Here is a 144,179-nt window from a genome sequence, read left to right as displayed (position 1 = left end):
TGTCTGAAAGTTGTTTTGGGATCTAAAGAAGTGTATTGAAATCTAGGTTAATCTTAAAATCTATTTGAACAAAATTGCTCACAAGTCAAAGGTAACAATTGTTCTTATATATTAAGATTTTTTTTTTCATGTCAGGAGCAACTTGAGAAACTACAAGTCGTTTCTGGTGTGAGAGAATTGGCCGTCTGCAAGGACGTTGCTCAGGGGATGCCCGGATGTCTTGATGGTTTACCATCCTTATGGGAGGTTTCTCTCATGTCCCCACATGGGAAGCTGGAGCTGACAGAGGGAGCTCATCCACACTCTCCCTGGGTTGGATTCGAACCAACAACCTTCAGGTCAGCAGCCCAACCCTCAAGTCAGCAGTCCTGCTGGCACAAGGGTTTAACCCATTGCACCACCGGCGGCTCTTGTATATACAGTAGAGTCTCACTAAACGGGCCGGCAGAAGCTTGGATAAGTGAATATCTTGGATAATAAGGAGGGATTAAGGAAAAGCCTATTAAACATCAAATTAGGTTATGATTTCACAAATTAAGCACCAAAACATTATGTTATACAACAAATTTGACAGAAAAAGTAGTTCAATACGCAGTAATGCTATGTTGTAATTACTGTATTTACAAATTTAGCACCAAAATATCACGATAGATTGAAAACATTGACTACAAAAATGCATTGGATAATCCAGAACCTTGGATAAGCGAGTCTTGGATAAGTGAGACTCTCTATATATTAAGATGTATGTATAGCATTCAGCATCTTAGGTAATACAGCTCTGGAACAATGTCCAATAACTAATGTCCAATTCAAAAAAAGGCAAAATATAGCCATTATTTTTGAGACTGCAACTCCTGGAGATCCCTAGTGTGAGAAGAAGTTAAATTCAAAAGGATAGAACATGGAAAAATACATTCAACCTTTCTTATCCAAAGATTTTGTATCCACAGATTCAACCATCCATGGCTGGAAAATATATTTTTCAACAATTCCAAAAAGCAAACCTTATTCTGCCTTTCTGTATAAGGGATATCATTTTACAATGCCGTTTTAGAGACTTGAACATCCATGAATGTTGGTACCCACTGGGTATCCTTGATCCAAACTACTGAACTGCATTATATGAGTCTATATATTGACCATATAATGCAATTTCAAACTACCCATACTACACTTGATTTTTGCCAAAGGGCCAAGAAGGATAAAGGATGTTCAGACTCCTTCTACACTGCCCTATAAAATCCAGATTGTCTGCTTTGAACTGGATTTTATGGTAGTGTAGACTCATATAATCCAATTCAAAGCAGATAATATGGATTATCTGTTTTGATAATTTGGATTATATGGCAGTGTAGAAGGAACCTGAGATGGTGATCCAGAAGTAGCTACAAGTTGAGTATCCTTTTTCCAAAATGCATTGGGCCACTAGTGTGATTTCAGATTTTGGAATGACTGTATCTACATATCTATACATAATTTGATACCTTGGATATGGCCCACAAATCTGAACATGAATTTTTTTTCATATATCTTATATACATGTCCTGAGGATAATTTTATACATGCCATTTTTAATAAATGAGTGCATACAACAACATGTGTGCACATGAATCATCAGAAAGTAAAGGAGTCATTATCATACCTTCTTATGTGGACAATTTCAGAAGTTAGAATATTTCAGATTTTGGAGATCCAGATAAGGGATGCTCAGCCTGTTTTGACAACTTTGTTTTCCACCCTAAAAAGCAAATTAAATCATCGATTTCAGTTAACGTAGCCTTATGTTTTTCTTAAAAAATTATTTCAACGTCCATGAATTAATTAGTGCATAAATTTTAGTCTTTAAGAAGAGCCCATCACCTCAAATTTGGACTCTTTTGGCATTTTGTTTAGTCTATATAAAAGGAAACCTAGAAGAGACACCTCTGATAGCAAGGGAGCCTGACAAGCCTATCGCTAGTCCTAAAAAAAATGTATTGCCCAACTGTAGAGTCTTCTTGTAGAGAGAAAAAAGCAGAGTATAAATAAGCATAATAATAATAATAATAATAATAATAATAATAATAATAAATGTTATACAGATGATCCATTGGAACCTGTGCCACAAATACCATCTGCATGTGACAAAGAACTGGTGGGGTCACAAGCCGGAAAAAGTTACAGAAAATGAACATGACAAACTACTCTGGGACTTCCGAATTCAGACAGTCAGAGTTTTGGAGCACAAGACTCCTGGCCTAACAATTGTGTAAAAAGTATGAATTGTCGATATTGCAATCCCAGGCGACAGCAGGATTAATGAGAAGCAACTGGAAAAGCTGACACAACATGAGGATTTAAAGATCGAACTGCAAAGACTCTGGCACAAGCCATTCAAGGTGGTCCCAGTGGTTGTCGGCACACTGGGTGCAGTGCCTAAAGACCTTGGCCAGCACTTAAAAACAATTGGCACTGACAAAAATACCACCTGTCAGCTAGAAAAGGCCACCCTACTTGGATCTGCATGCATTATTCACTGATACATCATATAGTCGTAGACACTTGGGAAGTGTCCGACGTGCGATACAATACAACAACCAGCAGAGTGTCTGCTGTGGACTCATCTTGTTGTGTTTCTAACAACAACAACAACAACAACAACAACAACAACAACAACAACAACAACAACAATAGAACATGTTGGATTTCCCCCTTCTGTCCCAGTGTAGTTTCTTTCCATATGTTTTAAATGCAACACAAATGAAATCCAGAAGAGGGTGCCATAAGATTCCAGAAGAGTTTTTCTGATGTTGGCATATCTTCCAAAGTTTTTATGAATACGTTTCTTCTCTTTCAGTTTTTCTTATTGCCCTCCCAGTCCCTAAATGCCTTAAAATGCCTTTTAAGGTTCCAATTCCAATGCTAATTAAGGTGATTAACTGCAACATTCACACTGGCTTTCCAACTGACAAAGAGTTCTTCTCACACCCTGGATTTTCCACAGATATATATTAACCTTCCTTGCTTAGTTTCTCCATACCTCACAACCTCTGAGGATACCTGCCATAGATGTGGGCGAAACGTCAGGAGAGAATGCTTCTGGAACATGGTCATACAGCCCGGAAAATATACGACAACCCTGTGATCCCAGTGATGAAAGCCTTCGACAACACATTACATTTATTATTTCACTCTATTATTATTAAAAGGATACATAAACACATTTACATTGAAGAAGATGAAAATACAGTAGAGTCTCACTTATCCAACACTCGCTTATCCAACGTTCTGGATTATCCAACACATTTTTGTAGTCAATGTTTTCAATACATCGTGATATTTTGGTGCTAAATTCGTAAATACAGTAATTACTACATAGCATTACTGTGTATTGAACTACTTTTCCTGTCAAATTTGTTTTATAACATGACTAGCTTTGCCCGGCCACGCATTGCTGTGGCTTATGGGAATCCTTATGGAATAGCAGTGAATAGCCTTGCAGCCTCAAAGCCTGGCCGTTTTCTGGAGTAGCTGGAGCTTTTTGTTGTATGAACGTACAGGCATGGATGAGGGTTTGTGCTGCCAAGTTTAGTGTTTCTGGGATGTGTAGTTTTGTTGTTTTGTCCTAGGCTGAAATTACATTACCTTTTTATATATATAGATGTTTTGGTGCTTAATTTGTAAAATCATAACCTAATTTGATGTTTAATAGGTTTTTCTTTAATCTCTCCTTATTATCCAACATATTCACTTATCCAACGTTCTGCTGGCCCGTTTATGTTGGATAAGTGAGACTCTACTGTAATGATTTAATCAGAGTTGAACAGTCATATCTTAAATTACAGTTTGATGTAAAGATTCAAAAACATTTAAACTACTGATGCCTCCATTAATGTAATTTTATTGGTATCTCGGCTTATACTGGAGTCAATGTTTTCCCAGGGTTTTTTGTGGTAAAATTAGGTGCCTCGGCTTATATTTGGGTCGGCTTATACTCGTGTACATACGGTAAATGTTTTTCCTATATAGACTGCACTTGATGCCACGGTATTGCAAATTAAAAACAAAAGATAATGGAGTTAATAGATAGTGAGTACATGCGATGCCCATACATGCAAATGTTACATTATGCATCCAAATTCATTTTCTGCAGTGTGGCATTTCACTAATTGCACTCTATTAACTCCATTATCTTTGTTTTTGCAGGACATCCTGCAGCATGTTTTGCTATAGTTTTCCAATGAATATCTCCTAGAGTCTCAACCAGTTCAACCTAGTTTGTGGCAGTCACAAAAACCAAGTTTCTGGAGTGGAACAACTACTTCCAAAGTAAGGACCACACAGTTAAACAGGAAATAATGTGAACCTCACCTCCTCCAAGGTGAACTAAACCACCTAAACTGGGCTCTACAGGCCAATGGAGACTCCACCACAGACATCAGAAGAGCTGCAAGGCCAAGAACAAGCCATGAGAGTCAAGACAAAGATCCACCCAGAGGAAAGGTGTTCCTACCATACATCAAGGAAACCACTGACCACATAGGCAAACTGATGAAGAAGCACAACCTACAAACTATCTCTAGACCCACAAAGAAAATCCAACAAATGCTACGGTCAGCGAAGGACAAGAGGGATCCTCTCTCCTCTGCAGGAGTCTACCGTATACCATGCAGCTGTGGACAAGTCTACATAGGGACCACCAAACGCAACGCCACCCAAACACGAGTCAAAGAACATGAAAGGCACTGCAGACTAATTCAACCAGAGAAATCAGCCATAGCAGAGCACTTGATGAACCAGCCTGGACACAGGATATTATTTGAGAACACAAAAATGCTGGACCATTCCAACAACTATCATGTCAGACTACACAGAGAAGCCATTGAAATCCACAAGCATGTGGACAACTTCAACAGAAAGGAAGAAACCATGAAAATGAACAAAATCTGGCTACCAGTATTAAAAAACTCTAAAATCAAAACAGTAGATGGGAACCAATACTCTGAGGGCAGAGCACAGCTAATGACTGAACAAAGGATGCCCCCAGGCAAGAGACAAAAACCTTTCCAATGCTAATTAGGGTGATTAACTGAAACATTAATGCTGGCTTCCCAGTGACAAAGGACTCTTGCCACACCCTGGACTCTACACAGATATATATTCTTTCCTTTCCTTAATTAGTTTATCCATACCTCACAACCTCTGAGGATGCCTGCCATAGATGTGGGCAAAACGTCAGGAGAGAATACTTCTGAAACATGGCCATACAGCCCGATCCATACCTCACAACCTCTGAGGATGCCTGCCATAGATGTGGGCGAAACGTCAGGAGAGAATACTTCTGGAACATGGCCACACAGCCTGAAAGACATACAACAACCCAGGAAATAGTACTTTCAAACTAGGAGCAGACATTTTTCAAATGTTGTTACATAGTGTAGATATAGATAATGAGCTTTCCCTTTGCTTTCCCTCAGACTTTAAAAGAGGACGGAGCAGATGGAGAGACCATCACAGGAGTAAAGATAGATTCAGCGTTACACAGGAGAAGAAATGGGGAGGATTATGGGACAGCAGGAAATATGGCCAGCGTGAAAGATTCCTCTTCCTCCCATTGTCTCTCCTCTCCAACACACACACACCTCCGAGGCCCTTCATGCGTCACTGCTGCTTTCCAAAAAACAACCCTCCATCCAAGGTCATTTCCTTCCTCCATTCCTCTGCTCACTCATCAAAGGAGTGTCATGAAAACACCGCTGTGAAGCCTGGGCTGGGTATGGGGACACCAAGCCATAGAGAAACATCAGCCTCAGCCTTGTCTAAGCATTGGATGTTATGGAGACACCAAGGCTGCATTTCTTTAAAGCTCTCTGGCTACTGGGAATAAGTTGCAGTGGGATCCCCATCACCATGATGGAACCCATATCCAAGATTTCATTTACTCAAGCTATAGGAAATTGTTAGGTCATAAAATCACAGAAGTTGATTGGAGTTGGAAGAAACCCCAAAGGCCATCCAGTCCAGCCCCGTTCTGCCATGCAGGAAAATACAATCAAAACACTCCTGACAGATTGCTATCCAACTTGTGTTTATGAAACACCAGAGGAGACTCCACCAAACTCCCAGACCGCATTTTCTATAGCCAAATGGTTCTTACTATGAAGAAGAGCTTTAGGTGGATGCTTTTTCCCCACTTAAACTTTAGGAAGAACTCCAAGCGATGCTATCATATCCTTCCCATGGAAGCTTCCAAAGAGTTGCATTGGAAACCCGGCAGAGAAGACGCCTTTCCAGACATCTGTAGGTCTTCCAATGCATCTCCGTGTTATGCTGGGACCAGAAGTCAGCTAGTTTGATGACATTTGGTTGTATCCACAGTTTTAGATAGCTGCTGTCTGGTTGAGAACATATACTTAATGGATAAGAGAGTCTTTCTATATGCTCATCCTGTAAAGTTGCAGAGACTTAACGCAGCCAAGCAACAATCGTCATGTAACTACCCTGTTTCCCTGAAAATAAGACATCCCCAGAAAATAAGGCCTAGTAGAGGTTTTGCTGAATTGCTAAATATAAGGCCTCCCCAAAAGTAAGACCTAGCAAAGTTTTTGTTTGGAAGCATGCAGGATTGGTAAATGTACATACCATAGATTGTTGTACATGAAATAAAGGTAGTAACAAGAAATAATAATAATAATAATAATATAACTTTATTCTTGTATCCCACCTCCATCTCCCAGAAGGGATTCAGGGCAGCTTACATAGGGACAAGCCCAACAACAACATAAATTTACATACGAACAGAAATTTAAAACAGTAATTTAAAAACAGTATGGCAATAAAATATAATATAGAAATTCTTGAAAAGATTCACAGTTTGGTTATGCTGGTTTGTGATGACAACTACTGTACAGTGGATAATAAATTTTCATTTTTTAAAAATGAAACCATAAATGTGAATTCTTCTTTGTGGAAAAATAAGACATCCCCTGAAAATAAGACCTAGCGCCTCTTTGGGAGCAAAACTTAATATAAGACACTGTCTTATTTTCGGGGAAACAGGGTATGTGAGCATCTTCTCAATATAGGTCCTCAACCTCTGTCATATTATCTTTGTCATCAGTTGAACTGCATATATGAAGTGTTAAAATCCATTGCGCCAACTCCTTAGGGTAGTATTTTCAATTGTTACCATATAACTTTTTACATCACCTTGTGCATACATAATTCCAGAATGAATGAATATAAATAAATGCAGCATATCTTGATTTTTGCCCTTTTATTGAAGGGACATCATTTTAGTACAGCATTTTATATCATGGAACTTGAATTTCCATGGATTTTGGTCCATAGAAGGCCCTGGAAGCACACCCCAGCAGATACCGAGATGACTCAAGATCTGACTTTATATAAGGCAACACAAACTGATAGAAATAGAGAGACAGAGAGTTGAATTATCAAAGCAGGCTTGCATAGCAAAGAAATTTGACACCACTTCATTTGTCATGGCTTAAGTACAGGTAAAAGTTTTCCCCTGACATTAAGTCTAGTCGTGTCTGACTCTGGGTTTTGGTGCTCATCTCCATTTCTAAGCCGAAGAGCCAGCATTTTCCATAGACACCTCCAAGATCATGTGGCCCGCATGACTGCATGGAGCACTGTTACCTTCCTGCCAGAGTGGTACCTACTGATCTACTCACATTTGCATGTTTTCGAACTGCTAAGTTAGCAGAAGCTCTCCAAATTTGAACTGCCGACCTTTTGGTCAGTAAGTTCAGCAGCTCAGCAAGCTCAGTGGGCTCGGGCTGTGGTGCAGGCTGGAGAGCAGCTGCAATGAATCACTGCAATGAATCACTCTGACCAGGAGGTCATGAGTTCGAGGCCCGCTCGGAGCCTATGTTTGTCTGTCTTTGTTCTATGTTAAAAGGCATTGAATGTTTGCCTATATGTGTAATGTGATCCGCCCTGAGTCCCCTTCGGGCGGAATATAAATGCTGTAAATAAATAAATAAATAAATAAATATTGGGGGATCCTGTGATGGCTTAATGCTAGGGAATAATGAGAGCAGTAGTTATACAAGGACTTTAGCCTTCTCTACCAAATAGTGCTGGTGCCTCACCAGACTACAACTCCTAGGATTCTATAGCAATGAGCCATGGCAGTTAAAGTGGTGTCAAACTGCATTAAATCTATAGTGTAGATGTGCCCAAGGTGTGGCTTTCAGAGTTACATCCTGATCATGCAACTGTTTTTGCAGCAATTGAAATAAGCTGAGGACAAAGGCAGAGGAAGTGGAAAGGGGAGAGCGAGAGAGAAAAAAAGTGGGATGACAAGGGATTAATTGGTACTGTCTCTCACATATCAGTAAAGGGTATGCAATGGACTATGTTGCTGAAGTTTGTAAATCTAGCTCAGTGTTTTCCCCACTTTACTTGAAAAACTAATCATTTGCTCCTGCAAGAAATGACAGGACTTGCCTGCTTGCATTCCGCTCTCTCTCTCCTTTCTCTGTGAGCAGCTGATATGACTATATGTCTCTTGGTTAGAAGCACAGATGGGTGACTCATGCAGAGGGGCTGCGAAGCTTCCTCTGCCCTTCTGCTTATCTTCACAGGTTACGACTGACTCACTCAACCCTCACTTCCTTCCCCATCTTCCAAAGAAAAAGAAGAATTCATTTACCCAATGCAACAAGAGGCTAATTGGAAAGAGGACTCACACAAAGGCACACAGCCATTTCCTCCCTGTGGAAGCTTTCGCGTTTTTGCAAGATCCCCTTTTGCAAACTCTCAGAGTTACCAGTCTGCCTCTACAACTCTTTAACTCTCCAGATGACACCAAATTGGGAGGGGATAGCTAATACCCTCGACATCAGAATCCAAAAGGACCTTAACGGATTGGAGAACTGGACCTTAACTAACAAAATGATCTTCAACACTTAAGCAACAAAAATGGAATGGACAGAGATAGCATGGGAGGCAGCTGGCTTGAAAACAGTCCATGTGAACGTGATCTAGGAGTCTTAGTAGACCACAAGCTGAACATCAGTCAACACTGTGATGCAACAGCTAAAAAGGCCAATGAGATTCTAAACTGCATCATAGAGTTGGAAGAGACCTCGTAGGCCATCCAGTCCAACCCCATTCTGCCAAGAAGCAAGAAAATCATATTCAAAGCACCCCTGATAGATGGCCATCCAGCCTCTGTTTAAAGGTCACCAAAAAAGGAGTCTCTACCACACTCCTGGGCAGAGAGTTCCACTGCTGAACAGCTCTCACAGTAAGGAAGTTCTTCCTAAGGTTCAAGTGGAATCTCCTTTCCTTACGTTTGAAGCCATTTTAATGGATGACGCCATTGTAATGGATGAAAAAGACGGAGGCTATGCCCCATGCAATTGTCTTAGGTCAAAACCTAAACTTTCAATGTTACTTAGCTGTAAAAAAAGACAGTCTTCTTTCCAAATATCTCTCAATCTTTTATGGCCTCGGCAGAGTCTTTGGAGTATGAACAAATTCTTGAATTTTACCTCTCTATATATAGTAAAGGTAAAGGTAAAGGTTTCCCCTTACATTAAGTCCAGTCGTTTCTGACTCTGGGGGTTGGTGCTCATCTCCATTTCTAAGCCGTAGAACCGGCATTGTCCGTAGACACCTCCAAGGTCATGTGGCCGGCATGACTGCATGGAGCGTCGTTACCTTCCCACCGGAGTGGTACCTATTGATCTACTCACATTTGCATGTTTTCGAACTGCTAGGTTGGCAGGAGCTGGAGCTAATAGCGGGCACTCACTCCGCTCCCCGGATTCGAACCTGCAACCTTACAATCTTCAAGTTCAGCAGCTGAGCGGCTTAATATACTGCGCCCCCAGGGGCTCCTCATACTAGATAAACCAGTCTTAGTCTCCAGGGCAACAGAAAACAAGCCTGCTCCCTCCTCCCTATGACTTCCCTTCACAGCTTGATCCATGGCCCTCATCATGTCTCCTCCACCACACTCTGGAGCAAGGAGTTCCACTGCTGAACAGCTCTCACAGTGAGGAAGTTCTTCCAGATGTTCAGGTGGAATCTCCTTTCTTTCCTGTAGTTTGAAGCCATAGTTCCATTGCATCCTAGTCTCCAGGGCAGCAGAAAACAATCTTGCTCCCTCCTCCCTATGACTTCCTTTCCCTCACATATTTATACATGGCTATCATGTCTCCTCTCAGCCTTCTCTTCTGCAGGATAAACATGCCCAGCTCTTTAAGCCGCTCCTCATAGGGCTTGTTCTCCAGACCCTTGATCATTTTAATCACCCTCCTCTGGACACATTCCAGCTTAGAGTCAACATCTCCCTTCAATTGCGGTGCCCAGAATGGGACACAGTGTGATTCCAGGTGTGGTCCAACCAAGGGGAGCATATAGAGGGGTAGCATATACATCAATAGGAATATAGATCAACGGAAGTCCTAGTCCCACACTATTCTGCTTTGGTCAGACCTCACCTGGAATAACCTTATGTCCAGTTCTGTGCAAAGCAATTCAAGAAGGATATTGATTGCTGGAACGAGAGCAATCAATTGCACAATGTCTTGGAAGTCTCTCATTCACAGTGTTGTTGAATTGATTGCAAATACAAACAACAAATAACTGGAGGATCAATCACTTTTTCCCCTTCCAGATTGTTTTCATAGAATCATAGAGCTAGAAGAGACTCCAAGGGCCAGGACCATTCTGCAACGCAGGAACACACAATGCAAGCATTCCAGAGAGATGGCCATCCAGTCTCTGTTTATGAATCTTGAGGAACATATTCCACTGTTAAACAGCTCTTTCCTGTTTCTCTTTCCTGCTTTCTTACTCTCTCACTCCTCTGCCCTCATAGAGTATCCAGACTTCCTTCCAGTGACAGCGTCTTGAAAAATACACAGAGAAAAAGAGAGATGTGTTCCTCCGAAAATATAGCTGCTGGCTTTGCTCCACGTCAGCCCGATCAATATTGTGATTCTGCAATTGGGTGGCTTGAGATGGGGGTGGAGGGAAGCCTCTGCGAAAAGGAAAAGAACCCCAGGCAGCCAGATTGCTGACATATTTCAGGCACACCGTTATTTGGCACAAATCGGAATCACTGCTCAGCAGGGAAAAAGGAGGAAGGGAAAGTATAGTATGCAGGACCTCTGGTTTCTTGGGATGGATCTTCTACACTGTAGAACAGGCATGGGCAAACTTGGGCCCTCCAGGTGTCCTTAAAAAGCAAAAATAAAGATCCAAAAGATTGTTGCAAAACCAAGGCTACAAAGAATAATCCAAGAAATCCTTAGGCATAAAACAAGGTTCCATTAATACATGACATAGCCCCATGAACTTGAATACACAAAACTGCAGGATAATCCAAGAAAGCAAGAGCTGCTTCTAACTCAAACGAGACGTTGCTTTTGACAAAGATTTCTCTCTCAGCACACCCTTTAATATTCCCTGCATAGCATGAACACATTTCTTTGGCCTCTGACCTCTTTCTTGTTTGCTATTCTGACACTCCTGTGAACCTAAAATTCCAAAAAGCCAGCTCGATCCAGAGAGGCCGTTTTGTCAAGGCCAGACAGCTTGTTAGCAGCAGCCTCTGTCTGCATGTTATCTAACTGGGAGCTGTCCTCCCTTTGCACCTGGCTAGCTTCAGTATCATCAACACTATTCCCTGCTGTGGGAATGCCTCCCTGCTCCTCATCTCTCACAGCAGGGACACTCTGAACCTGAATCCCATAATTCCCATCAGAGTCATCTTAAACCTGAATCCCATCATCTTGAACATCTGGAACCTGAATCCCACAATCCCCATCAGAGTCACTCTGAGACTCCAGCTGAGTCACAACACCCAGCTTGTTGTTTACCTAAGCAACCCGAAAGACAGTTGCATCTGTCACGTAGGAAATTTAGGGATCGCTTATGCGGGGAGGCTAATTTAACTAATTTACATCACCATAAAAATGTCCAGCAGCGTGCATGCATGCCAGTAGATGAGGAAGTAATCCATCAAGGACTCGGCGTCACAGTGGATGATGAAGCAGCAGCTCCCCCTGTGGCTGGAATCGAGCACACTCTCATGAAGTCAGCAGCTGGAAATGTTAAATAGCCTCCGTGTCTCTGTCTGTGTGTGTTGTATGTCTAATGGTATTGAATGTTTTCCATGTATATGTACATTGTGATCAGCCCTGAATCCCCTTCGGCGTGAAAAGGGTAGAATATAAATAATGTAAATAAATAAATACAATCATAGAATCATAGAATCGTAGAGTTGGAAGGGACCTCATGGGCCATCCAGTCCAACCCCCTGCAAGAAGCAGGAAAATCTCATTCAAAGCACCCCCGACAGATGGATTGGGAGTTTTTCAAAAGTGAAATACTCAAGGCGCAAATGCAAACAGTGCCAACAAAGAATAAAAATAAGACAAGTGCAAAGAAGCCAGAATGGATGTCCAAAGAACTTCTAACTGGTCTGAGACTCAAAAAAAGACATGCACAAGAAGTGGAAAAAAGGGAGAAATCACCAAAGAAGAATTCAAACGAATAGCCAACTCCTGTAGAGAAAAGGTTTGCAAGGCTAAGGCACAAAATGAGCTCAGGTTTTCCAGAGACATTAAAAACAATAAAAAGGGGCTTCTTTGCTTACATCAGTAGGAAAAGGAAGAACAAGGAGGCAATAGGGCCTCTGCGAGCAGAAGATGGGGAAATTCTGACAGGGGACAGGGAAAAGGCAGAACTACTTAATGCCTTCTTTGCCTCAGTCTTCTCACAAAAAGAAAGCCAGCCTCAACCTCAGCAACATGGAGTGGATGAAGGATTGGGGGAAATCCAACCCCAAATTTAAATACTGTCCTTTGTTACACTTACTACTTTGGTTCATGCAAAATATTTACATTGTCTATATAAAAAAGCTAATATGATATATGCAGAGGAAAAGCTATACAGTGTTCCCTCACTTATCACTGGGGTTAGGTTCCAGGACCACCCGCAATAAGTGAAAATCCGCAAAGTAGGGATGCTATATTTATTTTAATATTTATACATTATTTTAATAGTTATACACTATTTTAAGTCTTTATCAACCAATTGTGTGTTGATAAATCACTTCCTTCTCCTCCCGTTGCTGCTTGGGCTCCTTTTCTCTCCGTTCGACTTCTCCTTCCTCCCTTCCTTAGGCTGTAAATTGTATTTTTCATGATTTATAATAGTCCTTTAGAGATTATTGAAAAACCGCGAAACAGTGCATCCGCGAAAAGTGAACCGCGAAGTAGTGACAGAACACTGTATATGCAAAAGTTTGCTATTTTCTGGCTTATGGTCCCTTCAGAACAAAGCTTGTTTTCCACAGCTCCAGAGTAATAGATATTAATATTCCACCTAATATTCCAATGATGGGCAACCTTTTGGTGTGTCAAAATTCACCAAAAAACCTAGCATGACTTGGGTGGTGTGTCACTTCGAGAAAAAACCCGTAATTTCACAATATATATAGTTTAAATAAAAATATATAATGGTAATATATAACTGTATTTAATAAATCAAAAACTATTTACTACAATTATTTCCATGTACAACAATCTATGGTACCTCTTGCAGTTTCCATGCTGATTTCTCTCTATTGTAGTTTCAATGTAGTCATGAATCATGAATAATATAATAGTAATATAATAGTAATAATATAATAATATGCTACAATAATAATAGAATAATAATAGAATGAATATATATATATATATATACACACACACACACACACACACACACACACACACATATATATATACACATACATACATACTAGCTTTGCCCGGCCACACGTTGCTGTGGCTTATGGGAATCCTTTGTTGGCCAGGTCGAATAGCAGTGAATAGCCTTGCAGTCTCAAAGCCTGGCCGTTTTCTGGAGTAGCTGGAGCTTTTTGTTGTATGAACGCAGAGGCATGGATGAGGGGTTGTGCTGCCAAGTTTAGTGTTTCTGGGATGTGTAGTTTTGTTGTTTTGTCCTAGGCCAAAATTTCATTATCCTTTTATATGTATAGATACAGTAGAGTCTCACTAATCCAAGCCTCGCTTATCCAAGCCTCTGGATTATCCAAGCCATTTTTGTAGTCAATGTTTTCAATATATTGTGATATTTTGGTGCTAAATTCATAAATACAGTAATTACAACATAACATTACTGTGTATTGAACTACTTTTTCTGTTAAATTTGTTGTATAACATGATGTTTTGGTGCTTAATTTGTAAAATCATAACCTAATTTGATGTTTAATAGGTTTTTCCTTAATCCCTCCTTATTATCCAACATATTCGCTTATCCAAGCTTCTGCCAGCCCGTTTAGCTTGGATAAGTGAGACTCTACTGTATATGTAATGTGCATAATTCCCATAGAGTAAACAACAAAACCACTGGACCAAATCACACCAAATTTGGCCACAAAAGACATTAGTTATCCAATCAATCTGCATGCGGCAGCGTGTCAGCAAAAATGGCTAGGCGTGTCAGTGCTGACACGTGTGTCATAGGTTGGCCATCACTGTAAAATTCTATTCCACCTAATATTCCACCTGAATATTAGGAATATTTTCCTCACTGCAAGAACAGTGGACTTTTTAAATCAGAGGCAGGATGGTCATCTTTTGGGAGGGCTTGAATTGTGGCAGAAGGAGGTTGGACTGGATTACCTTTGGAGTCTCTTTCCTTCTATGGCTGGTGCTCCTGAAGTCATTGGCAAGCATTTTGTCATCTGGGCCAATATCCAATGCTTCTGGCCAAAGGACAATGTTGCAGCCTCCATAGCAGGAATTGAGGCTTTTGGAGAGAATATCAAATAATCCTGGGGCAAAATATAATTAAGCCAAACCTGACTCTCTCCCAGGAGTTCGTAAGGGACAGGAAAGGCATATGGGATCATGCTGGCGGAGTCCATCTGGCTAAATGTGGGTCCGGACACACGAAAGTAAACAAAGGAGGGATTAAAAAGAGAAGGACAGAGCTCCTAACAAAAATATACTCTTGTTCGGAGCAGTGCAAATTCTTCCCAAAGGCCTATCAGTAGAAAGTAGATGTTTATTGCCGGCTTGGTTTTGCAACGAGTGATGGGAATGCAACGCATCTGGAAACACGAATTATCAGGGAGTATCTTTCCTCCAGAAACAAATGCCTGGAAGGCACCCAGAGTTCGCTCGGACCACACAATGAGGCTCCTTTTGCAAAGGAAGAAGGCATTCCTCCCGGCATGTCCCTCCTACACTGGAATGCGAAGGAACATGAGTTTTGCACATAGAGAGACAGAGAGAGAGGGAGGTCATAGGGACAGAGAGAGAGAAGGCGGCTGCCCTGCAGAACCAAACAGGCCTTTCATAACTGACCTTTAAGGAGAAAAAGACCTTGTGTGATGCTGGAGATTTCTTGCTGTTGGTTTTAATGGCTTGTGTTTTGAACGGCGGTGACTTCAGGACAGTTTAATGCAGGCATAAGCAAACTTGGGCCCTCCAGGTGTTTTGGACTTCAACTCCCACCATTCCTAACAGCCGGTAGGCTGTTAGGAATGGTGGGAGTTGAAGTCCAAAACACCTGGAGGGCCCAAGTTTGCCCATGCCTGCTGTACAGTCAAACTGCTTGTATTTTCGTTGGTTGGTTTGTACCACAAAAGCTCTCTCATGGTATGATGGATCTGGACCAAAGCTAGCAGACAGAGCATTCATTTTCCAACTTAAAATAATAGAGGGGTTTGATCTTTTAAAAGACCCCACAAAGCGGTGGAAAAGAAAAGGAACAAAGCTGTAGCTAGGTGAAGTGGCCTTCTGTAATGTCACCAGGAAGGAAATAAGGTGGTTTGGCCATTGTTAGGTGACATGTATGTGGGAAAGGGAGGGAGGGGAAAAGAAAGGAAAAATAGAAATAAGGGAAGAGAAAGAAAGGTAGAAGGAAGGAAAGATAAGGAAGGAAGAGACACCTGGGCAACACCAGGTATATACGGTAGGATTGTGCATGGATTTCATTTTATCCGTTTCCTTCGGTACCTTCGGTACTTCGAGAGCCCGTAATGGTAAGAGCCCTCCCAGTACGAAAGCCAGCCAACATGAAACTAAGCCGAAGCCAATCTCGGCTGCTCCTCCCCTATTTGGCATCACAATTGAATCTTTTTGATTTTCCTTGATTTTCCTAATCTATTTTATTTGGTGGGACGGACTAGGAGTTGAGGACCTGAGGGACGGTGGGTGGTGTGCGCATGCCTACTTTGGAGGCTTGGAGATGGAGAGTCACCTCTTTACCTTCTTTTTCTCCTTCCCTCCTTCTCCTTCTAAAAATAATTATTATTGATAATAATTGTGATCCCTGCCAAAAAAAGAGAAGCCTACATTTCCTCTAGAGTAGAAAGTGAAAACATCTTTAAAAAAACAAAACTGGCAAGGAAAAAGGAGATTACAGACACTGTAAACAGGGGATTTTTAAGGTAGTCCAGGGAGAATAGCTCTACTGAACTACAGATCAATAGCTCTTCCTTCCCAGGGCTTCTTAAAATGCCTCTTGGAAAGCTGGTGTGCTGGCTGGTGCTGTTGAGAGAAAGCCTGCAGCCGAGCACCTCTCCTCTAGAGTAGAAAAAGGTAAGAAACCTCCTTAAAGCACGTGTCTGCCTGCAGCCGAGTGCCTCTCCTCTAGAATAGAAACATGTAAGAAGTCTCCTTAAAGCACGTGTCTGCCTGCAGCCGAGCGCCTCTCATCTAGAGTAGAAAAAGGTAAGAAGCCTCCTTAAAGCACGTGTCTGCCTGCAGCTGAGAGCCTCTCCTCTAGAATAGAAACATGTAAGAAGCCTCCTTAAAGCATGTGTCTGCCTGCAGCCGAGCACCTCTCCTCTAGAGTAGAAAAAAGGTAAGAAGCCTCCTTAAAACATGTGCCTGCCTGCAGCCGAGCGCCTCTCCTCTAGAGTAGAAAAAAGGTAAGAAGCCTCCTTAAAGCGCGTGTCTGCCTGCAGCCGAGCGCCTCTTCTCTAGAGTAGAAAAAAGGTAAGAAGCCTCCTTAAAGCGCGTGTCTGCCTGCAGCCAAGCATCTCTCTTCTAAAGTAGAAAAAGGTAAGAAGCCTCCTTAAAGCGCGTGTCTGCCTGCAGCCGAGCGCCTCTTCTCTAGAGTAGAAAAAAGGTAAGAAGCCTCCTTAAAGCACATGTCTGCCTGCAGCTGAGCGCTTCTCCTCTAGAGTAGAAAAAGGTAAGAAGCCTCCTTAAAGCGTGTGTCTGCCTGCAGCCGAACACCTATCCTCTAGAGTAGAAACAGGTAAGAAGCCTCCTTAAAGCGCGCAACTGGCTGCAATCAAGCACATCTCCTCTAGGGTAGAAACAAACAGCTTAAATGCCTAAAATGATGGGAAGGGGAGCCTGGAAAGCCCCCCTCCCATAATGGGCGAATAGAAAGGGATCTTTTAGCAGCCCCAGAGCTCTCTTGTATTTGGAAGGCTCCCAAAAAATGCCTCAGGGTCCCCACTGAAAGCCAGGACACAAAATGGCTCAGGGTTTACCTGGATTGCACAACTCTAATATACGATAATGTTTATGAGAGGGGGCTGGATGGCCATCCATTGGGGGAGCTTTGATTGTATGTTCCTGCATGGAAGTCTCCAACTCTATATTAAACCACACAGTGGAAAGAACTGAGCAAAACACCTTAAACACCAGCAAATGGGAGCAACGCTTGAGAAAGGTGGATGGGGAAGGGAAAAGGATCCACCACTCTTGCAGGAGCTGCTTCACAGACCTTGTGAGGCTTGTCTCCTATGGGCCTCTACCATTATGGTTTTCAGAATGAAAAACATGCTGAAAAGGAGGAGTTGACAAGCAGGCGAAGGGGGGCGTGAGTGGTGGGGAACCCATTTGCGTTTCTCAGGAGGACCCAGGCGACAGGAGCGCTCTCCATATGAAAGCACCTCTCCCATAAGTAAGACATCATTAATAAATCAATGACAGGGAGATGGATGGCTGAGCCAGCTGGATCACAGATGAAAGGGAAGCCCATCAGCAGCCGCCATCTCCCTCTGACTCTCTCTTTCTTTCTCTCGCCCACTCTCCCCGCATTAACAAATAAGGCCCCTGGATCAGTCGTGCTAATGCAGGGAATAATGAAGCCCTGAGACCGATTAAAGCATAAATCAATTTTTTAAATGGATTTGGTCCCCCTCCTCAAAACGTCAAGAGAGACGCCCGCCTTGCCTTCACAGTCCTTCCCGGCAGCTGCTCCGTTTCAGAACTGTTGGCCTATTTCTGCTTCGTTGGATATTGTTGTTGTTGTTGCAGGTTCGGTCTCTCTTTTCTGAAATGCTCAAGACCAAAAGTGTGCAGTATTTCGGAATTTCCCCTCCTGATTTTGGAACCCTTGCATATACATAATGAAATATAAAATCCTAGAGTTGGAAGAGACCTCATGGGCCAACCAGTCCAACCCCATTCTGACAAGAAGCAGGAAAAACACATTCAAAGCACACTCGACAGATGGCCATCTAGCCTCTGTTTAAAAGCCTCCAGAGAAGAAGTTTCTACTACACTCCGAGGCAGAGAGTTCCGCTGCTGAACATGGGCCATCCAATCTGATCCATTGCCATGCAGGAAAAGCACAGTCAAAGCATTCCCAAAGATGGCCATCCAGCCTCTATTTGTAAGCTTCCAAGGAAGGAGCTGCCACTGGACTCCGAGGCAGAGAGTTCTACTGCTGAACAGCTCTAGGTCCAGGGAAGTCATGCTACCCCTCTATTCTGCCTTGGTCAGACCACACCTGGAATCAAACTGTGTCCAATTCTGTTGACAAGTTGGAAAGTGTCCAGAGGGGGCGACTCAAAGGATCAAGGGTCTGGAGAACAAACCCTACGAGGAGCGGCTTAAAGAGCTGGGTATGTTTAGCCTGCAGAAGAGAAGGCTGAGAGGAGACATGATAGCCATGTATAAATATGTGAGGGGAAATCATAGGGAGGAGGGAGAAAGTTTTTTTTCTGCTGTCCTGGAGACTGGGATGCGGAATAATAGCTTCAAACTGCAGGAAAGGAAATTCCACCTGAACATTGCGAAGAACTTCCTCACTATGATTGCTGTTCGGCACACAGAATTTTGATGCAACCCAAAATCCCATTGGCTATTTTAGCTGCAGCATCACATTGTGGGCTCATGTTCATCTTATTGTCTACTATTAAGATCTTTTTTCACATGTATGTTTTGGACTCCAACTCCCACCATTCCTAACAGCCTCAGCTTAAGCGGCTGAGGGGCAAAAGGAAGGGGCCTGAGGCTGTTAGGAATGGTGGGAGTTGGAGTCCAAAACACCTGGAGGGCCAAAGTTTGCCCAGGCCTAGTTTAAATCCTTTCGCATGACTCTCTGGCCAACTTCTGCTGAACATCCCATTGTGCTTGAAGTACCTAGAGATACCCAAACAGAACATAATTAAATCTGCAAAAGTCCAATTGGCAAAAGCAGTGGACTAGCTGTAAATGTATCAGGTTTATCATATATGCTATACCCAATTTATCCGGTTTTTCAAGGTTAAAGAGGGGGAAAAATCCCCCTCCAAGTTACGATAACAAGGCTGTCCTATTGCTGGGGCCGGGAGAAGGATGCATGTACCTAAATGAGCACTGGGGTGCTGTGTGTTGCACCAGCTGCACACGCCAAGCCATCTCTGATCAATATTGTCAAATCTGTGCTGATGAAGGCTGTCTGATCCCTTCTGGAAGCCCCCAGACGCACCATGTTGGATATCTATCTGCATTGATCTGTCTAGCTCTGTATTGTTAGAGGAGGCGGCAGCATTAATCCTCGCAGGCATCCCCAAACAAACATGTCTGGAAACCCTAAGGTTTGTTTGCTGAAAGATTGCTCAGCTGCCCTAAGGGTCCAAAATCTTGCAAGTAGTGAGATACTCATGACTTTTTGCAACATAGTTCTTCTCTGGTGATTAATACTATCTGTACCTAGGACTAGTCATCTTTTGAAAACCACTAGTCAAGAAAAGAATGACCTTGTTAGAAGCCAACTCTATGAACAAGTGATATTCACAAGAATTAATGTAATGGCACACAGGTAACTCAGCTGTTAAACTGAAGAACCATGTCTTCAAACTACCAAGGATATAGACAGAAAACTACAAACATATATTTGGTTATCAATAAAAAGGTAAAGGTTTCCCCCCGACATAAAGTCTAGTCGTGTCTGACTCGGGTTGGTGCTCATCTCCATTTCTAAGCCGAAGAGCTGGCGTTGTCCATAGACACCTCCAAAGTCATGTGGCCGGCATGACTGCATGGAGCACCATTACCATCCCACAGAAGCGGTACCTATTGATCTACTCACATTTCCATGTTTTCAAACTGGCAGAAGCTGCTGGCAGAAGCTGGGGCTAACAGCGGGAGCTCACCCCTGCTTCCCTGATTTGAACTGCCGACCTTTCGGTCAGCAAGTTCAGCAGCTCAGCGGTTGAATCTGCTACACCACCAGAGGTTCCAGAGGTTAGCAGAGGACAGTTGTTTTTTTTGCAGCCGTAATTACCCAAAATGATATCATGGGACTTGAATAGACATGGATGTTGTTATCCACAAAGTATCTTCAGAGGATACCAAAGCCTCATTATGCAGCCGTTCTTCGCTGAACAATTAGGGGTGCATCTGCATTGTAGAATTAATGCAGTTTGATACTACTGGAATCCCAGGAGTTGTAGACTGACAGTCTTCTGCCTTCTCTACCAATAAGTGCTGGTGTGTTAAGGATTCCTCTTCTTCAGAAGAGGAAGGGGAGCAGGAAAGTGTTCATGAATCTGAGGGTGAATTGGAATCTGAGGAGGAGATTTTGCAAGTACCCACATTTCAGGAAAGGTGAAATGAAACAGAGCAGAGATGTCGTTCAGCTAGAAGAGCTGCCAGAAATGCAGCTGAGTAATTGAGAACTGCCCAAGCAGCTGTGAGGGGACTCAGGGCTATAAAGCAGAAGCAGGTGCAGCCAGCTCTTGCTGGTAACAAACTGACTCTAATGCCCAAGCCTTCACTCCCCTTGTGCCTGCTTTGAGTCTGCATCTGGGAAACTATTCCTAAGGATTTATTGCTGTTTCTTTGTCTGAAGTAAGACTGCTATTTGATTTGGGAATTTATCAGAGACTAAGAACTGTGTGTGCCCTAAGACTTCCTTGCTTTCTTTTGCATTATTCCACTGAGTGTGCTGTTATTTATGTTTTACTGAAGCAAAGCAGTTTTCATTCACTTACCACAGTGTTTTAAGGCTGTTCTTGAAAGTCAAAACAGGCCATGATGCCTCACCAAACTCAAATCCTAAGATTCCATAGCATTAAGCCATGGCAGTTAAAGTGTTCTCAAACTGCATTAATTCTATAGTGTAGATGCACCATCTGCCTCCTTGATGCTTGATCTCAGCCAATACCTCTTAAAGGAGAATCCCTTTGGGACCTACACATGCAATGTTCCAGTCTGTTGTCTAATGCAGCTCCTGTCAAAATATAAAACCTGCCAAGGCAACTGTATAACAATTCAAACTCTCTTCAAAGTGTGTACAAAGTTCACGCCGATGCGCACTGCACATCTCATCTTGCAATGTCACATCACTAATGAGTTGGTATTGCACATAACTGCCGCCTGACTCTGAATGCAAAGTTATGCTCCATCTCCCAAAACGTAGGAGCCGAGCCAACTTGCCGTGGGAAGAAATGATTAAACTAATAAAGAACGGGAACCTTTCAGAATAATTTAAATAAATTCTTGGATAGAGTTACTGTGGAAGGAAAAACCCCTCCCCGATCCTTAACTCGATATCTGTTTGGTAGAACTTTAGACCCAACACCCGCTTGGTTGGCTCCCGCTTCCAGATCTTTTCACCTGAATGCTGGCATTATAAGGTCTGTTTCTTGGGAAGCTGCCAGTATTTTATAATAACTAGAAATGGGACTTGCTAGGCATCCTTTGTGCAGAGGACGAGCTGCAGACATGCCTGTTTGAGTGGAGATTACCTGTTGTGAGTTATATTAATTGCCGGAGCAAAAACTAATTATTTGGTTCACTTGAACTGTCTTTCCCGCGGAGGGTGAAGCGTAGACTAGACAATTGCTTCATGAAGTCAAAGGGCTTTCAAAGACATGAGAAGAGAAGGAAGCAACTTCCTGTGTGGCATTTCTTATTGCAAAAGTTATTGGAAATAACTTCACCCAGTCTATGGGCACGTAGTATCCTTTTGGCAAATATGGATCTCCATGAATATGTGGAGACCACCTTTTGAAAAGAAAAGCATGACCTTGTTAGAAGTCAACTCTTTGAACAAGTTATATTCACAAGCATTCATGTAATGGCACACAAGTAACTCAGCTGTTAAACTGAAGAACCATGTCTTTAAACCCTCAAGGATAAAGACATGCCACTACAAAATATATTTGGTTAGCAGTAAAAAGGTAAAACTTTTCCCTTGACATTAAGTCTAGTTGTGTCCAACTCTGGGGGTTGGTACTCATTTCCATTTCTAAGCTGAAGAGCCAGCATTGTCCATAGATGTCCCCAAGGTCATGTGGCCGACATGACTGCATGGAGCGACGTTACCTTCCCACTGGAGCGGTACCTATTGATCTACTCACATTTGCATGTTTTCGGACTGCTAGGTTGGCAGAAGCTGGGGCTAATAGCAGGAGCTCACTCCGCTCCCCGGATTAGAACCATCTACCTTTGGGTCAGCAAGTTCAGCAGCTCAGCAGTTTAACTCGCTGCACCACCGGGGCTCCTCCAAAATATGGAAATAGCTTTACCTGCTCTCCAAAAGCAAGGGGAACCCAGTGAAAGAGACAGACTGTAGCCAAACAACAGAATAATTAAAACGAAATAATAAGAAAATATTGATATGAAGAGTAATAGAATGTACACTTGAATAAAATAAAAAGAAGAGATGGAGAACGAAATAAGAGGAAGAATTAAGAAGAATTAACAAACTTCAATGAAGATGACCAGAAGCCCAGAAAATCATTTTCTCATTTTCTTTATTATTATTATTATTATTATTATTATTATTATTATTATTATTATTATTATTATTATTATTATTAATTGTCTTCTCTCCCTCTCTTCTTGTCTTCCCTTTCCTTTATTTTTCGTTTTCCTTTTGTTTAATTTTATTTTTACTCTGATAGAAAATATTCAATGAAGATGATTTTTTTTAAAATGTGGCAACAACCACTAATTAAAAGAAGCCATAGTATCAATTTGACATCCCAGCTGTGTACCAATTAAAATGTGGACCTTAAAGTGGTAACTAGCAATCAGGAGAGACAGAGACAGAGACAGAGACAGAGACAGAGACAGAGACAGAGAGAGAGAGAGATGATAGATGATAGATGATAGATATATCCTTTCATCTTGCCTTAATCAGATGGATGGATGGATAGATCGATCAATCAATCGATAGAGACAGATGATAGATAGATGATAGAAGATAGATAGATAGATCTCTGCTTTGGATGGATGGATAGATCCTTTTGACTTGCCTTAATTTGACAGATAGATCTCTTTGACTTACCTTAGGTGGATGGATGGATGGATGGATGGGTAGATGGGTAGATGGGTGGATGGATAGATAGATTTTGTTGACTTACCTTTGTTGGATAGATAGATGGATGGATGGATGGGTAGATGGGTGGATGGATGGGTGGGTGGATAGATAGATTTCACTGACTTACCTTCATTGGATAGATGGATGGATGGATGGATGTCACCCGGGCCTCCAGGGTCAGTGATGAATCCAGGATCACCTTCAAGCTGTGTACCTGTGTCTTCAGGGAGAGTGATACCCCATCCAGCACAGGTTGAATCCCTATACCCTGATCGACCTTCCAACTGACCAGGAGCATCTTAATTTTGTCAGGATTTAGTTTCAATTTCTTAGTCCTCATCCAGTCCATTACTGATGACAGGCACCGGTTCAGGATCAGGCTGGCATCTTTGGCTTTTTGGTGGAAAGGAGAAATAGAGTTGGGTGTCATCTGCGAATATGTGACACCAAACTCCAAAACTCTGGGTGATCACATCCAGCAGTTTCATGTAGATATTAAACAGCATGGGGGGAATTTGTAGTTTGGTGAGGCATCATTATTCTTGGGCAGAGAAGGCTCAAAACCTTGTAAAACTATAGCCCCCCCATGATTCCATAGCACTGAACCAAGACAATTAAAGTGGGTTCATTTTTGTCCTTTTCCATTGCTGAGAGCTTTTGTGTTCTAGTGTTTTTAAAAAATGTTTTTATGAATTTAATTTAATTTGAATTGTTTTTAATACTAATGATTTGTATATTTTAGATTGCATTATAATGCTTTTAAGGTCTGCCAAGTCTCCTTATAGAGAGAAAAAGCGGGAGATAAATAAACATAACAAGAACAAAAACAACAACAACACTTTTGTTTTTAAAGAAGGGATTCTAATAACGGAGCAATTGCAATGTGCACCTTTTTTGGCCAAATTACAAAGAGCGGACGTTTTGCCGCTGTGCATTACGTTCGGCAGCAAGTACCATTTTAGGTTCCAAGCTTTTGAAATTGAGGTGCACATTAGATTTCATGGTGCATTAGACTTGAGTAAATACGGTAGTTAGCTAGCTAGAAACCTAGAAAATGTCAGAGTGGTGATATCTCAGATTTTAAAAAATAGCAATTTCTTAATTCCTTGTTTTTTCACTTTCATTCATGGAGACCCCACACTCATAAATCTCTGGACCGAGGACCACGCAACCCTACCAAAGACGGCGGCCTATGCTTGGCTCAGAGTCAACAATCAATTGGAATGTAATTTTAAAGCCAATCGGCCCGAGTTTCAATGGAGAGCTGACCTTCTGCTCCCTGCCCTGGGAATTAGCACTTGTCCCCAAAGGACAGGGCTTAAAAGCAATTGCTTCTCAGCAACATGAGGTGCGGATAATCAAACAGGGCAGGTGATGAAAGTAAAAGGAAGGCTCCTAGCATAAATCAAAGCCTGCACATGTCAGCAGGCCAGACAGATAAGAAGACATCACCCACTTGCTTATGGGGCAAAGTCAGAATAATCCATGCAATCTTATTTCCACGTGGTTGTGAAGATTGAACAGTGACAAAACATGGGTTGCTGTGAGTTTTCCGGTCTGTATGGCCATGTTCCAGAAGCATTTTCTCCTGACATTTTTCCCACATCTATGGCAGACATCCTCAGAGGTTGTGAGGTCTGTTGGAAAATAGTTAAGTGGGGTTTATATATCTGTGGAATAATACCCAGGGTGGGAGAAAAAAAATCTTGTCTGTTTGAAGCAAGTGTGAATGTTGCAATTGGCCGCCTTGATTAGCATTCAGTGGCCTTGCAGCTTCAAAGCCTGGATGCTTCCTGCCTGAGGGAATCTTTTGTTGGGAGTGACAGAAGAGCTAATAGGAAAAGAAAAGGACAGCCAACCCTCCACATTTGCTACAGTTAGTGAAAGTATAAGGTAAAGGTAAAGGTTTTCCCCTGACATTAAGTCAAGTCATGTCTGACTTTGGGGGTTGGTGGTGCATATCTCCATTTCTAAGCCAAAGAGCCAGCGTTGTCCAAAGACACCTCCAAAGTCATGTGGCCAGCATGACTGCATGGAGCGCCGTTACTTTCCCACCAAAGCAGTACCTATAGATCTAGCTAACTAACTACCATATTTGCATGTTTTCAGACTTCTAGGTTGGCAGAAGCTGGAGCTAACAGCGGGAACTCACCCCTCCTCAGATTCAAACCGCTGACTTTTCGGTCAGCAAGTTCAGCAACTCAGCGGTTTAATCTGCTGCACCACTGGGGGCTCAGTGGAAGTATGCTGTTGTTATACTTACTTATATTACACTTTCTTAAAAAAAAATTGTGGGAACATTGCTCTAAGAAATTATAGGTCTTCCAGCATGATTCTATGATTGAGTTTTTTTTTCTGGAAGCTGACCATAGAATTGCACTAGCGGACCTAGATGTGTTCCCTCTAGAAATCTCTAGGTCCTTCAACCTGTCCTGACAAAATTGACCATAGAATCACACTGAGGTTTCTAGAAAGAATATTTTAATAATATCTGCGAATAACAAAATTCACAAATGTCAAAACAAACAAACAAACCCAAATGTGGCAAGACGAACATAATGATAAATGTGGTGTTGAAGAGGAGATTTATGGATACCGTGGACTGATTGCCAAAACAATACATAAATGGGTCCAAAAATTCCACAATTTGTCTTTGCCAAATGTACTTATGGGACAAGAGAAGTGTTTATAATGGTAAGTTCAGGAACAGTTGGAAAGGACACTATTGCAGAGAGATGGGGAAGTGTTATTTCTGAGCTAAACAACCTCATTTTTGGTCATGTTTGTGGAGTTTTGGAGGGGGTCACATGATCCATTTGGTCCAAACCCTGTTCAATGTATATATTTTCTGTGCTTCAGTGCGTACAGCTACATTGTAGAATTGTCACAGTTTGACACCACTTTAACTGCCATGGCTCAATGCTATAGAATACTGGGAGTTATAGTTTTACAAAGCCTTTAGCCTTCTCTGCCAAAGAATGCTAGTGCCTCACCAAAACTGCAAATCCTAGGATCCCATAGCATTGAGCCATAGCGGTTTAAGTGATGCCTACAATGTACAAAGTGATGCTTCTTTATTTTTTAACAAAGCAAAGATTTTCTCGGAGATATCACTCAATTGTTAACTAGACAACAATCCCACCATGGGTTGTAACAGGGTCCAGATGATAGGATCCACAGTAGCTCAGGCCAGGAAGTCAATCGCTTATCAAACGCTCTAATCAACGCGAACAAGCCCAGATCGTTTGCAAGGTCGTGTCGGCAGCAGTTTTCGTTCCTCCGCAGCTATTCCCTAAGTGAATATTCAGAATGTGTTAATTAACAACGGCTGGGTTTCCCCTCTTGCAAATGATTTGATACAACATATCCTGATTTAAGACCAGATAGTGGTGAAAATGCATTCATTGCAATGAAAAGGTGGGACAAGTTTGGATGTGGATTGGGAATAATGGGCTTCATGTTTAATTATATCTGTTTGTCTCTTTTTGAAGGAACTGTACACTCCAATATTTCATAGAAGAAAACCAGGACATATTTGGCCACGTAACATCAGTGTGTGGTCAAAATGCCAAATGTTGTGGTGAGGACAAGCTAAGAGAAGCTGCAGTAGTTTGCTTTTGACTGAACACACTGGGAAGAAAATATAGTGCTCCTTTCTCTCAGCTTCTTCTTATTGAGTGACGTTTATGCAAACTACTTTTGCACTTTGAATTTGATTTGCAAAACCAATAGACACAAGTGGGAGATAAAGATGGAATTAGCAAGGATGTTACTAAGAATATATCATTTGATATGTATATTGAAATGGTGATGGATTTTGATATTATTCTACCTGTGTTTACAATAAAAACGTATTTTAAAAAGAATTCTATGATTCTATGATTCTATGAATTTGATTTGCAGCCATTGAAGCTGAATGGGGTTTTTAAAAGATTGATATGCATGATTATTAATCAGTTAGACTGGTGTTAGTGGGAGATGTGAATCAGACTTGGGCTGCATCTACACTGTAGAATTAATGCAGTTTGACACTATTTTATATGTCTTGTCCAGCCATTTACAAACTTTGGCCCTTCAGGTGTTTTGGACTTCAACTCCCACAATTCCTATCAGCCTACTGGCTGTTAGGAATTGTGGGTTTTGAAGTCCAAAACACCTGGAGGGCCAAAGTTTGTCCATGGCTGATCTTGCCTCAATGTAATGGAATCCTGGGAGGTGTAGTTTTACAAGGTCTTTCGCCTTCTCTGCCAAAGAAGTGCCTAAGAAAACTACAAATCTCAGCATTCCACAGCATGGAGCCATAGCAGTTCAAGTGGCATCAAACTGCATTAATTCCACAGTGCAGAGGTACTCCATGTTAGAGAGGGGACAGTGAAGTGTATATAAGGAAGAGATGGAATAAACCTTCTCTGAAAAAAATATTGTCAGGAAAAGCCCATGAAAAGTTAGCAACAACTTGAAGACACACAACAATAACAACAACGACATAGGTCAGTAAGTTGGGCTCAAGGAGCATTATATAGTGATAGAGTCAGATACGTAAAAGTGAATTAGGATTTGGATGAACTGAATAAGTAACAATAGGCACTAAGCCTTGTAATTCAATAACCACAGATGTCTGTATCTAGTAATCTTTAACTGTATGTTGAATGTCTGTTTAATAGATTATTCTTGTATGACCCTCAAACGTGCTTTTGGGAATGTTACACTGATGGAATGGCTGGGTTTGGATGGACAAATGTCCGCAGTGGTTCAAAGAGGATGGTGCCCAGTGAAGAAACTATAGGAATAAAGTCTCACATGGGAAACACATCTCCAAGGTCCTCATATTTGGTCCCATAGAAATGGGACCATTCACAATGCTATCTTGCAATGCTTTTGAAAGGGGCCAAGCCAGGCATGGACAAACTTCATACCTCCAGGTGTTTTGGACTTAACTCCTACGATTCCTAACAGCCAAGGGTCGAAGTTTGCCCATGCCTGCTATAACCCAAAGACAATTTGTGATGACATGCCCGAGCCTTTGGGAAAACTATGGTGTTTGGCTTTACTCAGGGGCTATCTGTATACCTTCTGATAACATCAAGAGTCTTAACATACAGAGGCACTTTAGGCAAGATTAAAGTTAACCAAAACAAGTTTACTGAAAACAGGAAGAACAAAGGGATAATTCCACCCGGGACTGTGATAAGATAGCTTAAAACAATACATTACAAATAGAGAATTTGCTTAATGCAGTCATCTCTCTAGAATCCTGAAAAATCTTTTGCCTCTGATGTAAAGTGATGGACTTGGCCTTCAACTTTGTGAAACTTGGCCTAACCACAACCTTCTGTTTTCATTGGGACTGATGGTATATGAAGAGGATTGCTAGGGCTTAGGATTTCCAGACAATATCCAGGCTTCTAAACTCTGTAGCTCTATTGCAGAAAGAAAAAAGGGCCTGGCAAGAAAGCTCTGTGCAGGCAAAAGGACTGAACCAACTAAGACTGGCCTCTTGGGGAACCTAAACCTAAACTGCCACAAGAGAATAGGGCAGACAATAAATCCTATAGAGAGCCGGTATGACTAGTACTGTCTAGACCTCAGTGTCCATTGAATTGTATCCAGTTTTATTTATCAACGCTCAGCAAAAAGTGTTCTGTCTTGTAATTTTCTAGGTCCACCAGCATGACTATGGAATTCTTGGGCCAGAAGTCCTTAATTTCAGTTGGGTTTGTAATTATCCATGGTTTTACTTACCCATGTGAAGCCTGGAAACATATCCCCTTTGGATACGGGGTCCTACTGGTAGTTTGAGTTTTGGACAGAACTCAGATCATGCAAAGGGACGGGTGCATTTCAGGACCTGAATGTTTTAGTGCAGTGGTTCTCAACCTTTAGCCCTACAGCTATTTTGGATTTCAGCTCCCACAATTCTCAATAGCTGGCTGGGATTTCTGGGAGTTGGAGTCCAAAATTCCAGGTGGGCCGAAGTTTGGGAACCACTAGTTTAGTGTGAGGCTAGATTTCAAATCCTCACTCAACCATGGAAGCCCATTGAGGTCTTGGGCCCATCACGCTCTCTCATCTTCATAGGAAGACAATGATCTGCTGAATAAGTCTGGCAAAGAAAACCCAAAAGTTTGAATCAAAATAAAGGCACATTATTTTTTTTATTTATTTATTTACAACATTTATATCCCGCCCTTCTCACCCGAAGGGACTCAGGGCGGCGTACAAATTGGCAACAATTCAATGCCTGCACATAATTAAAACAGCAATGAAAATCCAATAAAACAATTAAAACAATATAAAAATATAAAACATATGATTAAAATCCATTCCTCCAAAATCCTCGTGCTGTAGCTGTAAATCAGTCCGGGGTCGTCTTTTATCATTTAATCTTTGAAAGCCTGGGCACATAGCCATGTTTTCAGGGCTTTTCTAAAACTCAGAAGGGTTGGGGCGTGCCGTATTTCTCTGAGGAGGGTGTTCCACAGCCAGGGAGCCACCACCGAGAAGGCCCTGTCCCTCGTTGTCACGACCCAGGCTACAGAGCACCAATAACCATACGCAGAGGCCAGAATCTATCTAATATCTTTATTAAGGAAATATATAAAGTTAGTAAAAGCAAATGTAAAAGATAGTCCAGAAGCAGACCTTTCAGGAAAGGTCAAAATTAGTCCAAAGAAATAATGTCCAGTATGAAATATTAAGGTCCAAAGTTGTAATCCAATAACCGAAACACTCACTTTGACAAGCAAAGTGAGGGGAGATGACAAGGTCCTTTAGTCCATGAAACTTGAGCGAGTCTAGAAAATAACTTGATACTTGGAACAAGGCTTGAACGTGGAACAAAGGTAACTAAGAACAAGAACAAGGTCCGTGGAATAACTTGATAAATCCGTGGAACAAGGCAAGGATTGATCCTGGGAAACTAGGCAAAGTCCGTAGATAAACAAGGCTGGGAAGCAAGGCGAAGGCTGGATAGCAAGGCAAGGCTTGAGCAGGAGCGAGGCTTGAACCGGAGCGCGCTGTCCAGACACAACTCGCTCCGTAGGCTGACGAATTGACTCCGCGAAGTTACTTCGCGGGTAAATCACCTATATAGAGTCTAACTTTTCCCGCCGAAGCAGTTCTCTGGGAACCAGAAACGAAAGCTAATCTTTGAGACCAGATGTTTGACTCCTTAAGGATTCTCACGAAAAAGGAGACTTAATTGGCAGAATTCTTGGCTGCTATCCTCGCACTCCTGCGCGAAGCAGCTTCCAAACCTCTCTGTTGTTTACAAAACTCCCGGCGCAAGAACACGGGAGAAGTAGGCTCTGGGCTTGTTTGACATACTTCTGGGAGACAACTTTCTTGCAGGTGCAAGGTTCCCAGATCTGCCTGGGAAAGATCTGGCTGAGAGGAATCCAGTTCAGACTGGAAAGGTAAAAAACCCAAGTTTTCATCTTCATCAGGAATTACCATGTCCTGAGCAGGACTACAAGGCCCATGGGTCATCACACTATCCCCCTCCTCAAGGCCCCTCCCAAACTGGGGCCCTCTCCCCGAGGCGCGAGGTCGCGGTTTGGTGGGATAGGTCTGATGAAAGCGACGGGTTAGCTCAGGAGCATGGACTGTGGAGGCGTCTTCCCAAGAGCGTTCCTCAGGGCCAAAACCCACCCAGTCAATGAGATATTGTAGGCGGCGGCGGTGAAAGCGAGAATCCAAAATGTCCTCAACCTCGAACTCCTCCTCCCCATTCATCAAAACAGGAGGGGGGGCCGGTTGGTCTGTATCAGGGCGCACACCATCCGCCGGAAGGAGCAGGGAACGGTGAAACACTGGGTGAATGCGCATTGAACGCGGAAGTTGGAGTTTGAAAGTCACAGGGTTTAATTGCGCCACCACTGGATAGGGGCCAATGAAACGGGCATCTAACTTCCGGCAAGGGCGGTGGGAGGGCAGAAAGCGAGTGGACAGAAAAACCCGATCTCCTACCTTGATTTCGGGGCCCGGCTGGCGATGTTTGTCAGCGTGGCGTTTATAGTCCTCCTTGGCTTGGTCCAGTTGCTGGAGCAAAAGTTGTTGTACCGCTGTGAGTTCCTGCAGCCAATCCTCTGCTGCGGGAACTTCTGAAGTTTCAATGACAGGGGGAAAGAAACGTGGATGGAAGCCGTAGTTTGCAAAGAACGGCGTTTCTTTAGTAGAAGCTTGAACTCCATTGTTGTAGGCAAACTCAGACAGTGATAACAGAGAAGCCCAATTGTCCTGTTGGTAGTTTACATAACAGCGAAGATACTGCTCCAAAGTGGCATTGGTGCGCTCCGTTTGCCCATCTGTTTGGGGATGATGAGCTGAAGACAAGCGAGAGTCTATGCCCAATAGTTTTTGTAGCGCCTTCCAAAAACGAGAGGTGAATTGAGATCCACGGTCTGTGACTAAACTCTTGGGCAATCCATGTAGTCTGAAAACATGTTGAAGGAATAGATCCGCAGTCTCTTTGGCCGTGGGGAGGCCTTCGCAGGGAATGAAATGGGCTAACTTGGTGAAAAGGTCCACCACCACTAAGATCGTGGTGAATCCACAGGAAGGTGGTAGGTCAGTGATGAAATCCGCAGAAATTATTTCCCATGGGCGAGATGGGGTAGGAAGGGGGTGTAAAAGCCCTGAGGGCTTCTCCCTTCGTATCTTGGAGCGCTGGCATACTGGGCAGGTGTTGACATATTTTTCCACATCCTTGCGGATCTTGGGCCACCAAAAATCCCTTAGGATCAGATGCATGGTTTTAAATAGTCCGAAGTGTCCTGCTGGTTTGCAATCATGACACAGACGAAGCGCTTTTTCCCTGCCCGGTCCGGGTGGGATATAAACATGATTTCTATAGCAAAGCAGCCCATCCTTAAGCGAAAAGGGAAAATGCAGACCTTGGCGAAGTTGGTCCTGCGCCCAGGCATCTGCTTGCTGACTAGCCCTGATTTCTTGAGCACAGAGGGGTCCTGGAGTAGGGGAAGTAGAACCAATGGGAATGGATTTGGTGTTCCCCACTGTGAGCGTGGCAAAGTTCTCGGGTTGTAGTAGTTGGGATTCAAAGGTCTCCTTGCGTCCTGCAGCGTATTCTGGTTTACGTGACAGGGCGTCTGCTTGCTTGGTCTGGGCTGGGGTCACATAATGAATCTGGAAGTCAAAACGTTCGAAGAATAAAGCCCAACGTTGCTGCCTCTGATTTAGTTTGCGGGCAGTTCTTAGATGCTCTAGATTACGATGATCAGTGTGGACTTCAATGGGAAATTTGGCCCCTTCTAGCCAATGTCTCCAAGTTTCAAAGGCTGCCTTTATGGCCAGTAGTTCTTTTTCCCAAATGGTGTAATTCCTTTCTGGTGTGGTTAGTTGACGAGAGTAAAAGGCACAGGGATGGAGGTGATCTCCCACCGGTTGTAAGAGTACAGCCCCAATTGCCACATCTGAGGCGTCCGCTTGCACAACAAAAGGGGTTCCAGGATTTGGGTGCTGTAGAATTGGCTGGGAGGTGAATAGTTTCTTTAATTGCTGGAACCCTTTCTCTGCTTGATCAGTCCAGCGGAAAGGCTGCTTTCCACGGATGCAGCTAGTGATGGGGTCGGACCAGCGGGCAAAATCTGGAATGAACTTGCGGTAATAGTTCGCGAACCCCAAGAACCGCTGCACCTCTTTCTTGTTAGTTGGCGCCTGCCATTCCAATACTGCTGAAACCTTGGCTGGATCCATGGAAAGCCCTAGAGGCGAGATGCGGTAACCAAGGAAATCTACCTCTTGTAGATCAAAGGCGCATTTTTCCAGCTTGGCATAAAGTCCATGGTCCCGCAATCGTTGTAACACCATTTTGACGTGGTTCTCATGTTCTGATTGTGATCTAGAAAACACCAAAAAATCGTCCAGGTAGATTATCAAGAACCTGTCTAGATAGTCCTGAAAAATGTCATTGACAAAATGCTGGAACGTTGCGGGAGCTCCGCATAAACCGAAATTCATAACTCGGGACTCGAATAATCCGAATTTGGTCTGGAAGGCGGTCTTCCACTCGTCCCCTTCCCTGATGCGAACTAAGTTGTAAGCCCCCCGAAGGTCCAGCTTGGTGTAAACCTTGGCTCCTCGAAGCCGATCCAGTAGATCCGAGATTAAGGGCAGGGGATAGCTGTTCCGCTTGGTGATATTGTTCAATGCTCTGTAGTCCACCACCAAGCGTAGTTCTCCTGACTTCTTCTTCACAAACATCACTGGGGAGGCGGCTGGGGATTGAGAGGGTCTGATGAATCCCTTGCGAAGGTTTGTCTCTATGAATTCCCTGAGAGCTTCTTGCTCTGGTTCAGTCAGGGAGTAGAGATGCCCTCGCGGGATCTGGGCCCCCTCCACCAAGTCAATGGCACAGTCATAAGGTCTATGTGGGGGTAATTTTTCGGCTTCTTTCTCATTGAATACATCCCAATACTCGGAGTACTTCTTTGGCAAGGTGATGATGGGCTCGGTGTCCGTGGCATGGCAGACCTTGGCTACGAGGCAATGGTTTTGGCAGTACGGTGAAGCAAACTGCAGTTCTCTGTTGGACCAGGAGATGTTAGGGTCGTGGAGAGTCAGCCATGGGATTCCCAAAATCACAGGGAAATGGGGAACCTCGGTAACAAAGAAGGAAATCTCTTCCATATGTTCCCTTATCCACATCCTGGTGGGTTCCGACCACTGACTTACGGGGCCCGTCTTGAGGGGGCGGCCGTCTATGGCTTGCACCACACGGGCATTCTTGAAATCATGATATTGTAATCCCAGAGAGTCGGCATACTCTCTATCAATGAAATTGTTGGTAGCTCCAGAGTCTATCATGGCGTGGATCATGACGGGTCCCCTTTTTGCTGACCATAATGTGACCACGAGAAGGAACAGGACCCCGGTTGGCGGCTCTTGAATGGATTTTTTGACCGGGTTGGCGAGCCTCTCTACACCCGGTCGTTGGCTTCCCCCGCCGGCTGTGTGCCAGTCGGCTCAGACGCCTTCGTCTCCGTGGAGGACGCCGCCGCAAGACGGGCGGCAGGCTTCCCTTTGGCTGGGCACTCTCTGGCGAAGTGGCCCCCGTTCCCGCAGTACCAACAGAGGTTTAAGCGTTGACGACGGGCCTTCTCGGCGGCATCTAGTCTGGGACGCACATTGCCCAACTGCATCGGCACTTCCTCGCCTCCTCTGGGGTATGGGGTTGGCGGTGGGGGTCTCCACACTGGACGTGGCTGAACGCTGGCGGGAGCGGGGGGTTTTGCCCCGGCTCTACTGCCCTGGCCTCGAACCCACTGTTTCCTGTTGGCAATCATGACTTCAGCCCGTAAACATTGATCAATGAGTGCCTCGAGGGTCTGGGGAGGATCCACCTTGGAGATTTCTTCCAGCATTTCAATGTTGAGACCCTCCCGGAATTGTCCTCTGAGGGCTACATCGTTCCAGCCGGTGTTGTGGGCCAGCACTCGGAACTCGGCTATATACTGAGACATAGGTCTGTCTCCTTGGAAAAGGCGACGGAGTTTGTGACCGGCTGCCTCCAAATTGTCCTCGATTCCCCAAGTCTCCTTGAGGTGGTCCAAGAAGTGTTGCGCTGATCTTAGGTGTGGAGAGGCTTGGTCGAACAGTGCCGTCGCCCAATTGGCCGCTGGCCCGTCTAGAAGACTGTAAACCCACGCCACTTTGATGTCTTCTTGGGGAAACTCGGCATCACGGGCCTCTAGATATGCTTGACATTGGCGACGGAAAACATGAACCTTAGAAGCTTCTCCAGTAAACTTGGTAGGCAACGCCATGGCCGGGAGGCGGATTCCGCGCTCCCGCAAGCCCTTTATTTCTCCATCCTGGGCGTTGAGTCTGTCGCGGATGCGATCCACTTCGTCCTTGCTGATGGTGTAGCTCAGTGGCTGCCCACCGGGCACGGTTCCGGTAGACATTCTGGCCGAGGTTAATTGGTGCTTAGGGTGGCGGAGTCAAACTGTCACGACCCAGGCTACAGAGCACCAATAACCATACGCAGAGGCCAGAATCTATCTAATATCTTTATTAAGGAAATATATAAAGTTAGTAAAAGCAAATGTAAAAGATAGTCCAGAAGCAGACCTTTCAGGAAAGGTCAAAATTAGTCCAAAGAAATAATGTCCAGTATGAAATATTAAGGTCCAAAGTTGTAATCCAATAACCGAAACACTCACTTTGACAAGCAAAGTGAGGGGAGATGACAAGGTCCTTTAGTCCATGAAACTTGAGCGAGTCTAGAAAATAACTTGATACTTGGAACAAGGCTTGAACGTGGAACAAAGGTAACTAAGAACAAGAACAAGGTCCGTGGAATAACTTGATAAATCCGTGGAACAAGGCAAGGATTGATCCTGGGAAACTAGGCAAAGTCCGTAGATAAACAAGGCTGGGAAGCAAGGCGAAGGCTGGATAGCAAGGCAAGGCTTGAGCAGGAGCGAGGCTTGAACCGGAGCGCGCTGTCCAGACACAACTCGCTCCGTAGGCTGACGAATTGACTCCGCGAAGTTACTTCGCGGGTAAATCACCTATATAGAGTCTAACTTTTCCCGCCGAAGCAGTTCTCTGGGAACCAGAAACGAAAGCTAATCTTTGAGACCAGATGTTTGACTCCTTAAGGATTCTCACGAAAAAGGAGACTTAATTGGCAGAATTCTTGGCTGCTATCCTCGCACTCCTGCGCGAAGCAGCTTCCAAACCTCTCTGTTGTTTACAAAACTCCCGGCGCAAGAACACGGGAGAAGTAGGCTCTGGGCTTGTTTGACATACTTCTGGGAGACAACTTTCTTGCAGGTGCAAGGTTCCCAGATCTGCCTGGGAAAGATCTGGCTGAGAGGAATCCAGTTCAGACTGGAAAGGTAAAAAACCCCAGTTTTCATCTTCATCAGGAATTACCATGTCCTGAGCAGGACTACAAGGCCCATGGGTCATCACACTCGTCCCCACCAGCCGTGCCTGTGAGGCAGGCGGGACCGAGAGCAGGGCCTCACCAGATGACCTTAGGGATCTTCCTGGCTCATAGGAGGAGATACGTTCGGACAAGTAGATTGGGCCAGAACCGTTTAGGGCTTTATAGGTCAAGACCAGCACTTTGAATTGGGCCAGTGGAGCTGGCTTAACAAGGGGGTGGTATGCTCCCTGTAAGCTGCCCCAGTTATTAATCTGGCTGCCGCCCGTTGTACTAGTTGGAGCTTCCGGGCCGTCTTCAAAGGCAGCCCCATGTAGAGAGCGTTGCAGTAGTCCAAACGAGCTGTAACCAGAGCGTGGACCACCGTGGCCAAGTCAGACCTCCCAAGGAACGGGCGCAGCTGGCGCACAAGTCTTAGTTGTGCGAAGGCTCCCCTGGCCACCGCCGAGACCTGGGGCTCCAGGCTCAGCGATGAGTCTAGGATCACCCCCAGACTGCGAACCTGCGTCTTCAGGGGGAGTGCGACCCCGTCCAACACAGGCTGTAACCCTATTCCCTGTTCAGCCTTACGACTGACCAGGAGGACCTCTGTCTTGTCTGGATTCAGTTTCAATTTGTTCGCCCTCATCCACTCCGACACAGCAGCCAGACACCGGTTCAGGACCTGAACAGCCTCCTTAGTGACAGGTGGGAAGGAGTGACAGAGCTGGACATCATCTGCATACAGATGACACCTCACCCCGAAACTCCGGATGATCTCTCCCAGTGGCTTCATGTAGATGTTGAACAACATGGGGGACAGTACTGAACCCTGCGGGACCCCACAAGTCAATGGTTGTGGGGCCGAGCAGGCGTCCCCCAATGACACCATCTGGGAACGACCCTCCAGGAAGGACCGGAGCCACTGCAGAACAGTACCTCCGAGACCCATCCCAGCGAGGCGTCCCAGAAGGATACCGTGATCGACGGTATCGAAGGCCGCTGAGAGGTCCAGCAGAACCAGCAGGGACACACTCCCCCTGTCCAGTTCCCGGCGTAGATCATCGACTAAGGCGACCAAGGCTTTACAACTAAAATGAGATATACATTCCCCTAATTAACCTTAATCTGGAAACAGCTCCTTTAGCTAGATTTCTAGCTAAAGGAGAGACCGGGCTGTGGCGCAGCTGGCTAGTAGCCAGTTGCAATAAATCACTACTGACAGAGAGGTCATGAGTTCAAAGCCAGCCTGGGTCGGAGTGAGCTCCTGAACATTAATAGTCTAGCTTGCTGTTGACTTATGCAGCCTGAAAGACAGTTGCATCTCTCGAGTAGGAAAATTAGGTACCACTTTATGTGGGGAGGCTAATTTAACTAATTTATGACACCAAAAAACCTTCCAGCAGTGCGGAAGAATGAGAAAGTACTCCAGCAAGGACTCTGTGTCACAAATGGACAGTGAAGCAGCAGCTCCCCCTGTGGCTGGAATTGAGCATACCCTCATGAAGCCAAAAGTTGGAATGTTTAATTGCCTCTGTGTCTGTCTATATATGTCGCATGTATAATGGCACTGAATGTTTGCCATGTATATGTGCATTATGATCCGCCCTAAGTCTCCTTCGAGGTGAGAAGGACGGAATATAAATACTGTAAATACATAAATTTCTGTCTTCGTTTTCAAACTATTTGTTTGAATGGCACACTGTGAGCAATTATAATTAGTATTTACCAGTAATACATATGTGTAATGCTATCACATTTCTGGGCCATTCTTATATCTCGGGGATTGGCCCAGAAATCTCAACTGGCAACTCCATCTACAATCTATTTAAGGTTCATAACTGCCTTTAGCTCACTGAGGTCTGTGGAAGCAAAGAAGTAGCCGCCCGACTGAGTTTGTCTATATTGGCTTGCAGATCGTTGCCTAATGCCTAAGTCTCACAAATCTATCCCGAATGCCTCCAAGTGCATTGCACATTCCTCTCACCTCTATTATATGGCTGAAAATATTTATATCGGGCATAAAGCATCATAAAGCTGTAGCAATAAGGGGGAGAAGGGGGGAAGCTATTAAACGCAGAAGCTAGGGATCCTTCGGTTTCTTGAATGAGTAATTTTATGTTTCATGAGAGAGCTCTCCCCCAAGGAAGAACTGCAGGAGAGAGAGAGAGAGAGAGAGAAGCAACCAGCTCAGATAACAGAATGAGCTGAACCACAGCAGGATGGAATGGATATAGAAATGTGTACATGTATAGTTGTGTGTGTGTGTGTGTCTTCAAGTCACCTGTTGATTTGAGACTCCATAAATTTTATAGGGTTTTCCTAGGCAAGGGATGCTCAGAAGTGGCTTTGAGAGTTCTTTCCTGTTGTGGTTCAGTCTGATGATGAAGGGGGATTTGGGTTTATGCAGGCTGATCTGAGCAATGTTGATGTGGGAAATCTTGAAGGCTCTGATGATGCTGGGAATGTTGAAGGCTTTGAATTGTCAGAGAGGCCGCAAGCTGGCGAGGAAACAGAAAACAATGATAACTGTGACCTTTCATTAGATTCAGAACATCAACAAGCTCCAGGTGTTTCAGGCAGCGAGTCAGAGGAATCTTCCTTAGACAGAGATACAAGGTTGAGGTTGAAGGTTCATCGCCCCAGGCGTTCCCTTAGAATAGCTGGTAAAAGTGTGGGAAGCCAAGGGCAGAGAATGCCTTTCTGGCTATTTAGTAAATATGGCTAAATACAAGAGAAACAGAAAATGATTTCAAACAAGCAATGTTGATCTTTGGAAGCACATCTCCTGCCTTGTTTATGCTCTTGGAAAAGGACTCTTGTTTGTGTTCATGCCGGGAAATTGTGTTTTGCTTTTTGCTCTGAAGTTCAAGGTGCCCTGTTTTTCAGGGCTATTTTCCTACATCTGAGACTTGGATTTATATTCTGCAAATTGATTTTTCTACTGGATTATATTGTTTTTATTGAGTGCCATTGCATTTGGATGTTTGCTTTCTTTACTGCTTTTTATTCAGACTTTGCTATCTTTTATCAATAAACTGTTTAAACTTAGTATGCTGTGGTGGAGTGTGTGTTAAGAGCAAGGTGAACCAGCGCCGAGGTGCAACATTTACTCTGAAATAGAGTCAAACAGCACCTGGGATTCAATGGCAGACATCAGTCAAAGTACTAACAAGGGTTGACCCTGCTTAGCGTCCAAGACCAGATCTGCTGCCTTTAGGTGGTGGTGGTGGTGGTGGTGGTGGTGGTGGTTGTTACTGTGTGCTTTCAAATCATTTCCAACTTATGAGGTCTGGAAGCCAAGCCCTATGAAAAGCTGAGTATGTTTAGCTTGGAGAAAAGAAAGCCTGGAAAAGACATGAGAGCCATGTTTAAATTTTTGAAAGGAGGTCATATTGAGGAGAGGGAAAGCATGTTTTCTGCTGCTGCTCTAAAAACTAGGATACAATGGATTCAAATTGCAGGACAACAGATTCCACCTGAACATTAGGAGGAACTTCTCAATTATAACTGCTGTGCAATAGTGGAATATACTGCCTCAGAGTATGTTGGAGTCTCCTTCTTTGGAGGCTTTTAAGCAGAGGCTGGATGGCCATTTGCTGGGAGTGCTTTGATTGTGTGTTCCTGTTTTGCAAAAGGGAGTTGGATTGGATGCCCCTTGTAGCTTTTGCCAACTGTATGCTTCTATGATTATGGAAGGTTGCAAGATTTTTTCCATCTTTGCTGTAGAATAATAGAAATATTTTTTCTTCCTTCCTTCCCTTCTCCTATCAAGCCAAGCATATTGACTTAGTCATTTCCTAAATGCCACAGTTGTGGAGGTGGCTTCCACCCAAGCTTTATCAGGCTGTGTAAGCTGGATTATTTTTTAGCTATTATGGTACCCTTGCCATGTCATAAGGATGAGGCTGCTAATCTCTTGGTACCCAAAATGCAAGAACAAGTGTGAACAAAGTGCAGCCCATGGTAGACATGTGGGGCCCAAGGCCATTCTGATGGCCCCCAAAGCTTCCCATGGGTCAAAATATTTTGCATTTTTCTATCCTTCAATATGAGATGGAAGGGGTGAGTTATCCTAAAGGGAAAAAAAATTCTCTGCTGAAGGTTTGTGAATTGGGAGGGATAGCTAATACTCCAGAAGACAGGAGCAGAATTCAAAATGATCTTAACGGATTAGAGAGATGATTGGCCAAAACTATTAAATGAAGATCAACAGGAACAAATGCAAGATACTCCACTTAGGCAGAAAAAATGAAATGTAAAGAGACTGAATGAGGGACGATGCCTGGCTCGACGGCAGTACACGCAAAAAAGATCTAGGAGTCGTCGTAGGGAGGAAGGAGAACATGAGCCAACAATGTGATGTGGCAGCTAAAAAAAGCCAATGGGATTTTGGCCTGCATCAAGAGGAATCTAAGTGTCTAAATCCAGGGAAGTCATGCTACCCCTCTATTCTGCCCTGGTCAGACCACACCAGGAATCACACTGTGTCCAATTCTGGGCACCACAATTGAAGGGGGATGTTGACAAGCTGGAAGGTGTCCAGAGGAGGGCGACTAAATGATCAAGAGTCTGGAGAAAAAGTCCTATGAGAAGCGGCTTAAAGAGCTGGGCATGTTTAGCCTGCAGAAGAGAAGGCTGAGAGGAGACATGATGAGGGCCATGGATCAAGATGTAAAGGGAAGTCATAGGGAGGAGGGAGCATACTTGTTTTCTGCTGCCCTGGAGTCTAGAACTTGGAACAATAGCTTCAAACTACAGGAAAGGAGATTCCACCTGAACACCAGGAAGAACTTCCTCACTGTGAAAGCTGTTCAGCAGTGGAACTCTCTGCCCCAGAGTGTGGTGGAGGCTCCTTCTTTGGAGGTTTTTAAGCAGAGGCTGGATGGCCATCTGTCAGGGGTGCTTTGAATGCAATTTCCTGCTTCTTGGCAGAATGGGGTTAGTCTAGATGGCCCACGAGGTCTCTTCCAACTCTATGATTCTATGAATGAGCCAAGATGGACAATTTGACAATGCTGATGAAGGAGAAATCCTTGACCAAAGAAAGATGGGGATTTCTTCATTCAGATATTATATAACCATTCTTCAACTTCGGCAACATTCTACCAGTTTCTGAATCTTACAGTTGATAAATTGTTATTATAAAAAGATAGTATAATAAAAACTATCATAGAAAGTGGGAAGTTTGTAGATCTTTTGTGTATGTTTTGCTATTGTCTTTCTGGTTTTTGTTATTTCTAATAGTTGCTTAGTTTTAGTTTCATGGCTGTATATACTATGTAAGTGTGGAGCTTTCGGTTTCATAGTCATAGTTGTATAGACCATGTAGTTGTGTAACTTTCAGTTTTATATGTCTAAAAATGTCTTGCATGTTTCATCTTATTTTTTCTTTTGTATAAAAATTACTTTCAAAAAAGAGTATGTCACACGGGCTACGTTATTCCCTGCGCTGATGTCCGAAAAATGTACCTTTCTCAAGCCCTGGATTCCTTCCATGGGGAGGCTTTGTCCTTCATGCTGTAGTAAGCACCTGTCAATCGGTAGCCAGCTGGTAGAAGGACACATCGCAGGTGTCAATTGGGAGCATAGACAAAGTTCGTGCAGGTAAAATCAGGCAACAGCAATGACAAAAAGGGGAAAGGCTTTCTCTTAAAACGACAGGAGAAACTTCTTTCTCTGCAGAATTATAGTTTGCCGCAGGGTAAATTCCCATCCATGTGTGGGTTAATTAACATGGTCTTCAGGGGTCCCTGCTTTGGCCTGTGATGTTCTGAACAGCTTGGCTCTGTCATAAGGCAACAGCCACCCACCTTCTCCCATCTGGAGTCCGTGTCCAGAGAAGCAAATGAAACGGGATGATTTGGAGCGGAGGCAGGATCATTGAGGGTTTCTGTATGCACTCCACCTCACTCCATGATCTGGAGAGCTGGCAGGCAAAGAAGTCCCAGCGGTCTCACAATGAGCATATTCACCTCTTAGCTGTTCCTTTGTACCTTGCCAAAAGCGGGCTTATTTTTCTTTGGCTGCTTTGGCACGATTGTGTGTGCTGAAACTAGCCTCGTTTTTCTTCATTTAAATTGTACTAACATCTTTTCCAGATGAATAAATCACAAAATCTGAACAACAAAGCACTACCCGCCCTATTGCATCCTATGTGTGGCATTTATGTTTTTTCCAGGTGGAGCCCTTGGAAGCGGCAGCTTATGCACACGCATGGTTTGCAGTTTGAGAAAGAGCAACCTTTTGCTTTGCGACCCAACAAACTAGGGTTCATCTACACTTACGGGTCTTACTTCAACTGATTCCTAATGGTGGCTGGTGGGTCTGTGTCAGTGGGAAAACGAATCAAATTCAGGTTTTGGTGCAAACTTTGAAGAAGCTATTCAAGGTACCAAACTATTTTGGGGATAATAGTTTGACTATCTCTTTTAAAATTTGGATTAAAACTTGAAGCTCATTTATGGAATCACACAAATTTGAAGAGACACCACAGACCATCTAATCCAAGCCACTGCCTTGCAGAAACTCACAAATACAGCACTCCTGGAAGGTGGCCAAGTTGGTTTAGAGTTTCAAAGATGGCGAGTCTGGCAGTCCATTCCACTATCAAACAGCACTTGTTTGGGGATAGTTTTCTGTTTAGATGGAATTTTGTTTCTTGATATGTGAATGTGTTGATTTACCTCCGTTGCTACCTGTATTGTCCCTTCCGCAGTAACATTGACATGGTGGCAGCAAGTTAAGTGAATGAAAATATGTTGCTACTTGCCATCAAGTTGACTTATGGGGCCCTTCCAGACAGGCCCTATATCCCAGGATTTGATCCCAGGTTTTCTGCTTTAAATTGGATTATATGAGTCTGCATTGCCAGATAATCTGGGATAAACAGAAAACCTGGGATGAGATCCTGGGATATAGGGCCTGTCTGGAAGGGCCCACAGTGACACAATGAGTGAGAGATCTCCCAAGAGTCCAGGTTATCAACAGTTCTGCTCAAGACTTGCAAACTCAGGAGCATAACTTTCCTTTATGCAACCCATTTGTTGGGGTTTGTAAAGATGCCATTATGAATGGGTTAACTGTAAAAGTACGTGTAAGAAGCTGATTGGCTGAGCCTGCAAACAGCTAGAAATCTGATTGGTCAAATTCTCTGCTATGCTACTGAAGAACCATTTGAGCAGGGGTTTTTTTTAACTCAAAGTGAGTGTGTATATGCTGACTGGAAACAGCCAGGAGAGAAGATGGCTGCCGGCTCTCAGAGACCCTGTTATTTCTAAGGCCCTGAGGCAATTTTATGGACTTTAAAAGGCTATTTATTCCTACTGTTCTCTGTAAGCAATCAGAGAGACTATTGTAAATATTATTGCTCTGTTTGACCATTTTGAACTCAGTAAAGTTCCTGTTAATTGTTCTACAAAGCTGGGTGACACATCATTACCTTGCAGGGTGACTTTGGTACACAGGTGGACTTAAGAGCTTCTATTTAACAACATCTACAATCCTTAACACCATTCACCTGCGACATAGTCTTCCTCTTTTCCTACTGCCTTCCATTTTCCTGAGCATTATCATCTTTGTTCAGTGAGTTGCAGCATCTCATGATACGTGAGCATCTCACATTGGCTTCTAGTGTGAGTTCAGATCCACCACTCTATTTCTTGCATTGCTCTGGGACAAAAAAAGGGCATTTTCAATGGCAGTCAGGTGGTTTTCATGATCCAGCTACTGCTGTTTGATAAGTGCAGATTCTAGTGTGTGAATAGGAAGGTACTGATGAGGACCACTTGTAAGGCATCACTCTTGGCTTAACACTCATTCTGTCCTCACATCTCCTCTATTCCCCTTTCTCAGCAAGGGAAGTCTTTGCTACTAACACAAGCAGTTTGGTCCAACAACTCTCTCCTTACCTGCCACCTGTATCTTTACATCTCCATCCCTTACGCACTTGCCTTCCCGTTCATATAAGTTTGTTTCATTTGGGTAAAAACTAATACGGGGGCAGGAATGAGAGAGTGCGCAGTTGTGCTGATCTGCATTCACTCTTCCTTAACGGTGTCACTACGATCTCCTCTCTTCTTTTGCCCTGGCACCGTCTGTACCGCACAGACACATATTGTGTATGCTCCTTTACACTTTACCCACAAACATACACACAGGAGGGTACTTCTCACCACTGTTTCTTCACTTGCTTTTCTCAGAAGGGCATAGAAATTAAAGCACTGAAGGGAGTTAGTATAATAATTTCCCCCTGTGTTCTATTTGATCTCTTTGGGGTATTATTGAGCGTTTTACATAATAATCCTATTAATAGAAGTGATAGGCAGCTTAACACAGTGTGAGGTCATGCACGCTAGAAGAGCAACACTGGTATTAGTTAATCACCAAAAGAGAAAATGAGGACTTTGATCAGAGAAAGATTTACCGCACTCTAAAGCGCCTACCTGATCAAGCCAGGAATACTTCACACAAGAGAAGTCAAAAGACACAGATTATAGGCCATTGTGAGAGACCCGGAGCGGGTTACCATATAATTATTTAACAGTAATAGTATGCAAGTGTGGAAATGAAGCAAGCATAGGAGGGAAGGTCACTCCACTCATTCAAATGCATGATATTTGGCACAAAATTCAATTATCTTGAGAATACTCGACGTTTTTTTCCCCTAGTGCTTACAGCATTTATAAAACCAATTAGAAATGTGGGTGAGAAAGAGGTTCAATTCACTCAAATCTCTTAGTATAAAGTGCCTACTCTTAGTACAAAGTGCCGTCTTCCATTTTACTAAAGCTGATAATTGTCATTGATGCACATCAGGATGGGAAACAAGTTGCCCTCCAGAGCAGCTATAGCTAGAGGTTAATGGTAAGAAATACTGGGGCTTTCAGCCCAATATCATTAGGAGTAGGAGTGGGGAATGTCTGGTCTCAAATACTAACCAAGTACTAACTCCTATCTGGTGCCTTTAACAATCCTTGCAAAAACTGAATTTCAGGTGAAGATTAAGGAAATGACCATTCACAGGAAAGGCATCAAGAGTCAATGATACGAAAGTTGAATACGTTCTGAAACCAAGATGCAGAATTAGAACAGCGATCGAAGCAACATAATTCACACCCGACATCATGCAACGGTGGTGTGAGAGGGAACACCTTTGATCACCACCATGGATAGAGACCAGAGTTAAACGCCCCAGTGTATGTGCCAGAGGTTGTATGTGCCATAAGCCCCAATTGCCGTCCTCTGGCCTCTGTGCTCTTTTTCAAGGCTGGATCGACAGGAGGACTGCATCACTCCACTGGATCCCTGGCCGTGATTTTTGTGGATCCTTTTTGTATGGTATGTTGCAGTTACGGGCTGGCACAGGGATGAAAGTGGACTATTAAATTGGCCACACTGCAGAAGGTGGGAGGCAGGCTGCTATTTTTGAACTCAGCCTGTCTCTCGTTGCTTCCTCTTCCTTCCCTGTCTCAGTGGCTAAAAGGATTACAATGGGGTTGCAATTACTATGCTTTTGCCTCTCAGGCATTTACTCTAGAATTTGAACTGTTTCTGCCCATGGCAATTTTGGCATGAATCTCCCTACAGGGCATAATGCAGAGGAGGGGAATGTCCAGCCCATGGGTCATATAAGGCCAGTGAAATCATTTGGTCAGGCCCTGATGTGAGGAAGGACACCTGCCCCAATCCACACACATAACCAGCTCAAGTTGCTCCTCTCAGCCTTCAAACCAGGCATGGACAGCTTTGGCTCTCCAGGTGTTTTGAACTTCAACTCCCATAATTCCTACTGGCTGTTAGGAATTGTGGGAGTTGAAGTACAAAACACCTGGAGGGCCAAAATTTGCCCATATCTGCTCCACACAGACTCTACTGTGGACAAGATATCGGTTATTATTCAGACCCAAGCCATTTCCTCTCCTCACGCAGGTGAGTTCTGCTTATTTAACTCTTGTTTTTGTCAGCTGGGGAGCATGTGCGTATGCAGGCAGCTGCCTGTGCTGCACAACCTTTGGAACTTTCATATAATTTTAATATATAATTTTGTAATTTACCATAATGTACAATGTTATAATTCTTGATTTATAATACAAAATAAAAATAAATGAATAATTAATCTTATACATATCCAAATGGGACTGGAGAAATTCTACATCAATGTAGGGAAACAACTGAGCTAACAGATGACCCTGGGTTGCAATGCTCCTCGAGACAGCATTGTGTGGGAGGAAATCCTGCTTAAATCTTCTCCTTACTTGGCATGAATACCTTTTAAAAATCCTATATTAATGGTAACATAAAATTGTTTCATAAATGATTTTTATATTGTTTTTGAGCTTTAAAATCTCATGTCTCATACCTTCAATGTCATTCAAGTGCTTGCTCCCACGACTGCTTAAAATAGAGGGTTCATTCAACTGAGGAAAAAACCCATTTGTACTGAAGGATAAAATTTGAAAATTCAGATTCCGCAGGGTGTTTCGTCTATCTGTCACACACAGCTTTAACAAACCATTCACTCAGCAGGTCTCAGAGGTGAGCCAGGCTTGCAGTATTGTTCGCAAACCAAACATCACATTCTTCTTACAGCTCTGAAGTATGAAAAAGAATAAAAAAGAGCCAAGTGATAATACTGGAATACCTTTTTAATTTGTTTTCCTCTCCTGTAAAATGGCTTGTACTTCCAAAATGTACAACAGGTAAATTGTGTTAATATCCATTCACAATGATGTATAAAAGACCAGATTTCACAAACATAACTCAGAACATTAACAGCTGGTAACATACTGAAGAAAACATTTCCACCCTTGCCCATTCCCAATGGGCATATTGGGAATGAATGACAAACAAGTTTTGCATTGAGGCTCAAATTTCCAGGACCATACAAAACACACACACACAAATATACCCCCACCCCTGCAACTGCATTATATGCCTGCTCCTTCTAAATCAGTCTTTATAACTGAAAAGTTATCTCATGTATGGAAAGGACAAACAGATAACTAAAGGGAAAGGTAACAGGATCCTTTAATGATTTGGAAGTTTAATTTGTTGGACATATGATGGTCATCCTCCCCGGATGAATTTCCTGCAAAATGTTCAACTACTGGCTAATGACCCTATGCTCAATTATTAGTTCCAACTATAGTAACCACACTGAATGGAACTTACAGAAGTGCTGACTTACCAAGTTCCTATTGAGTCAAGAAGTCTACTCTAGTAGGAACTAACTGCTGGATTATAGAAACCATGATAAACTGTGAAGACTTATCATTAAGAGTTTCTCAATGGGATTAATAACAAGAGGTAAATTACCCAACTGATAGCTGACCCTCTATCATTGACCATTCCTTCCCCTTATAATAGGAATTTCCTTGAGATCCTTTTGCACATTCTGTTTTCATGACAAAGGACTTCAAAAGCCAGATGGATGCCCCAAATAAACAAACAGAATTCTACAACTATCCTAGTGCAGGAAATCACCAGCTGAACCCAGCTGGGGAATCAAAGTCATTTTGTGCCTGAGTTACCATTAGAATTAGAACTACTTCAGACATTACTTTTGAGCTATACAGGGTGGTGGGGTAGTAATAATATAAACAACATCCTGTGTGCACTCTATCATGAACAGGATGCAAGTTCTTCATCACAGGCAGAAGGTGTTTTTTGTTTACCATTTGGGATATAGAAACCACATATTTTACCGGTTGACGACTCAAGACTGTTCACAAAAACATCAGTCCTGAGGATCATGCTACAGTTCCACTGAGGTGTTTGTATCCTGAGGTGGGCATCGAAATGGTTTTCTGTATTAAGAGTGGGTGTGCTGAAGGCCTGCTTCTGGCATCTTTCCCAGATAACATGGCAAAGTCCTGGAGGAGTCTTGGGAACATCCATGGCTCATTGGTAAACAAATTGCATTCCAGGAATGTAGTTCCAGACTCCATCCCTGGCACCTGAATCTTGAACATCAAGGCTGAGAAAAGAAACATCACTACTAGCAGCTGCCAGACATCTCCAACTACATCCTTGCCAAAAAAAAAAAAAAGACTTTATTCTAAGAGATGCAGTCTAAAGCCTTTGGATACATCAATCTAGAAACAAAATCAATTTATGTTAACTAAGAATAAGTGAAGGGAAATATACACAGCTTTTCTGCTGGACAAACCTGTGGGCAATTGTCTCAGCCATCATTTTAGCCATCGGCCTCTGCGCAGGTGTCCAAGTAATTTTATCACTTGTCAGACTCATGACATCCCTGTGTGACAGATCTTTTTCTGCATTAAAAAGCAACAACACTCTTGGATCAAAAAATGCACATCTTACCTGGATATAGGTTCCAAGGAATCCTTTTTTACTCAATCTTCATGCCCCCCTTTCAAAACATTACATGTATGTTCTGTGCCTATAAAATTAAATTGCTTATCAAACCTCAGAAGTACCATTAGTTTTAAGGGGGACTTGGGACTATTTGATATTATTTTTCAAGCCATTAAAAAACCTTTAAAATTAAAGAACCATGCTCAAACGCTTTTGCCAAGCTGCATGGATCACTGGGCTAGTGTTGTCGGCTAAGGCACAGCCATTATAAACCATTTTGCAACACAAAAGAGAATGGGAACAGGGGAAGAAATTATTAGGGAATTTCCTACATCGAATGTATGTCTCTAAAAGCAGTGGCACTAGAGGGAATTGCCTGAAGTGTCAACAACCTTCATGAAACACTGAGCCATCATAAATCCATTGTAGGCAACAGGACAGTTTAAATATACTTTTTCCCTACAGACATTAACAACTGCTCGTCCATTAAGTTATTTCAATGCCATGAGAAAGACAAGTAAGCATCAGCGGGAAAAAAACGGGTTTGCAATCAGAATATTACTGGTTGATAGTAATAAAACTAAAGAAGAATAGATCGGTAATGATAAGTTATGAATACTAAAGAGAATCACATTGCTTTGTTGTTTACAGAGAATGATGCACACAAAATGGATATACTAGTCAACAGTTTTCACATTTAGTTACAAGAATATTTTGAAGCTTTCCTATATAGCATAAAATGGCTTTTTTACCATGTGGAAAACTCACTGCCTATGCCTTGTGGGTCACTGTTACGAGATTGGGAAAGATCAGAAATGGAAGCCTGTTGGAATGGACAGAGTCCCCTTTTAAAAGGAACACACAAGGTAGACTCTAACTTCTCATTATCTGCAAGATTTCCTCGGACTCTGAAAAAGCTCAGTCATATTTTCTTGAAATATGGAGGCAAAATCTGAATTGTGCCAAGATAATATGTTCTTTTGATTTTTAGACTTGAAAGAGCAAAGGATACCACAAATACATTATATGAATATTATTGAATAGGTACCAATGCCAGTACAAAGACATAGCAGAATTTCCTCAGCAGAACCTAACTAGAAGGAACCATTGCCTGGAGGTTAACAAGAGCCATTTATTCCTTACACTACACACTATGGGATCTCTCATATAGATAGTAAGCTCTGCATAGAGTTTGAAGCCTGTGCTACCACATAGTACCATTGCCTCTGGGGGTAAATGAAGGAGAGAGATTGGAAGTGTCCCTTAAGGAAATCTAAAACTTGTTTTAGCAGTGGTGGAAGCTTCATTTATCTGCCAAATACTTAAGTAGCAAGAGTTACAGGCCCAAATAAAAACACAACTACTGCATCAAGCCCTTAACTCAAAGAAGAGCTTTGCTAAGGCAAGGTGACATCAGAAAGTCACAAAAGAGGAGTGTCATAATGAACAAAACTAGAAAGAAGATAAAGAAAGATGTACAGAAAGAATATTGAACCTAGCAAATAGTATACCCATCTCAGACTAAAAATGACTGATCATACGAACAACCTAAATAAGATCATTGTTACTTGAGAAGAAAATCTAATTGGTGAGAGACATTCTGTTTGGAATAGTCAGTTTAAGAAGATTTTAAAGAAGACACTGAAAGATCTGCAACTGCACACAGTGCTACTTACTGGCACACATTTGCATTAGAATTGGCTTCCTACTCCACATGGAGATAGATCTTTAAAATGCCCTTCTTCCTCTCATATCTCTCAACCCATTCCCCAATGTACATTTCTTCCTACTATCTTTACAAGGCTATCCTGAGGCACTGAGGTAACATCATTCCATGACTAGCATAGGACAAAATCAATATAAATTAATGTGCTTGGATGTATTTGTGAAATGACCACAGTTCAAGGGCAGAACATGATCATCCAATTCAGTATGCAGTCTTTGGGGGGGGGGGGGGGGATACACAAAACCATTCCTCTGTACGAGGAGTGTTCAAACTGCATAATATATGAGCCACATAGCGAGGATTCAATAGATGAAAAACATACACACAAAGTGAATTAAGAGTTGTACTTCGGTAGCTCTCAGTTCTATTTGAATAAAATGGAATAAAGCGCTCAGTATTCTTACTTATGGAATCCACTTTTGCTGTCTGGTTTGGGAAAATAATATGCAAAGAAGAAAAAACAGCTACCAACTCACAACAAAGGAAGTATTTGAAAAATGTTTTTCAAATTGGTTTCTGAGCAGGTTGTCTCGATCCTCAAACACTCTCTGCTTCATTCAGAGATGAGCAAGTTGTATCCTGGAGACATAATGGTGGACAAAAACAGAAAGAGACAAAAAGAGACAACATCCAGAAAAAAACCCATCCAGGAACCAAAATAAGGAAACATGCGACATCTTTTCATTACAAACAGATATTCACTTCTTGACTTGAGCCTTTCTGTGAGATGAAGAAACAGAAAATCTAACCTTGAACTAGAAAAGTGTAGGGATTGTGAAGTTGAAAAACTAAATCAACTTAGAGAGGACTTCTGATCTAGTTTTCTCATCTTCATAATTCTTACACCACAAAATCTTTAGGTAGAACAGCTTGCCAGAAGAGTTATTGTTTCAGGAGAGTTTTAACTGGTGTAGCCTATTTCTGATTCCAATCTTTAAAATATTTATTTCTCACAGAAAAATAAGTCGACAAGTGGGATGATGTCAACACTTCCAAAAGACACAGTGCTAAAATTAGCTATTAATGTCCATCATCTTGTTATTCTCCCAAACCCATCAGCAACAGCTATCAATACCTAGGATCACAAGAGAGGATTCAGAATTACACGTTCAGCCAGTCCAATGGACTCTTCCTTAATGAACCCTAGAACAGGCTACATATTATGAACATTTGTAGTGGAGATGTCTGGGCAGTTACAGGCAAACATTCACATATGAAATAAACCTAATTATGGGAACAATTCAAGCTTTCATAGGGTCAATTTTTCAGCCCATGAAGTTGACAAAGTCGTTATTAAAATAATTTGTTTTTATGGCATTGTTTCAGTCAGCAGGAGGCTTCTGGATAGCACAGTCTGGAGAATGGACTGAATACAAAAGGACCTCAGGCACCTAAGCTAGAAGACGAGAACACTGTTGGGGACCTTACAAATTATGGAAATAACAACCACAGCAATCTGAGCTACATGTCTGTCTTATGGGATAGAAGGCAAGGAGCAGTCTGTTTTACAAGGCACTAGGATAAAAATGTTCTGAAAACCATTGGCCCTATTTCCCAATCTAATGAGTGGGTTAAGCAAATTACCAACATAATGCTACAGAGTGAGTGAAATCTTTCCAAATAAAAGAAGTGGGTGTATAAGCGCTGAACACATTATACAGAAAATTATATTAGACAGCAGCAAATAAAAACAACTTGTTCCACCACCCAGTAGGCAACGGACACTGAATAAAAGGGTTAACTATAAAACAGTATTACATCCAAAGTAGCAACAGGCCAATTCAAGTATATATACAATATATTAAAATCATATAAATTATTTATCTATACAAAGGACATAAACACAGCAAGTACTTGCTGAGAATTTAACAGAAAGAAGACAACCCCTTTGTGCCTAGTTCACTTTGGATGTGTAATGAATTTCTGCCCTGGAATCTTTTTTTCATTCAAACATGGAAAAACTAATACCTATCAGTATAGAAAAAAAAAGCTAAAATATCCAAAACAAATGGAAATGCTAACACTGAAGTGATGCTGAAACGTACAGGCAAGTCCAAATCTACTAATTTTCTGAGAGAGCAATAATTACTGCCTCTTTTTCAACTACTCCCAAGTCAGGAATTTTAAGTCACCTGGCCATGAATTAATCTTAGAAGTGACATCTGATGGTAAAATAAATACATTACTCAGAACTACAAGGGGCTAGATAGCAAACTGGGATGTAAATCAATCAATTATTAACTATTGAAAAATGTTTGCTCAGTAAGGGTGGCATCACAGAGACAAGCTTAAAACAAATTAATGACAGATTTCAATAGTTATGAAACACCCAATCAAGTGAATTATTAGAAACCCACCTACAGACAGCAAAGACTAGGAGTGCCTGAAACTGTCTATTAGAATAAGACTAATACATATATAATTCCTGCAAGAAAAAGACCAAAATATTCTCTCTAGAGAGGTGAGGGAACTCAATTAAAAAACTGGATTTAGAATGGGTTGGTACCTCTACTTGCCCACAGATCCAAGGCATGCAAGGGCAACTGGAATAAACACCAAAAGGCAGAGGTAATTTATTAATCAAAGAGTTAATTATTAGAAATTATTAAAATAGTACAAATGACTGGATATGTGTTTTTTAAAATATATAAATCACACCAAATGGAAAATCGAAGAAGCCTTTTTACATATTGTGCCTTATCACTACTGGATTGCTGAGAAATGTACTTCCATTCATAATGAAGAGTTCTGCACCATGCTACTTATATTGCCAACAGTGTCACTTTTCTAAGGCTTCAGTCCATGTAATGTGGTAACACCTGAAAAGGATGAAGCCAAATAGACAGGGTTAACCTAGTTAGGAAGGACCTTTGTGAAAGACTAGGACCATACACACACAAGTGGGATGAAGCCACAGAAAAGCAGCGCCATGGTGATGCAGGAAGATGATGAAAGTTAACCATGAACTGGCCTCATATTGAACCTTGAAGAACAATTCTGTGACATGTTGAAACAGCAGAAGACAGGGCAAGATGGTAATACAATCACTGCCAGATACCTGGACTGGCTTAGAAACTCAAAAATCATCCTTTTTGCACATCAAAAACATATCCCACAAATCTGTTGGACCAAACAACCCGTATCTTGAAGCATACCCACATTATGTTTTACAAATATTGTTAAAGGGGGGGGGGGGGGGAAGAAAAAAGATACCCCTGTGTCAAAAAAAAAACATAACATGGGAAGTGGCCAAGACAAAATGATCCCCAAATTTCAAGTAATTGTGTCTTTTTTTGGACAGCTGCATTACACCACACTGCAGAATTCCTTATGTTTGTGCTATTGTTCATGAAGCTAACCTTTCATGTTCACAGCTTGTTAAATGCATGTCTCTCGTGAACATTCACCTACACCTACACAAGGTTTACCCACACATTCGGTACATCCTCTTTGAGAATGAACTATTCAAGTTAATTATATTGCAAATTAAAAAAGAGAGAGAGGACAGACAAATTACATTCCGAATGCTTCTTTTAGGTTGAAAAAATATGTGTCTTAAAGGCTTGTCAAAGTTTAGAAGAAAAGCATTTCAGTTACAAAATCCAAGATTAAAAAAATCATTAAGACATTGGTTTTTTCTGTTCTTACAAATATTACAAATATACTACAGTTTGACCAAGAAGTTGTCATCATGAACATGCTGCTGTTAAGCATGCAATGCCGCTGATAACTGTTTGGTTCCAGGTATCAATGTACCTTCACACCCTATGGTATCCCCAACTGCTAATTCACCCTCCCCACCCAAAGCCCTCATTAATAACAATCCTATAAAAGGGGGGTAAAATCTGGAGTTAGTGGCAAATTCTTTATCTTCACAGTAAATTGTTAAGAAAGTGAGCTTTATTGAAGTCATCTGTAAAATGGCATCAGTCAATTGGACCCTGAAAAATAAGTTTGACGCAGTTCTGATCTCCAGAGAGCTGAGTAGCGCAGAAAGGACAGGCAGCATGGAACGCATGAGTACCGTGTGGCAGTGGGATCTGTGACCAGTATTTGGCAGACTTTTCAGAGCACACGTGGCCACAGGGGGTGAAAGCATAAGTCGGCGGACCAGCATCAACATAAAAGCCTGCCTCACAGCCAAGCCAGAGAGGCACATAGGGACCAACGGTTCTGCACATGGGACACTCACGCTCATTGGCTTCTGTGTCACTGCGATGTCCCCAATTGTGATAGCCATGGACGTGGCCACAGCTGAGGTAAGCCCATGGTTGTTTTTCTTCTACCACTTCTTTGCGGTTGATACTGGGAAACGCCAGCGTATTCAGCCCCACAGGGCACTGAGGCCTCCCAGCATTGATCTCTTGCCGGAGAGCCTCAATGTGTTTCTGAGTTGGAGTGTGAAATAAGCCATCTGCCGTTCTCCACAGGAGTGTGGCTCCACACAGATCAACAAGAGAACCATCCTGAAGGACATTGGTTTCATTTTCTACCTAAAAAGGCAGGCACAGAAGAAAAACCAGTCAAATGCTAATTCATTCTGAAACAACCCCACATACCCCAAAGTAATGAGTCTCCCTTTCTGTCCTCCTGTTAACGTTTCATGTATCTTCTGCCTCTTATTTTATGTGTCATATTCATACAGTAACACAGCTGAACAAATGCTGAGATGTAGCCATGATTCTATAATGTAGCAAAGAGTATTATGATTCCTTTAAAGGCTAATGCACTTTTACTGCAACATAAAAGCCTACTTTCAGATATATGTAGAGGTCTCACAAGGACTCAGGGCCGGCCCAACACGGAGGCCACGTGATGCGGCCGCCTCGGGCGCAGGGCCCGGGGGGCGCCGTCAGGCTTCCCCCCTCCCAGCGGGGACCATGAGCTCGCTCGCCGGCGAACAGGAAGGCCTGTTCAGTGACGAGCGAGCTCTCATGGCCGGCTGGGATGGCCCTGGATGGCCGGCCTGTGCGCCCTGGCCCCGCCTCTCACGTTGTGTGAGAGGCGGGGTCAGGGTGAGCTGTGTGGGAGGCGGGGCCAGGGTTGGCCCTGCCTCCCACGCAGCTCAGCCTCGCCCGTCTGGCCTTTTCCAGGCGGGCAGACTGCACCGAAGGTCCCTGCAGGCCGCGATCGCGGCCTGCAGGGACCTCCGGTGCAGTCTGCCTGCCTGGAAAAGCCCAGGGCGCGCGGGGCGGGAGGCAAGGCCCCGTCTGGGCGGAGCCCTGCCTCCCGGCCTGTGCGCCCTGGCCCCGCCTCTCACGTTGCGTGAGAGGCGGGGTCGGGGTGAGCTGCGTGGGAGGCGGGGCCAGGGTTGGCCCTGCCTCCCACGCAGCTCAGCCTCACCCGTCTGGCCTTTTCCAGGTGGGCAGACTGCACCGGAGGTCCCTACAGGCCGCGATCGCAGCCTGCAGGGACCTCCGTTGCAGTCTGCCCGCCTGGAAAAGCCCAGGGCGCGCGGGGCGGGAGGTGACGAGCGAGCTCTCATGGCCGGCTGGGATGGCCCTGGATGGCCGGCCTGTGCGCCCTGGCCCCGCCTCTCACGTTGCGTGAGAGGCGGGGTCAGGGTGAGCTGTGTGGGAGGCGGGGCCAGGGTTGGCCCTGCCTCCCACGCAGCTCAGCCTCACCCGTCTGGCCTTTTCCAGGTGGGCAGACTGCACCGGAGGTCCCTACAGGCCGCGATCGCGGCCTGCAGGGACCTCCGTTGCAGTCTGCCCGCCTGGAAAAGCCCAGGGCGCGCGGGGCGAGAGGCAAGGCCCCGTCTGGGCGGAGCCCTGCCTCCCGGCCTGTGCGCCCTGGCCCCGCCTCTCACGTTGCGTGAGAGGCGGGGTCGGGGTGAGCTGCGTGGGAGGCGGGGCCAGGGTTGGCCCTGCCTCCCACGCAGCTCAGCCTTGCCCGTCTGGCCTTTTCCAGGCAGGCAGACTGCACCGAAGGTCCCTGCAGGCCACGATCGCGGCCTGCAGGGACCTCCGGTGCAGTCTGCCCGCCTGGAAAAGCCCAGGGCGCGCGGGGCGGGAGGCAAGGCCCCGTCTGGGCGGAGCCCTGCCTCCTGGCCCGTGCGCCCTGGCCCCGCCTCTCACGCTGGGTGAGAGGCGGGGTCGGGGTGAGCTGCGCAGGAGGCGGGGCCAGCCCTGGCCCCGCTTCCCGCGCTGCTCGCCGTGACCCCGCCTCCCACGCTGTGTGAGAGGCGGGGCCAGGGAGCAGGAGGCGGGGCCAGGGAGCAGGAGGCGGGGCCCACCGGCGCTGCGGTAGGCGTGGCCATGTGCCTCCCGCGGCACATGGCCACGCCTCCTGCGGCGCCGGTGGGGGGGCGCAATTTCCCCCCTCGCTTTATATATAAATTTATCTCCGGCCGGCCCTGCAAGGACTAACCACAAATTTACACAGCAGAGCTTAAAAATGACAAGAGAGGAGCAATGACAACATTCAAAATTTGCACCAATTTATTAGGACCTTCAGCCAGAATTTCTTCAAGATGCATTATGCATTTCATGCTCACAACTAAAGCTTTTCTGAAACTTTAGATTCTTTGGCATGCAATTCATCAGTAACAAGTTCAGGTTTAAATGAAGCAGAAAGGTTATACTGCAGACTCTCACAGACATGGTCAGAATCATCAATCACAGAAAACTGCAGACTGGAAAGAATAACAAAGCAGCACTTTTTGCTTTGTGTTCAGCAAGGATATACTTTTTCTTTTAAAAAAATGCAAGATGGACTCCCCCTGCCATAAGGTCACAGTAAAGGACAGGATGCTAAGCCACTATCAACCCTCTCTGTGACATATCACAAAAGCAAACCAATAGGAACAGAACAATGCACATTTTCTTGCACTATTGGATGGTCTGGATTCAGTAATATGTCTTGAAAATATCCATCTTAGATTATTGTAATGTGGGCTAGGTAAAGGTAAAGGGTTTCCCCTGATATTAAGTCTAGTCATGTTCATATCTACGGGCTGGTGCTCATCTCCATTTCTAAGCGAAAGAGCCAATGTTGTCCGTAGATGCCTCCAAGGTCGTGTGGCCAGCATGACTGCATGGAGCACTGTTACCTTCCCGCCGGAGTGATATTTATTGATCTATTCACATTTGCATGTTTTCAAACTGCTAGGTTGGCAGAAGCTGGGCTAACAGTGGGAGCTCACCCCGCTCTCTGGATTCGAGCCACCGACCTTACAGTCAGCAAGTTCAGCAGCTCAGAAGTTTAACCCGCTGCGCCATCAGGGGCTCCATGTAACGTGGGCTACCTAGGGAAAAATTCAAACTACCAGTTGTGAAACAGGCAATGGGGCTACAGTATTTGTAATTGAAACCTGCTGAAGGGGAGTCCGTCACCCCATTGTTATTTCAGTTTTATTGGTTTCCTATTTGCTTACAAGCTCATTTCAGAGTGTCATTATTACTGTGTAATACCACAAAATTCCATGATCAGGATCTCTCAGGGGCGGCCTTTGCCATATATCACCACCTGCATGCACTCTTGAGCTGAAGCCTTGCTCTCTATCGCCTTGGCCTCAGGAGGTTAAACACATGAGAATGTAGGACAAGTCCTTTATAGCTTTTGCAACCAGATTCACATTCCTCCCCTCCCCATCCATCTGGCTCTCTCCTTCACAGTTTTAAGATGCTTTTGTTTTGGAAAGCTTTAAGGGGAAAAGGATTAGTCCTTTGTTTGCTGTCTTTGGGGGAAGGGTGATTTTATTTTTTATTTCGTGTCAAAAGCATTGTAAAACAAATACATTTCAAATAATGGAGATAAAAAAAAAGAAATCACAAGCAACTAAATAGTTTGGGACCAAAAGCGGGCAACAGCGGGGAAGGGTGATGGGGCCTTATTATTTGGACTGTTTGGGATCTATTTCTTTTTCAATTGAGGCACTGTGGAAGTTACCTTTAGCAGAATAGATTAGAAATTATTTAAAAAGAAATGGTTTATCACAAATTAGCAACTTACTAGCTTGCCCCTTTGCTGAGCTGATCTTGTTTCACGCAGAGTATACACATCTCCACAAACCGAAATCTCTCTCCAAACGCCAGGTTTAGATTCTTCAGTGAAACCTCCTTTAGGATGCATGACTAGAACCCCATTTGTTGTTAATCCATCCATGTGTCCATCAGGATTCTTCCACTTTGCTGCTTTTTCCTAAATGACCCACAACAAGAAATAAAATATAAAATTACTCAAACCTTCCAGGTTTGAAAAGCCAAATAGTAAAAGCATGCAAGACCACCAACCACACATAGAAGTTTTCAGAAGAAAAACAGGTGCAGGAATCATGAGATTTAAAATACTTTAGCGTAGACATCTCTACATAACTACAAGCAGTATAACTTCTGCAGCTAATAGAAGTAGTTCTTTACCATGCTGGAAGGAAACAGGTTAAATGTTCTTCCAAAGCAAGACCACACTTTTGATGACAGGTTTGTATTTACTCACATTGGTTCAGACATTGCAGCCAACATTCAAGCATGACTGACAGCATCCAGGAAGATGGCTTTATACTCTCTAAGATTACAGTACTCTAGAAAAAATGTGATCATTGCCAGTCCATAGCACATAAGCAGTATTTTTAAAACACAATGACCTCCAAATGACCTCTAGAAGGCCCAGGAGAAGACTTTTTTTGCTAAATAGGAAATAAACAGGAAATGACTTTTGCTCACTTTCTCCTCAGCTTCTCCTCAGCCTAAAATAGAGCGGGACTAGAAAATCACACACACACGCGCGCACGTGTGTGTGTATATATATGTATGTATATATGTGTATATAATTTTGGTAAGGGAGAATAAAGTGGAATATAATAATAATAATAATAAAACTTTATTTATACCCCGCCACCATCTCCCCGTGGGGACTCGGGGCGGCTCACAATGTTACAAAAGTAACAGCGCTAATACATTAACAATATACACAGATTAAAACACAAGAAGATGATAAAACAGAAGTTAAAACAAAGGTTTATATGTGACACTCCAACATCTCCTGGAGAACTGAGACAGCTCTCCCACAGCCTTTCACAGTTGCCCATTCCTGGTTCAGATTCATAGGTCAAATATATAGAAGAATTCGAGTTTATAATTGAGAAATTAAAAACAACGTGTTTACCCTCTGATTTTCTCAATCATGGGGAGGCAAAATGTTATTTTCAAAAGCTAAAAGTTGTGGTACAACATGTAACAAGTGAGTCATGTTTATTGTTAGCATTTACTTTAGATTCATAAAATGACTGGGTATAAGAGCTTTTGTATCCTATAAAACAAGACCTATGTGCCATTCAGAGTAGCACAGGACCTTGCATGTCACTTCCAATTCCAAATGTCATATAACTTTACGAAGTGACATCTTGCACTCCATTGAGTCTGATTGCTCTGGAATTATTGTAGTGGCTAAAACAAGTGGTAGTCATGTGGAGCTGAAGGTGTTGCTGGACTGCAAATCCCAACATCTGTGGCCATCCTAGCCAAAGGGTGATGAATGCTGGGAGCTGCAGTTCAACCATACACGGAGGGCTGCAAGATTCTCTGACCTTGAAAGAATGTTGCATTATTGAATAAAGCAATGGGGAATTTGGCATCTGAAAGCAACTAGCAAATTTCTGTGTTGCTTTAAGCATTATAAGATGCTTTACTAATAATAAATATAACTCTCTAACATCCCTAATCACCTTGAATAGGTAAGTTAAATGACAGTGACTGATGTCTCAAGTAATAGAGCAAATTATCTTTTTCTTAAAAAGTGATTAAGAATTGTTATCTTTTGTTTCCCAATGAGCAATGCAATAAATTATTTTAAAGCAACATTTTAAGCTCTGAAAAGGCAGAGTTTAGACTGCATTATGGATCAGAAAGGAAGAGAATGGTGAGGTGTAGGAAGAACCTAAAATGAAAGACGCTGCTTCCCAGAAAAGGAGAATAGTGGTGGAACTGACAGGGCTAATTATTCTGGTATGATTAGAGAAATGAGAAAGAACTCCTCAGTGGCCAGGAATATTTTATTTGCCTTGAAATCATTCCTATTTCAGATTTCATACAGTATCCTTGATATATGGCAGAATACAAAAGCTTGCAAGACACGTGCATGGTGTTGGATTCCACCATGCAGAAGATCCCCAGGTTCGATTCCTGGCATCTGCAGTTAAACACAAAACATCTGATAGCAGATGACAGAGAGAAAAATCTGTTTAGAAAATGGAAAACTGTTGTCAGTCAGCAAAGATATTGCTAAGTTAGATGGACAAATAGCCTTGGTACAGATCTCTGCATGGACCCCTTTGTACTCATGCTATCCCTGTATTCTGCCTTAGTCAGACCACAATGGAATACTGTGTCCAATTCTGGGTACCACAATTTAAGGGAGAGGTCAACAAGCTGGAGTCTGCCCAGAGGAAGGCAAATAAAATGATCAAGGGTCTGAAGAATAAGCCCTATGAGGAGCAGCTTAAAGAGCTGGGCATATATAACCTGCAGAAGAGAAAGCTGAGAGGAGACATGATGGCCATGTATAAATATGTGAGGGGATGTCATAGGAAGGAGGGAGTAGGCTTGTTTTCTGCTGCCTTGGAGACTAGGATGCAGAACAATGGCTTCAAACTTCAAGAAAGGAGATTCCACCTGAACATTAGGAAGAACTTCTTAACTGTGAGAGCTCTTCAGCAGTGGAACTCTCTGCCCCAGATGTGGTTGAGGCTCCTTCTTTGGAGGCTTTTAAACAGAGGCTGGATGGCCATCTGTTGGAAGTGCTTTGAATGCGATTTTCCTGCTCTTGGCAGAATGGGGTTGGACTGGATGCCCATGAGGTCTCTTCCAACTATGAGTCTATGATTCATGTCTTCAGAAAGATAAAAGGATGAATATAAGCAAGAGCCATCATCTTTGTGTAAGTTAATATATAAACTATTTCCCTATTTGATGACAGGGATCACTTCCTTACTATTATGAAAAACACGGGTACTTACCCCAAGAAATATGTTTTTTGAAGAGTCAAATCCTGCTGCAAAGATTCTGGCCGTATATGGTGCATTCCTATCGCAGACAATACGGCATGCAAACCGGGAGATAGTGCTTTGGGTGATCTGAGTTTCATCACTGTTCTGGCTGCCAGAAATTGTATCTGTTACAACAAAATCTATGGGGCTCTCAGTCGATCTACCAACCTGAAAACATTAAAAACATGTTTTAAAGAAATGTCTCAAGTGAAGCCCTGTGGAGTTATAAAAAGCTGTGCAGACCACAATGTCAAGTATATAGACAAGGGCCAAGAAACCCAAGAAACATGTGTGCAGAGGTGTGTGTAATGTGATCTGCAAATCAGTTTTAAAAACATATTTTTATGATTGTCTAAAAAAGATGATGTGAAAAAAATCATGATTATATAACAACAAGGTTAGGTGAAATTGATACATTATTCCTAACTCCAGTTACAGGCTTCTTTTATGCAAAACATGATTTTAGTTAAACCTATGTCCCAGCCAATGTTTGGAGGGCTAGGTACACACTACAGCTTAGCCATAGATATGCTAAGATACTTCTGGGAAACCACTATCTCAATCTCAGGGCAAGAACAGCAAAATTAAGATAAACAACAATATATGGCAAAGGGTTCCAAAGAGGAAAAAAAAGAGATAAATTAAAACATGCAGTACATTAAAATGTTATGTAGAGGTTAATAAAAAATCCAGTTTCTATTTCTGTAAATGTAACATTAATAAGTATAAGCTTCTGGATCTTTGCTCATTTTTCAATTTGAGTGGCTCCAATTATCTGTGCTCACCTACACAACTTTCTGCATTGCACAGCACTGATTAGGGAATTATTATACATAAAGCCCTATTTATTATTACTGCTGTGAAAAATTCAGCTTCCATTATTTTAAAGATGAACGGTTACAATTAAATACAAGAACCACTCTTAGAATCTTCCAGTAAAATAAATGTAACCACTGCTTCTTTGCCCTTTGAACACTTCAGCATGTTTTGCTCAAGTGAGTGTCCAATGTGAGGAACATGAGCAGGCAACAAGCGGGTGAGCCAGAAGTGACTGCCAGACACAGCCCTCCTTTCTGCCACAATGACTGAAAGCTTGGCTCAGTGTTCTGCAACTTGTAAACAACCTTGCAAGTCATATTTAAAACATTTTATTACCTTGTTAAGATGTTACTAGCTGGATTTCCATGTTGGCATTGGGGGATTGGCATTGTGGCCAACATGGAAATGCATGCTAATTTTAGAAACTGTCTTCTAGTGACTGGAATAGTGAAGGTGAGGTAGAAGTGTCTCAGAGAAAGGCCTTTCTTTGACAGATAGTCTCCCTTGCCCAGCCTTTTCACTCACTTGTGTGGAATTTTAAATAGCGTATTTATTTCTACCAGTGACATTTCAAATACATGTCTGCATCTGATAATATCAATATATTTTATTAACATTTTCATACTTTTATGAACCTTGTACCTGTAGGATTAGCTGGTACTCTTTGAAAGCCTTGATCTGTACTGGATTGTACTTGGATTGAGCCTACTTATGTATAAGGTGTTTACATGGGTCTTGAAAGGCCTAATCTTAAGGTGCAACTACACTGTAGTTTAGAATAAATGCAGTTTGACACAACTTTAACTTCCCTGGCCCAATGCTATAAAAATCCTAGGAATTATAATTTGGTCAGACACCAGCATTCTTTGGCAGTCAAGGCTAAAGATCTTGTAAAACTGCAATTCCCAGGATTCCATACCAATGAGCTACGACACTTCAAGTGGGTCAAATTGCATTAATTCTACAGTATAGATACAGCCAAAGATCTCTCAGAAAACTCAATGGTAAGGAGGACTAAGTAGAGGGGGAATAGTGAGGTGACCAAGTTTACAAAGGATACTGAGTTATTTAGGTTGTTAAAATACAAGGGGATTCCCAAAGAATTCCACAAGATTACTCCAAAATACAAATGACTCAATGTAAGTTAGCATCAAATTATGCACACTAGAGGGGGGAAAAGCTCAGAACTGCATGCATAAACTGATGGGAATAGAGCTGGCAGTGAATGACCAACACAGACTTGGGAATTGTGCTATAAAAATATCGTGCCACCAAACACCTGTTGCGAAGGTGGTGAATTTCATTCTGAGCATAATTAGAAAAGAAAAAATAAATAAATCTGCTGAAAAGCCTTCAACAAATCTGTTACAGAGACCATACTTTGAATACTGCATAAATACTGCTCACAACTCAGAAAGGATATTGTAGAGCTAACAGAGTGGCAGAAAAGGGCAACCGAACTGTTATATGAAAAGGTCTTTTCACATAACATGTCCTGGGTCTTATAGCTCATAAAAATGGCAAGGATGCAATACTGTGAGGAAAATAAGAGACACGTTTCCCATTCTACTTCTCTTTTAATATTGAGCACGGGGTCATGAACTACTAGTGAATGGTTGGAGATTCAGAAAGAAATATATCTTCACACTACAACACTTCAAGAGCTGAATTCACTGCTACAAGTTGAAATGATGGCCTCCTATTTGGGTGGCCATAAAACCAGAATAAAACAAAATCATGGAAAATCAGAAGAAACATATTCAGTGGCTATGTTTATATACCAAGGGAGGTGGGAGGATACAACCTGTCTTTGCACATCTGTGCCTCTTTATATTCATCCTTCAGTAAATATACTATCAGAAAGATCTAGAGCACATCATTAAATTAAAGTATAAATAATGCATAACCTACTATTTCCCACTGGGAGTGTTATCAAAAGAGCAAGAATGGGAAACAGTCCAGGCTCAAGATTATTATTGTAAGGCCCATGGAATGTCTTTGCTCTTTTGTCAACAACAAAACTCAGCGACAAATTTCAATAACATGATACACCGAGCAAAAAAGAACTTAGAAATGCAGGATGATAATAGAAAAAAATGCACAATTCCTATTTTAAATGTGTCTACTATATGCTTCCAGTATGGAAAATTCTTTAGCATCAGGAAGCTTTTTCTGCTGTGAGGTGTATTTGTGTGTGGACCTTTAATACAGTACCAGCCCCAAACATTTGCCCATTCTTGAGCTTCACAGATGTCTATACAATACATTCATTTGCAATGTTTATGTGTTCATAGTATATGCTGATTACACTAAAGCTACTATAAACTTTTGCAAAGCAGCAGATGAGAATCAACCATGCTGAGAATTATTCTTTCAGTAATTATGAAAACAATCATATATTTTCATTTGAGTACATGGAAGCATTTCTAGAAAATGTATTTTAAGGATGTAGATATTTTACATAATTTTAAAGAAAACTTACCTGAAACATATCTGTATCTTTATCGTGTGTATATTCCACTACAACAGTCTGATTTCTTGAGAGTGTGTAGGAAATACTATGTTGCCCTTTACAGCTGATGGCCTGTAGAATTAAGTGACACTTCAGTCAGGGGAAAATGAAACACTTTGCTAAAGCATTTCTAAACGTTATAATACAAAAGACCAAGTTTCCCCAATGCTTACCACAATATGATTAGACAAAGTGTAGCTACTATTCTACATGTTTTTCTGGATCACAACAAGAAATACACAGCAGATTTACTGTTAGGAACTACCTCCCATGATAGAAAATCTGTAATTCAAAAACAATGAACTTATTTTCAAAAGCCAGGAGACAGGCACATGCCCTGTTCCAAATTCAGTTCCATGATAATTTCTCTGCCTTTTTAATGCTTGGAATGTTCTCCCAGAAAACTTTCACCGCATAACGTCTTGGATCAAACTCTTCTTCCAAATCTATAACCGTTGCTTTCAATTCTTTTTTTCTCCTTTTGTGCTTCAGTGCTCCAATATTATCTGCTATTTTGATGGGCAGCTTTTCTCTACCATCCTCTTTGTAAGGGTCCATTTGTTTTCAGTCTGTTCTAAAACTCCATGAAAACTGCAAGTTCAATATTAAAAATGGAACACAATTGATGGACATAACTCTTCAGCACAACTCTTCAAGCTTCACCAACTTTTTGGTGCACACTTATTTTTCAAATAATCCATTTTCATCAGCAAAAAGAAAGAAAATAGGAGGAAACATAAGAAGACTGCCTGTAGTGATTCCATTCAGCCCCAAATATTGCTTTTAGGTAGCAGTGCTTTCCAAAAATACAAAAAAAGTTTTTGTTCTACTAACACAGATCCTTGAAGTAAAGATTTTAATTTTGTTAAAACGTGAAATTAAAACAAGGCAAAGCAAGGAGCATGTGCTCCTTCCTTCAAGCATAATCAACATCATTGTTTCATGGAATATATGACCCAAGTAACATCCAGTCAACTGACAAAACCTAACCAACCGCTGGGATCAAGCTGCTCTCATAATACAGGAAATAACACCAGCAATAAAGAGATGTGCATCAAAGCCTGAAATAATCTGTTTACAAAAATGTACCTGAAGGCCAGTTCTCAGCATCTACATTCTGTTCATTCTCTGTTGGTATGGAATTACTGGTACAAGCAAGACAAAAGACTATTAGCCAATTAACTGGGCTCTTCACTTCTCTTCCATGAACATGGGGTATTTCACCATTTATCTTTTACAAGATGTGTTAAGTGTGCATCTAACAGCGCAAATACAATGAGAAGAAGGAAAAATTCTTGCATTACAGACATGTTTGTCAATCTCTGGCTTGGTTGCAGCTCCCTGGTGAGTAAGCACATGTGGTAAACAGAGTTGATTGTTGAGTAACGTGAAACAGCCCTCCCCCCCCCAAAAAAAAATACTTACGTTTTTTTCCCTAATAGGAGTGGGATTTCACACAAAGACCCAAGCATCCCCAAATTAAGAACCACAGTAAAAATAGCAATTCATATTCTGATGTAAACAAGTATGCTTCAGCTCCAAGATGAAGAACTTAACACAGACTGAGTGGTTTACAAAATTCACTGAGCATGTTAATTTTTTTGTGGTGCTGTGAACATTACTACGTACTCACACAAGAAGTTAATCAAAAACAGAACAATACATACATCTGAAAATGTCCTTGTGATATGGCTTAAATACAATAAAATAATCTCTTTCTTGAAACTGTGTGCCTTGCTCTCAGCCACAGTAACAAATCCGGGTTAATAAAAGTTTGCTTTCTGTAAATATCAGGCATAGGGGATTTATGGCCCTCAACATGTTAGATTACAACTCCTATTATCTCTCTCCATTAACTATGTCTGGGTAGGACCTGAAACCAAGCAAGGTCTAAAAAGACACTTGAGGTCAGGGGTGAACAAAATGCTGTCTCCAAATGTATGTAAGTATGAGTCTTGGCACAGGAATCTGTTTGAATAAAGTGCCTTTAAATATTGAAACTGAAATTTCGGATTGTTAACATGAATGTAGAAATGCATTTTAATACGTGTATTTTATATCATGCTTATGATGATTATGTGTTTTTAGCTACGTTGCAACCCACCTTGAGCTACAAGGAGAGGTGAGTAATAAACAGAATGATAGAATAACAGAGTTGGAAGAGACCACACGTGCCATATTTCCTGCCATGCAGGAAAAGCACAATCAAAATATCCCTGACAAATGGCCATCCAACCTCTGTTTATAAGTTTCCAAGGAAGGAGCTTCCACCACACTCCGAGGCAGAGAGTTCCACTGTTGAACAGCTCATACGATCAGGAAGTTCTTCCTAATGTTCAGGTAGAATCTCCTTTTCTGTAATTTGAACCTATTGCTCCTATTTCAAGGGCAGCAGAAAACAAGTCTCCTCCTTCTTCCTTATGACACTCCTTCATGTATTTATACATCAATTCCAACTGGATTGCCCCCCACAAGGGTCTTCCTCCAGGGCCATCCAAGAATGGGCAACTTGGAAGTCAGTGAACAGACTCAGAAGCAGAGTTGGTAGATCAAAAGACAAGCTGGCAAATGCCATGACCTAAAAGAAACTTTCTCCATGTGTGACTGCAGAGCAGAACAAGCAACTCAGCATCTGTATGCTTGCTTTCCCACAATACCCTGCCTCATGCACAGAGGAAGAACTGCTTAAAGCTACAGAAACTGTAGTTGCTGTTGCCTGTTTTTGGTCAAAAACTATTCAGCAACTTGTGATCCCTTTCTTTTATCAGTTCTAAACTTATCAATCTATGCAATGCTTTTGACACAAAATAAATAAATAAAATATTTATACATAGCTATCATGTCTCCCCTCAACCTTCTCTTCTGCAGGCTAAACATACCAAGTTCTTTAAGACGCTCCTCACAGGGCATGGTCTCCAGACCTTTGATCATTTTAGTTGCTCATCATGTCGATATCTCTTTTGAACTGTGGTGCCCAGAATTGGATACCGTATTCCAGCTGAGGTCTAACCAAAGCAGAATACAAAGGCACCATGACTTCCCTCGATCTAAACACTATACTGCTGTTGATGATGATAATGAATGGCCATTGTTCAAGAAAATTTAATTCATTTTTCTTTTTTAAAAACCAAATTGAGTAAGGTGTTCCTAATTAGTTATTTTTAGCACTGCCAGCTACATTATTAGACTGGAGGTCTGTCCCTATTGGCTTATGAAAAGGCCATGGTAACTTAACAAAATTCTATCCGATATATAAGTTGATATTTTATGATCTGATGAAAATTCCTCATTTCCAATTAATTCTGTATATGATGCATTATGTTGCATACTCTACATTGTATCACTACTATTTAAACTTCCCTTCTTAACTGAACATTTGGTTTCTGTTAGCATTAAGAAATCCATGAATACTATTTCTTTAAGCTTTTATATGCCAGGTGCTTTAGAAGTCCATTCACTTGGAATGTCCTCTAAAACAAAGACAGATTCTTTGTACTTATTGCTAACAGATGTTGTTTTTCAGCTGGCCATTTTGTTTAACAGTTGAGAAAACTAGGAAAAATTGGAATAGTGAGAAATGGTATTTTGAAGTTACTTCATATTTTAAATTTGCAGATTGGTTTACAGCTCCTCTGAGACATCCATATATATGTGTCAAAGTCTATTAATTCTGGATTGTAGTCTTGCCCTGTTGTTGAAATCATAGAATCATAGAATCATAGAATCATAGAATAGTAGAGTTGGAAGAGACCACATGGGCCATCTAGTCCAACCCCCTGCTAAGAAGCAGGAAATCGCATTCAAAGCACCCCCGACAGATGGCCATCCAGCCTCTGCTTAAAAGCCTCCAAGGAAGGAGCCTCCACCACGGCCCCGGGGAGAGAGTTCCACTGTCGAACAGCTCTCACAGTGAGGAAGTTCTTCCTGATGTTCAGGTGGAATCTCCTTTCCTGTAGTTTGAAGCCATTGTTCCGTGTCCTAGTCTGCAGGGCAGCAGAAAACAAGCTTGCTCCCTCTTCCCTATGACTTCCCTTCACATATTTGTACATGGCTATCATGTCTCCTCTCAGCCTTCTCTTCTGCAGGCTAAACATGCCCAGCTCTTTAAGCCGCTCCTCATAGGGCTTGTTCTCCAGACCCTTAATCATTTTAGTTGCCCTCCTCTGGACGCTTTCCAGCTTGTCAACATCTCCCTTCAACTGTGGTGCCCAAAATTGGACACAGTATTCCAGGTGTGGTCTGACCAAGGCAGAATAGAGGGGGAGCATAACTTCCCTGGACCTAGACGCTATTCCCCTATTGATGCAGGCCAGAATCCCATTGGCTTTTTTAGCAACCGCATCACATTGTTGGCTCATGTTTAACTTGTTGTCCACGAGGACTCCAAGGTCTTTTTCGCACACACTGCTGTCAAGCCAGGCGTCCCCCATTCTGTATCTTTGATTTCCATTTTTTCTGCCGAAGTGAAGTATCTTGCATTTGTCCCTGTTGAACTTCATTTTGTTAGTTTTGGCCCATCTCTCTAGTCTGTCAAGATCGTTTTGAATTCTGCTCCTGTCTTCTGGAGTGTTAGCTATCCCTCCCAGTTTTGTGTCGTCTGCAAACTTGATGATCGTGCCTTCTAACCCTTCGTCTAAGTCGTTAATAAAGATGTTGAACAGAACCGGGCCCAGGACGGAGCCCTGCGGCACTCCACTTGTCACTTCTTTCCATGATGAAGACGACGCATTGGTGAGCACCCTTTGGGTTCGTTCGCTTAGCCAATTACAGATCCACCTAACCGTAGTTTTGTCTAGCCCACATTTTACTAGTTTGTTTGCCAGAAGGTCGTGGGGGACTTTGTCGAAGGCCTTACTGAAATCCAGGTACGCTACATCCACAGCATTCCCTGTATCGACCCAACTCGTAACTCTATCGAAAAAAGAGATCAGATTAGTCTGGCATGACTTGTTTTTGGTAAATCCGTGTTGACTATTAGCAATGACCGCATTTGTTTCTAAGTGTTCGCAGACCACTTCCTTAATGATCTTTTCCAGAATTTTGCCTGGTATTGATGTGAGGCTGACCGGACGGTAATTGTTTGGGTCGTTCTTTTTTCCCTTCTTGAAGATAGGGACCACATTCGCCCTCCTCCAATCTGCTGGGACTTCTCCAGTTCTCCAAGAACTCTCGAAGATAATTGCCAGTGGTTCTGAAATAACTTCCGCTAGTTCCTTCAGTACTCTTGGGTGTAGCTGATCTGGCCCTGGGGACTTGAATTCGTTTAGAGAGGCCAAGTGTTCCTGGACAACTTGTTTCCCTATTTGGGGTTGGATTTCCCCCAATCCTTCGTCCATTCCGTGTTGCTGAGGTTGAAGATGGCTTTCTTTTTCTGAGAAGACCGAGGCAAAGAAGGCATTAAGTAGTTCTGCCTTTTCCCTGTCCCCTGTCGCCATCACCCCATCTTCTCCTTGCAATGGCCCTATTGCCTCCTTTTTCTTCCTTTTTCTACCAACGTAAGCAAAAAAGCCTTTTTTGTTGTTTTTTATGTCCCTGGCAAGCCTGAGCTCATTTTGCGCTTTAGCCTTGCGAACCTTTTCCCTACAGGTGTTGGCTATACGTTTGAATTCTTCTTTGGTGATTTCTCCCCTTTTCCACTTCTTGTGCATGTCACTTTTGAGCTTTAGCTCAGTTAGAAGTTCTTTGGACATCCATTCTGGCTTCTTTGCACTTGTCTTATTTTTCTTCTTTGTTGGCACTGTTTGCATTTGCGCCTTGAGTATTTCACTTTTGAAAAACTCCCATCCATCCTTAACTCCCTTGTTTTTTAATATCGGCGTCCATGGAATGCCGCTCAGTAATTCCTTCATTTTTTGGAAGTCAGCTCTCTTAAAGTCCAGAATGCGTGTTTGACTTGTCTTAGTTTCAGCATTCCTTTGTATTGCAAACTGCAGGAGCACATGGTCACTTGCCCCTAAGGATCCAACCACTTCAACTGTATTGATCAGGTCTTCCACATTTGTTAAGATTAGATCAAGAGTTGCTGATCCCCTTGTTGCCTCTTCTACCTTCTGGACTATAAAATTATCTGCAAGGCAAGTGAGGAATTTGTTGGACTTTGTACTCTTGGCTGAGTTTGTTTTCCAGCAGATATCGGGATAATTGAAATCGCCCATGACTACTATATCTCTTCTTTGTGCCTGTTTGGTCAGCTGTTGACAGAAGGCTTCATCGAGTCCTTCATCCTGACTCGGAGGTCTGTAGTAGACACCCACGACAAGATCTTTTTGAGTCCCGGTTCCCTTGATTCTTATCCAGATGCTTTCAAGCTGGTTTCCCGGATTACAGTCTTGCATTTCTTCTGCAACGTAACTGTTTTTGACATATAAAGCTACTCCCCCTCCTCTCCCCTTTGTTCTATTTCTGTGAAAGAGGTTATAGCCCTCAATGGTTAAATTCCAGTGATGGGAGTCATCCCACCAGGTTTCAGTGATGCCTATGACATCGTATGTGTGGTGCTGTGCTAGGAGTTGGAGTTCGTCTTGCTTATTTCCCATGCTCTGAGCATTAGTGTAAAGACATGTAAGCCCCTGTGACCTCCCCTCGAACTGTTTATTTGGGATTATTGTGCTCTCTGTACTTGGTCCTTGCTGTGTTTGTGCAGCCCTCCGTTTAGCCTTTCGGCGGTTCCTTGTGGTCGTGGGTAATATAGTGTTCGCCAGGCTGTTGTTCCCCTCCCCCAGTGGATCTAGTTTAAAGTGCGCCTGATGAGGTTTGTGAGTCTGTGTGCAAAAAGATGTTTTCCTACTTGTGTGAGATGCACCCCATCGCTTGCCAGTAGTCCATCCTCTTGGAAGAGTAGACCATGGTCAAGGAAGCCAAAATGCTCCTCTTGACACCATTTTCTGAGCCAGTTATTGACCTGTACTATTTTTCCAGCCCTTGTAGAGCCGTGTCCTACAACGGGGAGGAGGGATGAAAAGATCACATGTACATTATACAGTTTTAGCTTTGTTCCCAGAGCTCGAAAATCATTTGTGATCTTTTGAAAAGTATGCCTAGCGGTGTCATTGGTACCTACATGAATCAACATAAGGTGGGGAGGGTGATGGGGCTTTAGGAGCCTGCTGAGCCTCTGAGTGATATGGTGTATTTTTGCCCCCGGGAGGCAGCATGTTTCTCGAGCCATCCCATCCGGTCTGGAAATGATGGCTTCCGTTCCTCTAAGGAGGGAGTCACCTACTACCAAGACCTGTTTCCTTTGAGGATTGACAGGGTCCCTTTTGTGCAAGACAGTGTGTATGTCCCCTGAAGAGTGTTCCTGTTGAAGTGAATCATGTAGGTGTAAAGTGTTGTCCTCCTCCTCAACATCCCCAGTGCATTCATCAATGACAATCCATTGAGATACATCCGAGAGCCCATTACTCTCCCAAGGATGTTCCTGTTGCTCCTGGTCTATGATTGGGGATGGAGCATTTGCATGATTACAAAAGTGTGACTGTGGTGATGCACTGTCCCCGTCAGGGCTATCCCCTGCGCATTGATCCAGGGTGGTCCACTGAGTGGTATCTAAGAAACTGTGGTCCTCCACAAGATGTGTTTCCTGATTGTATGTTAATGATGTAAGAATTTCAAATCTGTTGTGTAAATGCAGCTGAGCAGAGGAGTTCTGTGGAGGCTGCCTGGTCCTGCGTCTCCTTCTATGGGTGACCTCCTTCCAAGCCTGAGGGTTGTCTACCTTTGAGTTGATCTCCCCATAAGGTTCCTGATCATGGTCTTGGTGGTGTTGGTGTGATGCAGGCTGCTGATCTACAGCAGCGTGTTGTGCAGTGTCCAAGAAGAGCTCGAGTGCCTGAATGTCCTTAAGGGTCTTAATACGGTGCTCGAGCTGTTGGATCCTCTGCTCCATCAGAGTCATCTGTTTGCATTTGGAGCAGATGTAGTTGTCTAGTTTTTGTGTGAAAAAGCGGAACATGCCACAGCTGGTGCATGTGATGGGAATGTTTTGCTTTTGTTGCATCTCTTGGTGAGCGTGGTGGCCAAGTGGGATCTTTGTACAGTTAAGTAATATGCACGCACTTTATGTGCAAACTGCAACAAACCACCTCTTTGTGTATTTGTTTATGTTGCTTTGTTTCCTGTATGTACTGCAAAGGATAGTTAGTAAAGGTGCCTTTTTCGTGCGCGCCGTTAGGCGCGCGCGACACTGGAAATAAAGCTTTCCCAGAAACTCAATTAACAGGGGACAATGCCTGCTGTCAATCAACTTAAGTACCTGGCTCTCTTTCAACACAACAGTCACACAACAGTTAGACTTTGACCACAGGAGCCAAGCCCACACTCAGTTTAAAATCTTAGCCAAATCTTAGCCAAATCCTACCTGAAGCCAGGGAGCAAAAATGTCCTCCTGCTGCCTCTGCTTCTGCGAGAACCAACTGCCCTTCTGGGATCAGGCTCTGGCAGAAACTCACACAATGATATAAAGCCTTCAGAATGTACTGCTAACAAATCAAAATATACCCACTTTGTATTACAAACACAAAATGAACATAGTTAATTTGGTATTCCAAATTAAAGAAAGTAAAATCATTCAGGAAAAAATGCTTCATAAATTTCAACCCACTTGGGGTGCATATACACTGTCAAATTGATGCAGTTTGATACCTTTTTAACTGGCATGTCTCCATGCGATAGAATCCTGGGATTTGTAGTTTGCTGAAGCACTATCACTCTTTGGTAGAGAAAAGTGGAGGCCTTGCGAATCTACAACTTCCATGATTCCATAGCATGAAGCCATGACAGTTAAAGTGGTGTCAAACTGCAAAGTTTATTTTGTTTGTGTTTGCTATCCTAAAGCATTAAAGGGATGCCAATTCCGTAACAAATCAATAGCTTTTTGGCAATAATTAAATTCTTGTACTTGATCATCTCTCATGAGAATTTTGGTGGCACCTTTCTAAAGATCTCTATGTCTGTCTTTCTCTCGATAGCTGTCTCTAAACAGTATTGGCTGTTAATGGAAAATCAATTAGTATTAGATTCAATTCATAGTATCTTGAAACTATACAGTTATGTGATAAGACTCATCTTATTACAATATTGTGCCAGTGCTAGTGTGTGCTAGAGCTCAGCTTTCTTATGTTAAATACTGTCACTTTGGTGATACAGAAGATGTATTATAGAACTCGTAACTTATTATTTCATTTTCCTGCCTGGATTCTAAAATGTGAGTATGTTTACACATATGCACAATTTCCAGTATTTACTTTATGTAACTAATCATTCTGTTCTGTTCCAAAAATAGTAGTGTTTACAAAAATTGAACCAAGGAGATACCATTACAACTATTTGGACATAATAGCCATGAAAACTGAACCCTAGATTTCCTGATTGTTGTACATGTCTACCTCAGTTAATGAAGTCGATGTGTTCCTAATCATTGCTTTTACTAGAGGGGGGTGACATGGAAGTAATAGAAATAGGTTTGTTCAACGAGTTCAGAAAAACTAAAAATACATACATATGAAATGAAACAGCCACAGAATAGGTAAGCTCTGCAAAATCAAAGAAAAACGTATTTTTAACTTTCCAGAGACTGTTAGAAAACTTGGTCCAGAATTCATGTAGGTATTATATTTTTCTTTCTTTCACCAGCCTCTGCTTTCTAATAATTACCATTTTGATGTCAAAACTTGTAGATGGTTTTTTTTTTAAAAAAAAACAAACAAACAAACAAAACATGCTGGTGATAACTGCCAAGGCTTATCTGCTTTCCCCTTTCCTGTGTTTTTCTATTCACACAATGTAATACTGGATCAGGGGGCAGCTGGTGTTTATCTTGTCTGTTGTAGGCAGACACGCATAACTACAGAAGATCCCATTCTTTTCCAGCTCAAACGTTATTGTAGCACTGACTGCAGATGTCTGCCTCACCCCAACATCAAAGATCAATATTTTTCCAGCCCTCTTTTACAATCCTCTAAATGCTCATGCTACAAAACAAACAAAAAAACTTTCCACCTTGTTAAGATTAAGTGGGAGCGGTGCAGGAGTAAAAATGAGCATTTTTCAGAGGCTTTGGCTTAGTTAATTGAGTTAATGCATGTCTGCAAAGGGGTCCTGTCGCTCCTTAAAGACTGAGAGAACCACGTTAGTAGCTTAGCGTTCATAAACTAAGTTTGGTTCCTCAGTTGCATGGAGTAAAATGCCTATCAACAGTTTTTATAGGCAGACTGAGGTATCTATGTAATTTAAGACTCCTATTAACTGAATATAAAAAACTAGTATTGTTTTAACTGGCTTCAGCAGTCCTTTTTTTACTTGAATTAAACACCAGTTGTTCTCATCATCTCACTCTATGTAGGCAAATCCAGTATTATTGTTGTGTGCCTCCTGTTGACCCTATTCTGAAGGGGGTGGGTTGGGATGGTTGTGCAAGATTTATTCAAAAGAGTTCTGCCATTGCCTTCCTCAAACCTCAGCCCTTAGGTTTCCATCTCTAAGTAGGAATTTGAACACTAGTCTCCAGCAGTCAAATCACTAAACCACACTGTCCCCTCACAAACCAGTTATGAAATTACTACACTTCAACAGGTGTCTTTTGCTATGGCCCATGTATACTTTGTTGTCATAATTAATTTTATTTTGACACCTGCATGAAGGATTGTATCTGTATCAACATGTTTGGAGAGCAGATGAATTAATGTGTTTTGTGATTATGGGAAAGTCACTTAAATATTCAAAACAGTTGTGTGGAATAGTTCAGTGATGTGGGAGATTGGGCAGGTACAGAAATGTACATAAAAACCCATCTTCCTGTATTTCTTCATCCTCCCGTTCCTTGCAGTTATGGAATTTGTGTTTTCAGACGGATCAAGCATTTACAAGGTATTGCCTGCACTGACACTATATCCCATAGGGCTGGAATAGAAATTTGACAATTTTCAGACTGAGACTCAAATAGAGTTTAAATTCCTTTCCTGCTGATTCTTCTCCGCCTGCCCTCAGCCTGTCCTTCCATCTTGTGCCAACAGCACCAGCCCATCACTACATTTACCAACTATTGGTAGGAAAGGGGTTTAGAATTTGACAGCAAAATAAGTGAGGCGAAAAGGTGTTCAGCAGGAAAGTTTAAACTCTAGCTGAGACTTAGTGGTAGGAAGGTGGTAAATGAAGTGAGGAGCTGGTGATTTTTGGCAAGACATGGAATAAGATATGGGGGCAACAGAATGAGTGGGGCGGGGAGGCTGAAATAGTTTAGCAGCAGCTGCAAACTTGTGGATAATAATCAGATCTGTAAAAAGCTAAACCTGTAAAAGTAAGGGGCTGATTGTACATACACTTTGAAACTTGAGAGTTGGCAGGAGAGAGGAAGACAAGCAATGTTGTGCAACAGGAAAAAAAACTGAAGCTGCAGCTCTGCAAGTTGAATGTTGCACAGATTGCATTTTATGAAGCAGGAAAATAATCTTAGGGATGACTGAAACTGCAACCTTTCCTGATTTGAATGCTGTGCAATTTCATTGGGAAAGATAACCAGTTCAGGTGGTAGATGCACATGTAATCAGAATGGTAGAGATGGGGACAGTGATCAGGCCAGGGGTGGTCAGCCAAAAGAAGCCCAAAACCAGCATCTTCCCTGGATGTTTTTCACAAGGTGTTCTCAGGAGCCCAAGTACTGCAGCTTTGATTGGTAATCCTCTTCCCTTTGGTTCAGTTGCATTATGGATGGCACTTGAATGAACAATTCAGGAACACATGTAATAATTAATTTTGCTTAAATACAAATATGTGTTGCTAGGAAACAGATCTGGTCAATTTGCCCTGCCCAGTTCATGGGTGACTGAGCACAGTTCCTGTGAAGCAGTCTCTGTTCTATAACTGGTTCTCAAGTTGACATTTATTTTAACAGTTGTGTACAAGTCTTGTACATTAGAATGTTGTTGCTTCATTTATATGTTGTGCTGTGCTATGCAAATGTATTTAAACTTGTATTTCAACAAAACAGTCAAATACTTTCATCTCTACAACCTAGAGAAGCTATTGGAAAACTGCATAATTAATTACAACTTAATTTGGCTGTGGAAATACATTACCGAAAGAGCCAGTGAACATTTTCATATTAGCAATGAAAAATTCTAACCTAACAGGTTCCTTTTGGTGCCACTAAAATGCATGGGTTGGTCAATCTTAGTTCTGCTTAAAAATATTACCATTAATTATTTTGCATTGCTGAAGTCTCTGAAAGTTTTCCAGTTACAGTAGGTTCTCAGTTAACTGGAACTCAAGCAACCAGAACGTTCAAGCAATAGTACTTTAAATAAACATTATCAATTGTTAGTGAAAATGTTACATTAGGTTTGTTTTATTTGTTTTTAATTACTATTTCAATACTAATATAAAGTCAATACAGGGTTTATGGTATGAGATACCATATGGGGTATCATATTAGGTAGTTCTATTTTTAATTTTAACTCTCAAGAAATCACAAACTTTATTTGGCATATGGGTGCCAGTTAACTGACAGTCTTCATACCTGGAAAATCATCTGCTTTTCCGGGAGTTGTTTAAAATTCAGTACCTTGATTTTTTTCATGTAAATTACTGTAGATTTGGAGAAAAACAGTTATGAAGTGAGCAGGTATATGGTTAAGAGAGAAGAAGAAAGGGAATCCCTTTTTCAAGAAAAGAGATTCTTGTTTTCTGCTTGAGATGGGCTTCCCTCTTAGCTCTGAACCCATGAGGTTTCCATGGCAATGTTCTTTTCGCTAAAGGTTACTAGAAAATTACACTTAATGGCTGTATCAGCAACACAGATCAATTTCACTTCCTACATTTGCGGCAGTCTTACAACATGGAAACGGTAATTTTGTTGAGTTAATTTCCAACCTGTATGTATGTCAAATAATGAAGTAGGAGGCTCCTTTATATAAACGGAGACAATGATTCAAATACAGATCTGCCATTTTTCCCCACCACTCAACTTGTTGTATTAAATGTGTAGTCAGACTTTTAATATATCAGCTGGGCATAAATTCAATGGTTATAATGTGCTTTAAGGGAACTTGGGATAACCTGAGCCTTTGCACTTCCTTGTTGGTCTGTGACCTGCAAGGATGCCAAGTCTTCCATGTGCCACCAGAGTAATGCGAGAGGTCTCATCAGAGATGATCATGTACAAAATCTTAACTCTTGCCAAACATTTATTGTTTACAGAATTGGCATCTCTTAATGCTTTAAGAGAGCAAACACAGAGCTATGTGGAAAATTAGCTTCTTTTTTATTTCAAGATTTGTAAATCTAGCACTCCAATGGACTATATCATAATCTGGATTTTGAGGCTGGGATAAACTCAGAGCTCACCACTGTCACTGAGATCTTCCATAAAAAAACATTCCAGGAATCATCCCTCTATTTATTTATTTATTTACAGTATTTATATTCCGCCCTTCTCACCCCGAAGGGGACTCAGGGAGGATCACATTATAACACACATAGGGCAAACATTCAGTGCCCATAAACACATCAAACAGAGACTGAGAGACACACGCAGAGGCAAGTTAACGTTCTTCTGAGGGGATGTTCAATTCTGGCCACAGGGGGGAGCAGATGCTTCATCATCCACACTGACGGCACTTCCTCATTCCAGGTCGTAAATTAGTTAATCTTGCCTCCCCACTTTATAAGTGGTACCTTATCTCCTACTTGATAGATGCAACTATCTTTCGGGTTGCTAGGTCAGCAACGAGCAGGGGCTATATTTTATTTTTAATTGACGGGTGCTCACCCCGCCACGGGCTGGCCTCGAACTCATGACCTCATGGTCAGAGTGATTTAAGGCAGCTGCTCAACAGCTGCGCCATAGCCCGGCTCTAGGATCATTCAGAATTCTAATAACCCCTCTGGAAAGTCCTCTGGCCTTTAATTTAAACTTAGCTATGTCTTAAATGCACAGTAATGATGCTAACAGAATCCATATTATTGACTCTACATCCACAAATTCAATCATCCACAGCTTGAAAATATTTTTCAAAATTCAAAAAAGAACCCTGATTTTGCCAATTATGTTATAGAAAACGTTTTACTACACCCTTGTGTATCTACAGCCCAGAAAACATGGAGCTCCCGGTGGCACAATGGATTAAACGCTTGTGCCAGCAGGACTGCTGACCAAAAGGTCTGCAGTTCGAAACAAGGGAGCGGAGTGAGCTCCCGTCTGTCAGCTCCAGCTCCCCATGCGGGGACACAAGAGAAGCCTCCCACAGGATGGTAAACATCAAAAACATCCAGACATCCCCTGGGCAACGTTCTTGCAGATGGCCAATTAATTCTCTCACTCCAGAAGCGACTTGCAGTTTCTCAAGTTGCTCCTGACACACACACACAAAAACCCCATTGTATATAATGGGACTTGGGCTTCTACGGATATTAGTATCCATGGAAGATCCTAAAACCAAACCCAGCAGACAAAAGGATCTTTCTAGTATAACATGGACCCTTCCTTCACAGTAATGAATCAAAACAATTGTTCTTATGGAATCATGCAAACTTGAGGATGCCTTTGTTGTTTATTTATTCAGTCCCTTCTGACTCTTCATGACCTCATGGTCTAGCCCATGCCAGAGCTCCCTGTCAGCTGTCGCCACCCCCAGTTCCTTCAAGGTCAAGCCAGTCCCTTCAAGGATACCATCCATCCATCTTGCCCTTGGTCAGCCCCTCTTCCTTTTTTAGTTTCATTTTCCCCAGTATCATTATCTTCTCCAAGTTTTCCCATCTTCTCATGATGTGGCCAAAGTACTTCATCTTTCCCTCAGAGGAAAAGTTACTAGACCAGCCAAGCAATCCATAAGGACAGCCCAAACTCCATAGTCTATGACAAGCAATTCACCCATGAAGAATCCTCATGTGCTGATGTATCAACAGAATACCAAATCTGCCTAAATACCTTAAAAGCATCAGATCTACCTCTGATTATTCTTTGTCTAAGAAAACCCTATGAAATTAATGAGATCGCCATAAATTGACAGGTGACTTGAAGGTACACACACACGTATCAATTCTTTATGATATATTTGGATCAGGGAACTTTGTCACAATGTTTGTCACAATGAAATCAGGCTTTTATAATGCCTTTAGCAGACAGCCAAATTTAATCAAAAACCTCAGAGCTGAAACAAAGACTCTAATTAATTACCCTGACCCAGACTGTTGAATCCTTTGTTACAGTGTAGTTCATTCTTAATCATCATTCCCTTTTCCTGCACCTTGTAACAGCCTTTAAGCCCAATTCCTCTTTGAAATTAGAACTCAATGAATTTAAATGCACTTTTGTACTGATTTAAGACCTTCTTAGGGACTGTCTAGCATGCTGGCCATTCCTCATGATCTTCTCCTAACATTATTTTAAGATCAGAGCTTTCCTCTTTAATAAGAGTCAGCCCAGTATTGTGGTTTGAGCATTGGATTGCAACTGGAGACCAATGTTCAAATTACATTTCAGTCCTGGAAACCCGCTAGGTGACCCTGGGCAAGTCCTGCTCTCTCACCTCAGAGGAAGGCAAAAGCAACAATCCCTGGTCACCTTAGGGTCACCATAGATCGGAAACAACATGAAGGCATATAGAACAAAAAAAATCTTTCACAGAACCTTCTTACCTTTTATCCTCAGAGAGCAAATGAGCTATTCACTGATACATTTATGCAATCATTATAGATAATAAATACCCTACACATGTAGATATCTACTCATTTAGCACACATTGTATATTTTGTTCCTTTGAAAGCATTTGTATAATAATAATAATAATAATAATAATAATAATAATAATAATAATAATAATAATAATAATAATAATTTATTTATATACCGCCCTATCTCCCAAAAGGGACTCAGGGTGGTTTACAACAATAATACACAACATACAGTACATAGCAATATAAAAACACTTAATTACACAAAATAATTTTTTTAACTAAAAATGTAAATCAATGATAATCACAACAGCTTTCAATCGGGGGGGGCGAGGATCAATAATCCCATAGATTAACATAGTCCAATCCAAAAACCCCATCCATGAAAGTTCTGTACTATCATTTAGGTTCTTGAAACAGCTTTCCAGCAGTAAGCTAAACATTCTGACCAATCTTTCGGAATTAGGAAATACGTTTGCAACGTATCTGTTGGTAAACAGTTTGATTCTAGTTCAAGTCTCTGTTTCTCAATCTCTCTCTCTCTCTCTCTTTACAAAAGTGGTAAGACACAAATCGACACAAAAATGGAAAACATATATAACAGGTTTGACAACATTAAGAGCAAGCACCACTTGTTGTATATGTACATACAATGCTTTCCACAAATTCTAAAAGGCACTGGGTCTTGGGGGGATGAGGAGTAACTGATAAGATTTACCTTAGCAAGACACTCAAGGGAATGAACTCTTAAGAACTTTTTTTTCATCTTCTTCTACCATACAAATATTTGGGGTCCTTAACAAATAGAAGAGGCATTCAATTGTTGAGATCAGCTTACATCTATCCCAAACCAAAAATAAGAGAAATCACAAGGTCTTTGCAGACCTTGCAAGACTATATCTCCATCCAGTTAATGGTCAAAATCTGCTATGACATGCGGATAGGAAAGAAGCACGATAAATATGGGAAAGGATGTGAGATAGAAGTGACAGGGACACAGTATGCCAATATTTGATGTAGAATAGATCCTAGGTCAAAGTATTAGACTGTCTCCCAAGGTTATTCATCTACTTGTCTCCACTCTGGTTTTCAAGAAAAACACCCGACCATGTGTTTATGTTTTAGTAATGCTGTTCTGTTACTATAAAAGTCCATAATTTTACAAAGAAGCCATCTTCTCCTTTCCATGATATGCTAGGTTTTTTAGCTTTTAACTAATCTCTTATTTAACTGCTTTTAAATCTTGTCTTAATACAGATTGAATATCCCGTATCTGAAATCTTTGGGACCAGAAGTGTTCTGGATTTCAGATTCTGGAATACATAGATTTTGCATATACACGTAATGCAATATCTTGGAATTGGGACCAAATGTGAAAATTAAGTTCATTTAGTATGTTTTTCTTTTATTATTATTTATTTCAATTATTTATACCCCGCCCTTCTCACCCGAGGGGACTCAGGGCGGCTTACAAGTGGCAATTGATGCCGTTACACTGATATACAAATAAACTAAAACGATTAAAACAGTTAAAACAGTCATAAAATAGTCATAAAATACAATATACAAAGTTTAAAACAATGCAAAGTGCTTATGCCATTCATCCACCAGACCTTATACAAGAGCCGTAATTCAGACCGCGTCGAAGCCAACACATGCTTATTCTTCAAATGCCTGCGTACATAGCCAGGTCTTCAGTTTTTTTCTGAACCCCAAAAAGGATGGGGCCTGCCAAATGTCACTGGGGAGGGAGTTCCACAGCCGGGGAGCCACCACCGAGAAGGCCCTGTCTCTCGTCCCCACCAGCCGTGCCTGTGAGGCGGGTGGGACTGAGAGCAGGGCCTCTCCAGAAGATCTTAAGGTTCTTGTGGGCTCATAGGGGAAGATACGTTTGGACAGGTAAATTGGACCAGAACCGTTTAGGGCTTTGTAGGCCAAGACCAGCACTTTGAATTGGGCTCGGTAGCATATCGGCAACCAGTGGAGCTGTCAGGACTCAGGCTACAGAGCACCAATAACCATGCGCAGAGGCCAGAATCTATCTAATATCTTTATTAAAGGAATATATAAAGTCAGTAAAAACAAGTATAGAATATAGTTCAGGAGTAGACCTTCCAGGAGAGGTCAAATATAGTCCAGAAAAACAATGTCCAATATGTGATATTAAAGTCCAAAGTTATAATCCACTTCACCGAAACACACACTATTTGGCAAGCAATAGTGTGGGGAACTGTCCATAGTCTTTGAGGCTTAAGGTAAATCCGAAGGAAACTGGGAAACAAGGCTTGAATCTGAGAAGCAAGGTCCGTGGTTTAAAACGCAAGGCAAGGCAAGAATTGAGACTTGGCAAGAACAAACTTGAAGCAAGGCAAACATGAATCAAGAACTGAGTCCATAGAAGTCCATGGTACAAGGCTGGGCTGGAAACTTGATCCGGGATCTGGGAACTGGAGTACGAAGTCTACACACGATCTCACTCCTCCAGCCGACGAATTGACTCCGCAAGGATTCCTTTGCGGCCAAACACCTATATAGGATCTTGTTTTCCCGCCAAAGAACACTTTCTCTGGGGAACAAGAAACGAAACCTATACTGTGTCCAGATGCAGGACTCCTTAAACTTTCCCAAGGGAAACAGACTTAATCATCTAATTGTCTGGCAGCTATCCTGGCGCTCCGGCGAGTCGCCTCCCGAGCGCTTCTATCTTGATTATAATAAAGCCGGCGAGAAAATGGGGGAGATTTCTGCTCAAGGCTTGTTTGGCTGACTTCTTGTGGGCAAACATCTTGCAGCTGCAAGGGCTCCAAATCCGGCAGAAACGGTGGGAAACCCAAGTTTTCCTCTTCATCTGTCACAACAGTACTAGGAACGGGACTACATGGCCCATGAGTCATCACAGGAGCTGGCTTAAAAAGGGAGTAGTATGCTCCCTGTAAGCCGCCCCAGTTAACAATCTGGCTGCCGCCCGTTGTACTAATTGGAGCTTCCGGACCGTCTTCAAAGGCAGCCCCACATAGAGCGCGTTGCAGTAATCCAACCGGGATGTGACCAGAGCGTTGACCACCGTGGCCAAGTCAGACTTCCCAAGGTACGGGTGCAGCTGGTGCACAAGTCTGAGTTGTGCGAAGGCTCTCCTGGCCACCGCCGAGACCTGGGGTTCCAGGCTCAGCGATGAGTCCAGGAGAACCCCCAGACTGCAAACCTGTGTCTTCAGGGGGAGTGCGACCCCGTCCAACACAGGCTGTAACCCTATACCCTGTTCAGCCTTACGACTGACCAGGAGGACCTCTGTCTTGTCTGGATTCAATTTCAATTTGTTAGCCCTCATCCAGTCCGACACAGCGGCCAGACACCATAAATGTTCCATAAATGTCATTAATAACGAAGTTGTATATACTGAATCATCAAAAAACAAAGGTGGCACTATTTCCACCATCCATGTGGACAATTTCAAATTAGAGCACTTCAGATTTTGGAGTTTCAGATAAGGGATACTCAACCTGTTTTTGTTTGAGTTTGGTTGAGCCTGAGATGGCTAAAGGAAAAGAAAGGAGGGAGGGAAGAGACAAAAATGTTACTGAATTAATAAAAGATGCCAACTAACAGAAACATGTAGATGCTCATCCTTCTCCAAATGAAAAATAAGTGTAGTAAAAGAAATATGTATGCTGGAGTAGGTAATGGTCACAGATAAGTCCAAGTATGTGTATACCAAACATCAGTACCCTGAAGATTAAGAAAACATGAGGCATGTATTTGTAAATAGATTTAGTAGCAGTATAATCATGTTGTTGCCATGTTATAAAGAGATCAGCTTTAGTGCTCTGGCAAGATGGATTAATGTTTGCAAATTTGAAGTCTTTCAGAAATAAGCCTCTCTGGAAGATTATGAAATAAGTGAGGGTTGTTTTGTGCACAAGGTTCTCAACAGAAGACAGTGACAGAGGGGACAATTCAAGGATGAAAGAGGACAAAGAAAAAGCTTTATAACCCATCAACTGCTTATAATATAAAGTATGTATCTTCCCATCCCTTGTCAACTTATAGCAATTTCATATGACATTCTTAGACAAAGAATATTTGAAGAGGTAACATGGACCTCATTTGATTATAGTTGACAACACCTGGCATTTCATAACAGTCTCTCAAAACGTAACAAGACCTAAATCTGCTTAAATTCCAAGATCAGATGGGATGTAGTGCCCAATGACCTGACAGAAGTACCTGAAGATTCCTCTAACACAGAATTTACGTTTTTTAAAAACAGTTTTAACTTGACCAACTCTGCTTGTTTTCCCTGTTGAAGTTTCACAGCAAACTTGGGTTAGTTCTGAGAGTTCAAGCAGGGATTGAAAGCATGCCAGCAGTTATAACCAACATTTATCTATACACATAATAAAAGTGAAAATGTGTATGTGTGCATGTGGCAGAGGTGTCTATTTACACAGACAGCCTCCCGCCTCCACAAACAGCTATAGTTCCCACTGAGCCCTCCCTCCACTGACATGCAGGTTATAGTGAGTGCGATGAACATGTAGCCTAAACCCTGCCAGTGTCCTCCACAAACACCATTCTGACCCCCCCCCCCAACCCAAGTGAAGGCTTTCATGTGGGGACAATTTCATCCTAGATGTTCTGTTTTTCCTCCAGAATGGACATCCCAGGGTTCCTTAATTTGCATGACCCCCCCCCCCCCGCCTGCCTCTAACTTAACCCTTAACCATTTCCTACCCTTTCCTATGGCATACAGTTAACAGAGGAATTGATCAGCAACTGAACAAGAGGTTTGGGAAGAATCCCCCATGATTTACAAGTGTTGTACTTGATCTACTTCCAGAGAGCACTGTTAACACAACCAACGATGGATCTGGACCAAACTTGCCACGGATAATGGGACTTGCAGTACCTTCACTGATATTGTGATCCCCACCAACAATGGACTGGGACCAAACTTGTCACAGAGAAGCCCCATGACCAACTGAACATACTGCAGGAGTTAGTGGGAATGGACCTTGATTTGGGTGTTATAGTTCACCTGCATCCAGAAAGCACTGAACCCAGCTGATGTCAAATCTGTACCAAACTTGCCACACAGACACAACATGGCCAACTGTGCATACAGGCCTGGTTTGGGAGTGACTGACCTCAGATCTGGGAGTTGTAGTTCACCCTTATCCAAAGAGCCCTGAATCCAGCCGACAACGGATCTAGATCAAACTTGGCACACAGACCCAACATGACCAACTGCGAATACTGGCAGGGTTTGGGGGTGATTGCCCTTCTCACCTGGAAGTTGTAGTTCACCCTTATCCCTTATTCAGATCTGGATAAAACTTCAGTGATATTACCTAATATTCTAAAACAAACAATGCCTTCTTCTAATAACCAGGCACCACCGGGTCTGCAAGCTATAGTAATAAAAATACAGAGCTATACAGCAATTTTCCAGCCTGCACTTTCACACATTTGGAGTTGTTTTTAGCCTCAGGATCTCCACCAGTTGGCTGTACTATATAATTTTCGCCAACTCTCCTTTCAAGATGAAAAGAAAGAAGGTAATTTAGAGTCTAGATCTGTCCTGCTTGTGTAAGCCATATCAGCTTAGTGCAATTCTGAGCAGACTCTTAAGTTGCCAACATCCAGAATTCTGTGTTTGCTTTTCTACACTGAATGCTTGGATTCTGTTCATTGCTTTGGACACATTAATTGGCTTTATTGTGAAGGCTTCATATAGGAGACAAAAGAACAAAAACAGTTCAGTAAAAGATAGTGAGAGCCTAGGCTCCTGATACTTTATAGCACTTGTAAAGCTGCAATGTAAATAATGGATTGGGTTTTTTTCTCATGTCTTCATGAACAGATTGAGATTTTGTAGTGGTGTGGATCAGTTATAGCTGCATACTGCCATTTATGATACAGATGACTTATCTGGCTGGAAGCTAGTATTAGAAGAAAAAAATGACAGTGAAAATGATAGTTTTGAGCAACGGCAGCTATAAGGCACAGCATGCATCCTACACTTTTCTCCTTAAGTGAAGCAACATAACATCTAAACAATCTCTGCAAAGACAGGGGACTAAAGAAGGAAAATGCTTAGATATTACTTCTAACATGTAATTATTGGTATTTTATATTGTCTACGTCTATCCATGTTTTCTCAAACATATTTCACTATAAATGTATTTACTGACCCAGTAAGCCTAATACTATCTACTACATGGACTAGCTGATGCTTCTCCAGGATTTCAGGCACTGGGATGTTGACGCCAGAGAATGTACATGGGCCTTTTGGCTGAAAACTCATGAGCTACTGTATGGCCCCTTCCTCAATCACCTTTCCTTACTTGTCATTTTAATTAACAGGTTTATAAAACGAGAAACATTTCTCAGTTTGTAAAGTTTCATAATCTAAAACTAACTTTAAACATAACCACAAATGATGATATGAGGAATTATAAACAACACTGTGAATTTCCTGAACACTAAGAACTGTATAGAGTAAGATTTATTTAAATTTAATAACAATCAACCTAAAAAACTACAAAGAAATATTTCGCATCATATTTTAGAAGCCTTTCAGGTTCCTCCTCTAAAAAACCATCCGCCCCAAGTCTAAAGTAGGTAGACACTAGGAATAATTGCAGCTGCTCCATAACAAAATATTAACTTTAATCTGTTCTTGTTTCATCTGCAAGAATTTGTTATTGTTCTTAGTAACTGCTTTTAAGTTGATTTCAACTGACTGAGACCTCAAGACATCTTGCAAGCATTCAGATATTGAAGATATAATTTGAATTGTTTCTTTTTCAGTAGAAGAAAGACTCAAAATTTAGGATGTGCAAGAGAAAGAAGGAGCACTTCAACAAAATAGTGTGCTTTTTAGATTCCCTAAATGGCTAATTTGTCTTATAATTAATTTGCATTCAAATGACAATATACTCATTATCATTACGACAATTAAACTTATCCATCACACACACTTCCACGAATCCTCTTCAGTACCCAAAAGACATAAAACAACAATCTGTTTTTGTCACCTGTGCTCCTTGCCTATACTACAAGGTAGCACTCCAGAAAAAAGGCACTGGAAACAACTCAAAATTCAAGAAAATCTTATGTATCATTAGTACTAGATTTTTATTCAGGTCGTCATTATTTTGCCACAACAATTTCAAGAAACAATAAATCAGAGCTACTGCCAATACTGCACTGACCTACAAATAATCCAACAACACTTTCTGTAGAAGTCAGCCATCAAACATACAACAACATATTGCCCACATAGCTTATCTCACATATTGTCCATGACAGTCTTGCTCCTACAGTTCCTAACAGCAGGTAAGCTGGCAGGGATTTCTGGGAGTTGAAGTCCAAAACACCTAAAGGCCCAAAGGTTAGGAACCACCGCTTTAAACCAAAATGTAAGCTGCTTAGGGACAATGCAGAGTTTCTCTACAAATCTAAAAGTACTCTGGGAGACTTACCAAAAGTTTTATTTGGCTTAAGAGGCACATGACTCCTGTGTGTTTCTTTGTGTGAAATTTCAGGAAATTTAAGTTTAAGCAGCAGCCAACAAGAACAAACAGCATGGTACCCAAGGGAAACAGCATCCACAGCTAGTGCCTTAATTTTAAAGCCATGCTTTCAAGCTTTATTTTCACCTACTACAGTCATTCAACCTGGGCCCAGTCCTATTCACACACTTCAACTTTGTCAAATTTCCTGGCCATATCATGGTGTTAACTGAATGCTTAGAACCAGCATACAACTGTACACATTCTAGGCTTGGTAGAGAAGAAGTATCTCATTTTGCCTTCAAAACCATAGGTAACTACTACAGTGGCCAAAGCAAATTGACTCAAGTAAATAAGAAGTCTAAAACTATCATTTCAGTGTAGTATTCAACCAGAAGGAAATACTACTGATACTGATAAATGATGATGCAAAAGAGTGAAGAGTCAGAGAATTCTATCTTGCATGTTGTTGCCTTGGTTGCCTTAGCTTTTCCCATACTTCAAAGACTATTTCCTGACATTTTATTGAACACAAAAATGTGAGCTAATCGGTAATGTTTAATTGTTACATCTCCCTTGTGAACATTCTTTCACTGATGTCCAAGCTCTGCTGCTGATCAAAATGCAATTGAAGTAATGTCCATCTATCGTCTCAAGGTATGGGTGCAGTTGGTGCACAAGTTTTAGTTGTGCGAAGGCGCTCCTTGCCACTGCTGATACCCGGGGTCCAGAGTCAGAGATGAGTCCAGGAGCATCCCCAGACTGAGAACCTGTATCTTCAGGGTAAGTGTGACCCCATCCAGCACAGGTTGTAATTCTGCACCCTAATCTGCCTCCAGACTGACCAGGATTACCTCTGTTTTGTCTGGATTTACCTTCAACTTACTAGTCCTCATCCAGTCCCTTACTGATGACAGGCACCAGTTTAGGGGCAGTATGGCATCCTTGGCTTTAGTTGCAAAGGAGTAATAGAGTTGGGTGTCATCGCCATAAATTTGACACCGAACTCCACAACTCGGGATGATCTCTCCCAGTGGTTTCATGTAAATTAATATGAAATGCTAATGTGTTCGTATGTGTGTACATGCGACTTCAAATCACCTGTTAACATACAGCAATCTCATTAATTTCATAAGGTTTTCTTAGGCAAGAAATACTCACAGGTGTTTTTTTCCAGTTCCTTTCTCTGAAAAAAAAAATAAAAGCCTACAACACCTGGTTCACAATAGTGAATTTCTATTCTAGTACTAACCAGAGCTGACCCTGCTTAGCTTCAAAGATCAGATGGGATATAGTGCCTTTTAGGGATATTTAGTTCCTCCATATAGCTTGGTCCTATTAATCTATTCACCCTCTGATGTTTCACCCACACACATACTTCTGCAGCATGGATCTATTAGTGTTGACCTAACATAAATCTGAAAGTTGTAAAGAAATTATACATAAAATTCCGAAAAGGTATAGAAATACTGTGTATCAGGATTATAACTAAGCAATAATGGTCACGGTCACACACACCTCAGAAGGGACACTCATCAAGAAAGCATGTAAACACTGTTCTTTTCAAACTGAAGAGAGTTCTTCCCTTATTAGCTAAACATGTCTAGAAAATGAGGTTGTATTTGGGAATGAGACTGAAGGGATTAAACCAAAGCCAACCAGAAAAGCAGATTGAGTAGGCTCTCTCTTTATCTGCATTTGCTTTGCACTCAGCAAAATATTGGTTCAGAAATCTGAGGTACAATGAGAAATTGGCTTTCAGCAGTGATTTATCTAGCTGACAAGATGTTGACAAGCTGAATATAAGGGTTTCTGAAGCCATTTGTGATAGGTCTATTGTTTCTAAAGCAGTGACTTTTCAGAAATCCTTTGTGTCATAACTCACCAAATAAGAACACATATTTGCCCTGCACCTTTCTATACAACTGAGCAGTCACAGCATGAAGCATTTGCAAGTATTCTATCAATGTCATTTATTCAGGTGCACCCATTTAACATTTGGTCTGTCACTTTGAAAAACATCATCTGCTATTCCTCCATGCAAAATCGTAAGATAGTGGTCCAAATCAACAGAGAGCATCAAAGATATTTCCTTTTAAGATGGGACATGCCCAAATGCAATCAATCTATATGGAATCCATGGTTAGTTAAAAGATCCTTTCAATGTCTATTTTAAAATTATGGAAATAATGGTAAAATTATTTTGGTTTCTTTTTTTAATATTCACTGAAGTATGGTAAATTCTGCTTGCGTTGATCTTTACCATGAACATTCCTACCTCTCTAAGTACACAAAGTCTCTTGTGAATGACAAAAGCCAATTCTGAAAGAGAGTGTTTACTATCAATCTGGAAGTTATTTTCAAAAACAAAACATGGTTTCTCATGCCTTTATGTTTACTTTGGAAATTATGTTACTATGTAACATACAAAAGTAATTCCTTGCCCTTCTGATTTAGTATCAGGCACCTCGAGCTTCCAGAAAAGCTGTCCAAAAGCTTTGGAAATTTTTTAAGCATTCAAATCTGTTTTGCACTTGAGAAAAAGCCCGAGTTGTAACACATTTCATCACTGTTCTCTGGGCAAGCATCCAGAAGCCATACCTTACACAGCAATTTGGAAAGCACAAAAGCTCTTTCATAAGAGTTCAAAGAAAGTGCAAAAGAGTTATGTTAAACCTAGCATCTCTTTCCACCTCTAAGTTTTAAAATGCAAACTAGTAAATGATTTTAATTATCCTCTCTCACTAAAATTTTATTATCTTTGTAAGAACAAAAGCCACTGTTCTGCATATTGAATTCAAGGTACACAAAATACGAAGAGAATGAAGTTGTTTTAGTAACAAGGTGCCGCAGGCCTGCCCAAAATGCTTTTGGCAGGTGGTTAGCAATTGCAGAATCCAGATGTCAGAAATACATATCTCCTTTTCTATTTCCCTCTTGGACTGAGAGTACATAAAAGCAAGTGTCATGTACAAAAATGTAAAATTTTAATTCCCATAGTTAATTTTGGTAGCCCTTTTGACAATTCAGATGTTCAAATGAGTCAAAGCATTGCATGTGATACTAAAGAAACTAATTCTACATCATGAAGAGCTAGATGTAAAAAAATTTCATCCTACATAGTTATATAGGAAGTATCCATAAGATTTAAAAGGCTGGTGATGACATTCAAAGCTCTACCAACAGGGCTTGGAGCCTTAATACTTGAAAGGGTTTTCTTCCCATATATGCCTGCCTGAGGACTGAGAGAAACCCACATCTACGCCCCACCAGTGGACACGGGACAAAGCATTGTCAGCTTTGGGATTGCATTTGTAGGACACACTCCCCTTGGAAGTCTGACTGACACAGTCATTTGTCTCTTTGCAGATCTAGATAAAGGCATGACCTTTTCTTAAAGCCTTTGGGACCTAAATTTACAAGAATTTTAAAACATGTGCCTGGTTTTTAAAACTCATTTTAAAATTTTCAGCTGTTTTATTGAGCTATTTCATACACTACTATCTCATCTAACTGATTGATTTTAACTATTAAACTGGTGTATATAGTTCTGATGTTTGCCACCCTTAGAGCTCAGGGGAAAAGAACAAGATAAAATATTTAAATAAATGAAATGCCTTGCCAGACCCTCTAGAGAGGTGAGATATCAGCCACCCACATGAATGCTATACTCATACACACATATGTGCCACAATTAACATCATTCATACTTGATTGGAAATCACTGCAGCAATTTCGCTGCAGTTAGTACCTAAACGGTTCCAGCCCAGCTTATCTGTCTGAACGTGTCTCCCGCTATGACCCACCTCGAAGCTTAAGATCATCCGATGAGTCCCTGCTCGCGATCCCGTCAGCCTCACAGGTGCGGATGGCGGGGACGAGAGACAGGGCTTTTTCAGTAGTGGCTCCCCGCCTATGGAACGCCCTCCCCAGTGAAGTCAGGCAGGCTCCCTCCCTCCTATCCTTCCGTAGGAAAGTTAAAACTTGGTTGTGGGGCCAGGCTTTCGAATACCAATTAGCAGCGCTAATTATTATTATGTACGCTGGAACTCAATCGACAGACCCAGTCCTTTAAAATTGAACACGCCCATCTGTATTTTAGAATGTGTTTTATGAATGTCTGATGTAAGTTAATAATTTTTAACTGTTTTATAGTGCACTGTACAATTTTTATATATGTTTTATTGTAAGCCGCCCTGAGTCCCCTTTTGGGTGAGAAGGGTGGGATATAAATATAATAAATAAATAAATAAATATTAAATCAACCTAATGAATTTATTAACCAAATCATTTACTGAATGTTCTTCCACTTCTTACACCATTCCATTAATCACACATATGCATGAAAATCTGCAATAAAATCAAACTTAGACTTTCTATGACAAGATTTCTATCAACTGTCCTATGTATTTATTCATTTGTAACATTGATTTTAAAAGGATTCAATATCTTTAAGCTTGTGTGTCCTTTTCCATCTTCCCTTTTTTGGAATATTTGCTTTCTACAATCCCATTTTGCGACAACTGAGCTGACAACAGCTCCTTGAAGATCAGTAGAATCTACAAAATGCTTTGGACCCATGCACGAACTTACCAAATTCTGTAATAAAGGTCACAGGAGACCTGCAATCCAACAGAGTATGAAGAATTCTGGTAAGAATTCTGGGGAAAGCCTACAAGCCCAATGTGTAGGTCCAAACACTATATACATAATGATTCAGTCAGATGGAATAAGGCCAAAGCTAGGAAATAATTTGTTTAACATTATCAATTGTCCTGTAATGTATTTTTAATGGCCCATGGTTGTAAAATTCACTATTTTAATTGTTAAATGCCAATCATACCATTTACTTGAATCTAGTATGCTACTGACTGTAATATGCACCTCAATTTTGAGGCGAACATTAGAAAAAACTTGATTTGCCAGAAAAGTAAGGAGAAGTGGCATCTACCTCGTCCAAGTATTTTTTTTTCCTCTCTTTTTTTATTACAAAGGCTTTTTCAAGACAGCTACTTTTTTTAAAAAAAGCCATGTTAGTTGGCATGTTCTGGCATTTGCAATGCAAAAATTGACCTTTACCAAAAACAAGATAAATAGCTGAGTGAGGGGATTCTGAGACTTGCAGTCCGCCTCAAAAATATTTTCCAAGCACTCCTTCCTCCTTTTTTTTTTTAAAGGCCATTTCAGATGAGCTATTTTGCCACCTGTTGGAAGTGGTTTCCAGCTCTAGAAAGGAGCCACAATTAAAAGGACAAGTAAATGATGCACTCACTGAAAAGCATAATCAGAACTAACATGCGAAGTCAACTTAGAGCTGACATACCTTGGATGCTTGAGGTGTTGAGATCACATGGACTGTGCTGGGTTTGACGCCATTTGCTTTAAGTCTCTTATAGAGAGCAAACCTGCTTTTCCTTCGCCCCCTATCACCATTAGGAAGGGATCCATTGTACCTGGAAAAAGATAAATGCAAAAGATATTTCAGATAAATCATAATGAAGAGTATGGGGGGTCATTCACCTTTTTGTTTCTCTTTTTCTGAGACAAATACTACTTCCAAAGTAATATATAGTAGAGTCCCACTCAGATCTTAAGGTGGGACAATACGATATACAATACTATTTTTCACAGATCTTATCAATTTCTTAAGGATTTGGTTTTTCATGAACTATTACTGAATCAAACCAAGGTAGCAGCACAGGTTGTCCCTTATTAACCAATAAAACACCATCCAAATTTCTCCTTTCTCCTGCCTCCTGCCTCCTAACCTCTGCTGCACCCAGATGGTATCATTATCAAATATGCAGCCTTTTAAGGATCTCTCTTCATTTAGCCCTTCCCTGCCGGACTGTGCTGTCCATTTCGAACTGTATTGTGGAACCCTTTTCAAAAATAGTTTTTCTAGATATGTGTGTGTGTGTGTGTGTGTGTGTGTGTGTGTGTATTTTAACCACTCATTTGTTGTTTCATATTTTAGTGCTTATCTGGATTCTTTCAGTATAAAATTGATTAAATAATAATAATAGTAAAAAATACGCTTCACCAACCATGGCAATTGGATCCTTAAAGTATTCAGATACTAATGTTCAGCATTCCCAAAACAATAAAATAACTTTGGAAAACTTCGCTTTGACATGACAGAAGCCTCCCAACTAACACATCTGGGCATCCCCTGGGTAATGTTTCTTTAGACAACCAATTCTCGTGGTTTACAATTGCTTGTAAACTTATGGCAACCTCATGACTTCCATCAGTTTTTTTAAGGCAAGGAATCCTCAGAGGCGGTTTTGCCAGTTCCTTCCTCTGAAGCACAGACTAAAGCACTTTGTATTTGTTAACCAGGGCTGACCCTTAGATTCCAAGATCAAATGGAATCTGCTTCTCCATAGTATTCAGGGCTCAACGTTTATAGCAGGCCCGGGGGGGGGGGGGGCTTGAGGGGCTTCAGCCCCCTTCTCCCCCCCCCCCCGAAATTCTCAGGGTGGTACGCAAGAAGGCCTTACTGGTACGTGGCATTTATTATTTAAACTGTTATGTTTATTCATATAATGCTCAATATATCCCATATGTATGGGGGTATTGGGATAACAATATGAAAGGTTTGCTAGGGTAGATCCTCTCTCACTCAGACTCCCCCCCCCTCCTCCCGAATCAAAATCCTGGCTACGGTACTGCCTTATAGACGAGTGTCTGGAAATCACTACACTGGAGCTTTTAAGAACACCCTACCCTTGTTAGAAACTAACACACAAATTTACAAAGCCAAACCACCGGTAAGATCAGTTCCATTGACAGTGACCACATTAAAGTCAACTGTAATAGCCAAGTAGAAACCTAACCAAAGAATCATGGGTATCTCAGCACTTGGTCTTAAAGGAATTCAGTGTTGGTAGAAATCCCACATGCAGAGTTAAACAAACACCTCATGTCCTATCCACAGGACAGCAAAGACTACTTCTAACAGAAAAACATGATGATCTCTGTGGCTAAAGCATGTGGCTCAACTGTAAATCTGCCAACTCAGCAACATATGTTGGTACAACCCAGTCCATATCATATTAACACGGTGGCTTCACTTCTCCCTACTGAAAAATTTGCAATCAGTCACCTTTCTTGGTCTCCATCACATTTATTATGAAACAAACTTTTCACTTCACCTTTCTTTACATGCTCCAATTGTGAAAATATAATGGTTTGATGTTCAAATAATCTTTATAAATGAAAGTTGAAAATCAAAAATGGCTACCTACAATCTGTCCCTTATGAACTCCATCTGCATCCATTAACACAAGCAGAAAGAATGCTAAAGCATACAGTAAAAATACAAAAACAATATCTTAAAGGGTTGTTGTGTTTTCTGGGCTGTATGGCCATGTTCCAGAAGTATTCTCTCCTGACGTTTCGCCCACATCTATGGCAGGTATCCTTAGAGGTAGTGAGGTACAGCCCGGAAAATATACAACAACCCTATGATCCCGGCCATGAAAGCCTTTGACAACACAATCTCTTAAAGTCTACAAGAACTATCTCAAGTATAACAAAATAAACTGAAATAGAAAGGACAAGGTACTGATACAACCAGCTTTCTTTTAATTAATTTCCCTTTATTTGTTGAAATCCACGCTGGGAAAAATTTAGGATAACAACAAGATTTATTAAATGTATTCAGGTTTTGTATTTGCTATAGCTCCCAATTATCTCAGCTAATGCAATATTTCTTGTTTAAGAAGATAGAAGATGGCAAAGAAGATAGACAGTGGGAGAAATAAGAAGAACTCACTTGTCAACAAAAAAAAATCCTTAGAAGATAATAGCAAAACAAAATTAATTGATGCCACATAAAATTTTTAAAAGGCATTTTATAACATCATAATAGAAAGGTAGGTAGGATGTGGCTCCCATAATCAAAATGCAAGGCAACATGATAGACCAGAGCTTTAAAAATGTGTCAGCTTCTGTGTGTAGATCTGTTGCACGAAAGTAACATGAAAATGTAAGTTACCTTACAAATCATATTTTTTTTTAAAAAAATGAAAGGGTTTCCTCCGATATATTGTGTTCTCATAAATTTTATGTATCTGTCTATCTCTTATAAGGAGTTGTTTAAATAAAATTAACAGCAAAAACAACAACTCCTCCTCTGGTTTGGTAGTAAAACTAAATTACTGTGTCTCAAAATAGTGCATGGCTAAAAAGTATGTCATCAACATAAAATGTTTGGAAAGCCATGTGATAACACTGTCTTGCAACTGTTCTATGGACTTCCTCATCATCTTCAAAGACAGAAACAGAAGAAAAAAAACAGATTTCCTAACATTTTGAACTTAGTTAGATCATCTATCAAACACCACAACTAGAAGAAATGTAGCTTTTGTGGTATTTTATCTTTCTTTGTTTGATAAACTTATACCACACCTTTTAATGTAAAATATTTTCCATGCACTGAGTGCCCGTCCTTCTCAGGAATTTTAGCACTATAAGTGACACATTTCTTAAAGGAAGCCAGCAAGGAGACAAATTCCAAAAGGCAAGAGAGTGGCCTAAAGTACCTACACAAAATCGTCAAACAAATAAAGGTCAAATTAGAGAAAGAAGCCAAAGACAGGCCAAGCTGAAGGGGAAAACAGAGACAAAGTCCAAGATGGAAGTCAAATCAATGCTGTAGACACAACTGAAATTCTAGCCAACATTTCTGATGATGATGATGATGATGATGCAGTAGCAGATTAAAAGGAGCTGAGGATTTAGGGAGGTAGGACGTTGTAGGTAGTCCCCAGGTTAAGAAAAGGTTCTGTAGGTTTGTTCTTAAGTTGAATTTTTATGTCGGAACAGCCACATTTTAAGTGTAACTTTCTATTACTGTGACAATTGGATTTTGAAATTTTTGGGTTGATGTAGAAATAAGGATTGGTGATAAAGCTTCAGTGGAGACACCTTTTACCCATGATAACTCTTCCAGGAGTGAATTTCCCTTCGTAGGGGTAGATTTCCTCTCACTTCCTGTTGTCTCATCCCTGTTTGTAGATAGGAGTCATATGTACATTGGAAATTTGTAACTCGGGGACTGTCTGTATATATTGGCACTGGAGGTGAGCAGGCTTATTGCTTATGTAACACTCTATAAAGTTCAGAATGATGCATTGCACAGGAGCAGATGACCAATTTAGTAAGCCACAGAGACCATGACAAGCATCCCATTTGCCCACTGATTGATTAGGAAACTTGATTGAGGATTATTTTTATTCTAAAACATTTAATATAATTTATCTAGGTCATAGTCTACATTTCAAAATATCTTCAGTCACAAAAGCTATGTCTAAAAATAGGCCAGGTTGGGTATTTTTTTTAAAAAAAATACACATTAATTTAGCATATGAATGATTTTACATTTTCAGATTCAAAGGGAGAAAAGGTATCTGAACTCCTCAAAACTATTACTTTTTATTCTAAGCCAATAAAAAGGTATTGTATTTACACTAGTATAACGTGCCATCAAATCTAATGCACACTTCAATTTTTAAGGTACAAGTTTTTTAAAAACAGATTTGCCCTCTAATGCACCCAACAGCATGCGCATAGGACATCAGGAATGCACGTAGCATGAATGAGGCAAGTTGGGAATCACATGGGCCTGAACCTAGGAGAGAAGGGTGAAAGACCCCTAAGGCTGCACGAGAGGGAGGATCTAAACTACACAAATGACTGGGGGGCCATCAACACAGCACATAAAACATGGAAGTTCCTGGGTTAAAGGGGAAGTGGCTACATGATGCTAGCAGTAAATCCATACTGATTGGCTTCAACGGACGGAAAACATGGGGAAAAAAGGACTCCTTTGAAAGGAAGCACAAATTGAGAGCAATTAGAGCTCTCTTTATTTTAAACTTTACAATAATAAACAGAGCTTAAATAAACAATTGGAGGGAAGAGAAATCATGTTTTTTTTTAAAATCATTCCATTATGTGCTGGACCTCATAAGTACACATGCTAATGTGCTTATATTTATATTAAGATATTCACATGTGCGCATATATGGTCCAGCGCATAACAGAGTGATTTTTTTAAAGTCCACCCTCCAGCTTGTTCCGATACAGAGGAAGCCTGTGGGGACAGTGGGGGACTCAATCCTGGGACTGTTTGGGGACCTGCAGTCAGGTCCCAGGATTTTTTAACCTCCCCTTTAAGACCAGGATATTCATGCTGTCTGGAAGCACCCTGGGTCACCTGCCAGGTAATCCTCCTCCTATCTGGGCATCACAGAGCCCTGGGCTGCCATCACCACCGGAAACGGCCTCTTCATGCCCCCCACCTTCCTGCCTGGCTTCTAGAGTTCTGGGTTCCTCTGGGCCTTTTCATCCAGGTGAGTTTATGTGTACAATTCTAATGTGAAAGCAAAACTAATGTGAACCTCAATTTTGGCAATGTAATTTAGCCAAAAATGTGACCATTAGACTCGAGTAAATATGCATGTTTCTAAACCAAAGAAGTTCTTCAACCAAAAATGTTAGTATTGACATAAGAAATAACCATGATAGTTACACACTTAGCTTTATCTAAGCATAGACAGACCTGAGAGCAGTATGTTTAAGGATTTACTTGTAATAATCATGAAATTCTTATCTTGATGGATGGATGGATGGAAAAACCCACACCAAAAAGGGATTTCTTGGTTTTAATCATACAGTAAAACAAAATAATTCTCAGGATCTTAAAGCTAAGGGTTTGAGCTGACACATCTACAAATAGAAGTAGTCCCCTACTTCATGTTTCCCTAAACATTATTTCTATTCAAATCTTTCTCTTTTCAAAAATGCATACAATCTCCTGATAGAAACCAAATTGCTGCTTCTTTCTTTTCATGCCTCTGTCATGGTTCAACCAGGGCTGTGTACTTCGTTTCCCACTTAAGCCCTTTAGGCTTCGACAACTGCATTGGTGAGTTTGAGGGCTAGTCCTTTCTAGTGCCAGTCTTGTTTTATAGTTGGAGTGGCCTCCATCTCCACATCACTACTCTTATTTTAAGCCTGCTCCAAACCACACCAAGATTCAACATTCAAAGTCTTCATTTTGTTCTACAACATCTACAACAGCAGACAGAATGTATGAGAATTATTCCTTATTAAATGACATCACTTTTATTACAGTGGATGTCAAATATACTCTAGGAAAGAATATTATATGAAGTCATATATAAAACTGTATGCCAATTTAATGTGTAATATGTATGCACTGAACTTGTATATACAGAATAACTTTATTGTCATTGTACATCCATAACAAAAATAAATGCCATCCCCAATATGCATTATATATGTAGAATTACAAAAAACAAAACACCAGTTCTTCCACATTCTAATCACTATTGCACAGCCCCTAATGCCACATCAGTGTGAGACGACAGAGTTCAATATAGCCACAGCTCTGAGATAAAATCTATCTCTCAGCCTATTTGCCCTATTTTTATTGCCCTATACCAGGGGTCCCCAAACTAAGGACCGGGGGCCGGATGCGGCCCTCCGAGGTCATTTACCTGGCCCCCGGCCTCAGTTTTATAATATAATATATTGTACAGTAGAGTCTCACTTATCCAACATAAACGGGCCGGCAGAATGTTGGATAAGTGAATATGTTGGATAATAAGGAGAGATGAAGGAGAACCCTATTAAACATCAAATTAGGTTATGATTTTACAAATTAAGCACCAAAACATCATGTTATACAACAAATTTGACAGAAAAAGTAGTTCAATAGGCAGTAATGCTAAGTAGTAATTACTGTATTTATGAATTTAGTACCCAAAAATCACGATATATTGAAAACATTGACTACAAAAATGCGTTGGATAATCCAGAACGTTGGATAAGCGAATACTGGATAAGTGAGACTCTACTGTATATACATATAATATGGATAATAATATTATAATGTAATACAATATAACACTAATAATAACATATAATATTAATTATATATTCTATATTACATATAATATTACTAATAATATTACAGTATAGTGGTATAGATCAATAAAGTAATATATAATGCTAATATTGTGCTATGCTAATACTATAATATATTGTATATACATATAATTTGTAAGCCACTCTGAGTCCCCTTTGGGGTGAGAAGGGTGTGATACAAATGTAGTAAATAAATGCAGTAAATAATAAATAAATAATAAATAAATAAATACATTTTAGACTTAGGCTTGCCCAAAGTCTGAAATGACTTGAAGGCACACAACAACAACAACAACAACAACAACAACAACAACAACAACCCTAATTAACTTGACTATCTCATTGGCCAGAAGCAGGACCACACTTCCCATTGAAATCCTGATAAATGTATGTTGGGTTAAAATTGTTTTTATTTTTAAATATTGTATTGTTCTTTCATTGTTGTTGTTGTTTTTGCACTACAAATAAGACATGTGCAGTGTGCATCGGAATTTATTTGTATTTTTTTTTAAATGATAATCCGGCCGCTCAACAGTCTGAAGGATTGTGGACCGGCCCTCGGATTAAAAAGTTTGAGGACCCCTGCCCTATACCATCTGGTAGATGGCAATAATTCAGAAAAAGAATATCCAGAGTGAGATGCGTCCTTAAGAATATTCTGAGCTTTCTTAAGACAGTAGGAATTCTACAGTTTTTCCAAAGAGGGGAGAAGGAAACCAATAATTATCTGGGCAGTAGTAGTATCTCTCTGGAGCACCTTCCTAACTGCCAATGTGCAATTAGCAAACCATACGCAGATGTAATAAGTTAGAACACTCTATAGCACAGCAATAGAAAATCACCAGCAGTTTTTCATTCAATTGTTAGTTCCTTAAAAGTCTCAGATAATACAATCTTTGCTGGGTCCTCTTAACCAACACTACAGTATGAACGCCTCAGGTCAGGTCCTCCTTAAGAATAGCATCCATGAATTTAAAACTCGCTCCACTCAATCTCCATTTATAATCAAAGGATGAATTTCTGATCCATTCCTTCTGTAATCTATTATAAGATCCTTGATTTTATTGATGTTAAGAACCAAATTATTGTCAGCCGATCCACCTCATCCTGGTAGACAGACTCATCCCCTTCAGAGATAAGCCCCACTACTATTGTATCATCTGCAAATTTAATAATGATATTACTATGGGAAACGGGTGCAATCATATGTGTAAAGAGTATAAAGTAGAGGACTCAACATATACCCCCATAGCATACCAGTGTTGAGAATAAGAGCTGAAGAGAGATGATTACCTAATCTAACCCTCTGGGAAAGTCCAGACAAGAAGTCCGTAATCCAAAAACAGATTGAATATGAAAGTCCAAGATCCCTAAGTTTAGACACCAGTCTACATGGAAGGATTGTGTTAAATGCGGAACTAAAGTCTGCAAAAAGCATCTTCATGACATCAAACATCAAGGACGACCCCAGGATCTGTACAATGTTTAAGTTAAGATATTTTTATACTAGCTTAATTTTCAATATCAGGACAGTATACTTAATGTAGATTTCTTCTGATCTTGCAAGCTAACCAGGATCTGACTTGTTTAGTACTTGGATGGGCGACTACCAATGAATACTAGTGCTGTAAACTATATCTCAGAGGAAGAACTGGCAAAATAATCCCTTGCCAGAAAGCCCTATGAAATTTTTAAGCCAAAAGGAGACTTGGAAAGCACACACAAACACTATATGTACAGGGAGAGAGGGTGCTATTTCCCTGACAAGATTCACTGGGTGAGCATAAGTGGTTTGGATTCATGGGTGAATTCCCCAGGATCATTGGAATGACACTATGGGCTGCTCATCCCTGTCCTACAAAATAATACAATAAAAATGACAATCCTAATAAAATGATAATGTATGATCTACAAATGCCCCCGGTGGCATAATGGGTCAAAGCCTGGTGACCTGAAGGTTGGGTTGCTGACCTGAAGGCTGCCAGGTTCAAATCCAAACTGGGGAGAGCGCAGATGAGCTCCCTCTATCAGCTCCAGCTCCATGCGGGGACATGAGAAAAGCCTCCCACAAGGATGGTAAAAAACATCAAAAATAACATCCAGGCATCCCCTGGGCAACGTCCTTGCAGACAGCCAATTCTCTCACACCAGAAGTGACTTGCAGTTTCTCAAGTCGCTCCTGACACGAAAAAAAACTGTAATGAGCTGGCTTTCACCCATTAGATGTTCTTAAAATATCACTATCCAGGCCCAGCCATCACAGGGGCAATAGTGAGAGATTACAGGGGATGAGGTCCAATTCAAGGACTACAGTTGTTCTGCAAGAAAAGGAAAGAAATACATGAAGTGCACAGCTGATATTAACCACTTTAATGAATATGTTGAAACTTTCTGGGAAGATGAAAAGAATGTAATGTATAAATCACACACACATACACCCAATGCAAGAGAAAGTTTGAGAAGAATTTTTAAGAAAAGGTAACAGAGAGAACTAAATGTCTGACCTCCACATACTCAAAGAAAGACACAACTGAGGAAACAATAAATTCGAAGGTCTCTACCAATATAGACAGAGGCCAAGACAAATGAATGAAGTACTGGGATTATCTCCTAAAAAACCCAAAATGCCATAAATTTTAAGAACTAGCAGCAATAGAGATGCCTCAGGGGTTTGAGCTATTTCTGAAAGCACTTCTGTGCAGGATTTTGTATGGATGTTTACAAGAAACTGCAAAAGCCCTAATTACAACTACAGTTACTTTCTTAAGCAAGGCAAACAGATTTTGTAATACTACCTGAAGTCACAGTTGAGCAATTGGTTTTAAAAAATAATTCAACTTTTACACACAGTAGTCTTGTATTACTCTTACTAGTGACAGAATCTTAACAATGGCATGAAAAAATGCAGAAACAACTGCACTTAAAATACAGGAAAATCAAACACGAGATAGTAGGTCCTGTACCCAATTATGAAATTATTTAAAATAAAGATGAAAATCAGATCTTGTTGGCATGTGTAGCCTAAATCCCAACACGCAGAGGTATGTATTTATGTGCAGCTTTGTATTAAATAGCAGCCTTGTTGCATGTTGCATATATGACCAAAGACATCAAATATGTAACTGGACACATAATCAAATGCTCATTTGCACTCATGTGTGGTGTGAACCATATACAGATGACACCACATTCTTAACTCTGCTTTGGCAACTTTAATTCAAATGCAAAAATTCCACATCAAAAAGCCTAAACATGCACAGGATACCAACAACATTGCAGCCACTGTGTGAAGTCTTAAAAAATACTATATCATAATATAAATTTGCATCTTGTTGTTGTTGATTCATTCAGTTGCTTCTGACTTTCGTGACCTCATGGACCAGCCCACACCAGAGCTCCCTGTCGGCTGTCGCCACCCCCAGCCCCTTCAAAGCAAAGCAAAGACCACCAGCATTGAAGCGATGCTCCTACGCCATCAACTTCGCTGGACTGGCCACGTTGTCCGAATGCCCGATCACCGTCTCCCAAAGCAGCTACTCTACTCCAAACTCAAGAACAGGAAACAGAATGTTGGTGGACAGGAAAAGAGATTTAAAGATGGGCTTAAAGCCAACCTTAAAAACTGTAGTATAGACACTGAGAACTGGGAAGCCCTGGCCCTTGAGCGCTCTAATTGGAGGTCAGCTGTGACCAGCAGTGCTGCAGAGTTCGAAGAGGCTTGAATGGAGGGCTTAAGGGAGAAACGTGCCAAGAGGAAGGCCCGTCAAGCCAACCCTGACCGGGACCGCCTTCCACCTGGAAACCGATGTCATCACTGCAGTAGAACATGCAGATCAAGAATAGGTCTCGTCAGCCATCTACGGATCCATCCCCAAGATAGCGAAGATGGAGGACCATCATCCTCGAACTACGAGGGATCGCCTAACACCATCCATCCATCTTGCCCTTAGTCAGCCCCTCTTCCTTTTTCCTTCTATTTTCCCCAGCATTATTATCTTCTCCAAACTTTCCTGTCTTCTCATTATGTGGCCAAAATACTTCATCTTTGCCTCTAATATCCTTCCCTCCTGTGAGCAGTCTTATCAACATAACACTTCTCGCATTTAAATATTAAAAGAAGCTATCTATGCTATGCCAACTATGTGTACACCCCTATGATTTACCTTCTTCTCTATAGTTCCAACCACATACTTAATTTTTTAGGACTTGCTTTCAAATAAGTTGTAACATATAGTTATTACATCCTTGAAAGAAACATATGCAATCTTATAGCCAGTCCACAGATCCTGTAGAACAGTGGTTCTCAACCTGTGGGTCCCCAGGTGTTTTGGCCTACAGCTCCCAGAAATCCCAGCCAGTTTACCAGCTGTTGGAATTCTGGGAGTTGAAAGCCAAAACAGCTGGGAACCCACAGGTTGAGAACCACTGCTGTAGAGTATTATAAAAATGTATATTTCTGATCTTAGAATACATCCCATCGATGAGTGATTTTGTAAGGCAGAGGCTGAGCATCCAGGCTCAGGGTTGAATCCAGGATGCAAACCTGCATCGTTAGGGAGAGTGTAGCCCAATCCAGCACTATGTATGGTTGGTATTTCAACTCATCAGGAATATCCCTATCTTGTTTGGATTAGGTTTCAAGAAATTCATCTTCATCCAATCCACCTTTATTTATTTATTTCATGTCAAAAGCATTGTACAACAAATACATTTCAAATAATGGAAATAAAAAAAAGAAAAAAGAAATCACAAGCAACTAAATAGTTTTGGACCAAAAGCGGGCAACAGCAACCGCATTGTCTGTAGCTTTAAACAACTCCTCCTCCGTACATGAGGCAGGGCATTGTGGGCAAGCATACATATGCTGAGTTGTTTGTTCAGCTCCACAGTCACACAAGGTGGAGGATTCCTCCAGGTAGTGCCACCTTGCCAAGTTGTCTTTTGATCTGCCCACTCCACTTCTGAGTCTGTTCAGGGACTTCCAAGTTGCCCATTCTTGGTTTGCCCCGGGAGGAAGACCCTCATGGGGGCCATCCAGTTAGAATTGCCAGGTTTAGCTGCCCAGAGGGACACCCTTGCTGCTGCTGGAGGAACATCAAGAGGAGTGGTGGTTCTCATGAAGCCCTTCCTTGATTTGAGTCTACTGGGAGGAGGGTGATAGCCATGCAGTGGGTGGCTTTCACAATGTTCGACCTTTTTTCTCTCACCGTTAGCAGCAACTTCCCATCGCACGTCAGGAGGGGCAATGCCAGCTAACTTGTAGAGTTTATCAACAGGTGTAGGTTTAAGGCATCCCGTGATGATTCTGCATGTTTCATTCAGTGTTATGTCCACCTGCTTTGCATGGGCAGACTTGTGCCAGACAGGACAGGCGTACTCTGCAGTTGAGAAAGACAGGGCCAAGGCTGATGTTCTTATTACTTGTGGGTCTGCTCCCCATGCGCTGCCAGTCAGTTTCCACAGGATGTTATTGCGTGCAGCTACTTTGTGCTTGGTGTTCATGCAGTGTTTCCTATATGTTAGTGTTCGGTCTAAGGTGACACCAAGGTATTTAGGATGGAAACAGTGTTCGAGCTCTTGGCCTTCCCAAGTAACTTTCAGTTTCCTGTTGGCTTCGCAGTTACGTAGGTGGAAAGCACACCAATCCACCTAAGAAGAACTGGAATCATTGAAGAGCAGTGCCCAAGAGTCCCATCCCAGTGAGGTGGCTGAAAACATCACAGCTGATGGTATTGAAAGAATTCAAGACAACCAACAGGAGCATGCACATACCCCCTGTTCAGTTTCTGGCATCAAGCAACCAAAGCTGTCTCTGTTCCATAGTCAGGCCTGAGAAAAAAATTGAGATGATCTATATAATTGGTCTCATCCAGAAACAGTTGTAGCGGGAGGTTGCCAAAGTTCTCTGCTACCTGACTGATAATTGAATGTTAGGACTAGATAATAATTATCCAATACTGTATGGTGAAGTCCAGGGAGAACTTTTTTAAACAAAGATTTTATACCTCCTTTAAGCCTGCTAGAACTTTGCCCTGTTTTGGAGAAACAATTAGCACTCTGTCTATTCAGGCAATCCTCTGCCTTTTTTAACAGGCTAAAAAGGGAAGGATCTAACACACATGTAGTAGCTTTCAACTCTCCAAAACTCCTGTCCACATCCTCAGGCTGCACAAATTGAACAGTATTAATTATCAATGGAAATGTAGGGACCAAATTACATCCATTGGATCTGTATCAATTAAAGCATCCAAATCTGAGAGAATGCGCACCATTTTATCTGCAAAGTGCTGAGAAAGTTGTTCACAGCCGTCTATGAAGTGATCTGAATTTTCTTTTCCTAAATCACATGAAACCGCTCTAAAGGCCAGTTCTATACAGGTATAGAAATTTGTTTTTGTGGACTGTATTGCTTCAGAGTAAACTACAGCCTGTGTTTGATTGGCCACAATCTGAGTTTCCTACCAATGCTGTTTCAATAGCTATCTTTTATTGTTTCTTCATCATCATCAGCTCCCTGGAAAACCAGAAGGGCAGTTTGGCTCCTCTTTAAGAGATGTTCACGAGCAATTGTGTTCCCCACTCTGGCCATTTCCTCATTCCAGAGGTCAACCTAAATTTTGTGCCTAATCACACCAGCGTTTTAAAAATTAAAGAATCACCTGCTAAGGCAGAAGGAAACTCCCCAAAGTTATCAGTTATCCATCTGGATCATAAGCCTCCTGGGACAGATCATCTCAATGGACCCCACTCCCCTATAAAGGTTCTGAGTCCCAGTGAGTCTTGTCCCCCACAAGATCTGACCATGGCAATGAAACAACAGACAGTTCCCCCACTCTCAGATCATCATCACTATGCTCAGCACACAAAACAAGGTCCAGAGTGTGCACAGCAGTATAAGTAGGCCAGATAAGCCTTGGGACAAACCCATAGTTGTCATTGTACACATGACATCCTGAGACACTCCCAACAGGGCAGCCTCAGCATGGGTGCTTCACCTGAGAAGACTCTAACACTAACTCAGAGATCAAGCTGGCTAGCTTAGAAAAGGAGACATTTGATCAGCGGAATTGGTAGTACACTAACAGAATATCTGATCTATCCCATCCACCCAACTTTAGATACATAGACTCAAACCCCAACGATTACGGGATAAGGGGCTTGCTCAGGGGCATGGAACCTTGGTAGATCTCTGCAATTACACCTCCCACCCCACACCAGGTCTTGCTTGCTGCTCCACAGAGAGCCCTGTTAGACAATCCTGAGAAAAATTAATACCACCACCTGCCCTATCCTTACTCAGCCAGGTCTCTTATGATACACATCATATCAGCATGCTCATCAATATGAAGTCTGAATGATTTACCGTTCACCAACCCAGCAATGACCAGTAACATTTTGAATCCAAGGATACTGTTGGCTGAGCTGGGAAAGAATAAACTTTATTTAAAAAAATTAAACCCATCTGATGAAGCTTTGATCATGCTGTATCTGTCTGAAAGTAAAAGCTTTAATAGAACTTCTGTCTATCATTGGACTTCTGTCTTTCAATGAGAACAGAAGTCTGCCCGGAAAATAAAACTTCTCAGAATACTGATAAGATGTCTTCAATAATACAACTCTGACTCTTGAGAATGTCTGCACATTACAGAAGCATTAATTAAAACACAGCCATTCCTTGCTTCAGGAAATATTGCACCATACATTATTTGTAGATTAGAAAGTAGAGATAAGTTCTGATTAAAGATCTTACAAGATTTTTTTCCTTTGAACTCAGAGAAGCAAACAACAATCTAAAAAAATCCCAAGTTACTGAGTTCAGAAATTTTCCACCACATGATTAACATCTTAAATCTACCAGTAATCCCCTCAACCAGAAATGGGGACTACACATGTTCCAAATAGTGGAACTGTGGACTAAGGAAAAATAAAAACTTGCCCTCAACCTGTCTGGTGGTTAAAATTGCTATACTTGAAAATAAATGGTCTCTCATTTTTTCAGTGGTACACACTACAGGGAGAGCTAAATGTATTCCATGACAGGAAAACTACAAAATCCAGACAATGCAGCATGAAGATTATTACAGCTTTCAGTTTTTTAAAGGTTTACAGCTTTCCAATAATAAAGATAGGCTTTAAATTAGAATCATAGAATCATAGAATAGTAGAGTTGGAAGAGACCTCACGGGCCATCCAGTCCAACCCCTGCCAAGAAGCAGGAAATCGCATTCAAAGCACCCCTGACAGATGGCCATCCAGCCTCTGCTTAAAAGCCTCCAAAGAAGGAGCCTCCTCCACAGTCCGGGACAGAGAGTTCCACTGCCGAACAGCTCTCACAGTGAGGAAGTTCTTCCTGATGTTCAGGTGAAATCTCCCGTAGTTTGAAGCCATTGTTCTGCATCCTAGTCTGCAGGGCAGCAGAAAACAAGCTTGTTCCCTCCTCCCTATGACTTCCCTTCACATATTTGTACATGGCTATCATGTCTCCTCTCAGCCTTCTCTTCTGCAGGCTAAACATGCCCAGTTCTTTAAACTGTTCCTCATAGGGCTTGTTCTCCAGACCCTTGATCATTTTAGTTGCCTTCCTCTGGACGCTTTCCAGCTTGTCAACATCTTCCTTCAATTGCGGTGCCCAGAATTGGACACAGTATTCCAAGTGTGGTCTGACCAAGGCAGAATAGAGGGATAGAATGACTTCCCTGGATCTAGATGCTATACCCCTATTTATGCAGGCCAGAATCCCATTGGCTTTTTTAGCTGCCGCATCACATTGTAGGCTCAGGTTTAACTTGTTGTCCACGAGGACTCCAAGGTCTTTTTCACATGTACTGCTGTTGAGCCAGGCGCCCCCCATTCTGTATCTTTGCATTCCATTTTTTCTGCTGAAGTGAAGTATCTTGCATTTGTCCCTGTTGAACTTCATTTTGTTAGTTTCGGCCCATCTCTCTAGTCTGCCAAGATTGTTTTGAATTCTGCTCTTGTCTTCTGGATTGTTAGCTATCCCTCCCAGTTTGGTGTCGTCTGCAAACTTGATGATCGTGCCTTCTAACCCTTCGTCTAAGTTGTTAATAAAGATGTTGAACAGAACCGGGCCCAGGACGGAACCCTGCAGCACTCCACTCGTCACTTCTTTCCAAGATGAAAAAGACGCATTGGTGAGCACCCTTTGGGTTCATTCGCTTAACCAATTACAGATCCACCTAACTGTAGTTTTGTCTAGCCCACATTTTACTAGTTTGTTTGCCAGAAGGTCGTGGGGGACTTTGTTGAAGGCCTTACAGAAATCTAGGTACGCTACATCCACAGCGTTCCCTGTATCGACCCAACTCGTAACTATCGAAAAAAGAGATCTGATTACTCTGGCATGACTTGTTTTTGGTAAATCCGTGTCGGCTATTAGCAATGACCGCATTTGTTTCTAAATGTTCGCAGATCACTTCCTTAATGATCTTTTCCGGAATCTTGCCTGGTATCAACGTGAGGCTTGTTGGATTATGGTTGTATGTGTATGAAATGTAAATCAAGTGTTTCTGCTGTTTTGCAAAAGGGTGTGTTTCAGTAATGAAACAGTTAACAGCAGGCTAGTTTTGACTGACAGCCTACTATGACCTATCAGTCCTTCGGACTGAGGAATGTGTTTTCTTCTCTGTGTGTGTTGAGCTGGTGCCTGCTGAGGTGAGAGGCGGAAAAGAAATGCCAGCTCAGAGCAATGGCTTTTGCTATGCTTTGTAAATATGTATTATAGATATTGAAATAAATGTTTGGACTTCAGACTACAGATGTGTTTGAGTCTGACATTTGAACAGAGGAATTGGTGTGGTGGACGATTGCAACCAATTCATCAGGGTGCTGGAGAAGATGATCGATGGAGCTTGAAGAAACCCACCCAGCACACACCCTGACCCTCGCGCCGACAAGGCTGACCGGACGGTAATTGTTTAGATCGTTCTTTTTTCCCTTCTTGAAGATAGGGACCACATTCGCCCTCCTCCAATCTGCTGGGGCTTCTCCTGTTCTCCAAGAACTCTCGATGATAATTGCAAGTTGTTGTATGTTTTCCGGGCTGTATGGCCATGTTCTAGAAGTATTCTCTCCTAATAATTGCAAGTGGTTCTGAAATAACCTCAGCTAGTTCCTTCAATACTCTTGGATGTAGCTGATCTGGCCCTAGGGACTTGAATTTGTTTAGAGTAGCCAGGTGTTCCTGGACAACTTGTTTCCCTATTTGGGGTTGGATTTCCCCTAATCCTTTGTCCATTCCATGTTGCTGAGGTTGAAGATGGCTTTCTTTTTGTGAGAAGACCGAGGCAAAGAAGGCATTAAGTAGTTCTGCCTTTTCCCTGTCCCTTGTCACCTTCACCCCATCTTCTCCTCACAAAGGCCCTATCGCCTCCTTGTTCTTCCTTTTTCTACCAACAGTAAGCAAAAAAGTTTTTGTTGTTTTTAATGTCCCTTGCAAGCCTGAGCTCATTTTCCGCTTTAGCCTTGCGAACCTTTTCCCTACAGGAGTTGGCCATACATTTGAATTCTTCTTTGGTGATTTCTTCTTTTCCACTGATTGTGCATGTTTCTTTTGAGTCTTAGCCCGGTTGGAATTTCTTTGGACATCCATTCTGGGCTTCTTCGCACTTGTCTTATTTTTTTTCTTTGTTGGCACTGTTTGGATTTGCGCCTTGAGTATTTCACTTTTAAAAAACTCCCATCCATCCTTAACTCCCTTGTCTTTTAATATTGCCGTCCATGGAATGCCGCTCAGTATTTCCTTCATTTTTTGGAAGTCAGCTCTCTTACAGATGGGGATAGTGGAACTTCCCTAAATGCTCCCACGAAAGAGAAATTGGGAAGAGTTAATTATGTCAAGTTCCTCCTGCCACCATTTTAGGTCCTGGAAAAGCCGTTTTTCCAACAGTGCTCTCCCTCCAACAGTGCATCCAATTTCAAAGAATGCAGGGAGATGTTGCCCTCCAAGGTCCCCTGTGGGGCCAATGCTCCCCGGTTCGCAAAAGTTGCCTACATCTACTTTAAAATCTACATTGATTATAAACCCGGGGGGGGGGGTGTCAAAGTTACATCCTAGAATCATAGAATTGGAAGAGACCACATGGGCCATCTAGTCCAACCCTATGTAACTTGTACTTCTATTGAAGTGACAAGTATTGTAAAGAAATAAACCATTCTAAAAACAGCTGGGGACATCCAGAACAGTACAAAACACGTGGCTGTCATCAAAAGAAAAGGGAAAAAATTGCTCTCAAGCTGGTAATTTGCCCTACAGGTGAAAAGGAAAACAGATATCTATATATAAGATGCGGGGAAGGGAGGGCGCAAGGGGGGGACATTGTGTAACATCTTCTCAGCATCATGATTCCAATCAATCACACCTGCTTTCAATTTAGAAAACTAAAAAGTGAGATATCTTGCCTTATAGCATACTTGTCAAATGTTTAAAAGGTAAAACAATCAGCTGTCAAGTATCCACAAATTCTGCATCCACAAATTCAACCACTCACAGCTTTAAATATTTTTTTAAAAATCCAAAAAGCAAACCTTGATTTTGCCATTTTATATACGGGCCGGTTATTATTCTCTCAGGTTTACCAGATCATAAAACCGGAAAGAGAACAAAAGCCACAAACAGCAAAACTGTTCTTACAGCATCTAGACTCAAAGACCCTTCAGTTCCTTCTTTTGCCTTTGTTGTGGTAATGGTGTTGTCCATATCTGTACACCATTCTTCTCAAGACTTGTATGTTGGCAGTTATGTGTGCTCAGAAAAGAAAAGAAAACAGAGAGAGAGAGAGAGAGAGAGAGAGAGATCATTCCTAAATAATAGTAATGTAGCCATGTTAAATACTAATGGAATGCAGAGAACAAACAGATATTAAACATGAAAATCTGCATCCCTGCAACAACCATACTGATATGTGATCATCTACCGAGCAAGATTCAAAGTGGTGGCTTTAGCCTATAATGCATTAAACGGCTCCGGTTCAATTTAACTGTTCGAACATATTTCCTTCTATGAACCAGTTTGTAGATTAAGATCTTCCAGGGAGGTCCTGCTCTTGGCCCCTCCAGCCACACAGGTGCCTTCTTGGCTATGGCCCCACGGTTGTGGAATTCCCTCCTGAATGAAATCATGTCAGCCTCCTCCCTTCTGACTTTTAGGAGACAGCTAAAGGCCTGGCTGTAGAACCAGGTATTCGGCCCATCATAGGAATATTTAAAGCTGCCAGGTTCGAATCCAATCCAAACTGATGAGCTCCCTCTATCAGTTCCAGCTCCATGCAGGGACATGAGAGAAGCCTCCCACAAGAATGGTAAAAACATCAAAACATCTGGGCATCCCCTGGGCAACATCCTTGCAGATGGCTAATTCTCTCACACCAGAAGCGACTTGTAGTTTCTCAAGTCGCTCCTGACCTGAAAAAAAATTGTCTGAGCTTTCAAGGGAGGCAAACAAAACCTTTTCAGAAAGTTCACCTATAAGTTCCCTTAGTTCATAAATGACTTGAAGGCACACTAAAAAACCAAGGTGTTTGAGAGGAACCATTTTCAAAAAAAAAAAAAAACTCTGAGGAAAACCAAATGAACCTGTCTGATTTGGATGGACCTTTCTCTATCCTGAACCACATAAAAGATCCCAGACTTAAAGCTAAATTACTTTTTGATTCCTAGAATTTTATTTTATTTTTTGGCTGTATGCTATTGGAAATCTCTTATTGAAACCTTGTTATAATCACTGACTAGGCTTTGCTTAACTACAGTTCAACTGAAATCACAGAAGCCTGGAATTTAAGCTTACTTGAAATCAATCTCTTTCATCCAAAGAAATTGTGAATTAGGCAAAGAAACCCACGTAAGCAGTTCAGTTACATCTTCTGCCATTTTCTTCAAGCCCTATTCTTCACCACTCCTTCCTTTAGTATCCCAATTTTCAGTCTATAACTTAAGCTGCATTCTTCTTTATCACTCCACAATGTACAGTCTTGGTTCATGTACAAGCTATGGCATGGTTACACACAAAAAAAACCCCTCAGGCACAGACATTGCTTCTTTGGCTTCAATAAGCTACTTCCTAGTAAGAAGAAACATGATTTACCATCATGCCTGTATTAGCAATTTGTTGGTGCTTTTACTTCAAATCAGTTCCAAGCAGGTTAATAATCCTAATATCAAGCAAAACCACCAAATGTCCTCTCATTCTAAAACTCCATCCTAATAATCAAACATGTCATTTGTAAGACTTCAATCCCAGCTAAACTTCCTTCCCTCTACAAATCTTAAAACACTTTACAAAATTTTAAGTTCCCAAAGCAACTGAACATCAACCAGTTTATCCAATCAGTGTCAGAAGCCTGACCTGCACAAGTGCAATGTATGTCAGTGTTAAGATTAATGCATAAGCACACATAGGTTTCACCTGTTTAAGCAGTTATCTTGGGAAGCCAACGATCAAAAATTATGTTAGCAATATGCAAACTTGGCTATTTTCATTAAAATTAAATACTCCATTGTAAAAAGTCAAATTATTCTCTTTCCGACTCAAGGCACAAGACAATAAACCATACACATTTCCAAGGTAAGGTGCATCTCATCCCACTAAAATGCAAACTCTGTGATTCCATTTCCAGCTATGGAACCTATTCACTGCCTTATCCTCCATGAATCTGTCTAAGCTCTTTTTAAATGCCCCATGTTGGCAAACATCACAACATCCTGTAACATCCTTGTATTTCACCATGTGCTATTTGGATATACCCATTCTTCTAATTGTGCTGACTCTCTCATTATTCAAACTCGCTAGATTATTTCTCTCTCTCATAATACTACAAAATGTGATAAACATCTACTTTCACCACATGGAGTATTATTTTGTACAACCTATCATTATCCCCATCCCTTATATGCCTTTTGTCTAAAATGAAAATCCTAAAACAAGTTTTTCTCAAAGTAGAGTTGCTACAGTCCCCTTATCATTTTGACTGCCCTTCTGTGGTTCTATAATATGCAAAGTAGGCAAGATCGAGATTGCCCCCATTCTGTCGCTGTCTGAACATGTTTCCCCACCTATAAGCATCCCCTATCTCTAAACTCATATATCTCTCCAAAGGCAAGTCTATGGGATGCACCTCTTAATATGAGAGGATTTAAAGCTAAAATCATCAGGGGACTAGACTCTATTCAATGTCTATGCTTCTAACAGAGTCACCCAAGGTGGAACGCTCAAAGCAGAGGCAACAGACTGAGATGCATTCATTTGCTTCAGGGAATTACAGTCACATCACTAGAAGGGAAGCATCTGTGCAAAAACAGCACTGTAAAATGACACTGGTGAAGGATCTTTTGCAGGCAATGGCAGTGGCACTTTGCCTACTGTATATAGTCTAGAAATCTTGATCAACAATTGACCCCCGAAAAACCAAGTCAACTTAAGTATTGTACCTTATCAAAAAAGGAACCATCACTTCTCTGAGTAGAGTGGTAAAAGGCAATAGATTAGTCAATTCCAGGAAAACCTAAAAAAGCACTGGCCCCTTCTCTTCTACTGTGGTGTCACTTCGGGCCTTTTTCAAGAGAAAACAGCAGTAGCAGAGATAGCTGGCACCCTGAGATGGCACTTTTACCTCTCTGTGGAAGGATACTCAACCTATCCATAGATCATATCAAATTCCACCATTTTGGACAATAAATCTACTCTCTGTTCATAAATGAGGTTAACTTATACACAAGTATATATAGAAACTGTAGTTAGTACCAATAGTGTGTGATAATTTGCAAAGATACTATATGTGTGTTAACTTGAATATCAAATGCATGAAGCCAATTGGCTGAGTTTGCAAAGACCTGGGGAATTGGTTTGTAACTGTTGCTGTCCTACTGCTGGAGAACCCATTTGAACAGGTTTCTCTGTGTGTGTACCTGAGTCTACTGACTACTGGCTGAAAAGAAGATGGGCCCATGAGCACTCGTAAGAGCGCCATTTCCATCTATCATCTACAATTCGCAACACAGTGAACAATTATGACTATTTTTTATACTGAAAACTACAGTATATGTAAAGAAGCAAGAGATTGCACTGGAAGATGGGACCCCCAGGACTGAAATGCACTCAGCTAGGTACAGGTTGAAAACCCCTTATCTGAAAAGCTTGGGACCAAAGGTATTCTGTATTTTGTATTTTGAAATATTTGCATATACATTTATAATGAGATATCTTGAAGATGGGCCCCAAGTTGAAGCACAACATTAATTTATCTTTCATATACATCTTACTGTATACAGAGTTTGAAGGTAATTTTATACATAATATTTAATACTTCTGTACATGAAACAAAGTTAGTGGACAATGAATCACCAGAAAGCAAAGCTGTCACTATCTCATCCACTCAATTTTGGACATTTTTGAGCTTTTTGGATTTCTGCATAAGGGATACTCAAGCTCTATTAGTGAATAGCAAAAGACAAAGACAAATAGCTCTATGCCCACTGATGTCACTTAATTAAAACCAAAAGTTTGTTCAGCTCCTGAGGTACTCAGATAAGAAAAAGAAGTCCAGATAAATATACCCAATAAAGGAAGCAATGGGTTTCCAAGAGCTAAGGATAAACAGTCAGCGCCTCTTATTTGCAGAGTTGCCACAAATCAAATAGGTAAATACTACATGGGTCATCCAGTCCAACCCCATCTTGCCATCCAGAAATACACAATCAATGCACTGCTGACAGATATCCATTCTGAGAATGATTTACAATGCATTTTAAAAATAGTATTTAATTTCACTTAAGCAGCTGTTTTAATTGATCTCTCCTTAGGGGTACCCTGAAGGTTTGTAGAGAAAGGTATGCACTAAATTAAGCTGGAGAGTATACTAATGCCCTTTTACACTAGTCTGTGTAAATAAGACAGGAATATTATGAAGTAATGCATGCTTACTAGAGAAAAGTATCAGGAGTTTAGGCTCTTTGGTTGTCTCAAGCAACTAGGAGACATCATGTCAAAGAGTTGTGTTGAGTGTATATAACAAAAAATGCATAGGTCATGTTATTTCATTTATTATAGCTACAAATATACCTTCTGTTCAAAGGTAAACAAAAGCACAATGAAATCTAAGAGTTGTTTTAAAAAAGGAAATGTCATTATCTGAAAAAGAATGGGAAAATTCTTAAATATGTTTGTTAAACCCTACTTTCCTATTCAGATTGTACCACTAGAATTCTAAATTAAAGGGCTGCTCATATTTAATGGCTACTTATACTGTACTGGTTTGCTGTTACTACTATTGATTACACAGTAAGCTATACTCCCAAGTTCTAATACACTACCAGAAAGATAGAAGTGATGACCCATTTCTTGAAATGACTAAAAAGCAAAGTGCAAAGCTGCCTTGTAAAAATATAAAAGAAATACGTTTAGAATTGGGATTAAAATCTGCCAATCTAAAGCATAGATCACAAACACGTCAACATTTAAAAGATCCACAAAATCAACAAGAATGTGCTAAATAATATTACAATAATATTATACTATAGTGTGTGTGTGTGTGTGTGTGTGTGTGTGTGTGTGTGTGTGTGTGTTCAAGTTGCCTGCTAACCTATGGCAATCCCATAAACTCCACAGGGTTTTTCTTAGGCAAGAAATTCTGGGAAATGATTTTTCCAGTTCCTTCCTTTGAAATATAGCCTATTAGCACTACTATTGGATGGCAGCCTTTCATCGAAGTACTAACCACAGCTGACCCAAGATCAAACGGCACCTAGTGCCTTTAGAGTATTTAGGCCTCTCAACACTAGAAACAATGCTGTTTTATAATCTTAAGATTTTAAAGTAAGAAGTGCTTTGTTATGATTTCCCTATTATCTACAGGGCCAGTTCCACAGAGTAGCACTGGGGAATTCCTGTTCAGTCACATGAGCATTGAACTATGATGCCTTGAGATTCCATATTATCTCCCATGCTGTTTAACATCTATATAAAGCCTCTGTGAAGATCATTAGACATTTTGAAGTAAGCTGCCACCAAAATGCTAGTGACACTCAATTCTCCTTCTTCATGCTATCAAAGTTGGCTGGGGTTGAACAGATTCTGGACCCAAGAAAAACTGAGGGTATTTGTGATTCTCAGATCAAGGAACTTGGTAAACAGCATATACTGACTGGTTTTCATTGTTAAACAGATCTGAATCCATTAAATTGTCTGATATGCTTTGATTCTTATTTTCTTATGTTGACTGATGATAATTTTAAACTGTGTTTAACTGTTCAATTGATTTTACTTGTGTGCTGTTCAGAGATCATAGGATATAGGGCAAAATATAAATATGTTAATACATAAATAAAAATAAGTAAATAGCAATCCAAATATTAAGGGAATCCACTAGGCTCAAACCCTGCTTTACAGTGTTATATATGGTACACTGTTATTTTCAGATTTTAAACAACTGAATACATTAAAATATTTAAAGGCCATGCTTGACTTAATCTAGTTATAACTGCCTATACTGAGTTTTTCAGAAGGGATGGGCGAACTGCAAATTTCTGCAAAGCAAGAGCCTACAGACTTCATCTCTCCAAAATCTAGCCTCAGGGCTACAAAACGCACACAAGATTGCTCAAGTCAAGAGTGTGTAAAAAGAATACTGTCATTTTTCTACCCAGAGGCAAAGATGAGTTCAAATCCACTGTTAGATCCCTTCCAAAACTCTAAATCACTGTTCAAAAGGAGAGCAAACTACTGAAAACCTTTTTATAAAAAATATTTATCTTCCCTTGTGCAAAAAAATCAAGGTATGTAGGTCATTTTACTTCAAAGAAAGTAAAGTAAGCAAATAAATAGGGTAGCCAATACAATCCTAACTCAAATACGAGCTAGGTATGAGGGTTTCTGCTGTGTTAACTGGCCTAAACTGGCAGAACTACTTTTATGTGTATGTGCCTTCAAGCTGCCTGCCAACTTACAGCAATTCCACAAATCTATGTCAGCTAAAATCCCTTTTGCCAGCTGATCTCAGACTGGATGGTACAGAGACCTGCCAGCACAACTGTTCCAGGGCTGAAACAAGCCAGTAAAAGGTTAGGCCAAGGCCAATGTAGTCCTACTTAATTTACATGTACAACATTCCTAGACTGGGACAGGCTTGCAATCAATATAGCTTCACTGACCAACAGCTATCTTGTTGATTTACGATTGCTCTCTAAGTCAGTTTTCAAAGAAAAAAATCTGGTATTATTCCACCATAGGAAAGAGAAAGGAACTAGCTACACCCATTATACTCCAGTCCGTTTTATGATGATGATGATGATGATGATGATGATGAAGATGAAGAAGAAGCAGCAGCAGCAGCAGTAGCAGCAGCATCAAATGAAATTGAGTCCATAAAAACTCAATATGAAGTGTAGCTAATATCAGTGTGTGGCTAGATCTCTCCTTCACCTCTTCTCCAATCTTTTCTTTGTTATGCTCTAATTCTGCAATCCTACATAACAGAAAGGAAGATCCACTGAAGTCAAAGATACCTACCCTGTTTCCCCTAAAATAAGACATCCCCAGAAAATAAGACCTAGTAGAGGTTTTGCTGAATTGCTAAATATAAGGCCTCCCCTGAAAGTAAGACCTAGTCAAGTTTTTGTTTGGAAGCATGCCCACCAAAGAGAACACCAGAGCAGGCAGGATCAGTAAATGTGCGTACCATAGAGTGTTGTACATGGAAATATTGGTAGTAACAAGAAATTCTTGATAGGATTCACAGTTTGACTGGCTATGCTGGTTTCTGATGACAACTACCGTACTATACAGTATATAATAAATGTTCATTTTTTGTTCAACAATAAATGTGAATTCTTCTTCATGGAAAAATAAAGACATCCCCAGAAAATAAGACCTAGCGCATCTTTGGGAGCAAAAATTAATATAAGACAGTGTCTTATTTTCGGGGAAACACGGTATTCCTGAGCAGATAAGCCACCCTGAGTCCCCTCGGGGAGATAGGACGGCCTATAAATAAAGTATATTGTGATTATATTCCTTGAAAGAGCTGGGTGTAGCGACGGCCAACAGGGAGCTCTGCTGTGGGCTGGTCCATGTGGTCAAGAAGAGTCGGAAACAACTAAATGAATAAACAACAATTATATTATACATACAAAATGGCATCATATATCTGTAATTAAGTCCAGAAAGATTCCAACCACTTTGCATTTAAAAATACATAAATGATGGTACCACTTAATGAACCTCATAAAGAACATAGAAATTGGGAAAAGATATTAAGTAACATACTTAAATGAGCTCCAGGAACAATAGAATGCACTACATCTTCTTGAAGAACACAGCTCTTTTAAAAAATGCTCAAGATTACTTTTCACATCTTACAAATTAGGAAGGACATTGCCAACATAAGAGGTCACCAAAGGAGTACTCCCACTGACCAGGAGCAAAGGCTGAACAGATTCACTCAGCCAGAAAGGATATTATCATGTTGCTCTGTATGAAAAAGTACTACAGTACAGAACTGTAAATCACACTACTGTACCATCAATTTTTGCATGCAAAAAGAAGAGCCACATTTCTACATTCCCAAACATTGTACCTGGCTTTCAATTTGACACACAGCAACAAGTAAAAATCTTCTGAACTTTAAGAACAACTGCCTAGTCAGGATAGCTACCACCCATCAAGGATCATTTTAGTGAACACCAACAATATTTCTGCAATGCTCATTTAATCATGTTAGAGAAGCCCCCCTCTAATCCCCAACAGAGATAATGGGGGGGGGGGGGAGAGAGAACCACCCCCCCCCCGGCAGCTTTCATATAAGATGGAAATACCATAATCTCCTCTTGGCATCCCAAGTACAAAGTGGAACCTGTAAAACAAGAAATCTTTCCCTTCATCCTTCCCAGGGTGGAATACTTTGTGGAGTAGTTACTAGACATGAAGGAGAAAAACAAACTTCAAGAGTCCTTCCTGACCAATTACTCAGATCTTTCCTGATGCTTTGGGGCATTTTGGTAACTGCAACAAAGGTTTAAAAATGGAGCATAACTTGATACACTTCATGTGCAGACTTAATGTATTTCAGTATGTATTCTAAAAACCAAATTATCAATTATGGTCTATGACCAGACACAAAAATCTGCATTTGAAAAATACATTTATTTTGCCCAAACAAAATACCACAAATGTTTGCAAGCCTTTAAGTCAAACAGAACTGCCACAAGCATTTAAGAGTCAAGCAATTAGCACAGAAATCATATGCCTTCATTTCACCTTCAGAATTGAGTGTAAATGCCTCAAGAATTACAACTGAAAGTCTATTTTATGAAGTGTTTAAGAAACATTCAATATTTCTTACAAAGTTAAAAAAATATTTGCTGTTCAACAAGTAAAATCAGACATGCAGTGTTTACTTTTTGAAGCAGGCATTTGAAGTGCTGAAGTTATAACATTAAATATTTTCAATCCTACACAAGGGACAGAGATGCCCCCAGCCATGATGTGCCATGTTCTGAGCAATATTAGAGAAATGTTCCCAAGCAAGAGTAATAGAAAAATCACATCCAATTAAAGAAAACACTGTTTTGGTTCCACATTCATTCTTTTGTATCAGTACAAATGTGGGAACTTAACAATTCATAGCAACCCAACAACAACAAAGAAACAGAAGTTGTACTGAGGAAACAGTGCCCAAAAAGAGCTACCTAAGAATCAGGATGGGAAAAATTTCCTGAGCATATTCAAAAATTCCACTTAATCAGACTTTAATACTATACATGTCTTAATTTCAAACTACAGTATCTCCTATGTTATGAATTCCTTATCAACTGCTACAAATGTAGCATGAATTGCAAGCTTCTATATTATGTCTAAAAGGGGTGTCTTCCTCAAAAAGCATATCCAAGGCATAAGAAATCACACAAAGACACACACATGCATGTAATTAAAGCAGTGACAAAGAAACGTCTCCTCCCCAATCTTTTGATCTAGTTTTATCAGGGAAAAAACATGTAACTTCAGGCTACTTTTGACTGCTCCCCTTATCCCCTTCTGTGCTTCTGCTAAAGCTCCTAGAATCAAGAGCCAGTACAAAAGAGACTACCAGCATGATCAAGACGTGGCAACTGGGACAAACTGATTGCAGAGTAATGCCAAGCCAGCTGGCAACTCCCAAAAATATCAGATCTAAGTCTAAAAATCTAATCAGTGGTATTTAAGACGCTCTCCATATACATTAACAGCCATCATCTAGTCGGCTAGGTGTTCCTAGCAATGTAGTATATTTTAAACCTTTATTTGTACTAGAAGTACAAAAGCATCAACTGCTACTAATACAGTGTTTCAACCAGTGTTTAAACAAGAATGTTGGAAGAAAAAAATTGAATTGTGTTGTATGAAGTGGTATTATGTGCCTTAAGCAAACATGAAAAATTTTAATACAGTAAAATGCTACATCTCTGTAGGGCATTAATTTTGATTCTTGCATCCTTTATAGCCTTTGCTGAAATAAAGCATGCCACATCAAATGCCACACTTAAAAAACTGAAAACTGATTAATTCTACTGTGAAATACTGTTTACTAAATGCCCGTGCTAATATATGAAATAAACTGGTCCACTAACTGTGGAGCAGGGCAGCTTGCCTCAAGAAGCAAATACAGAAAATAGAAGAAATTTAGCTAGTTAATAAATCAGTCTCCTTCTCTTGACCTCTCATCTCCTTCTCAGCTAGTAATTCTAATCAATCTTAATTTAGAAAAACATGCATTTTACTAGCCACTTTATCAGCTATGTAAATCTGTATGACAACACCACGCCTAGTTATGAATTGTCACATCATTATTACTCACAAAGAATTCATCTTAAACTGCTGGGAGAGGTCATTGAAATGCATTTACAACAGCAACAGAATTATAATGCTTTACATTTTGCTCTGCCAGCAGATTAGCAGATAAAGTAATCATGGTTGCGATATGATGTTATTTTGGCAAATATGCACATTTCTTCCAGCACAATTATTTTTCTCATTTGATTTATACTGGGAATTACTCCTATCTGGAAACATGTTAGTGTTCGAAGCACTACTAAAAGATAGAGACTACACAAGCATATCAGTATATAGTAATTTTGACCAGTAATATTGCTTTGATGCCTTTTGAATCACTTCACATCATTCAAAACAATGAATGTTTACTATTCAGAGAAAAGTAAGCATTTTGTAAAATGACTGCACTGGTCATTTTACCACATCATTATCTAGCCACCGTCACAAAATACACAGTTATAATATACTAACACCACCAAACTACAAATCATTTAAACTCTTTCTAATTCTTCAAGGATGTGATTATCTCATTTAAAACATTATTACCTGGAGTTTTCATTATTCTTATTCACAGATACGTTTAAGAATAAACAAACATCTTATTCTGTCTATTTTTGAAAGAATACCAAACAGATGTTCAAGCAGTTCTGTGATTATTTCCTACTAATGATCTAATTCTGGAGTGAAAAGTCATTATTCTATTTGTGGCACTATTGAATGATTAAGCACCCTTAATAGGTCTCTGAAAAGCAACTGAAAGAAAGGTGTCTGCACAAGAGGAAAAGCTACAATTCTCCCGAATCTTCCATTTTCCAGATGCAGATTACAGTACTTTAAATTGGTTGTGGCCCAAACCCATACTTCCACCTCAGGGTCCTCTACAGATTTTTTTATCATCTAATTCTATCCCTAATATTTCCCTGTGCTTTAAAATGTAATTTTATTAGCACAACTGAAATATTACTCCGCTAAATAAGGTCAAATCATATTTATTTTCAATCTGATCAATGATGGCAGCTACCACTTTTATAATTTATTTAATCAATTTGTATCTCCTCCCTTTCTCTCACTAAAGGACTCTAGGAGGCTAATATTTTATCAAATAAGTTCATTGTGTTTATATGCTATAAGAAACAAGCCTCCAAGACAATAAATCTTAGGGTGGCAGGAAAGCACAGAACATAACACAATGAGAGAAACACCAAACCCCTATATTCAGAACCACAGCCTATCAAGAAAAAAGGAAAACAATTATTTGTATACATTTATATTTATTTTGATGGTTCAGTAAAATAAAATCCACAGAACCAAAAGAAGACACATTTGTTCAGAGAAAGAAAGCAAATCCTAAGTACATCCAATAATAAATGTTTAGCAACAGAACTAAAGTCAAACTAAGATTTACGTATGAGGATCTCGGATGAATGGATTTAAAGTTATACATATTTTTAAAATTTTGTACAATGTGTTTTATTGTTATTGATCTGTCTGAGCTGTTGTTTTTAGTGTATTGTTTTGGGCATTGAATTTTGCCAATTTATGTAAGCCGCCTTGAGTCCCCTCGGGTGAGAAAGGCAGGGTAAAAATGCTGTAAATAAATAAGCCATGTATCTTGCACTTTCAACTATTTTAAAAACCACAGCAGCTCATTTTTTGTATGGTTCTATCTGTGTACAGGCAAGCCAGCTGCAGTACAAAATGAGTATGTCCCACCTAATTAAATCAGGTATTGATAATAAATTGGGAGTTCCAGAAATGACACAACCTGAACAGCACAGCTGAGGCCCGTCTGTTTTCAGCATCCTACCACTCCTAGTAAGTCATTTTCTACTGTTAGCAAGTAAGTAAGTAAGTAAAAGTTTATTTGTATACCGCCCTCTCTCCCGAAAGGGACTCAGGGCGGTTTCTAATATAAAATCAGCATAAAACATTGTACAATAAAACACTGAAAACACTATAAAATGCTGTAAGAATTAGAAACAAAAACAAAACATAACAATTGACTAAAACAATCACATAAGCAGAAGGAATATAATCACTCAAATAACATGAGCAACTTAACATGGATTTTTCCACCTGAAACTGTTTAGATAAACAGCTTTGCCACTACTGAAGCCTTTCATGTATTTGAAGCCATGTTACATTTTCACAACAATTGCTAGAATAATCCATTCCTAGTAACCAGATTTTGACAGATCCCTTTTGCTACCAAACTCAGTACCATGTGAAGAAACCCACAACAGGCTACAAATGTTTGTTTCGGATAGAAAATTTAAGTAAAAGAAGAAAACGTTTCTGCTCAGGTTTTTTTGTTTGTTTGTTTCAAGCCCACTGATCCTGTATTCTTTCTCATATATTTAATAAAACCAAATGCTTACTGGTATGTACTCAACAGCTTCAGCTTCCATGCAGTGGACTTTGTTTCTAAGACAATTTTTATTCTTTATTTGATCAAAAACCTTACCTGCTGTACATTTTATGCACTTTCAGCTATGAAGATTAAATGCACTTGCAGGGCTCACAGGGTTCAGTGAACAAGGGTTGACATGCCTTACACTCAGTATCAGCTCCTATGGCGCTCAAAAGAGAAGCACCAAGCTAGAACAGCAGGACTGGAGCATAACACCAAGCCGATTAACAGATAACCCCCTCCTTATGAACTGGCAATTTATTTATTTATTTATTTATTTATTTATTTTTCAAACTTATATGCCGCCACTCCCCTAGGGCTCGGAGCGGCTTACAAGAACCGGCTAAAATCAACAATTTAAAAAACATTTTAAAAACATCTTTTAAAAAAAATCTTTAAAACACCCTAAAAGCACCTTTTAAAACATCAGCAACAGAACTCAAAAGCCTGCCGAAACAGGTATGTCTTACATGCCCTGCGGAAGGCCAACAAGTCCCGCAAGGCACGAACTTCAGGTGGCAAGGTGTTCCACAGAGATGGCGCCACTACTGAAAAGGCTCTGCGTCTAGTTGCAGTTAGACGCAAGGTCTTAAAACTGGGGACTTCCAGCAGGTCTTGGTCCTCAGAACAGAGGGATCTCTGGGGTTTGTAGGGGGTGAGGCGGACCCTCAGGTACATTGGCCCTGGACCATGTAAGGCCTTGAAGGTAAGCACCATCACTTTGAAAGTGATCCGGTGCTCAATTGGTAACCAGTGCAGCTGCCGTAAGATTGGTGTTATGTGGCATCTTATCGGGACTCCCGCAAGGAGCCGGGCAGCTGCATTTTGCAGCAATGAAGCAGGGGTGTCCTCCATTTCTCAGACAGCCTACCCTCATCCACCCCACCAGTAGTCAACATCACTTTGCATCTGCAGAAACAAAACAATGACGATCACAGTAATTAACATGCAGCTGGGAGAAAGGAAGTGGGGGGCATGAAACCTTTAATTATAAAAGCAGTGGACATGAAGGCAAGCAGCCATCTGCAGACTGGGATCTGTGCAGAGAAGGGTAATCTTCTTTTACCACTTTCAAAAAAGAGTTTGCATATATATCAGCTGCTATCACGCTGCATGCTTCCGAGTGTTGCAAGCTTTCCTGTTGAGAGCAATCCAAGCTGGCCAGACCTCCTGTCATATGACACCAATCAACTGCTCTCTTTGCCTTCCATCCTGGAACAGTGCACGTACAAGAGGGTCCACTAAACAGCCCTCTTTTCTCTAGAAGGCTACCATGTCACTAGCCCAACTACTATGCTTCTCATCCTGGTAAGCTCAGCCAAGAAGCATGAGGAAATCCATACATACTAACTAGGCCTGTGGCAAACATGAGCTCCTAGGAGAACGTCCAAGAATGGGAGGGAAGGGAGGCAGGGAGTTGAAGCACATGCCTTCCAGTATAAGATCAATGCCTCAGATCACGTAAAGACCATGCAACCTGTCTCTGATCTCAGTACAAAGGAGTACAGGAGCCACTTTAACTGTCCTTGCTCCCACCCCACACATCAGTCTTTGTTAACATTCTTTCAAAGAGTGTTATGCTGTATTGAATGTTGTATTGAGATTTGGAAGAGGGAGGGAAATGAACAGCAGGTGGCTGCTAGATTTCTCACTCCCAATTAATAGTGTATGCTCTTCTAAAGTCAAATATAAACTAAATCAGTATTATGATACACTTCCACTGTTTACGTTTCAGCACAAAACACAGTGGTACACAAACATGGTAAGACCTGCTTGCCCCTCCATGAATTCTCCTTGCAACTCTCCCACACACAAAAGACTCTATTCCTCTCAAGTATAGTCATTAAGTCTCCTATCCCATTCTCCTTATAACCCCGCCTTACATCACTTTAGGTTTCCCCTTGCCAGTCTCCCCAACCAACAACTCTTTTTCCCACTCCCTCCCTGTCAACCCTCAACATTCCTTTTTCCCCAAGAAGCATATACACAGGGTTGCCAGTTTCCCTCCCATCCTAACAAGCATCTTCAGGCCTTCCTGGTTCCAAAACTGAAATGCTAATCCCTCTCAGAAACTCCTTAGCATCCTACTACAAAGCAACCACACAGCTAGCCCCAAAATCTTTTTCACATGAATACTCTCTGCCCTGCATTTGGGTATTCCCACATCAGAGCTCCTACTAAGAAATGATGTATCAAAATAAAAATGTCTTCTCTAGCACCCTCCCTTTCACTTTCTAGCTTCCAGGAGTATAAAAGGCCCAACCACCTCCCCCTTCCTGCTCCAGAGTTCTTTTCAAGGATTACAAAGCAGTTTTTTCCCCTGCACTCACTTATAATAAACATACATCCCTTAATGCAGAAAAACAGATCCCTGTCCTCTGAAATACTTTCCTATCTCCATCCTCTCCCCGCATATTCATGCAAATTCCCTTAACTCTGAAAGAGACCCCTGTGAATGCTGTCCCATCTCTGCCTCCTCATACCTTTCTTAACACAGGGAAATAGACCTCACAAAATGTTGCCCCACCTCCGTCCAAACTTAATACTGGGAGGAAACCCCCTTAAAATGATGTCCTATTTCGGTCTCCATACACTTCTCTTAACATGGGAAAACAGACTACCCAAAACACCACCCCATCTCTGTTCTCCTCCCATTATTGTCTCTTAATACTGGGAGACACTTACTCCCACTTACTCCCTCTCACACATTGACCCTAACAGTGGGAGACAGACCACCTCCCAAATGCACCTCAATTTCTCCCCATTCCTAGAAAAGGCCATAAACTCAGCTGCTGTTCCTGTGAACATCTGGAATTCTCACTAAACACACACTCTCACATTCCTCCATCCAGATACACTCCCGCACATGCATTTCAGGTTACTAAGCCCCTCTTCTAGTCAAACCTCACATGCTCAGCCCCACCCCGCTCAGGTTTACAAGTTACAACTAACCCTCAACTCTTTGCATCACCTTCTGCTGGACTCTGTGGTCTCTCCGGCTTACACATTTCACTCACCAAGCTGGTTGCCCATCACCACTAAAAAATCTCCTGGGCACACTCTCTGAACATTTGCCTAGGGGGACTATATATTAATATTATTTATTTATTTTAGTCAGTTAATTATTTATATCCCACTTCCTCCACCCCCCCCAAAAAAAACCTTGGCCTTCCAATGTAATATTAAAAGTGGCTCTCAATTTCATATTAAAACAGAACCAAACTATTTACAATCTCTGTAAAATAATAAAAATGCAATTTAAAAGGATGAAAGCTCTTTAAAACTGTTCCGTCACAACAATACAGCAACACAATAGCCAAAGCCTTGCCAAAACAATAGGCAATCCCTTTGTGGCCAAAACCACATTTCTGGCAGCAGTGGTGACTGCCCGTGGGTATATGTGTGTATGTATAATTAAAAAACAAAGAGCATTTTACCCACTGCTCATTTTAATTTTTTAATTGAGTTTGTCAATGAGGAGAGAGCACAAGCTGCTTGCTTTTTAAATATCCACAGAGACAGGCACATTTATAAAGAGAGTGAGGGGTTGTTGGTTTCAGGGTTGTTGTATGTTTTCCGGGCTTTATGGCCATGTTCCAGAAGTATTATCTCCTGACGTTTCGCCCACATCTATGGCAGGCATTGCTTTCTAACCACACGAGCATATTGTTGTTGGTTTGCTTTTTAAATACACACACACAAAATAGAGGGAGTTGTTGGATTGCTTTTTAACCACACACACTCACGTGAAATAGGAGTTGTTGGTTTGCTTTTTAAATACACTCAGAGTTGTTGGTTTGCTTTTTAAACATACACTGAAACACACGCACAGAAGGCTGTTGGTTTGCTTTTAAAATATGCACACATACAGGCATTCCAAGTTACAAACAAGTTTCTGTAGGCCTGCTCTTAAGCTGAATTTGTATGTAAGGCAGAACAGGTATATTTTTAAGTAACTCTAACCAAATCAAAGCAAGCTTTGGATAACATAGGGAAGGGTTAACACCCCAACCCTGTGGTGTTTGTTTTGCTGTTTAAGACGCTGTTCAGAAGATTTCGCTTCACTTTCTATCCCACTGGATTTTGGAAAATTTGGTTTGTTTTGAAAACAAGGATTGAAAATAAAGCTTCAGTTAAGACCCCTTTTCTCCATGATAATAACTCTGCCAGGAGTGAATTTCCCTTTCTACAGGTAGATTTCGCTCACTTCCTGTTGTCTACAAAAAGAGGTTTCCGAAGTAGGCTCCTGGGTGGGATGAATCCCACATTCAAGTCTGTGAGCATGCTCACAAGTGTGCTGTCTACACAATGACACAGAAAGCTCACAGAAAAGGAGACCCTCACCAATCACCCCCTGTGCTACCTTCACAACAAGAGAGTATCCCTCATCTTTAGGTCCCACCACAGCAGTCATGAGCAAAGTCATGAGCCGTTCAGGTATTTTGGACTTCAACGCCCACAATTCTTAACAGCCTGGCAGCTGTTAGGAATTGTGGGAATTGAAGTCAAAACACCTAGAGGGCCAAAGTTTGCCCATGCCAACTGTATATCTATACATTGAACTGTTCATAGTTACATATCAGCCCACTGCCTGCACTACAGAGATTGCCCCCCTCCTCAGGAGTGTAGAGGTAAGGCAAAACCACAACCCAATACACAAAATCACTTCACAGGCACATTTCTCACAGACACACAATCCTATCAGGCAGTGGGTCACCCCACAGACACTGAATTTCCTCACTGAAGGTTTTTAAGATCGTCAGGAGCTGCTGTGATTTTATATACTTTTAACAATGTTTAATACTATTATAATACTTGTATAGTTGTATATTTTAAGTTGTATTGCAATACTTTTACACGTGAGCTGCTTTGAGTCTCCGTGTGGAGAGAAAAAGCAAAATATCAATTACATAGTGATAATAATAAATATTTTCAGGCACTGAATTTCCTCACAAAATAGTCTCAGGCACCGAATGACCTCACAAAAATCAACTCATGGACACAAAATTTTTACTACAGACACAATTCCCCAGCAACATCACCTTATAACAGTGGTTCTCAACCCGTGGGTCCCCTGGTGTTTTGGCCTACAACTCCCAGAAATCCCAGCCAGTTTACCATCTCTTTGGATTTCTGAAAATTGAAAGCCAAAACATCTGGGGACCCACAGGTTGAGAACCACTATCTTATAAGATAGAAAACCTTACAAAAAAATCTCATAAAATCACAGTACAGACAGAATTTCCTCACAAAAAGGTCTCCAAATTTCCTGACAAAATAGTCTACAAATTTCCTCAGAAAATAGTCTCATGCTCTGAATTTCCTCACAAAATAATAACCAAATTTCCTCACAGAGTAGTCTCACTAAATTTCCTCCAAAAATAGTATTCAAATTTCTTCATAGAAGAGTCTCAAAATTTCCTCATGGAATAATCCCAGAATTTCCTGACAGAACAGTCAAGTTTCAAAATTTCTTCACAGAAGTCTCTGAATCTCCTCACAAAAAAATCTCTCAGAAACTCCTCACAGAACAATCTCAGGATTTCCTCACAGAAGAGTCTCACCAAATTTCCTCTCAAAATTAAAAGGTATAGATAAAGGTTTCCCCTGACATCTAGTAGAGTCTGACTCTGGGGGTTGGTGCTCATCTCTAAGCCGAAGAACCGGTGTTGTCCATAGCCACCTCCAAGGTAATGTGGCTGGCGTGACTGCATGGAGTGTCATTACCTTCCCGCCAGAGCAGTACCTATTGATCTACTCAGTTTTGCATGTTTTCAGTTGCTCAGTTGACAGAATATGGGGATAACAGCAGGAACTCACCTCACTCCTCAGATTTGAACTATCAACCTTTCGTTCAGCAGTTCAGTGATTTAACCCGCTGCACCATTAGGGGGCCCTCACAAAATGGGCACTAAATTTCCTCAGTCTCCAAATTTCCTCACAGAATAGTGAGAATTTCCTCACAATAGTCTCAGAATTTCCTCACGAAATAGGTACCAAATCTTCTCACAGAATGGTCTCAACATTTCCTCAGAGAAGTCTCCAAATCTCCTCACAAAACAGTCTCCGATTTGAACTGCCAACCTTTCATTCAGCAGTTCAGTGACCTAACCTGCTGCGCCACCAGGGGTCTTCACAAAATGGGCACTAAATTTCCTCCAAATTTCCTCACAGAATAGTGAGAATTTCCTCACAATAGTCTCAGAATTTCCTCACGAAATAGGTACCAAATCTTCTCACAGAATAGTCTCAACATTTCCTCAGAGAAGTCTCCAAATCTCCTCAGAAAACAGTCTCAGAATTTTCTCACAGAATAGTATTCCAATTCCCTCACAAAATAGGCACCAAATTTCCTCACAGAATAGTATTCCAATCCCCTCACAGAACAGGCACCAAATTTCCTCACAAAATAGCCTCAAAATTACCTCAGAAAACAGGCACAGGCTACATTTCCTCACAGTCTCAAAACCTCCTCACACAATAGGCACCAAATTTCCTCACAGAGTAGTCGCAGGCACATACATATCCCCCCCCCCCCCCCAATATATATACACACACAAAACGACACAACCACAGGTGTGGGACTGACCCCAGGACCACCAGCTCTCCGTATTTGACGGGCTCCTTGTTGGGCGCGCAGTGCTCCTCCTGGCTGGGGGAAAACATGGGGCCGCCACAGCCGTTGTTGTTATTGTCCTCGTCCCCGCCGCTGCTCCAGCTCCTGCCTTCGCTGAAGCTCTTCCTGCTATAATCCGAATGGAGAAACGAAAGGTCCCAGGCGGTCGGGCGAGAAACGGTCGGTTCCTCCTTGTGCGTGTCTTGTTTTGCTTCGCGCGCCCGCCCGCCGGCGCGGAGTCTGACTCTCTGTCTCTCTCTTCGCGTCTTTCTTCCCTCCCTCCTGAAAAGAGATCGGGAGAGACCAACTCGCCGCGCCTCCCCCTCTTCTCTCAACACACGCACACAGAGAGTCTCTCTCTTTCTCTGTGCGGGGAAAGCGCCTCCCCTTTATTTCCTCGCTCCTCCCTCTTTTCGCCATCGCTCCTCCCCTCCTTCGTCGGGGGTTCTTCTCTCCCTCTGCCCCCCTCCCCCGTTTTCCCTCAAAAGCCGAAATGGTACCGTCCGGTCTGTTATGTAAACATAAGAGTAAGGAAAGGAAGGAGGGGAGACTCTTAAAGGGACCGCGTCTTTTTTTCTCCCCCTCCATAACTCGCGTTTGATGTGACAGGGACAAAAGGCGGGGGATTGGTTCAGCGCCACCTAGAGGTAACCTGGAAATAGGGAAGGCCTCGCATTTTTTTAGGATTGCCTGTGTACGCTTTGCAGATATTTATGGTCAACTTCCACTGAAGGTGTGTGTATGTCTATATATATATGGTGTATGTTTTTGTGTATGGTGTGTGTGTGTGTGTGTGTGTGTGTGTGTGTATATATATATACATATGTGTGTGTGTATCTATATATGTCTGTGTATATGGTGTATGTTATATGTATATGGTGTGTAGATATAGTGTTTACAGAAATATACACACATATAGTGTGTGGATGGGGTGTGTGTGTGTATATATGGTGTATGTTATATCTATATGGCGTGTGTCTATATATGGTTTGTGTATATGTGTGTATAGATATAGTGTTTACAGAAATATACACACATATAGTGTGTGGATGGGGTGTGTGTGTGTGTATATGGTGTATGGTTTATATATATGTGTGTGTGGTGTGTGTGTCTTTATATGGTTTGTGTATATGTGTGTGTGTAGATATAGTGTTTACAGAAATATACACACATAAAGTGTGTGCATGTATGTGTGTGGATGGGGTGTGTGTATATGGTGTATGTTTTATATATGTGTGTGTGTGGTGTGTGTGTCTATATATGGTTTGTGTATATGTGTGTGTATGGGGTGTGTTTATATATAGTGTTTGCATAAATATACACACATAGTGTATGTGTGTATGGGGTGTGTATGTATAGTGTTTACATATATATACACACATAGTGTGTGTATATGGTGTGCATGTACGGTGTATATATAGATGGTGTGTGCGTATATATATATATGATTTGTGTGCGTATATATGGTGTTTGTGCATATATATAGTGTTTGCATATATACACACATAATGTGTGTGTATATGTGTGTATATATATATGGACTGGTCCATGAGGTCACGAAGAGTCAGAAACGATTGCGTGAATGAAGAACTATGTATATATATATATGGTATTTGTATGTGTATATGTATACATATATATGGTGTGTGTGTATGTATATATGTGTGTGTGTGTGTGTGTATAGAGAGAGAGCCATATATATATATATATATATATATATATATATATATATATATATATAAAAACCATCTTCCTGATTGTTAGAGTAGAATACTCTGCCTTGGAGTCTGGTGGAGTCTCCTTCTCTGGAGGTTTTTATACAGAAGCTAATTGGCCATCTGTCAGGAGTGCTTGAATTGGGTATAGCAGAATAGGGTTGGCCTGCATGGCTCTTGGGTCTCTCTATGATCCATCTCTTGCTTATAAGCTTCATCCATTGCTTTGATTCCGACACTTTTGGAGCAGGCATGGGCCAACTTTGGCCCTCCGGGTGTTTTGGACTTCAACTCCCACAATTCCTAACAGCCGGAGGCTGTTAGGAATTGTGGGAGTTGAAGTCCAAAACACCCGGAGGGCCAAAGTTGGCCCATGCCTGCTTTGGAGCAGCAGCAAACAAGCTTGCTCCATCTTCTGCTTGATATCCCTGAAGGTTGCATGAATTTGAAGTGATGTTCTTCATAGAAGTAATGAACAGCAACCGTGTGATGAAGATCAGGGCAAGACGTTTCTTAAGGAAAATTTTGAATTGTATGTAATTAATTATAGTCAACATGTGCATTGCATGCAGCAACGAAAAGTGTGCAGTTCCCTCATACATGCACACACTCGATGAGTATGAGTCACTTTCAATGACATTTAAAAGGCTACAGAGTGGGAGAACATCTCCAGAACTTTGAAATCAGACAGCAGGAATGGAGAAGAGTGTTATCTTCAAGGTTCTTGTGAGGGGCAGGGTGAACTCCAGAAAAACTATTTCAAGTGAGAAATATTCAAAGCAACTGTGAAACATTGAGAACAGGACACAAGATATCTATAGATATAGAAGTCAATGTATGTTGGTTGGTTGGTTGGATGGTTTGTACCACAAAGGCTCCTACACGTCCTGATGGATCTTGGCCAAACTTGGCACACATAACGTTCATTATCCAACTTAAAATAATTGTATGTTTCAGCTACAAAATAGGCCCCTGTTTGCAGCAGGGCCCCAAAAATTAGTATAAGATGTGTGCAGCACGAGAAGCAACCACAAGATGACAATATATATATATATAGAAAGGCACCTCAGAGGGAGAGGTAATAAATGAACGAACCCTAAACATCACAAGGAAGACATTCTAAAAGCCACTCAAAGGGCCAGGACATTGTCATGGAGACATTGCAAGGAAGGCCTTTTTAGACAGTCAGGAAAACTTCAAAGTGAAGTGGCAAAGGGAGAAAGCAGCCAGGTAGCAGCCCCTCCAAAACCAAGATAGTACCAGGTATATATCCTAGATATTTAGATATAAAGTTAGATACACAAATACGGTGGGGAAAGTCTTTCCAGCTGTAGTGTCACAAGCTTCGATCCCCAAATACCAGCAGGGCATTAATCAACAGTCTGAGGTCCAGCTGATGTTCCAACAAAGAAGCAAACACTAGCTGGATATCACAAACAAAGAAGCCGAGTATCCATTCCAGAGTCATAAGCCGAATATCAGAGAGTCCAGAGTACAAGATTAAATCCGAATCCATAAACCAAGGTCCAAGGGTAAGTAGAGTTCAGGAATAACAGATAGCAAAAGTCTGAGCCGTATAACCCAGAATATCAAGGCTGAAAGTCCCACAATATCTGCTTTGAACTCCATTATCTGAGGGCCCTTCCAGACAGGCCTTACCAGGATCTGATCCCAAGTTTTCAGTTTACTTACTTATTTATTTATTTAATTTACATTATTTATATCCCGTCCTCACCCTGAAGCGGATCACAATGTATATACAAATGGCAAACATTAAATGCCATTACACATACGATACACACAAAGACACAAAGGCTATTTAACATTTTCCACCTTCTGGCTCCATAAGGGTATGCTCGATTCTGGCCACAAGGGGAGCTGCTGCTTCATCATCCACTCTGACACCACGTCCTTAATGGAGTATTTCCTCATTCTTTTGCCCGTGTGCTGCTGGACATTTTTATGGTGACATTAATTAATTAAACTAGCCTCCCCGCATACGCGGTCCCTAAATTTCCCTACTACCTTTCAGGTTGCTTAGGTAAACAATGAGCTAGGCCATTTAATGGTCTGGCACTCAATCCGGCCTGGGCTTTGAACTCATGACCTCTCGGTCAGTAGTGATATATTGTAGCTGGCTTCTAACTAGCTGCGCCCCAGCCTGGCCTAGATTTATCCCAGATTATCTGGCAGTGCAGACTCATACAATCCAGCTTAAAGTAGAAAACCTGGGATCAGATCCTGGGATATAGGGCCTGCCTGGAAAGCAGAAAATCTGGGATTTTATTCAGCTGTGTGGAAGGGGCCCAAGGTCATAGCTTCTAGAACTAACGTTGCAGCCAGCAACAAGCTTCCACCCTTGAGCTCTTTAAATCCTAAATTCCAAGTATTATCTTTTGCTGGCTAATCTCAGGAACCCTTTTAGCTGAGACATCTCTTTTTGCAGGTCTATGAAAGCTGAAACTTAACTCTTCCTCAACCTGCTCCAAGGAGCTCACTTGCACTTGTTCTGGAGGCTGAGAAGTAGCAGCTTCTTCCATGGCTCAATGCTATGGCTCAATACTATAGCATCTTGGGAGTTGTAGTTTGATAAGGCGGCAGCCCTCTTTGCCAGAGCAGGCTAAAACCATTAACTCTCATGATTCTATAGCAATGAGGCACAGCAGTTAAAGTGATGTCAGGACGCGAAGATGCTTATAAATTAAAACTACAGTATTGCAGTGAAAACACGCAAAAAGTTAGTAAGAAATGGCATTGAAACTATCAATAATATTCAAAACATACAATGAAGCAGTTCAAAAATGGAGCCGTTAAGGACAGAAGAGTATGCTATTATAACCCCTGACTTGAAAAATATTCAACAAGCTTTTAGAGCACTGAACATTTTTCAAGAAATTGATTCTACGGACATGCCTATTAATTTTAAAGGTACTGTTTTTAAATGTTACTAAACTATATTGTTTTAAAACACCTCTTATAATTGAATGGTATACTTTATGGTATTTTTTAAGGTAGAAAGACAGTATTTTGGCTTCCCTAGGAAGGCAACTCTAGAGACTTAAACCAGCCAAGAGAAGGCTTTGGGTGCATCTATACAGTAGAATTAATTAATTTGATACTACTTGAACTGCCATGGCTCAATACTATGGAATTGTTTTTCAAAAATCATCTCCCCCAAAAAAGATAGACTCATAATGAATTCCAAAATCAATTATACATTTTATTAATAATATGTTTTACACTTCATGACACTTTGCAATATCAAAATAATAGCACTCCCCCTCCCAACAGTGGACTTCATTTCCACACCTTCCAAGGGAGATTAATTAACCTTTCACCAATAAAACACCTGAGGGGAACTGAAGAGGAAATGCGCGCCCACTAATCTCAGACAAAAAGCCCATCTACAAATCCCTTAACAAAAGGAGTTTCGCTCTGTGCATCTGTCTTCTTAAAAATCATTTATGACACTTACCGGTTTATAGTTATAACCCTTTGGGAACCTTCACATATATGTTACGTATTTAAAATAACAAAAGTGTGCTGGAGCAGGGGATCGTATCTGCGCTTATACAGTCCAGTGCTTAGCTTACCTTTTGTGAAAACTTAAATAATATATCATGCTTGCGTGGATTCCTGCAGGGCTTTTCCTGTGAGATTAATGTGTAATTTATAGAAATGCTTTGATATGTATATTTTATGGAACTGTACTGTAATACATGTGTTTGTAGATTTTTATAGTATTTGTGTGTTTTTGACTGACCAGCCTCAAGCCATGAGGAGAAGTGGGTAAGAAATAAAATTATTATTATTGCAGTAGAGTCTCACTTATCCAACGTTCTGGATTATCCAACACATTTTTGTAGTCGATGTTTTCAATACATCGTGATATTTTGGTGCTAAATTCATTAATACAGTAATTACTACATAGCATTACTGTGTATTGGGCTACTTTTCCTGTCAAATTTGTTGTATAACATGATGTTTTGGTGCTTAATTTGTAAAATCATAACCTAATTTAATGTTTAATAGGCTTTTCCTTATTCGCTTATCCAATGTTCTGCCAGCCCATTTATGTTGGATAAGCAAGACTCTACTGTATTATTATTATTATTATTATTATTATTATTATTATTATTATTATTATTATTTTCTGGCTCCCCACCTACTATGAGATGGGCTCATCAGGAGGAGACAATGCCAGACAGAAAAGTTATTTCTATCAACAAAAGCTTTCAATCTCCCAAGGGAATCCGGAGATGAGCCATTGCCAGACATAGGAAGCATATGGATTAAACCTGCATGTTTTACATTGAATTGTTCATATTTATGTAAAAGCCTATTGTCTTCTCTGAGGCTCACCTTTTGTACAAACTAGACTTGGTAAATAATCTCATCATGAAGTGTTTTATTTATTGCCTCAACACATTTGGCTGTCCACCCCTTTTTCTGGGGCAGACTTTCCAAACAATTCTGGCTTGAAATTAACAAATGGCAGCTGTTCATTTTTCCCACCACAGAGGAAACTCTGATCACTTTCAATGTCATGAGGATTCCCCAGCCAACGGAGACCCGGATCCTGGCCGGATCGGCTTTCTGACCCATCAGAGAAGTGCACTGGGACTTTGAATGGCTGTCAAAGAGAATAAAATGTCTTGTACTGTACTGCATGCATCATGTCCGATTTTTTTGAGTGCAGTCTCTGTATCAGACATCCTTTCAGGACTGAAAGTAATGAACCTCTGTTTCAGTTGCCTTCAACTCCGTTTTATGTATTGATCTGTTCTTCAAAGAAGCTCCTTTGGCGGGTAATTGAATCTCAACCTCAGAATCATGAGAACTGTAGTTCTATAAGGTCTTGAATCTTCTTCTTCACTAAATTACAAATCCCAGCCTTTGCAGTTTATGTAGTGTCCAACTGTATTAATTCCACCCTCAGCAAACTTCCCATTCCTGGTCTAAACTCCTGTGATTTCCAGCAATAATGTGGAAACTGTTGGTAACAGCTAATCTTAAAATACAGAGTTTTCCTATCTGCTTCCGCAGAGAAGACAGAAGGATGAAGTTTTATTACAAACCAGGAACTGAATTATTACAGATTTATCTTCTTTATTAGGCTGAGGCAGACGCTGTGAAAACGGTGCCATAACTCACTGTCACAGTAAACAAACACCTTTTGCTAAACCAAGAGAGAAATAATAATTAAAAAAACCAGCCAGTCACCCTGCATGGAGCGTTCCCATATTTCTTAGATTATACTCCGGTTCTGCCCACTCTCAATCAAACTCACTTTATTCCCTTTTATACACTGATTTAAAAAAATCATTGGATATTTCCACAACTATCTCTGGTCTACAGGTTTTCTCTAGCAGTTTGAAACACTTTGGGTCTCTGCACAAGAGTTGAAAACTAAAGAAAATAGTTTTCCTGATTCAATTTTTCTCCTCTTCCAGTTTGTTGATCTACAACAATTGTATTACTTTGCTAGTGCAAATCTTGTAAAACAATGTCACTGTAAAAAAGAAATGTGAAGCAGTGTTTACTTAAGCACAGGCAAATCTTATCAGATCACAAAAATGACCATTGTCCCAGCTTTTAACGCTCTGTTAGTGATCCCCTGAACTACCTCTCTCCAGCTAATCTTATCATGCCGTGGGTCCTACTATGCTCCAGGTTCAATCATTAATCAAAATGGAGAGAAAGGCTTTGAGGGTGCATCTACACTATAGAATTAATGAAGTTTGACTCTACTTTAACTCAATGCTATGGGATCCTGGTACTTATAGTTTGGTGAGACACCAGCAGAGAAGGCTAAATGCATAGTAAAACTACAACTCCCATGATTCAATAGCATTGAGCCGTGGCAGTTCAAGTGGTGTCAAATAGCATTAATTCTGCAGTATAGATGCACCCTAAGAAAGGCAGCCTTGAATGTATGAAATAAGATCCTCTAGTGAAAGAGGATATCATTAAATGCCAAAATAAGGAAGTAAAAGCAAAACAAAAAGAACCAGAATTATAGTGTTGGAAAAGTACACATGGGCCATCCAGTCCAACCCCATACCATTCAGGACTCTCAATACTATGAGAGTTGAATGAAAAGTAATGCCTCCACCTTTGTAACTCCTCAACAGGAGGAGTTACAAATTCCTCTGCTGTCAGGAATTCAATGACTGCACGTTGCTTAAGTCGCATTGACCGACCGTCTGCGCAGGGTTCCATATTTTGCACTTTAACAACACAGCTGTTCAATGCTAAGGCTTCCCACCAAATGGAACTGTAGAGGAGAGTCTACTGAACAAGCCAGTACCTGCCGCATACCAGTACTGCCATCTGTTGAGGAGTTGGGAAGGTGGAGGCATTACTTTTCATTCAACCCTTGTACAATCAATTTTTCTTCCTTTCTGGATGAACCCTAAGGTTGCATCTACACTGTAGAATGAATGCAGCTAAAGTGGTGTCAAACTACAACGATTCTATAGATGCCACTCAGGATTTTCTGGTGCATTCTTATTCCAAAAGACATGCATTTTTATCTTCGTTAGGAATCATATGTCTAGATGAGTCACCGTGCTCCATGTACATAAGAAGGTCTCTGTTGTAGCTGTGAAAAGTTGGAGAGCGTGTTGATGGTGGCAAGCAGAGTCACATTAGAAATGTGAAGCTAATGTGCTGACACCACAATCGGGGTCATTTCAGAGAAGCATGACGATACATCCTGTTCTGAAAATCCATGTTGCAAAACCCGTTTCTTAAGGCATCAAAGTATCTGAAAAAGATGCCCTTTTGAATCACAACTGACTTGCTAAAGATACAGGGAAAAAGTAGGAGCTGGATGCACTTGTGCATGCATTCCTTAGATTACTTGCAGCATAGAGTGCATCTAGGCCAGGCATGGGCAAACTTGGGCTCTTCAGGTGTTTTGGACTCCAACTCCCACCATTCCTAACAGCCTCAGGCCCTTTCCTTTTCCCCCTCAGCCGCTTAAGCGGCTGAGGGGGAAAAGGAAAGGACCTGAGGCTGTTAGGAATGGTGGGAATTGAAGTCCAAAACACCTGGAGAACCCAAATTTGCCCATGCCTGATCTAGACTGCAGAATTAATGCAGTTTGAGACAACTTTAACTGCCCTGCCTTAGTTCTATACAACCCTGGGAATGTCGGTTTGGTGAGGTACCAGTACACTTTGGTAAAGAAAGCTGTAGACCTTGTAAAACTAGGGCCGGGCTGTGGCGCAGCTGGTTAGTAGCCTTCTGCAATAAATCACTACTGACTGAGAGGTCATGAGATCGAAGCCCAGGTTGGAGTAAGCTCCTGACCATTAATAGCCTAGCTCGCTGTTGACCTAAGCAGCTCAAAAGACAGTTGCATCTGTCAAGTAGAAAATTTAGGTACCGCTTTATGCGGGGAGGCTAATTTAACTAATTTACAACACCATAAAACTTCCAGCAGCCTGTGGAAAGGAATGAGAAAGTAGGACCCGGTGTCACAAGTCAATGGTAAAGCGGCAGCGCCCCTTGTTGCTGGAATAGAGCATATCCTCATGAAGCCGGAAGTTGGAAAATGTTAAATTTCCTCTGTGTCTGTCTATATGTCGTATGTTTAATGACAGTGAATGTTTGCCATGTTCATTGTAATCCGCCCTGAGTCCCCTTCTGGGAGAGAAGGGCGGAATATAAATACTGTAAATAAATAAATATAGATAAATAAATAAAACTACAGCTCTAAGATACCATAGTGTTGAGCCATGGCAGTCAATGTGTTGTCAAACTGCATTAATTCTGCAGTGTGGATGCAACCTTGGAGAAAGCTTCAAGGGACACCGGGTTAATTCATTTTGGTTCGGTTTTGAAAAGCATTTGTCTCTTGTTTTGACAGTGAGTTATGTGGAGCTGTCTCCTCAGAAGAGCTAGGGTGGCAAAGAGGTTGCACTGGAATAATAACATCTTGTATTTTAAATTACATTTTAGAAAACAAAGCTTAAGAGGGAGGGAAGGAAGGCAAAGAGGCCAAACGAGCATTCGAAAAAGTAAAAGGAAGACCAGCTGAGCCTTAAAGAACAGGGGAGCGAGATGCCGATGACAACAACAATTGATATTTCTTTGTTGTTGTGTGTATTCGAGTAATATTTCTTGGTTGTTGTGTGTATTCAAGTCGTTTGCGGTGACCCTAAGGCAAACCTATCATGGGGTTTTCTTGGCAAGATTTATTTCAAAGAGGTTGAGGCTGAGATAATATGATTTGCCCATGGGCAGCCAAACATTTAGAGACATTTCTGTCTGATCTGAAATATCTATTGAACTCTGTTCAAGACTGTAGACACAGTATAGTCCATACGCAGGCAACCTTAAGATAGCCACTCAGCTTTCTGAGATGTATAAAGGCAGCTCCAGTAAATGTTGGAAATGCAACCATAACATTGGGACATTTATCATAACTGGTGGTCTTGCAGAAAGTCCCACAAATATTGGACTCAAATACGAGGGTTGAATGAAAAGTAATGCCTTCACCTTCATTGCTTGGGTTTGGATAGGAATATTTTAATAAATCAAACGCTGAAATAATCCTTAGAATATGCTCTTTAACTACCACTATTAACTTTTCCACATAATCGCCAGACAATTGGATACATTTCTGACGACGATGAACAAGTTTTCTGAAGCCGTCGTGGAAGAAGCCGACACTCTGTTTCCGCAACCAGCATCTCACAGTACCCATTGTGCATATAAGCCAAGCAAAGCAATAATGTGACCCACATGTTCTTGTGAAATCCTGATTATGCTTGAAATTTCTTGACAACAGAAGGTGTCACCCTAAAGGAGAAAGGCATCACCTTTATTCTCGTAATGCGAGAGGAGTTCCTGGCAAATTTTAAGTTTGTGCGCTTTCATTTCAGGTGTCAGCAGCCTGGGTACCCATCGTGTACAGATCTTGCGATAGCTGGAAGAAGACCATATATTTATTTGTTGGGAATGCTGGACAATGACCTAGAAGGAAAATTTGGAAGATTATTACAAAATATATGATAACTGTAGCAAAATTAGTTTATGCTCAGAGATGGAAGGAATCAGTGATCCCAATGCAAGAAGAATGGCTGATGAAGATGTGTGAATTAGCCAAGATGGACAAATTTATGAAGGAGAAATCTTTGACCAGGTTCATGAAAGATTGGGACTTTACTACTTTTTCACAACAATGATGGAGGCAAATGTCACTGTAGGATTTATGAATTGTAAGAGTGCTATCAAAATAGAATTGAGGTTATATAATATTGTTTGAAGTAGAATAATAAGGGTTAAAACCATCAGATAGTAAGTGTGATATTTGTAGAATGGTTTCCTTGTTTGTTTGATACTTCAGTTTGTATGTGTAGCTATCTGTATGTTTTGTTTTGGTGTAGGTTTGTAGTTGTTTTAGCATAACAGATAACAGAATCTTGCTTGTTTTAATGTCATTCTGTTTTGTTTTCTTCATAGAATCATAGAATTGGAAGAGACACCAATGGCAGTCCAGTCCAACCTTGTTCTGTCATGCAGGAATACACAATCAAAGCACTCCTAACAGATGGCCAGCCAGCCTCTGCTTAAAAGTTTCAAGAAAAGAAGACTCTAAGGCAGCATATTCTACTGTGTACTGATACTTTTATGTTTAGCTTTGGGAGAAATAAAGCAGGATATAAATAAATTTAACTGCTCTTACCATCAGGACGTTTTTCCTAATGTTTAGGTGGAATTTCACCAAACTCCCATATTTCCATAACGTTAAGTCAGTGGTTCTCAATCTGTGGTTCCCCAGATATTTTGGCTTTCAACTCCCAGAAATACCAACAGCTGGCAAACTGGCTTGGATTTCTGGGAGTTGTAGGTCAAAACAACTGGAGACCCATGGGTTGAGAACCACTGCATTAAGTTGTGGCAGTTAAAATGAAGTCAAACTGCATTAATTCTACAATGTCGACCCACCCTAGGTGACAACTGTTCTCTTGCTTCTGAGTGGGAAGTCATTTTGGAAATGGGAATTTTTGCATGTAGCACATGTCTTTTACCTTGCCGATGCCAGAATAATAAGTGGAGATGGCTAGTTGAGTAGAAGAGGAAATTTCCACAAGGGTTGCTTACAATGCAACTGAAGTACAAGCAACCCCTGGTGAAATTCCCACTTTTATTCAGTCATTAAAAGTACAGGAGCTGTCTCGATTTCTTACCCTGGCAACCCGAGCACTAATTCTTCTGGCAGGGACAGATTCTTCATCAAACAACAAAGAAAGGTCCTGTAAGGGTGAGCCTTGGTGTGTTGTGTTTCTTTCCCGCACTCTGTGCTCATCAGACTTCTTTAATGTTTTGCACTTTGTGATTTATGTGGCTGACACTATGGGCTGGGACTCGAAAGCCTTCATCTGTATCCTTCTTTACTTTATGATGGGTCATCCCACCCTCCCGAGGTGGCCTCCTGCAGCGAGGCACAACAACCGAGATTTCCAACAGTTGCAAGAAATTCCTCCTTGTAACTGAAGCAACACATACTTTCTCGGCAGCCCTGCAGCGGCCCATCATTTAGGAGGGTTCTCACAGCTGCAGTCAATTATCGGCAAGAACTTTAAATATCTCGTGGTTTGTGCTTTGGGATTACTCATGCTGACTTCCTAAAGTGGTGAAGGAGGCCTTTTGTGGAAGAGCTTTCCTCCTCCCCGACATTTACAAATAGCTTTGGCAAAGCTCTTCGCCCTCTCTCCTGTCCTCCTCCCCCTTTGCATTTAGCATCATTGCCGTGGGTAAAAGAAAGAAGAAAAGAAGAAAAAGGAGAAGAAGAAGAAGGGGAGGAAGAAGAAGAGGAATTATTGGGTTGTGTTGTCGAAGGCTTTCATGGCTGGGATCACAGGGTTGTTGTATGTTTTCCAGGCTGTATGGCCATGTTCCAGAAGTATTCTCTCCTGAAGTTTTGCCCACATCTATGGCAGGCATCTTCAGAAGTTGTGAGGATGCCTGCCATAGATTTGGACGAAACATCAGGAGAGAATACTTCTGGAATATGGCCATACAGCCCAGAAAACATACAACAACCCAATTATTGGGTTGTTGTGTGTTTTCCAGGCTGTATGGCCATGTTCCAGAAATATACCTCACAACCTCTGAGGATGCCTGCCATAGATGTAGGCGAAACATCAGGAGAGAATGCTTTTGGAACATGGCCATACAGCCCGGAAAACACACAACAACCCTGTGATTCTGGCCATGAAAGCCATAGACAACCTACCGGCTGTTAGGAATTGTGGGAGTTGGAGTCCAAAACACCTGGAGGGCCCAAGTTTGCCCATGCCTGCCCTAGATAGAGGGAAAATGTCTGTATTGTGCACTTTGGGTAGGAGAACGTAGAGAAAGAGCAGCCAAAGAAGTAAAAAATGCACAAATGATCTAAATTCAGTTCCATCTGTAGGCAGTGACCTTTTGCATAATTGGGGACTTGTTCTGCATGGGGAAAGCGCTGGCTGGTTTCTTTGGGTTTGCATTCTTTGCAATCCAGCCTCTGAAGACTTGAATGCCCTGAATGATGGATTGGCTGCACAGTTTTACTGTTTTGAGATTTATAAGCAGCGAATGTTGTCTGGGGGGCTGGCACTGCAAAGGGAGGTCTGTCAGCTATGGAGGAGGGGTTTCTGAATAGCAATCCCAGATGTAACAGCACGAAAC

The 144,179-nt window shown here is 41.3% G+C and overlaps 1 protein-coding gene across 2 annotated transcripts; it reads right to left on the bottom strand.

Annotated features, from left to right (window-relative positions):
* Positions 1-47,061: 47,061 nt before the first annotated feature.
* peli2 (pellino E3 ubiquitin protein ligase family member 2) lies at positions 47,062-131,157 on the bottom strand. 2 transcript variants are annotated; one of them, XM_062968633.1, is made up of 6 exons: positions 130,753-131,157; positions 93,302-93,431; positions 64,766-64,867; positions 61,435-61,632; positions 58,434-58,622; positions 47,062-54,973 (listed from the first exon to the last, which is right to left on the bottom strand). In XM_062968633.1, exons 1-6 carry the CDS (start codon positions 130,827-130,829, stop codon positions 54,407-54,409), a joined length of 1,263 nt encoding a protein of 420 aa, XP_062824703.1. In that variant the 5' UTR covers positions 130,830-131,157; the 3' UTR covers positions 47,062-54,406. The 2 variants fall into 2 exon arrangements, with proteins under 2 accessions (XP_062824703.1, XP_062824704.1); XM_062968634.1 differs by lacking the exon at positions 130,753-131,157 and adding an exon at positions 101,081-101,160.
* Positions 131,158-144,179: the final 13,022 nt, after the last annotated feature.

The sequence above is a fragment of the Anolis carolinensis genome, chromosome 1, assembly GCF_035594765.1.
Source record: "Anolis carolinensis isolate JA03-04 chromosome 1, rAnoCar3.1.pri, whole genome shotgun sequence".
NCBI classification, from domain to species: Eukaryota; Metazoa; Chordata; class Lepidosauria; order Squamata; family Dactyloidae; genus Anolis; species Anolis carolinensis.
This window is presented reverse-complemented; position numbering and strand designations above follow the sequence as displayed.

Bases quoted from the DNA above. Each gene is read 5' to 3' on its own strand.
- peli2 (XM_062968633.1), bottom strand. From the start codon at position 130,829: ATGTTTTCCCCCAGCCAGGAGGAGCACTGCGCGCCCAACAAGGAGCCC. The intron at 93,432-130,752 runs GTCAGTCCCACA...ATCTTTTTCCAG, and splicing joins GGAGAGCTGGTGGTCCTGGG to GTACAATGGATCCCTTCCTA. The intron at 61,633-64,765 runs GTAAGTTTTCTT...TAATGTTTTCAG, and splicing joins AAGATACAGATATGTTTCAG to GTTGGTAGATCGACTGAGAG.